The following is a 144,179-nucleotide window of genomic DNA, read 5'->3' as shown; positions in this document are numbered from 1 at the left end:
CCCTGACTGGTGTGGCTCAGTGGGTTGGGTGTTGCCTCACAGACCAGGACGAAAGGTCGCCGGTTCAATTTCTGGTCAGGGCACACGCCTGGGTTGCGGGCCAGGTCCCCATGTCAGGGTGTGTGAGAAGCAACCAATTGATGTTTCTCTCCCTCACTTTCTCCTTCCCGTCCCCTCTCTCTAAAAATAGATAATATAAAAATCTTAAAAAAAAAAAAAACCCAGAAAGAAAACCCAAGGGAGCGCCGGTCCGCTGGGCCATGTAAGAACATGACAATTGCAACACGAACACATTGTTTGTCCAGGAGGAAAAGCAGGTCCCAGAAGACTAGGAGGTATTTGCCGAGAGAAGGATATCCTCTGCCCCCTCCTTAGAGGTAATGAGTTTGAAGAGAAGAGACTGAACAATTAAATGGTGAGTGAGAATCTTTAAGGAGTCAAAATAAAAACCCCAAGGGTGGGATGTGCCTGGAGAGGGACATCCCTTTTTTTCAATGATTAACATCCAGTGGGGGAGGGAAAAACCCCCCTAGTGACTTCCTCCTTGACCGGGCCCTCATGGGGGCACACCTGGATATTTTGGGACCTGAGGTGAGTTTCCAGAACTATGCTCCCCCTTCCCCAGCCCACTCTTCGGAGAACTAAACCATGGGGGCAACAATCCTATAATTTTAACCGTATTTATAAATTCCCGATCCTTTATGTAGTGCTTTTTTTTCTGGTCTCTGCTTCGTTTGAATGTTGCTATTTTCACAGAGGAAATCAGAGGAAAGAGGCTATAATTATAGGTCAAACACCAGCTCCGGAAGCAGGGAAGGCAGCAGAGAGCCCACGGCTCCCTGCCCTCTTCCGGGTTGCACCCTGGACATTTCCCCCCCTTTCCTTGGGCTGAGGTCAGCTCTTTGTGTGTCTGTCCCCGTATCTTTCCTCTCTTGTGTATGGCAGTGCAGCATATCACAAGATGAAAAGGGAAAGTTAGAACTAAAAGCCAACACATTAAAACCGCACGTTGCTTGGGCGGGCCTGTCTCTTGGAGATAATTCAAGTGGAAAAGAAAAGGGGAAAAAAAAACCCATTTCAGGTCATTGGCCTTTTTAAACAGACCGCCGGCAATATTTACTCCTCCTGAAATAGCACAGTCACATGAAATAAAACCGTGTTCGGTAAAGCCTGCAAAACAAAAGGACAATTTACAGGCTGGCACAGTCACTGAGGGCCCTCTGTCTGCAGGCCCAATCGGCTGCTGCCTGGCTCTCCTGGCCACCTTCTGCCCAAGGCCTCCAGGAGATCCCTCAGGGTCAAGGTCAGATGGCTTTGGAGACCCTCCCAGGCTTTGCACACCCCGCCTCCTCTGTTAAATAACCTGGAAAGGTAGCCAGAGAGTTGAGAGCAGGGCTGTGACGAGGTTGCGGCAAATGTGGCCTCCGTGCTAGAGCCCATACCTGGGAAGCGCAGGTTGTGGGGCGGCAGGAGCAACAGCCAGGGGCGCCCTGGCCCTCCAGCACGGTCCTCTCTGTTTCCACTCCTTCACCCCTGACTACTTCTCAGTTACCTACCCGCCCACCCATTTACGCCCCACCCATTTACGCCCGATTCCTTCCTTTTCCCCTCACTCATTCTTACATTCCCCTTTTGCCTCGTCTCCTCCCGTCTTGATTCTGCTGCGGCCCGCATGGCCCTTCACCAGTCAGCCCTGCTGTAACCTACGAGATCTAAACAGGCTTCTGGTGGCAGGTTAATGAATGTGCTGTCACAGGCCAGGTCTGGGGTCAGGGTGGACTCCCAATGATCCCTAGACCTCACTGAGGACTCAAGGGAACTTTCTCCGCCTCCCTCTCAGAAACTTTTCAGTTGCCCAGGACTGTTTAAAAAAAAAAAAAAGAGTGTCACAGGTTCAATTCCCAGCCAGGGTACATGCCTGGGTTGCAAGCTATAACCCCCAGCAACCACACACTGATGTTTCTCTCTCTCTCTCTCTCTCTCTCTCTCTCTCTTTCCCTCCATTCCCTCTCTAAAAATAAATAAATAAAATCTTAAAAAAAAAAAAAAAAGAAAGAAAGAAAGCCAAACGCCATTCACAAAAAGAATGCACTATGTTTGTGAGCACACTATGTTTCTCAAAGCTCTTTCACATTCACTGATTTAATCTTTATGTTGACCTCAGGGCATGGGCAAGCTGTTGAGGCAATGAAAAAATAAAGGGGTTCAGTAACTGCCCGAGACAGTCAGAGAATTGTTCTCTGTTCCCTCAGCTTCTAGGCACCCAGAAAAAGGAGAAAGTGACACCCGTTCTGGACGTCACAGAGGGACTCTTCTAGTATCAAGGGTGAGAAGCACAACATTAGCCTGAGTCCCTGGCTTATCAAATGCTGAGACCACTGGAACTTCAGAAAGTCAGTTTCCCTGAGTGTCTAAGTTTCCTTCCTTTACATCAGCAGTCTGGAAGGTTCTGCCTGCATTTCCCTCTGTCCCTACTGCCAGGGTACCGACAGTAGGTGTGGGAGAGTTAGCCAGATGTCCATCTTTTCAAGGGTTTAATTGGTTGTAGAGAATATCACTTTTAGAGCGCCAGTAAAGTCTGTCTACTGATCAATTGGTTGACCAATCAGTCTATTATGTCCTATCGACAAATATTGAGCTTCAGCGCCAGGCTATGTGATGGTATGAGCTAGTCTCCGATGGTCGTGGGAAAGGAGACCTCGAGTGGGAGAGTGTAGCAGAGACTGTGTGTGTTCTCTCTGCGTCCAAAGCCTGCTCTCTGGCTGCCAGGATGTCAGGGACCTGGGGTCCCAGAGATTGGAAGGGCCTGGACCGCACACACCCGAGGAGCAGCCCTCAACTGATGACTGGCAGGTGCAGGTACGAGCAGCACACTCGGAGGCCTGACGTGCACCGTCACTCCCCTGTGGGCTGAGCTGTGGGACTTCGCTCGCTGTCGCTCCCCTTCTGGCTTCCATGTATTTATCCGTCAGGCTGCTTTCCCACACCCCTCCTGGATTGTCCTGGGAACGCATCCTCGAAAACCACTGTCACACCATCTCTTAGGATGTGCTTGTTTTGTCTTGGGCTCCTTCCCCCCTGGTCTCCAGGGTCAGAGTGAATGGGAGAGATGGGGGAGCAGACAACCAGGCCCTCCTCTGGGTGCCAGAGAGGGACGTCGTTACAAGCTGAAGGCCAGGGGACAAGGACAGCTCTCAGGCCTGGAGGAAGACCACGTCCCCAAGTCTGCAGAGGATACAGCTCCAGTGTAGGGAGGGAAGCACTGATGGGAACTGAGTGTCATTTGCCACCTTAGGGGATGGAGGCAGGAGAGGTGGCAGCTGTGAGACACTTCTCCCCGATGGCTTCTGGGGAGCAGACGTCCACGAACAGACTCGTGCCTGAGTGCACGGGAACCGCCGTCTGCGATGCCCAGAAAGGCCACGCAAAGGAATGAAATATCAATATAAACTGCACGTATGAACTTTGAAAACATGCTAAGTAAAAGACGCCAGACACATGAGGCCATGTATTATATGTCTTGCATGGCTCCATTTACACGAACTGTTCAGAACAGGCAAATCCAGAGAGACGGAAAGTAGAGTAATGGCTGGCAGAGGCTGGGGGGGCGAGGAACGGGGAGTGCCTGCCTAATGCACAGGGTTTCTTCCTCGGTGATGACGATGCTGTGGAACTGGGTCGTGGGGATGGTTGCAAACCTTGTGACTGCACTTAAAACCGCTGTATTTTCTACTTTTAAAATGATAAGTTTTGCATTATATCTCAATAAAGGGAAGAGAGAATAAACTGGGAAAGTTTGGAGTGGTGCAAGGAGGCACTGAGGTCCTGGTTCCTCGGGGCTGCAAATTAGTACAATTTTCGTTATTAGTGTTACGCTCCTTCCTCACATGGCCGGTGGTGGTTGGGGTCATTGGTACTCCATGTGTTGCAGGAAGTCTGGTTGTGCAGGCTGCACACGGGACAACCTTTGTGGTGGTCCTGATCAGTTACACATTGCTGTAAGTTTCTTCAACACGCAGGACCTCCATTGCCCGAGACACAGGGGTGGAGCCTTTTGAGTTGCTCCATGAGTGCGCGTGTCATTTCCCTCCCTGCAGTGTAAACTTTCAGAGGGTAGAGCTCATACCTTTTTCAGGGAACGAAGGTGCCCTCTTCTTTTTCTTCTCCAAGCTGGGCACCCATAGCTGTTCCTTGGCCCTGTGACCTTTCCATGCTGACTTGAACATGAATATAGACCTGGGGGCTGGTACCAGGGCCCACCCTGTGTGAGTCTTCAACTCTGATAATATTCTAGATTCTTCTCCAAAGGTCAGGATGGTTCACTAGTCCAGAGATCTGCCACATTTAGGTACCAGTGCTTGGCATCATTTGCTCCCTTCACGGGGAAAGCAGGTTTGATGCATACAGGACATGGGACATCTGCTTTTTTGGGTCACGATATACTCCACATGGAGCAGGCTGGTTATGATAATGTATTTGACAACAAACTCCAGCAAAATCAAGGCCTCAGCACCAAAGCCAGTTCAGAAGTCACTACGAGTTTCCTTTTTCAGTGAAGAAAAAGGAACTTCCAATTAGCATGTAAAAAACCAAACAAACCCAAATGTATAAGTGAGCTCCTTCCACCCAGTTCCTCCTGCAGTTCCTAGACGTATGGGAATGAAAAGACACCCTTTTCTGACAGCAACTAAGACTAGGGCCCTTCTGCTCGGAAAACCATGGCCAGGAAGGCAGTTCCTGCCCAACAATGTTTTGCATGTTGTCCGCGCTGTCCTCACCCCCACCCCTGCACCCCAAGAAACAGACTCGGCAGCCAGGCCTGCATCTCACAAGGGTTCTAGCTCCAGACGCCCAGGTTGGGTGTTTACTTGAAGGCTTGGATGAACAGAAATGTCACTTCCTTGTTCCAGAGCTGGCAGAGTGCCCGCCCCTTCTGTTGGCCGAGGCCCAGGGCTGGCCCGAGGTCTGCACGTGCTCACTGCAGGCTCGTTCTCAGCGTCCCCGAGGCTGGGGCACATCTGCACTCGGAGTTTCTGCCTCCTGAGGGGGCCTGCATGTATGTGTGCTCTCTGCGTGTGTTTGTGGGGTTTGTACACGCATATCATGGGTTGGAGTGTTTGTGTGTATTTTGGGAGTTGAAGTGGTTAAGTGTATGTAAAAATGAATATTTATTGTAAAGCAGTCTAACAATAAAGAAAAACATAAGTAAACAACCACTCAACATCACCTGAGTGAACATTTTTCCATGTAGCTGTCTCTGTCTCTCTCTCTCTACACACACAGATGCCATTTTCCATAAGTGGCATCAAACAATACACTGGAAGATTGCTTTCTAAACTAATCATAATAATGGACAATTACCAAGTGCTTGCTATGCATCAGGCACCATGCTGTTCCCTTCACACGGACTAATTTCTTTTAATGTTGATAGCCATTCTGTGAGGTAGGTACTATCAATATCCCCATTTTGCAGATGAGGAGACTAAGCCATAGAGAGGGGAAATAAGGTTAGCCTCCAGTGCATGGCTCCACAGCTAGTACAGGGCAGAACCTGGATTTGAACTCATCTGACTCAGGGACTCTGCTCTTGATCACAGAGCACAAGAACAGTAGACAGAACAAACACTCGCATCTTGAAGTTTGTTCTTTCATTCATTCACTCACTCATTTGTTCAGCATTAACTGAGTGCCTCACATGGGCTAGTTCATGGGGATAAAAAACATGAATAAGACACAGATTATCTGGAGACTCCAAGTCTTTTGAGGGAGACAGATGTGTAAATAAATCCTTGCAACTAAGAGTAATGCAACTAAGAAGCTATGAATGCCACCTGGGGAAGTGGTAGAGGTGACATTGTCACTAAGTCTTAAACAAAGAAAAGGAGGAGTTACTTGCTGGAGAGTTAAGATGGGGAAGAGAAAAGAGGGGAAAGCCACTTCAGACTGATCAAACAGCGAGTGCCAAGGCCCTGGGAATCTCGAGTGTGTGGTGTGGCTGCAGGTGGAGGTAAGGAAAGGGAGGCTCACAGGAGAGATTGCAAATGGAAGGGTCCGGATGCCCCACCGAGGAGTTTGGCCTGTGCTGTGCAGGCACAGGGGAGCGACTGGGGTGTTTGCCCACAGCGCAGTTGCACAAGGACGGCATTCTGGAGGAAAGTTGGGAGTGGAGGGGCTGGGAGCAGCGACAGCAGTCGTACACAGAGGCGGGAAAGCAGAGGCAGCCCCGACCGCCTGGGAGCATCACCTGCGGAAGGAGCCTGAGCTCGGGAGAGAGTTCTGAGCTATCTCTCCCAGGACCCAGTTCTGCAGACAGGAGAGCTTGATACATTCTCTTCTGCAAGTATTTCTTGAGGAGCTGGTATGTGAAAAATTCTTCATTGACATTGAAGCCAAATACACACACACACACACACACACACACACACTTTCTCTTTGGGGGTTTGTACACATATACACAAAAGTCAGGCCAAAGACAGGAAAGGGCAAGGTATGAGGGTTGAAATGAGTGGGCTATAAATGGTACCACAAGGACGTAATCAACCAAATCCAGAATGTGGGGCTTCTACAGGATGGTTAACCTAGTTTTGTTTATTTATTTAGACAATAGCATGGGACACAGTGGAGGAAGGGCTATTACAGTTTAAAAGCTCTTAAGGGGAAGGTGGGGGGGGGTGGAAGAGGGCATGGGGGGATAAATGGTAAGGGAAAAATACAATAAAAAATTTTAAAAAGGAGTTAAAAGAGACCTCACAGGTATAACCAAATATGATGAATCAGGGTGACCCTGTGTGGGTCTTGAGTATAACACATCCACCTCTAAAAACTACCTTTTGGGCAGTTTGGGAAACTTGAATATAGACTAGGAAATACATAATGTGAAGGGAGTACTATCAGTTTCCTTAGGTATGATACTGGCAGTGTTGCTATGTAAGAAAATGTCATTGGTTGAGATGCATGCTGAGGTATTTGGGAATAAATTGACACATCATCTAAAATTGGCTTTAGTATGGTCCCTACCCCCCACCCCCCAATAAAGGTGGACAGAGGACAAATGAGATAAAGTATGACAAACTGGACAGCTACCGAAGCCGGCAAATGGTTCATGAGGGTGTTTTTGTGTGCGTTTGGAAATTTTCACAATAAAAGTTTTTGGTTTTGCTGTTTGTTTTTTAATGAGTGCAGCAGACACAAATGGGAGGCAGTTCCGAGCAGGGTGCGAGGGGAAAGCACTAGAATGATTTGTGGTGATGGAGCTGAGCACTGTCTTCCTTCCTCCTTCCCTCCCCTCTCCCTTCCCATGAGTTAGCACCTTCCTCCTACCAAGCAGAGGGCAGCATTAAAAACTGCCTGGCAGGAGGGAGCAGTGGTACCTTTTGGGGGGTGGGGAGACTGCCTGGAGAAGTGGGCGGCCAAACTGCAGAAAAATGAGGGGAATGCTAGGCTGGGTGTCGGGCTGGACTTTGCACAACAGGCAATGATGGGGCTCCTGTGCAGAAAGGGAGTGATGAAATCTGCACTCTGGGCAGATTAATTTTCATGTGCTGGGCAGCATGGAATGAGCGGGGGGGGGGGGGGGGGGGCTGGGGCCAGGGGAGGGTGTTACCAAGGCCCAGGCATGAGGAAGCGATAAAGGCTTGAACTACATAGGAGGGACAGTGATGAGGGTCCAGTAGAGCGACATTTCAGATGAATCCAGAATCAGCCAAATCTGTTGGTGACTATTTATGAAGCTAGCATGTGCGAGTCAAAGATTAACTGGAGTGGCTGGATAGATGGCGGTACTGTTTAACAGAAAGGAGGAAACGGAGCTGCTGTTGGAGATGAGGACTGATTTCCAATGTGCACAATCCGAGGCAAGGACAGATATGAGCTGTGATAATTCAGACTGTTTCAAAGAACGGGCCGTTACGTGAGGAGGTGAGGAGAACTCAAAGTCAAATAAATTGTTTAAATCTTTCACTTGCGCCTCCCTGCCCCCACAGGACACCTGATTAAAGTTTGCGGACTAAAGTCTGAACAAGAATTCGGGAAAGTGAGTGGCTGAGCAGAGATAAGAGGTGCAACCATGCGGATGGTGCGGCGGGGCAAGTGGGTGTTTCCAAGGTGCTGAAGAAACCTTGCTTTTGAAATCTTGCTCTGCTATGACTTTTGCTTCCTGTTTGTGATAACAAAACCCTCCCAGAGTTCCACGGGGCACAGCTCTGGTGGGCACTGAGACATCTCGGCTGGATTGCTGAGGGCTGCAGAAGGACACCAGGCGCTCCCGGAGGGGGCTCCTGCAGGAAATGCCGTGGTAGCTGGGGACGACCTCCCAGGTCCATGCCCTGCAGAACCGGGGGCCTGTTCTGTCATGACTATTCAATCATGTGTGAACAAACAAGGGAAAAAGAGTCACACGGGGCAGGGTTTCAAGAGCAGAATTACTTCAGCTGCCTGTGGAAATAACACCAGGTTGTGCAATAGACTTTTAGGGTGAAAAAGGCACATTAGATCTTGGTCTGACAGTATGACCTTCTGTAAAACACAGCCCATTTTTCCTTTTGGAGCTGCAGATAGGATACCCCTGAAAAAAAGAAATTGAAGAAAGGCTGATATTTTGTGACACCTCGGAAGCCTTGGGTTGGTTTCTCTTTCTGATTCTTCCTTTCCAGAAAATGACACCAAGAAGCCAATAAGGAACAGAATGGATTATTTTTTCTCAACTGCCTTCCTTCCTGCTAATAACCTCTTAAGCTTTGCCCATTCCCTCTTCCTTACCCGCCTCTCGCCACCACAAACCTACTTCCTCCCCGGAGCCCTCCTAGCCCTCACACTAACTAACACTTCCGCTCCCCCTGCCCCCGCCCCGCCGCCCCTCCTGCTCCTCCCCCACAGCTGCCAGCTCCAGGGTCATGCCCAGGCAGCCTGATCCTGGCCGAGATTCCGACCTCACTCAGCAGCCCTGGACAGAGCTGGCACCACCGCGCTGGGTCACCTTGGGGGAAGGCAGGCAGGAGTGACTGGGGCTGAGGCCTGAGAGCACAGCCAACCTGCGCCCTGTCTTGCTGTCAGCATTCTACATAGGATGTTATTATTATTCCTGATATTATTATTCTTAATTGGAAATTAAGAATAATTATAAATATTTCTGTTATTGCTATTCTTAATATCATGAATACATAAAGAAGAGCTGCCAGTGAGTGAGCACCTGACCACATGCCAAGGGCAGTGCTAGACGCCGTATACGACATTTCTCATTTAAGCCCCCGGCATACACATGAAGTCGGTGCTGTCACCACCTCCTTTTTAAACACAAGGAAATCAAGTTTAGAGAAGTTATGCAACCTGCCCAAGACCAGATAGCAAGCAAGTGGCAGTGCTGAGATACAGAAGCAGATATGCCTGCTTCTCAACGCCCTGCCCTTAACCATCCTGACGCGCTGCTTGCAAGGCAGCTAACTTGACTTCCTCCCACCCACTGAAGTGGGGAAGACCATCTCAGCCAGGAAGCCATTTGGGTGAGGAAGCTGGTCGCCAGGGATCTGGGATCAGACTGTCCCAGCAGCCGTGGGGACCTTGGGAGTGGTCATCTGCAGGGTAGCTTGCTCTTTCTCAAGTGTGCAGTTACCAAGCCCAGCTTTGCCAGGCGTCTGGGCCCACATCCGACTTGGGTGAGTGGTAATAGGGCCAAGGTCACAGATCTGATTTCTCACTCCCATCCATCCTGTGGTCACAGATGGTACTCCTAACTTTGGCCAGTGGTTCTCAAGTGTGAACCACTGGATGACAATGAAAGTAATTTGACACAATGTTCCAGTTTTTAAAAAATGAATAAATAAATCGTAAAAGCATATACCTTACTGATAGATGGTCAAGAGTTATAACCTTAGGTAAAGATAGTTTTCCATTTGCAACAGAGACCTAGAGACCTAGCATTCAGTGAACCCCAATCCCTGAAAGGCCAAGCTCCCCAAAAAGGCCTAGTGGGAAATTGTAGCAGTGTTTCTGTCTCATTGAGATATCACCTTTCATTTAACTGTTTTGAGATTGTCGAGGTCATGATACACCACCTCCTCATCAGACACCCCCGAGACAGATGTGAAATCTCTCAGTATTTGGTGGTAGCACAGACCCAGTTCAGAGCTCGGTAATCAGTGCAAATGATAGTTACAGGGGAAGTGATATACATTGGCCTCTTGCATGATGGCTGAAGACTGTAGGGACTGTGAATTGTCCCGAACAGGCCTCGGACTAGTGAAGAAGGCAACCTCCACTGTGCATACAGCATGAGGTAGGCCCAGTGGAGAGCCACGGCCATCTGGAAAACTTTGACCTGAGTGAAGGAGACAAAGGAACACCCCCATGTGCGCAACAATAGACACAGAAACATGCACCCACAAATATAGCACACTGGATGAGGGGGGCAGAGACATGAACAGAAAGTGACCAAGTGGGTTTAAGCAGGGAACAGACTTCCAAAAGAGGGAGAGCATGTAGCTTGGAGTCAAAGAGTCCACGTCTAGATGGAGGGAATACTGTGAGCCTGTGTGTGGATGAAGGGCCCAAGGCAGAGAGGACCTGCGCAGCTTAAGGCTCATGCCCAGGAGAGAACTGGAGACAAAGCCAGCTGTATTCTAGGGCAGCTTGCCTATGCCTGTTGGTTGGGATAGTTCTACCCCCAGTCCACACCTAATTGATTAGTTCACCCACATTTGTTGAGCTTCTTTAAGTGACTGGCGTTGTGCAAGACAGCAGAAATACAGTGATGGTTGATATGTAATCTTCCCTCCAAAGAGCTTATGGTCCAGTCTCATGAGGGAGACAGTAAAGCAAAGAGGCGATTACAGTACCCTGTAATAAAGACCATTTAGAGATCTGCCTGGGTGCCCAGAGATAACAGAGAAGGGAGACCACGCTCGAGGGAGTGTCAGGGATGGGGCACTTGAGTTGTCTTAGAGGACAAATAGAAACTGGAAGGTGAAGAAAGTGGGAAAAGGCACCCCAATAGAATTCAGCATGGGCAGAGACATGGAAAGGAGAGTGCACACGGGGAATTACAAGTATTGAGGTGTGACTGGGAATGTAGAGAAATGAATTTGAAGATATTGGGCAGGACCAAACTTGAATGTCAAACCAAGGGTGCAATGGCAAGCATTCTTGCGATGAAAAATTTTAAGTAGGGAAATAACAGTGTTAGAGTTTCAAGCGGTCATGGATCTAGGGCAAAAAGATAGAATAGCTTTGTGGAAGATAACTACGCCTCCCCCGCCTGCCCACCACTTCTCCCAGCGTCCTCACTCCCCTAGCACCTCTCTCCTCCTTTCTACTTGTACCGTTCAGGGTGCCCGCCAGAATGTTGGGGAGGGCATTCCGGTTCTCCTTCCACTAAGAAACAAGAGCAGGCCTTGTTCAAAGCTCAAAGGTCTCCACATGCATTTCTAGAATTCATTCCAAGGTGGCTTCCAAAATTATCCAGGAGACTGAGAAGGGATTTGCTAGGAAGATGCCTTCCAAAGTCTGATAGTTATCTCTTACCTACCATCCCAGGAAAAAGGAGTGGGCATATTTGCAACCTTTTTCAGATTAGCTCAGAACAGTCTGAGAAAAGGGAGGTGGGTATATAGGTGGGTAGGTAGGTGGGTGGGTAGGTAGGTGGGTAGGCAGGTAGGTGGGTAAGTAGGTAGGTAGGTGGGTGGGTAGGTAGGTGGGTGGGTAGGTAGGTGGGTGGGTGGGTGGGTAGGTGGGCAGGTTGGTGGGTAGGTAAGTAGGTAGGTAGGCCAGTACTAGCTTTGGTATCACGATCATATCCTGCTACCAGTGTTGCTCTTTTTGACAGCTATCCTCCCTGTTGTGGGAACTTTAAGCTATTTACATCTGATTATTTTCCCTCTAAAATAGTTAAAATGCCCATTTGATTCTAAGACACAGTGGCTATTGGGGGCACAGACTAGCTTCTTAAATGCTGTTGTCTCTTTCAAAACAGGAAGTAGCATTGGCCAACTTCATTAAAAATCAGGATCAGGGAACACTGAACTGAGTGCTTAATTATGTAATCAGAGTTTGGCTTGGCGCCCTGGAATAAAGTTAGAAAGAGAAAGAAAGAGATGGGATGTACCTGGTGAATTAAAAGACAGCCAAGCAAGGAATCAAGATAACTCTGTCCCCGCCCATGTATCCTGGCCTCTGTCAGTCCTATGAAGTCAAGCCTGGTGGCCAAGGCAACCAGACTTGAGATGTCCTACTTCCCCAAGCCCAGTGATTAGTGACCCTTTTCCCTGGGGAGGGCCCATCCCCTTCCATGATTGTCGTTGGTGCATCATGCCTAATGACCACAGTCTAACTTCATAATTTTGAAGCAGGCAGGCACCTCTGTATTTTGCAAATCCAAATGGGCTGGTACCCAAAACTCACACTGAAGTTAGTTTTTAGGCCTGAATCATGCCTCTCCTGATCTCCACCATGCTGCCTCCCTTTCTCTTTGTCAATTCACCATCACTTTGGAGCCACATAAATGCAAAACAAACTTGAACCTTGTGTTGAGAGTTAAGCCCATGAGTCATGGTTGAACAACAGTGTCTTTCTCTCCACGTTAGCTGTGTTTTTCCTCCACTGTGGCCCAAACAAAAATCAACCAAGTCACATTAATCTATTCAGTGGTCATGGAGTGCCTGGTGTGGAGCAGGCACTGGGTTTGGCTTCTACAACAACCCAGGTAGTAAGATGTCTTCTTCTGATAGGGGGATTTGTACGTGCAGAAGGCAAGAAAGGAAGGAAGACACCTGTCCTCACTCACTTTCAGGTGGTCAGCAAAACTAATGCAGAAAAAAGGATGTCCAAATACCTGGGTAGGGGGAGGCCCTAAGGGCAAGAGGAAGGAGGCTCTGAAAATAAGCTGCTTGAGATCTGCAGGAGAAACGATGGGGATGAAACCTCGGGTGGCTTTCTAAAATTGGATGTGGCTAGAAATAGCTTTTAGAAGGACTATGGGGAGGAGGAGCCTTGCCTTGAGTTCTAGGATTGTCCTGCAGGGCGGGTGTCCACTTCGCCCCCTGACTCCTGCTCTGTCCTTCTCGCCTCCCACATCCGCTCTGTTCTACCCTGTCACACCTACCTCACACTTTTGCTTCAGCTTTATCTCTTCGGTGACACTCTCTGTTTTTTTTGTAAAGAATCTTTGATATCTTAAGTTAAAACTCTTTTCCCCCCTAATTTTTCCTAATGTTGGCCAATATTTTTGAGCAATTATCATGTGCTGTGGGGAATTCACAAACTATAAAATGCTCATCCTAGCCAGACTGGGGATACATACACATGATTACTTACACAAAAATACAAGGTTGTATATGTTAAATGCCAAATACAGAAAAGGTGCAGGGGGGATACTTCAGGAATACAGATGAAAGAGAGATCATACTGGGGCTGGAGTCCACACTGAGGGCCTCTGGGAAAAGTGGGCCTTCAGTCTAGACGGTAAGAGAGTAGAACCAGGAAGCAAGGTGAGTTAAGGGAACAAATACTTGCAGAGGAGTTTCATAGTGGAGAAGAACAGAAATAACATTTGACAACTAAAGAGCCCCTTATGGTTTGCAACATCTTTGACACACATTCTCTTACTGAATTTAGGAATGGTGAGCTGAGCCAGATCACAGAGACTTCTGAATACCAGCTAAGATCTAGAAGATTCATCAAGCATGTGGTAGGTGATTTTGCATATCTTATTTAATTCAAGAAGAAACCTTGTGAAGCAGATCCCACCACAATTTTACAATGAGTAAATCATGTTTAAGGAACTTCTCAAGGTCACTGGGTTAATCATAAGAAGAACATCAAGAGCTCTTTTACCTGGTAATTACTGTGTGCTAGACACTACTTAAGTATTCTCATCACCACCCTGTAAAGGAAGAACCATTGTTACCCCACTTTCAGTAGGAAAAACCAAAGCATGGCAATGGTAAACAGCTTGCCCGAGGTACGTACACAGCCACGAAGTGTCAGAGACTAGATTTGAATCCAGGCTATCTGGTTTCAGAGCTAGGCCTCTGATGCCTCTCTACTCAGGAGCAGAGCTGCTCATTAAAATATAATGATACAGTGTTGCATATCAATTATACACAGGAAACTGGAAAAAAAAAGCTCTAGGAAACTGAAAAAAAAAATGCACACCACAAATGTGAGCTACATCTGTTAAGTTTAAATCTTTCATAGCTACATTAAAAAGGAAAAGGAAACAGGTAAAATTAATTTTACTCTGTTTATTTAACCAACTATCTCCAAAATATCAGCTCAACATGTAAACAATATAAAAAGTATTAATTATATATTTCACATTTGTATGGGGAATTTTTTTTAACATCTTTTACTTGTCTAAACTCTGGCCAATATATATTTTTTAAGATTGTGTTTATTTATTTTTAGAGAGAGGGTAAGGGAGGGAGAAAGAGATGAAAAGAAACATCAGTGTGTGGTCGCCTCTCAAGTGCTCCCCACCAGGGAGCCCGCCCCCAATCCAGGCACGTGCCCTGACTGGGAATCGAACTGGTGACCCTTTGGTTCACAAGCTGGCACTCAATCCCCTGAGCCACACCAGCCAGAGCATATGTGGAATATTTTAAATCTAGTGCGTATTTTTAAACTTAGAGGACTTTTTTATTCAAATGCTAAATGTGCACCAGAAATACCTGATTTGTATTTATATTTCATACAATTGTTAAAAAAGTAGATTCACATGCCCACATTATTCCAAACATACTTACAAGTTTTCCAATGACTGATTCAAGTTTCAAAAATAATTTTTTAAATATTTGCATCCATATTGTCAAACACATTTCCTTTATTTTAGAAGAAATGATCTGATTTTAAGCAGTCTATCAATTTCAAAATTGTCTATTTAAGTAATCCATGAACTCTTTTGTTAAACTCAGTATTATGAATATTGAATTCAAAGCATTATTGCATAAATTTAAAAGCAATTATAAAGTCATCAATATTAACAGTGTTATTTATATTTTCTTTAAGTTTTTGCAGTGAATTTACATAATGCTCTTGCTTACAACAAAAATCATCTGTATATTATTCATGTTAAAATGTATTATATTGTCATTACTGGTTATTATGAAGATTTTTAATTTCAACAGAAATTCTTAGACCTTTTAGCTAGATCACAAATATATTTTTCCTTGCTTGGAACCTCAGATTTAGCTCATTTCTATGCAGTGTAATATCAGCGAGAAAACATAAATCACACTGCAGTTTTTCTGTCTTTGATTGTTGAACATTTGGCAGACATTTCTTTCATTTTGAGAAAACGATGAATTAGAGTTAACACTACAGGATACCTTTGTAAACATCTTCCACTACTCAAACAATGAGCGTTGGAAAAGAACGAGATCATTGTATCGATTTTCTTGTATTTCTGTCTGCAGTGCCACAAGCTGATGATTCATAGCATTTGCACATGTGTGGAATAATTTTAACAACTATATTCATAACACCGTTCAGGAAACTGAACACAAATATCTCCACTAAGTATCATAGGAGAGACAGGAAGCAAGAGATGAAAGATAATTTTCTTGCTTTAAAATTTCAATAAATCCTGACTTTCAACTTAACATAGTTGGAGAAACCTTTGCTGGGACTGAGACTCTGTTTTCATGTTGAGCTGAAGTTTCCCTTTGACAGATGTAAAGACTCAACTACATCTACATCAACGAGTTCAGTTTTCAGGCTGTGAAATGAGACTTTTTTCCATAAATCTGAAAGTCTTTTCAGATGAAACACATCCAAAGTATTAACTGGGCATGATTCCTCTAAAGCTGAAGAAAGCCCTTGCAATTTTTCAAAAATTGAATCAATTGAACTATGATACAGTCAGAAAGATTTTGTACTCAACGGGCAATTATTTAGTGGCTTAATCGAAGAGCTTTTATTTTTTGTAAAATACCTTTTTTAGTTTTTTGCTTATACTTTTCAAACAAAATGTTATAACTGAAATAATCATTTGTTTTATTATCTCTCCAGCTTAAAATGGTTTCCTTTTTTTGTGTAAGGATCCAACTCATCTTATAGCTGCCAAAGTTATAAGCTCAGATCCTGCTAAAAATTGTTTTTAGAATGTTTGTTGGACATTTATTTCATTCTAATTTTAGGGCTAGTTTAGACCTATGACATAGTCCCAGTCCCTCTGAATGCCACAAGGATTCAATAGGTCTCTCCAGTTACATGGTTGGAATTGAAAGTCTCCCAGCCCAGCTCAGGAACCTATATAACTAGGGATTCTCATTGCTGAGTGTCATGGAGTTACATCCTATGCAGCTTAGTATTCAGCCTAAAACTCAAAGAACTCAAGATTTCTGGAACTCTTTCTCTGCATACTTACTTTTTCTCTGGTACTGTGTCTCAAAAATTCCAGCTGCCTCAGGCTCCCCAAACTCTGAATTTTGGCCTTTCTTTCAGCAAGATTATCATATCTACGTGGGTTCTCCTTTCTTGTGGTCTGGAAAGTGTCCCCAGGCAGAAAGCCAGGAATATTGGAGGGATCACTTCATTTGTTTCTCTGTTTCCAGGGACCACAATTCTGCACTGTGTATTGTATAATGAAAACAAATATTTCATACAGTTTGCCCAACTTTCTTGTTTACCACTAAGAGGGCAAGTCCAGTTCCAATTAATTTTCATATCTGCAAATGGAAGTTTCTTCATTGCAATTGCTTCTTGCACTGCTAAAATTGTTCTTCCTAAAGTCAATAAAAATGTTTTTCTGGACAAATCAAACTGTCTTTTCTAGCTGTTTTTCCTGCTGTCGCTGACAGGCTATTCTTTTCTCCCTAGGAATCTAAAAGATTGCATTTCTCTTGCTTTGGTTTTAGCAACCCACCTGTTTCTCTAGCTTTTTCTCTGCTGGTGTTAACTTCAGCGTCACTTTTCCTGTGGGTGGGCATCCTCAAGGATGGTACTGGAGGCTTTTTCTCTTCCATTTTCTAGCTCCTGTTGGGGGATCCCTACTCTGGTGCATGAGGATTGACAGTCTGGCTGCTGGCTGGATCAACTGCAAATTGCGAAGGATTCTCTTTATGCCTGGGTTTCCCCTTTTGTAAGTGCCCAAGTATCAGCTTGGTCTCATCATTTGTAAAACACAGAAACCATATGTTCTGCACTCCAAAACTTAAAAATCCATGCATTTTAAATATAGAATGTAGTACACACAAACTGTGTAGACAATAGTATAATAAACACCCACCAATCTAACATCCAGCTAAATTACATATACATAAAGCATTACAGATATAGTTAAAGCCCTCAGTGTATCCTTCTCATTGTATTTCCCTTCCTACCCTCCTTCTAGGAAGTAACAAGTTCTCTGAATTTGATGTTTTTAATTCCTAAGTATGTGTGTACGTGTGTGTGTGTGTGTGTGTGTGTGTATGAGGACTGTATGGAAACAGCAGCCATTGTTAATGTAATAAGATTGTGTGACATGGTTGCAACCTGTAGCAAGGAGAGTGGACTGGAATGAGCATGCACAAACAATGGCAATTTCACTGCACTCGTCAGTGGGGGCAGTGGATGTCGTTGAGTGAGCAGGTGTACCGTGTGGCCTTCACAATCAAAATGACTGAGTTAGTAGAGCAACAAATCGCATCAAACTTTGTGTTAAGCTTGAACATTCCTCTGTGGAAACTATTCAGATGATTCAGAAGGCCACGGCTATGGGCAACTGGTGATTGGCAGCTTCATCATGACAACGTGCCCGATCATGCATCATGTCTCATGCAGAGTTTTTTAGCAGAACATCAAATCACTCAGGTGACTCAGCCCCCCTAGAGCCCAGATTTGGCAGCCTGAGACTTCTGGCTTTTCCCAAAATTAAAATCACCTTTGAAAGGGAAGAGATTTCAGACCATTGATGAGATTCAGGACAATATGACCAAGCAGCTAATGGCATCTGGGAGAATTGCATGAGGTCCCTACTCTGAAGGGGACTGAGACATCATTATCCTATGTACAATGTTTCTTGTATTTTGTATCTTCTTCAATAAATGTCTCTATTTTTCATATTACATGGCTAGACCTTCTAGACAGACTATATTATATATATACACACACATACTTATAATATTACATATATAATGCTATTTATTAATTAGGAATATATAAAGTTTTATATAGATGTGTATATATATAACTACATATATACTCTCTATATCCCTAAACAATAAATGGCATTTTACATGTTTTTACGCTCCACTCACTCATTCAGAGTTACAGCTTTTCTGAGCTGAGGTGTCTGGACACAGCAGACAAATCAAAGAGACACTCAAGAGAACTGTACTTAGCAGGGGCTAAGAGGCCTCCTGCTAGAGTGGTCATCTTAAGGGACAAAGGAGCCAGTACAGCTCTTTGGCCTGGAATGCAGCCTTGGTCATCTTGCAGGAGGAGCGATTCTTTCTGCAGCAAGGTTTTGCCATTTGTTTCATTTTGTTTCCTGACCTCATGGCAGAATTCTGGGGAGAAAAAAAAAGTTATAAGGAAGAACTAACTACAGCTACTACTAATGCTAGGACCACTACAACTACCATCACCATAAGTGTTCCACGTGCCCATTATGAGTCTGGCACTAGGTAAAGCGTTTTTCAGAGCATTATCTCTGATTCCTAATACAATCCTCAAAGGAAGTATACGCGTCCCCATTTTATAGGTGAAGAAACCAAGGCTACAAAGACCTTAACCACACCTTTCTCCTGAACCAGACCTTGATTGAATGAGCTTCCATTTGGAGAGTCCACAGACATGTCAGACCCAACAGCCCAAAGTTTCTCTCTGCCTGTGGCCTCTCCCCCTTTCACTTCTTTAAGTTAACAATGGAGAGAATCAAACATCTCACATCCGGTTCTGATCAATCACTGCTCTGCTCCAGTCTGCAATAGCTTCTCAGTGCCTAAAGAATTAAATACAAACTATTTGCCCCAGCATTCAAGGTCTCCCATAGTAAGCCCCCAGCCTGTGTTCCAGATTTATCTCCTACTGTGCTCCTGTACCCCAGCCAAACTAAACTATTTTCTATTCTCCAAGTACGCCACACATATTTCCAGCTCAGCAACCTTGCTCACGCTGTCCCCCTCGCCAGAATGTTCTCTACCTTTCTTCTTCACACCCACCCATTGAAATTCCATACATTCTTCAAGGTTAATTTTGAATGTCCAGCTCATTCCTGTCACCTGTTCTTCATGTCCCCATCAGCATAGTATTTTTCCTCTCTGAAATCTAATTGCATTTTGTTTTTCTTCTTTGGTTCTCTATGTGCTTGTCTTTTCTTCCTCATGAAACTGTAAACTTCAAGAAAGCAAACGCTGTGCCCTCCTCACCTTTGTTCCCCGAGCCTCTCTTAGCAAATAGAAGGAAACAGCTTGTACATCATTGAACTGATGTAGTATTTTGTCTCTTACATAGAGCAATACCCAAATAATTCACTAAAAAATATGGAGTCCAACATGTGCAAGGACCGGAACTGCATCTTACACAAGGTATGGTGCTTCTCCAGTCCTATCTCAGAGCCTTGACCCTAATGAGTCTGGGAAATACAATCGCTGCAGTTCAGTGTGAGAGAGTGGGACTCAGCTACTGAGGACAAGAAAAAGCCTTAGCTGACCAAGAAGCTGGGAAAGCTGGAAGCCTTTCAGAGGCCTTGCCTAAAACTGGGAGATTCTCGGTCGGTAGAGAGGTATTTGCTTTCTCCATAAGGGCATCATGAAGAGAGTTGGTCATGGTTTTGTGGGAGAGATGGTTAGGATTAAAGACACAGGCGAGTAAGTGTGTGTGTGTCACATATGTGGTGTGTCCAGAGAGGTCACTAAGCCCTGTTTGTGGGCAGTGAGGGCTGCCCTGTTCCTGACCCCTGGTCCACGGCCACAGCAGACACAAGAGGCTGCCCTGGGCCCTGGTTCTCTCCTGTGCAGTCGGACTGACCATTTGGCACTGGGACCCCTTAGGCATATAACAGGCTACTCAACTTTTGCCCACTAGTTGCTGTCATGAATCTCTGTCCTTAAAGAGGAAAAAGATGCTTGTATTATTTGTGTAATTTCCTTCTTTGCTGTGGCCTACTCCAGGCTTTCAGCCCAGCTTAGCCTTCATTTTCCCCAAATTAATATACAACATGTCATCACTTCTTTTAAAAAATAAAGATTCAGCTCTCCGGACTCAGTAACCTTAAAAATGGTATTAATGTAACATGTCTAACCTTGGATTCATCTTTGCCTCCCCTTTTCTTCCTTCCTCTGGTACTTCCCCCACCCCCACCCATACCAAAAACAAACAAACAAACAAACAAACAAACAAACAGCCACACACAAAAAAACTAGTTCAGTTTTGGACATTGTGTTAAAGGCCCCAGTTCATTTGGTCCTCCAATTAAAACACTTAGCATTATTTGTAATTCTTCCCTTTAACTTGCCACCTTTCTTTACTCAAATCTCTCCAGTGTTTCTTTTGCAACATCTCTCACATCTACTCCCAGGGACATTTTTCCTTTAAGCTGGTGGTCATCAAGGATAGGGGAGAGCGTGTTGGATTGTCACTTGGAATTTTTCAACATCTGGTAGCTTTAAGCAGCTCCACAGGCGATACTGACACACCGCTTAGTGCCTGCTCTCAGCCCAGTCAATCTCTTCAGCCTCCGCTCTCTCCAGCCAGCGTTCTTAAAGCTTCCAACGCGACATCTTCCAGCCGAACAGTCCTCCCTCTTCCTGCTGACCTCAGGATAGAGCTAACTTGTTGACATACCATAATCTCATACCATCTTCTCTCTGCAACTTTCTCAAATAGGGGTACCCAGGGGTTTCTCTCACTCTCTTTCCTTCTCATTCTATGGACTCTGCCCCGGAGAGCAAGGGAGCCTCAGAACTCCATCTACTATCTGTATGACTACTGATGACTCTCGAATTTCAACTTTTAACCCAGATCTCTTTCCTCCCAAACTGTATTGTCTAACCGCTTACTGCATGTCTCTCAATTTCATCGTCCAATGTATTACATCTATTGTATTCCTCCTCCCTGTGTCACTAAGTGGCAGACACTCCATCTAGACACCCTTCCTCCTCTCTGTCCCTTAGCTCCCTGCCTCCCCCACCCCCAATAAATCATCACTGTCCTTTCTGTATCGCCCGAATCTAGTGTCTCCGCTTCACCTCAGAAGCGTTCTCCAGACTCGTTGTCCCTCTTCCGTCCCACTGTTCCCCTTGCCCTCTGCAATTAGCTCATTCCCCTCTCTGCTCACAATGTAGTGTTTCAAGAAATGCCTACTCGATCGTGCCGCTCTCCTGTGTAAAACCCCTCAGTATCTCCTCACTGACTTGAGAATAAAGCTCAGTAACTGCCCACAAAGCCCTCCGTGACCTGCCTTGCCCCCCTCTTCTGACCACTGCTGGAGGCTCGCACCACACCCGCTGCAGCTTCCTGCTGCGTGCCCTCCTGTCGGGGCCCTGCACCTTATTTGTAATTAGTTCCCCTTCGTTTTTTTTCCGACTAACTCCTGAGAGTCCTTCAGTTCTCAAATCCGGAGCCTCTTCTAGAAAGCCTTTCTTGTTGTCCCACCCACAGAGGGTGCACCACTCCTGTGTGCACACCTATGTCACAGTATTTATGACACTGTCTGTGACTGGTTTGTGTTTGTTTCCTTCCCTTTCCAGACTCTCTGAGGGGAAAACCTGTTTTTTCTCTTTTATCCCCAGAAAATACCCTATTATAAGCACTGAACATTTGTCGAGTGAGTATAGGAGAGAAAGCTGGAAAATTTGCATATGAGTGGAACATTCAGGAAGCATATAGTAGTTTTGCAATCACTGCACCACAGACTGTGCCCAGAGGGCAGGTATGTGTTCGGTTTGACGTCCGCTTTTTCTTTGCCCATCCACCTCCAGGTCAAGTTCTGACACAAGGTGTGACATGACATAACTCTTTTGCCGCGATGAAATTTTTCTTGGTAACATATTGTGTGAAATAAGTAAATTCATTGACTGAGATATAAAAATCTTGTCAGTGATGAAGAAATGTGGGTAAGCTAATTTCTTGAATGGGAAGTGTTTATGTGTGTGTGTATGTCTTATCCATGTGAAAACTTTGTTTTGTTTCAAGACTCACTGTAAACATTCCTTTCTCTGTTAAATTTTCTCTACTCTTTCATCCAGACAAAACTTGATCTTTCCACTGTTTTCACACAACACCATGAGGAACACTTGCGATACAGTCTTTGATCATTGGTCTATGTTGTCCCTCCTCACTGAATTGTTAAGGTCCACACTTTATTTATCTTTTCATTCCTAGTGTCTGGCGTGTTGCCTGGCACACAAGGCACTCGAAAAAAAGCTTGCAGGGTTGAATTAAAGTGTGGAGAGTTTGCCAACATCAGGCTTTTCAGTCCCACTCTGCAAGGACAAGAACACACGGTATGAGACGAGCCCCTTCAAACTCTATCCTAATTCCTCCTCTATACAGGTAAAGGGTCAGGTACTCCAGGGGTTATGGGACATTGATGGTTCCAGCTCAGTGACATGGCACAGAAGACCTCACAGCTAACAAAAAAAGGGTTCAGTGACAATCATCAAGTATAAGTACACCACCATGTCTTGGGAAAATTAATAATACCTGTGCTGTGCCAACAGCCCACATTCAATTCCTCTGCAAATCCTGGGTAATCCTCTGAATTAATCTCTAACCCAGCCATCTCTACCTAGCCATCACTAACCTGGTCTACGTTCCTGGTTGATCGACACAGTAGCCTGTACAATAGCCCACAACAAACTCATTTAACAAAAATAAGCTTAACTAAAAGCAGTTTATAATTAAAAAGCAAAAATGGTAGCAACTGAAAACCATGACTATTGATCGTGCCCTTTTACAAAGGACCCTTCCTGAAAGTTTCAGTAATCATCTTGATGTGCCTATCCTTGAAAAAAAAAATCTAGAAAAGTGCTGAGTTTAGTTCATGAAAATTAAATTTTAATAAGCTTTGATGACTCGCATAACAAGTTATTAGCAAGAAGATCTCACTTTATGTAGAAACAAAAGTCTCCTATAAGATATGTAAAAAAAAGAAAAGCAAAAGGACCCTAACTGGATCATTTTGAGGTCCATGAGGAGGACCTGCTTGCTCTAACTGGGGTCAGTTACCAACGGGACCCAATCTGTACCGATCAGCCTTTAAGGCTCTTTCAACGTTCATATTCTGCTGATGCGTAGTGTGCTTTTGTGAGTATCTGTTACCTGAGTGAATTAAGGAATAAAATAGCAAATGAGTGAATGGGAATGAATAAACCTGTAAGAACTCTGGGAACTCTGGAAGGTTCCTGAAGTCTAGAGAAATGGTTTCCAAACTTGTTCAGGTGAGGAAATACATATAAATCATGTACCTCCTGGGGGAGCTTCTTAAAATGTGAATTTATTAAAAATTAAGGAAGTAAGCATGTATCTCTAGAAACACATAAAAGAATCTGCCAGCATTGGTTGTCTCTACGCAGGGGACCTAGATGTTGGAAGATGGGAGTGGGAAGTACTTTTCCTGTTACCCTTTTACCCCTTTTGAATTTTAAATAACTGGAATGTATTTTTTAAATTTCTTTAGATTTAATTTATTTTTAGAAAGAGGGAAAGAGAGGGAGGGAAACATTGATTGGTTGCTTCTCACATGCCCCCAACTGGGGAACTGGCCTGCAACCCAGCTGCATGGAATAACCCAAGTATGTTCCCTGACTGGAACTCAAACCGGCAACCTTTCAATTTGCCGGCTGGCGCTCAATCCACTGAGCCACACCAGCCAGTATTTAAATGAAAAGAAGTATAATATTAAAAATTAACATTGTTAGGATAAATCAGATACTACCTTGATTTAGATTCCACTATAGGGAAGCAGTAGTAAGAATCAAATTTTTAAGAATGATATAGGAGAGAAGCTTAATTTTGTAAATTTGGAAAATGCCACTACTATTTGATTCTGCAGATAAAGCATGTTTGTTCAGTGTTCTGTTGGAGCACAGCTTGGGAATCATGCTTGAATGTGCTTTAGAGAATTTCACAGTGACTGGAAAAGAACACTACCTCTGATGTGCTTTTTAAAACCATTAAAGGAACATGATTTTGCTGTCACAAATAGTGTCGTTTCATGAATTGTTTAATTTCCCAGGAGAGCTAGGCATTATGCATCACAGGATGAGGTCAGTAAGCATAGTTATATGAGGACAAACCAATCCAAAGGATTTGTCAGTGATGAAGTCTTGGCCTCTGAATCACTGTTTACTGAGGGTCTTCCCAGATGGGAAGAGGCAGGAGGAGTTCAGGAGCACCTACAGGTCAGTTAGTACTGAGATCCAGTTCCATTAGATGATTCTTAGTGAACAAATCTCTGCTTAGAACACAGATACCTTATTTACTCAAGACCATGCACGGGGAATACATATTCTATAAATTTGTATGTGTATAAAATGATTGTGTGTATAATTTTCACTTTCCCAAGTGGTTCCTTTCATGTGTCACATTTAAAACTCATGCTGACGTTGTAAGGAAGGCTGCTTGCTTATTGTTTCCTGATGTACAAATGAGGAAGCTATGGTTCTGGAGAGGGTGACTGACTTGACAGGGTCATACTGCTGGTAAGTAATGAAGTCAGGCCTTTCGATTTGTGAGCTCCATTCTTCCCATCTCCCCCAAGATGTTTGGTGATTTGATCTGGAATGACGTCCTTCTCTTTTCAGGTTTCAACTCACTCATTCTTTAAAATTGTGCCACAGTGAGGTATCACCTTATACCTGTCAGGACAGAGAAGAGGGAACCTACCGCACTGTTGGTGGGAATGCAACCTGCTGTAGCTACTGCAGAAAACAATATGGAGTATCCTCAAGAAATTAAAAATGGAACTCCCTTTCAACCCAGCAATTCCACTTCTGGGAATATATCCTAAGGATCCTGAAACACACATACAAAAAAAACATATGCACCCCTAGATTCATAGCAGCACTGTCTACAACAGCCAAGATCTGGAAATAGCCTAAGTGCCCATCAGTAGATGAGTGGATAAAAAAAACCTGTGGTACATTTATGCAATGGAATACTACACAGCAGTAAAAAGGAAGAAATCCTTATATTTTGTGACAGCATGGATGGACCTAGGGAATATCATACTAAGTGAAATAAGCCCGTTGGTGAAAGACAAATACCATATGATCTCACTTATATGTGGAATATAATGAACACAATAAACTAACAAACAAAATAGAAACAGAGCATACATGGAAAAGACTGACAGCTGCTGGAGGGGAGGAGGGGGGAACAGGATGAAAGATGGTGAAGGGATTAACCAAAGATCATTTATGTACAACCCATGGACAACAATATGGAAATTGACTTAGGGAAGGGAGAGTGTTGGGCTGGGTGGAGGTGGGGAAAGGGAGAAAAAGTGGGAACAACTGTAATAACATAAACAATAAAAAACTTTTTAAAAATTTAAAAAATGTTGCTAAAATTCTTCCCCAAGAGACCACTTCAGAAAGCCCAGACAGTTTTGTTGGTCCCAAGCCTAGCAGCAACTTGCTTCTTGTATCTGTTTTCCAGCATCTATCATCTTAGTATATTTAAGTATGAATTTTAGCTTTAGTCTATTGGTTTGCTTCCTGCTATTTGTTTCTCTTCTCATCCTATGTAAATCCTTTTTGTTATAAAAAATACTTCCCCTGACTTCTAGATATCTATAATCTATTTTTAATAACACCCACATGACTAGAGAATAGTAGTTACAAAGTTTTGTGTGCAGAAGAATGATGGAGGGAGCTTCCTAAAAAATAGATTTCTCACTGCTTTTCACATAAGCTCCGACTCTGTGTGTCTGGGGTCAGGCCCAGGAATCTGAATTTTAAATAATACCTCAGAGGATTCTGAAGCAGGTGATCCAATGACAACACTTCCAGAAATCCTGCCCTTGAGAACTGCATCACCTAGTTGAAAATCTATCCCGTGCTCAGTAGGGGACACAGAGGTGTAAAACAGCTGAGCTCTTCCCCCCTCGGTGTCCACCCCTTTCTGGGGAGAAAGAGCACGGCACCACCTCCAATGGAATGGGGTGAGTACACCCGCGAGTGCTTTAGAAAACAAATGCTACAGGAATCTGCAGAAGGGAGGCATCTTCTCTGGCCAGATCATCGTGCATGGTTTCATCAAAAGACAGGGGTTGAGCTGAGGTTTGAAGAAAAGACAGGATTCAACAAGATAGGAGAAAAGCTGCTTATTTCAAGATGCTGGAACAGTAAAAACTGAGGGTGAAGGAAGCGCAACAATTACTTTTTAGGGGATCAGTCTATGTAATGATGTCTGAACTGAAAAAAAGAATTTGTGTACGAACATGGTAGGACTTATGCCTGGCAGGACAGCTAGGAGTTAGATTGAGGAGAGTCTCGAATTTGGACTGTATTCTGTAGGTGCCGGGTGGTTCTTCAAATGTGACAATAAGGTAAAAGTGGTAGTTTTAAAAATTAACTTATATTTTAATTGCGGTAAGATTGCTCTCCAACATTATATAAATCTCAGGTGTGTGATATTGTAATCCAACATCTGTACATACTACATTGTGCTAACCACCAGAAGTCTAGTTTCCATCAGTCATCATACAACGGGCCCCCTTTACCCACTTCACCCTCACTTTAATCTCCTTCCCCTCTGGTAACCACTGATCTGTTGTCTGCCTCTACGTTTGTTTCTTATTTATTGTTTTTATATTCCACATATGAGGAAATCATCTGTATTTGTCTTTTTCTGTCTGGCTTATTTCACTTAGCATAATATTCTCAAGATCCATCCAAGTCGTCACAAATGGCAGGATTTCACTTTTTCGTGGCTGTGTAGTATTCCATAGCATATAACACCACATCTTTATCCATTCGTCCTTCAGTGGACATTTAGGTTGGCTCCATATCTTGGCTATTGAAAGTAATACTACAAGGACCATACATATGCATGTATCTTTTCGAATTAGTACTATCATATTCTTCAGATAAACAACCAGAAGTAGAACAGCTGGATTATATGGTAGTTCTATTCCTAATTTTTGAGGCATTCCCATACTGTTTTCATAGTGGCTGTAGTAGTTCACACTCCTACCAACAATACACAAGGGGTCCCTTTTCCCCACATCCTCTCCAGCACTTGTTTCTTGTCTTTTTGACAATAGCCATTCTAACAGGTGTGAAGCGATATGTCATTGTGGTTTTGATTTGCATTTCCCTAATAACCCATGACATTGAACATCTTTTTATCTGCCTCTTGGCCATCTGTAAGTCCTCTTTGGAAAAATGAAAAGTGGCACTTTTAAAGACTGGTCTGGCAGTGAGGTTGAAAGCCCTGAACTATGTTTGGTGGTCAGTTGTGCAAATGGTGAAGAAGGCCTGGTCTGAACATTTGTGAAGGTATACATTCAACTTGGTCTAGAACTTTGGATGAGAAAGAGAAAGGTGTCAGAAATGCTGTTGAGGTCCCAACCTCCTTGACTGGAAGGACTGTGTACAATTTCACCACTCAGTGAACCTGAGGAAGGAAATATTTTAAGGCAGTAATTTGATTCTAGATATAGAACCCAACTTCCTACCCAAATTTGGAATCTTCCATACATACACATCAGGTAGTTTTGCTTAAATACGTGCAGCTATTTTAATTGGGTCGAAGGGAAAAGGTCTAGAGTTTGAGGAAAAGAATGAAGATTTGAGCACTCCAGTACAAAACTGACAAGTCAAAGGAAGACAAGATTATTCAGCTCACTTATCTACTTTTCTTTTCTAGGCTTAATAATGTACCACTCCTACTCCACAAGTGTTTAACCATTTTTACGTAAATGACAAATTTTTCAATTTTGTTTAGTATTTTCTGTAATTTGGATAATAAGGTAGAGAACAGAACATGTTTCTCTGCTTTACTTCTCATATAACACTCACTTATTTTTTAGTAGGCATCATTATATGGAAAACACTGTACTAAAAACTAGATGGCCTGTCCCTGCCCTTAAGAAGTTTAAAATCTAGATGGAAACCCTAAAGAAGATATCCCAGTAAGAGTAAACAGCGAGCCCAAAATACACAAACCACACTGATCAGCAAGACCTTTGGCTGAAGCGGTGAAAATTAGCGGAGTACTAAATTGATATAAGAAACCTCTTCTTGGAGGGTGTAGATTTGGAGAAATCTTTGAAATAGTAGATGCAAGATTGCCTAAGTCTGGCGCAAGCACAGTTGTCACGAACTGCGGTGGCTGAGCCTCTCAATTTACTCTGCAACTACCAATTACTCGGCTTGGGGCCAGTGAGGCTCCAAGGGCCGCCCAGAGGTCCAGTACCTCCGATTGGACAAACTCAGTTCCTAGCCTTCCCCCGGCTAACGAGCCCGTCAATCAAACCGGTCGTTCCCCACCCTACCCCTGCCCCGCCCCTTTTCAGTGACGCAACACGAGGCGATTTTTCCCGCCCCAGCCCTCAGGCTCTCCACCAGTCGCTTCAGTTCCTCATTGGCCGGCAGAGAGGAGATGGAAGGGAAGGGGCATTCTGTTTTGCTCTCTAAACTACTCCCTCTACTTTCCTGGTCTTCTCATAAACTGTCAGGAAAGCAATAATCTCCTGGAGCTGTCGTACAAGCGTGAAAACATGCCCGCTGGTGGAGGGGCACTTCCCCTTCCAAGAAAATTCATTGCGCCGTTGTGACGCAAACGGCACTCCGCTCGCCGTCCTCACTTATGATTGGCTGTGACCAAAATCCGTCACACAACCACTCCCCATTCCTCTGCCTAAAGTCGCAGCTTGAGACTTGTTCCTGGAGGCTGCGCCCCACCGCGTTACTGCCGCTTAGCTCTGCGATTGGCTGAGGGAGCTGGCATGCTTTCCCACCCACTACTCCCTCCGGAGTATCCCGAGGGGTTGACGGGACCCCACGGAAGTTGTCAATCTCCTTCCTCCCCACCCCACGCGAGGCCCCTCCCCCAGGGCCACACGCCCCGGCGCGCGCCCGCGCGCGCACTCACACACACACACTCCTCTCTTTGCGCGTCCCCACCACCTTCTCAAGTTGTAGCGGAGGCTCGCAGGGGGTTCTGCGTGGGCGGCGGAAGGGCGCGTGGGGGAGGGGGCGCGGACCGCCGCGCTCTGTGAGGAGCGCGAGTGTGGTCGCTCAGAGCCCGGGCGGCGGGTCCCCGCCACGGGAGATGAAGGGACTGCACTGACAGGGAAGAGGGGGCACCGCGGCGGTGGCTTCGAAGGGACCTGCGATGGCAGCGCCTCGGCAGGAGGCTCCGGGGAGGGCGGGCTGCGCTGGCAGCGGCCACTGAGCTGCCGGCCGGCCGGCCACCCGGACCGAAGGGACGAGAGGCGCCCTCCGCGCCCGCACCCCTGCTCCCTCGCCTCAGTTGCCTAAACTTCAGGCTCCCGTCCACCCGCCCTCCGCGCCCGGAGTCAACAACTTCTTCGCCCTCCTCCGCCTCCGCCCTTGCCTCCGCCAGCCCCGGGAGCCCGTCGTGCGGCGAGGACCAGGAATCTCCGGCACTGAGATGCGGCCGTGAGGCGTTGGCGGGGGGCGAGGAGAAGCTCGGCGGCGCCGGGGAGCGGGAAGGCGGTGTGGCCGGGGGGACCGGGCGGAGGGGCGCGACCGCTCCGCGCCTCCCCCCGCGCGCCTCCTCCTCCTCCCGCCGCTGCCCGTTCCGTGCAAGCAGCAGCCAGAGCTGCCAAGCGGCAGGGCCGCGGAGATGTCGTCGTCGTCGCCGCCGCCGGCGGGGGCTGCTAGCGCCGCCATCTCGGCCTCGGAGAAAGTGGACGGCTTCACCCGGAAATCGGTGCGCAAGGCGCTGAGGCAGAAGCGCTCCCAGGGCTCGTCGCAGTTCCGCAGCCAGGGCAGCCAGGCGGAGCTGCACCCCCTGCCCCAGCTCAAAGGTAACCCCCGGGCCGGGGGCGCAGCGCGGGCGAGGGGCGCCCGCAGAGCCATTTCTTTCTGGGGCTCCTCCTGCCCCGCGATGCTTCGGCGCCCTCCTCCCCCTTGAGTCCAACAGGTTTTTCGGATTCTCCCTGATTTCCCTGAACTCTTCCCAGCTGAGACGAGGCGGGGAGCCCTCCCCACCCGGTGCTCGCTCACCTGCCCTGGCTACGGGGACTCTCCAAGTGCGTCCGGCGGGGTGGGGTGTTCTTTCCACCTCCCCGGGCTGTCCTTTCCCGGTCTGGTTTGAACAAGCCGGCTAACCTTCCGACCTTCACTTTCCCGAGACCCACCTCCTCTTTTCCGACCCTCTCAGCTTGTCCTTTACTTTCCCAATTAGAAGCCTCTGAACCCACCTTCTCCCCCACCCCCTCCCATTGATTGTCCCTAAGAGTCCTACAGTCCGGGAATCCTACTGCAGGCAACGGTTAAGAGTTACCCTGGCCTTCAGATGTATTTAGACAGAAAAAGCCTAAAAATCTGACCTGTATAGTGCCTTATTAACTGGGTCGTTAGGTTTAAATGTTATCGTGTGGCCCAAAGACTGAAAAGGCTTAAACTACTTTGAGAAGATTTACGCGGTGAATTTGGAGACGGATAAAGGAGTAGGTACTGTTGCTTTGCATTGGAATGGGAACTTAGTTCGCCGAGCAGTGAGTGATCCCAGGGGCTGTGTCGGTCGGTTTGCACACTAATTCAAGGTGGTATCCGTGCTTACTGCCTTGCAGCAGAATTTGGCTCACTTACTTTTCCCACTAAGTTTAGAATTTTTAATTCCCACAATTTCCCACAATTCCCACAATTCCCACAATTTTTAATAAATTGTTTCCTGGTGTTCTAGTTTAATCTTCGCGAATTATTACCTTTTAATTTTACTTTAATGTCTTTGGTTGGTTTTTTTTTGAGATGGAAACCATCAAGGAACAGGATGATAATGCTCTTAGACATTTAAAATAATTTTTCGACGAAATAAAGCTAATAGAATCTAGATCGTCTGTTTTGCCAGGCCAGGAAACCAAAGATTTATACTGAAATAGATAAATGTTCAGTAGAGTTTTCAATCCATTTATCCTCTTCAAGCCAATCTGGTTCTAATTTGCCCAGGAATCCAGCCTTAGTTTGGCTACGAGTCTAAAGAAAACCCCAGATCAAATCACAGTTGACCTACATACAATAGCTGTGGAACCCCATTCAGACCTTACATGGCACTGCTTCTTGGGGTGCTTCTAAATCAAGAGCATCCCACAGCCAGAATCAAACTGGCTTTGTAAAGAAGGTTTTATCTAAGGTATGTGTAGCCTGCCTTACTGCATTTATCACTTGCTTTTGGGCATACAGAAATTGCTAAAATTTATGTATTTGTAGTCAATGGTAAACCACAATGGTAGGCATTACCAAGACTTTAATTCTTGAGTGATATCATAGCTATAAAAGAATATCACCTTACCTATTAGGATGTTGACTTACTGTCCATGGATTTTAAATCTTAAAACTTAATTACAACATCATAGTAACTTTTATATTACTGATTTTTTCATCAAATTGTTGAATTATTTGACAGTTCGAAGGTTTAGTGCTAGCTTTTCTCTTTCATGTTTATTTTGCTTTTTAGTAAGATATAGTGGTTCCTTAATATTGTCCTTATTAATATAATATTTACTTTTAATACAAATAATTGAATATTTAACATGGTTGATTCAAGTCAGGAGATGAAGCGTTAATACATTTTGTTTTTAAAAGCCTGACGAAAATGTGCAGTCAGAAATCATCTAAGTTATATGGTATATAGTTCTACAAGTTGAAGGTGTCATGGAATGTTTTATTTATAGTATTTTGGTCACAAGTAGAGAAGTGGAACTTAAGATTAATTCTGTATATTTTGCATGAAAATACAATGTGCACATTTGATTGAGGAAAGTGAGACCTTTGCTTCAATGACCCCTAATAGGAAAAACTACTTTTACTCTAGATGTCAAGCTTTGAAAAGTGGGAGTGGAGGTGGGGTGCTTATTTTTGTTTTCGTTTTTGTTTTTTAAATTCAGTTGCTTCACTTGGTAGTTTGGCAGCGTACTTGATACCACAGCGTTGTGTGCTTTTTCTGCCAGTAGTAGTTCTTTCCCAATGTGGCCTTAACAAAAACCAGTGGAGAGAGAATTTTTCTTTCTACTCTGAAATGTAATCTTACTGTGGAGTGATTCAGATATCTGTGGGCATCCAAGATCTTTCAAGTGTTTTTACCAGCCTGCTTGTGTTACACTTTGTCCGCATGGGTCTAAACTGGAAAGGTGCCTGCTATTTTCCTCAAAGCATACTATGAGTAAGAATTAACAAAATAACTCACCTTTTCCATCTACAAAAAGTTTATCTGTGCAAAAACATGTAGTAAGTGGGTTGCAGGTTTTTAATGAGAAACGTTCAGAGTAAATTCTGTTTTGCCAAAGAAAATATTTAATAAACTAGTCTTTTTAAAAGGATTTTTTATTATCTTTTTTAAAATTTAAATTTGCTGGTATAGGACTTAATTTTTCTACCTTAAATTTCTGGTAACCAACAGGTAACTTTAATTTAAAAAAAAATCTGTTATTCACAGTAGGTAGTTTTTCAGCCCTTTTAACCTATTTTAAGTCTGACAGGTTGGTTTGGTAAAGTAGTAGGTACCTTACATTTATAGAATATGTATCATTTACAAATTATTTTACACTTTAACAAAAATTTTAACTCATAACAAGTAAAATAATCCAAAGGTGTATTAACTCCTCATTCCTGGTATTCCTTGCTTTTTCACACCTACTGAGGTTTCACACCTACTATTTTGTGACAATCCTCAGCTCAGTGTACTTTTACAAACACTGTATTTCATTGGGTCATCCCAGTAAGGCGTACAAGAGCACCATGACTCCCATTTTATCCATGAGAAAACTGAGGTTTAAACAGTTTAGTTTCAGGCCTGTGATTATTTATCCAGATGGTATTGCAACGAGCACACATACCCAGGTCAAATGATATCAGTATTTTTGCTGTTAACCTATTTTATGAAAATTAGAAGCAGTATGATAGAAAGAGTTGGATCACTGGGGTCAGCCCTGAGTCTCAGGCAAATTTTTAATCTTTCTGAGTTGTTTTCCTTATCTGTAAAATGGGGATAATACCTTCTATCTCCCCAGGATCGTGGGGATTAAGTGAAATAATGTAATTAAAGTGCCTAAAAATAGGCAAAGAATGTTAGCTTCCATTCTCTTTAATATTTGAAAATCCAGATTAAAAGTATTTTTTAAAATGAAGGGTTCACATAAATAGTAAACTTTCCTAGTGTACTTACAGTATGATTTCACTTATAATTACTTTTCAGATATGATTTCTGTGAAGTGAAGCTGTAACGTCTTTCAGCATAAGTGTGGAAGTAGAAATAGGATAGAGTCAAACTCTTTAAAATATTGGAAGCTGTAGTTAGAAGGTATTACCAAGCAAAGAAATTGAGTTAACTGGTAGAAGCATATAGATTTGCATTTCTCATAGGAGACAGCCAGAAAATAACAAAGAACTGAATGAAGCTGGTTTTGAGATTGAACTCCTTCATATGAGGTGAAGAACTTCCAAGTATCACTCAGATTCTTTGTTGGTAAATTCTTAGAAACTGAGTCCCACTGGAATTATGGAGGTCAGTAACAGTGGTGTCGATTTGAAGTGCCTTCCTTACCTGTAGGGAACAAATATTTTTTTCCCCCTTGAGTTATGTGGTCTTTTAGGGTAACTGGAATAAGAACACTGACATGATCTGAAGTTTCATACCTATCATAACTTTTTTTGTCAGGGGAAAACACTACTAAGTAAACCTTTAAGGTGTATAAATCTTCTCAAAGTTAATACCATTCTATCAAAGTCCAAAATCCCTTTTTGTAATTGAGGTGGCACTAAACCAGAGTTGACATTCATCAGAATATGCCAAGAAAAAGGTCTGTTCACAAAATATAACATTTTAGTCATTTTAGGACTATTTTCTTGAAGTAATATCCTATTTCCTCTCTAAGACCTATTTTAACTTATCAAAACTTTTGGGGGATATAATTCTTAAAGAAATTGATATAATGTCCATTGCTAGTTTTAACATGAAGGAGAGACTTATTTGTCTAATTTAGAGTCTTTGGAATTGCTATTTAGGGTCAAATTTCTTTTCCCCCATTTTTATTGCATCTCCTTAGTTAAATTTTAGATTATTTTCAGAACTATCTAATTAAACAAAGTGATAATTCATTAAGATGTATTTACTAAAATAGTGTGATCATTAAGATAAAGCACCACCTGTGAATAAATAGTGGACTCAGGTTGTCTTTCTGCATAATTGATGATTCACAGTTGCTTTGGGTTAATTGTTTAACCTCTTTGAACTTCAGCTTAATCATTTTTACTGGTAAAAATAACATTTTCCCTTGATAAAATGATAAAGGTGAATTAGTCCTTAATGAGTTATTATCCCTCCTTGGATGACAAAGCTTTCTCAATGAAAATAATGCATTTGGGAAATAGATTTTTGTGATTTATTTTTTAATTTGTTAAATTTGTAAAATGTTGAGACTAGAGACTAGCTTACTTTTATTTTTTATGTGTGTATCACTGGTTCTCAGCCCTAGCTATTCACTTAGAGAGCTTTAAAAAGTAGTTCTGCACCCTAGAGAGATTCTAAATTAATTGTTCTAAGGTAGGATCCAGGCATTTGTATTTTTAAAAGCTCCTAGGGTGATACTACTGTATAGCCATGGTTGAGAATCACTAGTTTAGCATTATCTGTCTATTGATTTAATTCATTAATTAAGACTTTGTCCTTTTCTTTCCAATATTCATGGTTCATTACCCAGCTTATTAACATTTCCTGCCCTGACTTCACCTCCTGCTATTTACTTTCCACTCTTAACTTTGCTGCCCCCTGTGGCTGATCCGCTGCTTTCCTAAAGGGGATAGTGCTGTCCAAGATTCTGGAGTTTTAGGTATGATGAAATGATTCTATTGGATTTTGCTGTAGTTATCATAATTAAAACTCAACTGTTATCATTTGATACTAGGTAGTCAGTTTTTCTTTGTGATTTTTGGAGCTTTGGCTGAGCTGTCAAGTATCTAATAAAAGTGAGAATGTGTGATAGAGGTTTGCCTCGTTTCAATCTCTTCATCCGGGGTAAAACTGCTATTTGTTGTAGGCTCAGATCATTGTTCTGCTTCTTGAAGAATTAGGAGTAGTATTACTACTGTATGTTGAATATCAGGTATTAAATGAACTATTCTTTAATTTAACTGTGTTTTGGGCATTCCTTGTATTTATTTAGCATTAAGCAATGTTTTTCTTAAGAGTGTTTTCACTACTATCATCTTAATCTTGACCACAACTTTTTATCCAAGGTAGGGCAGCAAGGACCTGGGGCCACTTACATTCCATCTATACCCCAACTTTGTTTTTGGCTTTTCTGCTAACCAGTTTGAATAATACCTGTATTTGTTGATGTGTTGTTTTGAGTCCGTGTTCACTTGTTAGTGTAGTAGTGTGTTCTCTCTCCAGAATAAGATGATACAATTTTTGTGAAAGAATTCATCTGTTTTTGCAGCCCATTCATTATGTTAAAGCATTGTATTCTGTGCATAATAAGTATGGTCATGTAGACAGAATCACTGTTTTCATAAAGGAATTACCTGTTGGTTGTCTTCTGTTCCCCCATCCCCATACTTATTGATTGTGCTTCTATCAGTGATGTTTGATGCTATCTACCAGCAGATTGGTTCTCTTCTGTTTTGTTGTTTTAATATTAAAATATATATTTGTGCCTAAATCTGGTTCAAGATTTTAAAGGAAATAAATTTCATGTTTTTAATACTATGATAGTAAATAGTAAATGTAGGTTTAAAACAAAGAACTGTTTGCTTTTGTATTTTGTACTTTGCAAATGACTGGTATAAATGACATGTAACATTATTGATAGATTTCTTGCTAGGAAAGGTATTGTGTAAAATTTGTATGGAAAATAATTTCTAAATTTGAAGTACAATCTTGATTTGTAAGGATGTCCTTGAAGGAGATGAAAGGAGATTTTAAATATGTAATTTTAGTGTGTTATTATGTAACAAGAAACCTAAATGATTTGCTGAAAGAGTTTAATATGACAGCCTGGGCTTATGCAGAATAAACTCTACTTGTCTGAGCAAGATATTGACTAATAAGCAGCTTCAAACCTATTTTTTATGGGTATCTTTCTGAACTCTTCCCTAAAGGAATTTGTTTATATACGCTTTCGGAGTAAGTAATGAATTTTAGAAATCCTGCAATTTGATCAGACTTCCAAAAGAAACCAATTATGATTTTGGGGGGATAGGGATAGTTTGCTGAAGATGATAGACTCATATGATAAAATTTAGAGAACCTACTTCTAACTTCAATCCTGAAGGCAAGGGATTTCTTGGGAACACACTCCTCCTACTGGAATGGTGATGTTAATTGCACCTACTATACCTTACTGTGATGTTATTTGTGGTTGAACCTTCAAGTGTGGAGGTCAAGTGTGGAACCACAGAAGTCATTCAAGTTTAACCTTCATTGGGAATCAATTTCATTCTTATTCTAAATTAATAGCCACCTTGTCATTTTATCAGTGAAGCTTTCTTTAAGGTAGGGAGGAAAGTATGGGGTTTTAAAGCTCTTAGGTACTCTCTCAGGCTTTGCTCAATAAACAAACTGTATAGACAACAGCTAAAAAGATATTAAATGTGTGCAACAAGAACTGGTTTTTTCATCCTTACCTGAGGATATATTTATTGATTTTAGGGAGAGAGACAGGGATGGAGGGAGGGATAGATGGAGAGAGAGAAACATTGATGTGAAAGAGAAAAATCAGTTGCTTCCCATACGCACCCCAAACGGGGATCAAACTCTCAACCTAGGTATGAGTATGCCCCGTGATGGGAATTAAACCCACAACCTTTTGGTGTACGGGATGACCCTCCAACCAACTGAGCCACCTGGCCACAGTTGAAACCAGAACTTTTTAATGACTGGACCTAGAACTTATAGTTCAGGACTACCAAATCTTAAACATAGCTTCAAAGTTACACATTTTCTCTGATTGGTTTTGCCTTTATTTCATAATCATTGGTAAAGGTTATTCTAGAATTATAATTATTATCAGAAGTTGATGATTGTTTGAACTCATTGTTAATCTTCATGCCTCTAAATTGATAAAATGAAAAAGATGGGACAGTTTGTGTTATAAACTGTAGTTTTGACTTAGCAAAACTGTTTTTTTAAACATTTTTCAGACAGATTTTTCTAGAGATAAACATATGTTGAAGTTATAAGTAAAATAATATGTAACTCCTATAAGATCATGTTTCTGCTTTTTTAAAAAAAAACTTGCACTGCCATTTCTTCTTTTGGTTGGCCACAGGAAAAAGATTTTCTTTGCCTGCTAGGAAACAGGATACACACTTTGCTTTCAAAATCTAGTGCAGAAACTTTTTCTTTTCTTTGGTGTCCATAGTGCATAGAATTTAGGTGAACCATTGTAGAGATTATAATTTAGTAAAGGGAGTAAAATGGTGAATATATTTTCTTTTGAAATTAAATATCTGTAGGAGATTTGAGTTTGGTGGGAAATATAGACATGTAAGCAGGCAGTTTAAATTAGTGTGGTAAATGTTGTGATAAGAATAAGCAGTAAGAGGCTAGAGAATATGTGAGGGACCTTGCCCAGTTTTGCTATATGAGGAGAGAGATCAGGGAAGGCTTTCTGGAGAAAATGAAAGGTAAACTGAAACCTAAAAGACAGATTTGGTCTAAGAGGTCCACCTAAAGGACAGTATGTTCAACCCCAGAGGTAAGTGAGCACAGCTTGTTTTGGGAACTGCCAGCAGCCTATGTGGCTGTGATAGAGACTATTATAATAGGAAACTGGCTAAGGAAGAGACTGGAGCAACAATTGGGAACTAGGTCATAGTCTTGATACCATGTACTGCCTTTATTCCTGATATTAGTAAGAAGACGGTATTGAGAAGTGGAAGTGAGGAACATAAGTTAGGATATTGGCACAGCAACCTACCCAAGAGAGGAAGGTAGCCTTGCCTAGATGGGGATGGGATATCACAGGCAGGCCATGGTGAGAGGAAAGAATCTATGACAACACATTTCCAACCTGGGCAGCTAGAGGTATGATAGCAGTTTTACTGAAAGGGAAAAAGGAAGATCAGACTTGGGAGAAGATAATGGTTCCTTGTTGGACAGGTTGAAGTGCCTGTGGGAAACTGAAGTGAAACTGTCTGGTAGGAAGTTAGATACTTGGGTCTGGAGCTAAGTAGAAAGACCTGTGCTAGAGATCATCTAATTTCTTTAGATTGAAGGTAGCATTTGAAGTAATGCAAGTAGAAGCAACTGCCCACTGAAAACGTGTAGAACGAGAGGAGGCCAAGGAAGACTGTCATTTAGATGACGATCAAGGAAAAGGGGTAACCACTGTGCAAGAGAGACAGCTTGAGTGGAGGCAAAGGAGGACAGGAGAGAGTAGAGACAAGGCAGTTAAGGGAAAGGGTCTTTTTAAAAATGGGGCTAGGGCTAGTCACAGTGAAAAAAGCTGTTGACAAGTTAAATAAATAAGAACTGAAAAGTTTCCATGGGTTTGGTGGTCTTTAGGCAACATTGGTGACTTGAGAGGCATTTTAGAGAATTGATAGGCTTGAAATTCCTGTAAAGTGAGGAGTGAATGGAAATTATGAAAGCTAGTCAGTAAATATGGACATCTCTTTCAGGAAACTTGACAGTTTAAAAAAAATTCAGTCTAGCTGCAGTATGGAGAATGGATTGTAACAAAACAAGATTTTTACAAGTAGGACTGGTTATTTTAATAGGCTAGGTGAGACACAATGTGTCTTGGGCAAGGATAGTAGCAGTAGAGATGGAGAGAAAGATGTATTTGAGGTATATCATACATAGAGCTTGTTAATGAATTGTTTTGGGGCGGGGTTGTGGAGAAGAAAAGGCAGGAGCCAAGGATGATTCCCAGGTGTTTTAGTCTGGACCACTGGGTAGAGAGTTCTGCCCACTGGGTAGAGAGTTCTGCCGCCAATCACTGAGAAGTCAAAAATTAGAGAAGGAACCAGTATAGAGGGAAAATCTGAAGTTGAATTTTGGAAATTTTAAATTTGAGATGTCTTTTGGAAACCCAGGTATGAATATCAAATTGACTTTTGGATGTGTGAATCACAGAGTGCTCATTTGGTAATTTCTCTGACTCTCAACATTAATTATCAAATTTTCAAATATGTTTATTAGAAAATGTCTATAGTTTGGGATGCTGGCCACTTGGTCTTCTGGCCAAATTGGGGTTATGCATTCCCTAGTTAGTGGAATGTCTGTGTATACCAGATGGTATATGTGTGAGGGGGATCACAAAATATGTTGGGACAAGTGTTTGAGTAAGCTTAGAGTTACTTAATTGTTTGTTTTCTGCCTTTAGACTATAAGTACTCCAAGACCTGAGATCCATATTTTCCTCCACAGCATTTAAGTAGTCAGTGATTGGTTTTAATGTTTAATTGAATGAAATAATTAAGCAGAAATTGAATTAATTTAAAAACACCATTTTCATTTTGTCATACTATAATGTACAGTCTATAACTGAGTAATGTTTACACATAGACCAAAACTTAGCATTTTGGTGATGAAGAAACCAAAACAGTTAGGTTATATTTTTGTGCAGGTCATTTATAGTTCAATATCTTCTGGGTTATTGATTCTTCTTCTGTAATATGAAATTGCAGATGTGTATTGCTTGCACTAAAGCAAAACTGACACCATATTTTCTAACAGTGAAAAGGAGAAATATTTGTAATTAAAAACCTTAGCAAGGTACTGATTTCTTTTCAATCCTGGGCAAATAGGTGAATATTGAACATAGGTTTTTCTAAGAAAGTTTAAAGCAGAAGAGCTTTATTTATTAAATTCTCCTGATACAAAAATGCTTCATTGATCTTCTTTGGGTTTCTCTTTTAGCACTATTTCTCCCTTTTTAAGTAATTTTATTGGAGAACATTTGTTTTATGAATGAGTGCTGAGAAACAAGATAAAGTGAACTTTTAATCACTCAACATTTGTGTCAGAGCCAGGTTTATGATTTGGAGTAGCTATTCAGTTTAAGTTATAGTCCATAGTTAGAAGTTTTGAGGAATTATTATGGAAAAGAATTGATGAAACTGCCTATTTTTGCTTCTCTGTTGGAAATGATGGGTATATTTTAGTCTACCTTTACCCAACCTATGCATATAGTTTTGGAAAACTTTAAAAAAAAACTATGACCATGTTTATTTAGCATTGCACTGTCATTCTGATCATTATTTCCCAATTTGAGGAAGAAAAATAAATTGGGACAAGGTGACTAAGACTTGGATATAAAAGCCAGTTGGACTAATTTATCTATCACTTTACTATATTCTCCTGCTAAAACATCTAGAAAAGCTGAAATTAGACAAGTCACCTCCTTAAGTATTTTTTAGTTTTCCACATACACTTGTGTTTCCAATGAATGATAACCACAAATTTAGGTTGTGAACCAGCCTAAATTTCAATCCAAAGTGGAAATAAAGTAGCAAATGTAACAGTAAAGTGCTTTTAAGGTAAGACACATTTAATCTTCAGTCATACTGTCTTCCTAGGAAAGTTCAGTCATTCATGTAGGAAAGGTAAAAATAACTCAGCTTTTGCTTAGCTACCAAATACGCAGGAACTTTACTGGTTTTGCTATTTCATATATTTTGATATTCTGTTTTTAATTTGGACCACTTGGGTGACCTTACACAAACCATATTTTGAGAACTGCTTTTTATTTTTACGATCTAGAAAAGAAACTTTTCTTGTGGAATAGGAATTACTATTTTAGGATACAATACTTACTGTGAGTCATGAGTAAGTCTCAGTTTTCATGGTTTTCTAAAATAAACTCATTTAAAGACTGCAACAAGAAATGCCGTATTCTTAACTATCCTATTTCTTTTACAATGGCTTTATTATTCTTGTAGGAACTTAGTAAATTGCTATTAAAAACAAATCAAAAAAGTATCTTCTAAACTTTTCTATAAAATTTTATTTTCTAGAAAATAAAAATCCCCAGCTACAGGAAATTTCTCTTAAAATTTTGAGCATCTTTCTGTATTTATCCATCACTGCGATTATATAATGCATGCTGTTTTGTAAACTTACTGTTTTTACTTTAATAGAATATTATGAATAGCATATTTCTGAAAAAAAAAAAAGAATTCAGAATGTCTTCTGAATAAAGTTTTTATTTCTGGAAATGATGAATCCATTCATTTTAAACCTTGATTATAAATATTCCTTATATTAGAAGGAGAGAAAATAATCTCTAGGAGTATATTTATTTTTATTTTAGGAAGGTTATACATGGATCTCCTAGAAAATTCATTTAAAGGAATGCATCATCTCAGAAATTATCACTTACAATATTTTGTGTATAATTTCAGGGTTCTTGGATTCCCCACCACTACCTCCACCACTACTACCATCTGTGGTCCAGCAGTATAGGGAAGTGGGGTGTTTATAGACCTTTGGCCCTGCTTTAGAGACATGAAAAACCTTGTTACAATATGTAATCATTTTCCTTAAGGTGGTAGCAAGTGTTTTGTAGGAGAAGCTCTAAGATGGAACCTCATCACAGCCATCAAAACTGAAAATAGCTATAGCCCTTCATTCCTTCTAATCTGAAAGATCTGTTTCATATTTTTTCACCAAAAGTCCCAAATGAGAAAGATGCTTCTAAAAACCTGTTTTATTTAATGAAGAGCAGGTTTTATATTCAAATTGAATGAATAAGCAGATAACACGAATGTCCCATTTATTTAACTGGGTTGGCTAAAAAGTCCATTAAGGTTTTTTCCATAAAATAAAAGACACATTTTTCATTTTCACCAATAACTTCATTGATTTGGGTATTTTGAGTATATCGGGTATAATGTCAGTTGTTTTCTATTAATGTCTTGATTTGATCCCTTTCAACTTCAACTGGTCTACCCGACAATAGAGCATTGTCCAGCTAGACATCTCCAGCATGAAACTATGCAAGCCACTTTTGACATGTTCGATCAGTCACAGCACTTTCTCCATACACTGCACTAATGTTTGTTTTGCATTTTAGTTGTGTTTTTACCTTTCTTGAAATAATAAAGCCTCCTATGCCAAAAATGTTGCTTGTTTTCTTCCATCTTCACTATTAAAATGGCTACACAGAAATTCACCAATTTTGTTGTTTTTTTTAATGCATGCAGATATAGCTATCACAATACAGTCTAACAAAATTGTTTTGAATGGAGTTAAAGACAACTAAGCACTGCTAGAACCATGTTACAGAAAAAAACAAATGAACTTTTTAGGCCAACCCATAGTAGGAGACTTTGTTTTTCAGTATTCTGCTTCCTAATATAACATGTCCCATTAGCTAATCTTCATTTCTTATTATTCATTTCTACCTTATCAAATATGGTTTTTAAATGAAAGATAACAGTTAATTTTTTGGAATAAAAGTTGAACTGTATTTCAGTCTTTCTGTAGTGCAGCAATTATGGATATATTCACATGTGAATCATAATTGAATAAAGTATGGAAGTATTTACACTCTAATAGTTTTAGATAATCTTCTAGGGGTTGTCTTAAAACAATATACATTTATATATTAAACACGTAGGGTGTGTGTCCTCAAATTTCCTAAAATGTGATGTCTACAGTTTTCCTCACAATATTCAATTGTAATGAAAACATAGATCCTTAACTAAGTCATATTTAGTTACAATGCTGTGAATCATTTGTTAATAAGTTTTCATTGTTACTTCATAATAGCTTGATCCTTTAAAGTTTCAAATAAAAGCTGGTTTTAGACTCTTAGTTATTAATGTTCTAGGGGTATTGCCAAAAAAAGCTACATGTCCTATATTCTGTGCCAGTTTCTTAAATTAGAATCTTGGATTGCATCCTTAGCGTGTCACTGTAGTGGTATTGCTGGGTTGCTATGATACAGTGCTTGTTCTATAATTTGTAGCATGAATCCTATATGAGATCCTACTTAAGATTTCAAATATGTGAGCAGCAGTAATTGGAAATATGGTATCTTTTTTCTTTAAGGAAAATTATGCCTGTAAAATTGCTATTTCTGTTAAAGATTATGATACCAGGTACTTCAAACTATTCTTAGATGTAAAGAAGAGGATTAATAATGAACAACTTGAAAATAATTTGGTTATCCCTAAGTTTAGTTTATTACATTGACTTTTACGAAAATGGGCAAGAAGAGAAAGGCTTTGTGATAATGACTGTGTTAAAATTTCAATGTTCTGCTTGATATTTTAAGTCTTAAGATAAAAGTCAATATAGACTAGATTTTCCGGTAAGATGCATTTGAGACAGTATCAGCAAAACTGTGTTACAAGGAAAAACTGTATCTTTACTGAATTTATTTTTTTAATTCAGTGAACTCTTAAAACTAACCCTACATAGCTATATTGATAAAATATTACTTCTTTCTCATTTTTTTGTGGTGGTTTGGGGGTTTTCACTTACATGTTCCATGAAAGTTTCTGACAAATTTAGTACTATACATTAGCATAGGCAGCATAGGACAAGATAAGGGTATTCTAGGCATGTGTTATGTGCACATTTGAAGTTTATGTTATTGGTTACTGGTATTTGATCTTTAACCTTCTACTGTCTTTCAGTAATGTTTTGGGTATTCCATATGAAACTGTTTTATTTTTTAAGTATATTTTATTGATTTAGCTATTACCACAGTTGTCCCATTTTTTCCTCCCCTTTATTCCCCTCTGCCTTGCACCCCCTCCACCCACCAGCATTCCTCCCACTTAGTTCATATCCAAGGGTCATATATATAAGTTCTTTGGCTTCTCCATTTCCTATACTATTCTTAACCTCCCCCTGTCATTTTGTGCCTACCTTTTATGCTACTTATTCCCTGTACCTTTTTCCCCATTCTCCCCCTCTCCACTGGTAACCCTCCATATAATTTACATTTCTGTGATTCTATTCCTGTTCTAGTTGTTTGCTTAGTTCATTTTTGTTTCTGTTCTTTTTTAGGTTCAGTTGTTGATAGTTGTGAGTTTGTTGTCATTTTCCTGTTCCTATTTTTGATCATCTTCTTTTTCTTAGATAATTCCCTTTGACATTTCATATAATAAAGGCTTAGTGATGATGAACTCCTTTAACTTGACCTAATCAGGGAGCACTTTATCTGCCCTTCCATTATGAATGATAGCTTTGCTGGATAGAGTGATCTTGGATGTAGGTCCTTGCCTTTCATGACTTTGAATACTTCTTTCCAGCCCCTTCTTGCTTGTAAGGTTTCTTTTGAGAAGTCAGCTGATAGTCTTATGGGAATTCCTTTGTAGATAACTGCCCTTTTCTCTTGCTGCTTTTAGGATTCTCTTCTTATCTTTAATCTTGGCTAATGTAATTATGATGTGCCTTGGTATGTGCTTCCTTGGGTCTAAGTTCTTTTTTTTTTTTTTAAAGATTTTATTTATTTATTTTTAGAGAAGGAAGGGAGGGAGAAAGAGAGAGAGAGAGAAACATCAATGTGTGGTTGCTGGGGGCCGTGGCCTGCAACCCAGGCATGTGCCCTGACTGGGAATCGAACCTGGGACACTTTGGTGTCTAAGTTCTTTGGGACTCTCTGGGCTTCCTGGAAGTCTATTTCCCTTGCCAGATTGGGGAAGTTCTCCTTCATTATTTTTTCAAATAAGTTTTCAATGTCTTGCTTGCTCTTTCTCTTCTCCTTCTGGCACCCCTATGATTTGGATGTTGGTACATTTAAAGTCATCCCATAGGTTCCTAAGACTCTCTTTGTTTTTTTAAAAATTCTTGTTTCTTCTTTCTGTTCTGTTTGAATGTTTATCTCTTCCATTTGTTCCAAATGTTGATTTGAATTCCAACTTCATCTCTTCCATTGCTAGTTCCCAGTAGATCTTCCTTTATTTCACTTAGTGTAATGTTCATTTCTTCCCGGGTCTTTTTTATTTTGTAGTTCCTAATGAGTTCTCTGAGCATCCTGATCATCAGTTTTGAACTCTGCATCTGATAGGTTGGCTATCTCCATTTTGTTTAGTTCTTTTTCTTGGGTTTTGTTCTGTTCTTTCATTTGGACCATATTTCTCCACCTTCTCAATTTGGCAGCCTCTCTGTGTTTGTTTCTGTGTATTAGGTAGAGCTACTTTTACTTCCTGAGTAGCATGGCATATGTAGAAAAGGCACCTGTGAATTGTGTGGGGAGGAGCAGCCTGCTTCATTACTTTGTGGCTGTGTGTGTGTGTGTGTGTGTGTGTGTGTGTTGAGGGGGGTGGGCTCAGAGATGGGTCTGTGCCTCTGCCTCGCTTCTGGAGGCCTGTGGGGCACTTGCCCCACTTCTAGTCACCTCACCCATCTCCCTTGCATCTGCTGCTGTGGGGTTTGCATTTAAGCCCATACAGGCCCTTTAAGCAATGAAACAAGTTTCTTCTGCTGCCCCAGCCCTCACTGGATTTTATAGCCAGAAGTAATAGGGGTTTATCTTCCCAGGGCTGGAACCCTAGGCTCTGCAGTCTGGCCTAAGCCTGGAATCCCTCTCTCCTACAGTATCTATCCCAAATTTTTATCTACCACATATGAATGTGTGGCCATCCCTTTGTCCAGGTGAGAAAGAAGTGTGGATTGGTTGCCTCCCATACACGCCCAGACCAGGGGTTGCCCAGACCAGGTATTGCCCATGTCCAGAACAGGGATGAACCCACAACCCAGGCACACGCCTTGACTGGGAATCGAGCCCTTATCCCTTTGATTATGGGGTGATGCTCCAACCACTGAGCCATACCAGCCAGGGCTATTTTCTTTTTCTCCCTTTCATGGTATTGTTGTACAGTCACATTTATTAATGTTACAAATGCAACAATACATTGTTATAACTATTTACCATCAATAATTACTGTTTTAGCCTAGTACAGCATTGCTCTATCCCACCTGCTTTGTGCTGTGTTGGCAAATATATTACATATCTTTGTAGTAATGACCCAACACTACCTGCATACATACTAATTTATGTACTTTTTTATCAGTTAAGAGAAGAAAAAATATACATTTATACTTTTACATTAATATAATTACCTTTACTGGTGCTCTGTGTGTGTATATATTTGAATTTGAATTAATTTCTGTGGTCACTTGCTTTCAGCCTGAAGGAATCCCATTAGTGTTGCTTATAAGGCAGGCTGGATAGCAATAAATTCTCTCAGTTTTTGTTTATATGGGAATGTCTTTATTCAGCCTTCATTTTTGAAAGATAGCTTTGCTGGATGTACGATTTATGGTTGACAAGTTTTTTTTCTTGGAGCAGTCTGAAGATGTTACTCTCCTGTTTCCTAGCTTCTATTTATGCTGAGAAGTCAACTGTTTAATCTTATATCACTTTTAAGTGACTAGTTATTTTTCTTTTGCTGCTTTTAAGATTTTCAGCACTTTCACTATGATAAGTCTGTTTGTGGATCTCCTTGCATTTTTTCTTCTTAGAGTTTGTTAAGCTTCCTGGATGTGTAGGTTAATGTTATTAAATAAATTTGGGAAGTTTTCAGTCATTATTTCTTCACATATTTTTTCCTGCTCTTGTGTCTTCTCTCATTTTGGTACTCCTTTCATGTGTATTTGGTATACTTTATAGTGTCCTACCTTTCTCTGAAGCTGTGTTCACTTTTCTTCACCTTTTTTCCCCTCTCTGTTCTTCAGATTTCATAGTCTCTCTCAGTGTATCTTCAGAAGTCCCTAATTCATTCTTCTGCTAGTTTACATTTACTGTTAAGTTCTAGTGAGTTTTTAATTATTATATTTTTCAATACAGAATTTTCATTTCAGTGCAGCTTCTCTTTTGGTAAATTCTGTTTCTTTGTTGATATCCTCTATTAACTGTGCCACTGTTACCTTTTCTTTATTTCTTTAGACATGTTTTCCTTTAGTTCTTTGAATATATTTGTCATGACTACTTCGAAGTAACTTTTTTATTAAATCCAACATCTGATTGCTCTCACAGGCAGTTTCTTTTGCCTCCTTTTTCTTAGTGTATGGGTCATACTTTCCTGTTTCTTTGGGTATTATAAATTTTTTTGTTGTAAATTGGACATTTTAGAGAATATAAGGGTGGACAAAAGTAGGTTTACACTTGTAAGTACATGAAACAGTTTATTTTTGTATCGTTATTAATTATTGTATTTTCCATGTGAACAACTGTAAACGTACTTTTTGCCCACCCCTATATATTGCAGGAACTCTGGGTATTGGTCTCACCCCTCAGGGCTTGTTAATTTATTTGTTTAGTGACTGGTTGAAATTTTCCCCCAACAGAGTGTTAGGCCTCTAACGTTCCTCAGAGAGGTGCAGTTTTGGGTATGCCATTAGTCACCCTGAGATGACAGTGGTTTTGGCAGGGCTCTCTTTGTCTTAACCACATACCAAACTTTAATCCCTGTAATTTCCAGCTGATTGCTTAATTGGTTTCAACAATGCCCTGGGCCATACATTGTTTTACAGACTAATAGTATCAAAATCAGGCTTCCTTGAAAGACTAGTTCCAGAGTTCAGTGTTCAAGATTTGTTCTGAAACCTTGGAGGGCTTCTCCAAGCTGTTACTTTGTCTGGTGTTCTGCAAACTCACCATCTATAGCCTATGTCCTCACAGAATCTGCTATTCTCCCATTGCCTTTCATGTAACCCCACTGGTGGGGGGGTGGGGGTGTGTGTGTGTGTGTGTGTGTGTGTGTATAAGATACTCAGGTGATGAGGGTGCTGGCTTTTCTCATGCCCACAGCCACCTGTTTCCAAGGTTAAATTCTAGGCCAGTGCAGTCAAGAAGAGGGGTCCCCTTCTACTTGCTGCCCAGCTTCCACTGGTGGGACAGAGTCTCTTACCTTTAGTGCAGCACCAATGAAAATAGGCCCTGCTTACTGAATAGTGAGGCCTTGAACTTTTCCATGCTTTGTTGCAAATGAAGTCAGTTCCTTTGGGAAGAGATGTAACAGGTGTTTTATGGTTTGCTTCTTCCCCCCAGGCAAAATCTCTGAGCCAGGGTTCTGGGAAGGAGTGGACAGTGGCATGCTTCTGTGTGAGTGACACCCCAATATAGTAGCTGGGTGTGAGGGGGAGAAGGGTCAGTAGCCTGAGACCTTTTTGGCTTGCGTTTTACATTGTGGAGTGCCACTGCCTTAGAGTCCAAGACTAAGGTACTCGTGCCTCACTGTTCTCATCAGTGCTGTACCAGAGTGTGTCTCATAAGTAGAGGTTAGGCAGAAAAAAGAAGGGGACCCCTCTTCTTGACTGTATTGGCCTGGAATTTAGCCTTAGCAACAAGTAGCTGTGGGCAGGGTGAGAAATGCCAGCATCCTCCTCCTCACCTAAAGAAATTTGTCTGACTGGGAGCTGGAGGTAGAGGGGTCCCTGTGTTCTTCTATGTACCTTTCCTGGATGGAGTTTAAGCCTAACTGGGCTGGGAGGAGGGAGGGACGTAGCTGTCTTAGTTTAAATACCCCAGACTCTTGCTTTTCTCACCAAATTTTCATAGATATTCTTGGATAGATGTTTCCGCAATTGTTGTTTGTTTAGAACCATTTCTAGGGCTTCCAAAAGTTGTTTCAAAATAAAATTGTTTTCATTAGTTTTGCTGGGGATCAGGTCTTTGGGACTTCTTACCTTGTCTTGCTAGAAGTTGATTTTGTGGACTAAAATTTTAGCTTGTTTTGTAGTAATAATTACCATATTTTTGGACCATAAGACACACCAAGGTTTTAGAGGGGGAAAATAGGAAAAAAAATTTTGAAGCAAAAAATGCGGTAAAATATTTAATAGCATAAATAACATAATATTTCACCAATGTAAATGTAAACAGAACTCAACAGCAGCATTAACAACCATTATTCCTCCCAAATGGGGGGGGGGCATCTTATAGTCTGAAAAATACAGTAGTATTTTAATCTTACTTAGGAATTCATAGCTTTTAGGTATATAATCATGCCAATAAATTTGCAAACTTACAAGAATTGAGAAAATCCTTGAAATAAACAACTTCTGAAATTGACAAAGGAAGAAACACAAATTTGAGTAAATCTCATATCTATTTAATTGAATCCTAATTAGAAACAATAGGAGTGACTCAGCTTTCACAGGGTTCTACACCCTTGCTTTCTAGGTTTCTAGCTGAGGCCCTAGACATTTTGGAGGAGAGATAAGGTGCCCTTGCTGTGTGCTGTCTGAACCTCTGACCCAAAGATACTGTGATGGGTAATAATTACTGTTGTTTTAAGCCACTAAATTTGGGATAATTTTTTAGTAAGCAATAGAAAATGAATGCACTAAATATCAATCTGATTATGGTTTGGCTTTTCCTGTTGGTATGCTTTTCAGAACACAGAATACGAGAATAATTTTTCATCCTAAATTAATAAATTGGCATTTATAACTGTGTTATGAGCTTGGTTAATTTGTATTTGTATTGTGTACAATAAAAAGAAACCATGTATCTGAGTGTATAAGGCAGAGGAATAGACGCAGACATTGAAAATGTATTGTGAACAGCCCTGGCTGGTGTGGCTCAGTGGATTGAGCATAGGCCTGTGAACCAAAGGGTCACCAGTTCGATTGCCAGTCAGGGCACATGCCTGGGGTGTGCAGGAAGCAACAACGTATCGATGTTTCTCTCCCTCTCTTTCTCCCTCCCTTCCCCTCTGTCTAAACATAAATAAATAAAATCTTTAAAAAGAAAAAGAAAATTTATTGTGAACATCATGCTTCTTGGCAAACTTAAGGATTTCTTAGATTTAATGGTATCATCTTCCTAAATAGGTATCGTAAACTAACATCAAAGAGTGCAATGTTAAACGTCCTTACAATATTTTCCTAAACAACTTTACTTCTGAAATTTCTTACAAAGTTTGCTAATATCAAATGCATCAGTATAGTCATCCAGGCTGTGTGCACAACTACATAGGTATTATTTTCCTCATTTGGTTTATTGTGTGAACCTTGAGAACTCTTGTGACTCTGGATCTTTTCAGAAGAAATCACCCTTGGAAGTCATGTAGCCTCACTTTTATGAACTAGAGTAGCAGTGTCAAACTCATTTTTACCAGGGGCCAGATCAGCCTCACTGTTGCCTTCAAAAGGCCGAATGTGATTTTAGGACTGTATAAATGGAACTACTCCTTACCAGTTAAGCTAGAGCTCGGAGCTGCTGCCCAGTGGAAAGAAGGTGCTGGGCCAGATAAAACAAGGTGGAGGGCCAGACTCAGCCCTCGGCCCCTGTGTTTGCCACCTGTGAATTAGACCATCACTTCTGAAATAACTGACTCTGTTCCCTAGAAGCAAGTCACTAAGTCTAGCCCACATTCATATGAGTAAAAATAAACTCCACCTTTTGAAGAGTGGATGTTAAATAATTTGTGGACAAGTTTTAAAACTATTACACTTGATAAGCATGGGTTGAGAACAAGGGAAGTCTTGTAAATATTTAACAGTATTATACTAAAATATCCTGCCTGATTCTCTATCTCATAACAGGGGGTATGGTTATGTTTAATGATCCTGGTAGACTTGAATTCCTTTGGCTAAAGTTTTTTCTTATGGGATAGTGTTTGGGTGGGCACTGTCTTTATTTACTCCTGAAGAGAATGAAGAATAATGATGGGAGAGTGCATTCTAACCAGTGCATGTGCAAACGGACCATTCAGGAAACTTCAAATACCAGTTATTATAGGCTGTGAAAGGGAGGATTAATTGGAAGTGAATTGGAAAGGTAGTACACCTCAGTTTCTCCTCCTCTCCTTTCACCTTCAACTTTAGTTATCTTTGTTACATTTTTAAGGTTGGTAACATTTTCTATAGCCATAATCAAGTTTTCTGTAAGTTGTAAGTTGGTTCTAAAAGTTGAAAGTGAACAAGACTTATGTGTTTTATGACTGCGTATAGACTTCAGAGCTATGTATTACTACATCTCCTTCCTTATGTAGATTTTTTTAAGTATTTTATGGAGTTTCTAATTGAGTCTCTTTCTTTTCTTATACGTTTAACATATTCTCAATTTTTTCCCCTCCAGATACCCATATACAGGGGTGTCCAACCTGCGACCTGTGGGCCACATGTAGCCCAGGAAGGCTGTGAATACAGCTTAACACAAAATCGTTAAAAGTTACTTAAAACATTATGAAATTTTTTGTGATTACATGTCACATTGTATTTAGTGTGTGGCCCAAGACAACTCTTCTTTCAGTGTGGCACAGACACCAAAAGGTTGGACACCCCTGAGATAGGATATCCTGTTCATCCTCCTGTAGAGAATAGTCTCATGTGGCCTTTGTCCTCCTGCTCTAAATGGCCCGGCTGCTCTCCTGCTCTCTAGGCCTTTTTTGCTTCTCTGGATTGCTTTCCTATTCCTGGATTCCATTCCTTTTTTTTCTTTCCCTTATTGCTGCTTCACATCCTCAGGTAATTTGCTAAGCAAGGTCGTGAAGGTGCTCAAGTTCCCTAGTACGCATTTGCTGGTCTGAAAATGCCCTTAGTGAACAAAATGTTTTATCGATATCATTAGCTAGTTACATAGTTCTAGATTGGCATTAGAATTCTAATGGCATAGCCACATTGTCTTCTGGTGTCACTCTTGCTGATAAAAAATGTGATTGATATTTGCCTCTGGTTCTTTTGTAATTATTTGTTCTGAAAATTTTTAGACTTCTCTTGGGCATCTGTAATGTCACAGTGATAAGTTATACCTTTGTTTGGGGTTATTTCTTCCTATTTGTTTAGGTTTCTTTGTTATAGGCTTTCCTTGAATACCTGCTAATTCTTTTTTCTATTAATATGTATGAGTGAACAAAAACATCACTTTAGAAGTAGGAGGGGGGGTATATTGACTCCTTATTTTAGAGTAATTGGACAAGGGATTAGGTAAAAGCTAGTATCTATGATTCTCTAGGACTATGCAGTTTCTTTAGGTAAGAACCTTCCTTTTTCTTTCATTGGCCTGGAGTATGAGTGTTTGACTATCTTTTGGAGTGGGGTAGTAGACTGTTTAGTTGCACACAGATGTATATAATTACCCTATTTTCAGCTCGTGTTTTAATCCCATCCTCTATTTCATGAGGCTTTTCTAATGTGGAATTCTCTAGGAGCCTTGTCTGCAATTCCCTGTCTAGGAGGTGACTTTGTCTGTTTGGGTTTTGTCACTTGCCATTTGCTTATGTATTTAAAAAAAAAAACTTAATTTTTTTTTAGAGAGTGGAAAGGAGAGATATTTGTTGTTCCACTTTATTTATGCATTCATTTGTTGATTCTTGTATGTGCTCTGACCAGGGATCAAACCCGAAACCTTGGTGTTCTAGGGTGACATTGTAACCAATGAACTACCTGGCCAGGGCAAGACTTCTTCATGTATTTTGAGTTTTCCAGAAATTTGTTGAAGTGCGTTGCCTGAGGGCCCATTCTTCTATTTTCTTTGTTATTGTGGGTTTATATCTACTTGTTTACTCTTTTTATTTTCAAATTGTATTTTATTGATTATGCTATTACAGTTCTCCTGATATATCCCCCTTTGCTCCCCTACACCCCCACTCCCTCGGGGATTCCCCCGATCATGTCCATGGGTCATACCTGTAAGTTCTTTGGCTACTGTACTTTACATCCCCATGGCCATTCTCCAGCTACCTATTTGTACTTCTTAATCCCCTCACCTCTCACCTATTCTCCCATAAGCCCTCTCTCATCTCTTTATCATTAACCTCTGTCATTTTAATTATGATGTGGCTTGGGGTGGTCCTCTCTGCATCTATCCTGTTTGGGACTCTGTACTTCCTGGACTTGCATGTCTATTTCCTTTACCAAATTAGGGAAATTTTCTTTCATTATTTTTTTCAAATAGATTTCCAGTTTCTTGCTCTTTCTCTTCTTCTGGCACTCCTATGAAGTGAATGGTGGATTGCTTAAAGTTGTCCCACAGCTGCTTACACTATCCTCATTTTTTAAAATTCTCTTTTCTTCTTGTTTGGTTGTTTTTGCTTCCTTATGTTCCAAATCATTGATTTGATTCTCAGCTTCATCCACTCTACTGTGGTTTGCCTCAAAATTATTCTTTATTTCAATTAGTGTATCCTTCATTTCTGACTGGATCTTTTTTAGGCTCTTAAGGTCCTCATCAAGTTCCTTGAGCATCTTTATGACCAGTATTTTGAACTCTGCATCTGATAGATTGCTTATCTCCATTTCATTTAGCTCTTTTCTGGAATTTTGATCTATTCTTTCCTTTTGGCACTGTTTCTTTGTCTTCTGGTTTTGGCAGTCTCCCTGTGTTTATTTTTTTGTAATATATTTTATTGATTATGCTATCACAGTTGTCCCATTTTTTTTTCTTCCCTTTATTCCCCTCCACCGTGCAACACCCCTCCCACCAGCATTCCTCACCACCCTTAGTTCATATCCAACGGTCATATATATAAGTTCTTTGGCTTCTCCATTTCCTATACCATTCTTAGCCTCCCCCTATTTTGTACCTACCATTTATGCTTCTTATTCCCCTTACCTTTCCCCCAGTCTCCCCCCGCTCCTTGCTGATAATCCTCCATGTGACCTCCATTTCTGTGATTCTATTCCTGTTCTAGTTGTTTGCTTAGTTTGTTTTTGCTTTTGTCATTTTTAGGTTCAGTTGATAGTTTTGAGTTTGTTGTCATTTTACTGTTCCTATTTTTGATCATCTTCTTTTTCTTAGATAATTCCCTTTGACATTTCATATAATAAGGGCATGGTGATGATGAACTCCTTTAACTTGACCTTATCTGGGAAGCACTTTATCTGCCCTTCCATTCTAAATGAAAGCTTTGCTGGATAGAGTGATCTTGGATGTAGGTCCTTGCCTTTCATGACTTTGAATACTTCTTTCCAGCCCCTTCTTGCTTGTAAGGTTTCTTTTGAGAAATCAGCTGATAGTCTCATGGGCATTCCTTTTAAGGTAATTGTCCTTTTCTCTTGCTGCTTTTAGGATTCTCTCATCTTTAATCTTAGGTAAAGTAATTATGATGTGCTTTGGTGTGTACTTCCTTGGGTCCAACTTCTTTGGGACTCTGAGCTTCCTGGAAGTCTATTTCCTTTGCCAGATTGGGGAAGTTCTCCTTCATTATTTTTTGAAATACATTTTCAATTCCTTGCTCTTCCTTTTCTCCTTCTGGCACCTCTACAATTTGGATGTTGAAATGTTGAAAGTTGTCCTGGAGGTTCCTAAGCCTCTCCTAACTTTTTAAAATTATTGTTTCTTCATTCTGTTCTGGTTGAATGTTTATTTTTTTCTGCTCCAAATCATTGATTTTAGTAGTTCTGGTTTCCTTCCCTTCGCTGTTGGTTTCCTGTATATTTTTCTTTATTTCAATTTGCATAGCCTTCACTTCTTCCTCTATTTTGCAACCATAGCCAGCCATTTCTGTGAGTATCCTGATTACTAGTGTTTTGAACTCTGCATCTGATAGGTTGCCTATCTCTTTATTGCTTAGTTCTATTTTTTTAGCTTTGATCTGTTCTTTCCTTTGGGCCATAGTTTTTTCTGACAGAGTGCCTATTTCATTCTAAGGAGCGGAGCCAACCCATGTGCTAAGTTGTGGTGCTATATGTGGGGGAGGGGTCAGAGGGAATAATGCTGCTTGTTCAGCTCACCATCTTTCAGTCACTTCCCCCACTTCTCACAAGCAAATTGGGCCCTTCTGGTGCTTATTCCCAGGTGGGTGGGTTTATGTACATTGTAGAACCCTGGGGGTCTCTCCAAGGAACTCTCCTGTGAGGCTGTGAGTTTCTCCTACTGCCACCACCCCCACAGGTGTTTCCAGTCAGAGGTTTTGAGGCTTTATTTCCCTGCACTGTAGCCCTTGGTTGGTTGGTCTGTGTGGCTCCCCAGTTGTTCCTCCTGGTTTATTCACACACAAATGTGGGACTGCCTGGTCCACCAGCTGCCACCTTGCCATGTATCCTCTCCACTCCAGCTGCCTGTCTCCACCCCTCCTACCAGTTTGATCAGCACAGGAGTTTTGACCTTCTCTGTTTCCAACCTGGGCCAGTTCATTCCTCTTTAGGCAACCTGGTGGCCCCCTGCTCCCAAGAAGCCACTATATTGATGCTGAACTTAGTGCGGACACCTGATTGGCATAGCTCACTACAGTCCAGAACTCTTGGGCTCATGTGATCCTCCTGCCTCAGCCTCCTGAGTAGCAGGGACTACAGGGCCACACCACTGCACCCAGCCTCTAGCAGTCTGAATGAATGTTTCTTCTTTAACTCCTTGGTTGTCAGACTTCCATACAGTTCCATTTTCTGGCAGTTCTGATTATTTTTTGTTTTTAAATTTGTTGTCCTTCTTTCGGTTGTGTGACAAGGCAAAGTAGATCTACTTTCATCTACATTTTGGCTAGAAGTCTGTTAATATGTATTATTAGGTGGAGTTGCTTTGATTCTGTGTCTTGGTGTAGTGTGGCCTAATGTATGCAGTAGGTGTCCTGTAGGGTCCAGTGACACATCCCCTATCACTCAAGCTGGATCCTTGAGGTGCGCCTTTCGTGTGGGCTGCGCATATGCCTTCCTCTTTTAGTGCAGCCATGGTTGCTATTGGCAGATCAATGGGAAGGATTTTCCCAGGCTAGTCAGCTGAAAGGATTGGCTGTGACCACTTAACACAACCCTCCACAGAGGATCAGCTGTACCAGGGGCAGGGTGGTGGGGCTCCAATGTGGTCCATAGCTGCCCACTGGGCGTGCTGGCCGTAGGGTTTCCCAGGTGTTGCAGGTCAGTATCAGCCCCCATCTGTGCTTTGTATGGGGCCACCCTGTCTGAGTTATAAAGCAATCTGAGATGGCTGCTACTTGTGCTGGGCTTGGAGATTTCCAGGTGAAGCCAAGCGGTGAATCTAGGCAGCTAGTTCTGGGCCTGGGGCTCACTGAGACCAGCTGCTGCTTGTTTGAGAGGATTTAGAAGTTGTGTAGCAGGAGCCAAGATGAGCCATTCATACAGAAAAGCAGCTTAGGTGGGGCGAGTCTCTGGTGATCCACAAGGTGGGTCAAACAGCATTAGCAAGGTTGATGGAATTTTAGATTTGGCAACAGTCTGCTGGCCCTGTTGGGGGAGGGCCCAGAGAAGGGACAATGGCCTCTACCTGCCTTTATGCCAGAAACCTCAGCCTCCCCCTGCACACCACTGGTGCCTCTCAAGCTGCCACCCTGGTGCCAGAGCCCAGAGGGAATGAGTCTGAGTAGGTGAGTCTATGTGTGGGTTCTTCAGGAGGAACTGTTTGGGGCTCCAGAAGTTTCTTCCACTGACTCAATCCCCGAGGGTTTTTGCAGACAGAAGTTGTGGGGACTTACCACCTGGCATTGGAGCCCTGGGCTGGGCCTCCTCGCTCCCGAGATATCCCTCACGAATTTTTATCCTCCACATGTGGATGTGGGGTCAGCCTGTTCTGCATCTTTTCCCTGCTACCAGTCTGGATGGGTGTGATTTCTTTAATTCTGTAGTTGTCAGACTTCCATTCAACTCGGTTTCTCTCAGTTCTGAGCAATGGTTGTTCTATATTTCAGTTGTAATTTTGTTGTGGTTGTGCAGAGAGGCAAGCCATGTCTGCGCACCCTGCCTTCTTGACCAGAAGTCTCCTCTCTTATTCTGGAGTGAAGGGGAGGAGATAAACAAATTTGGAATTTTTGACTACTGGTAATATGCATTGTAGAGTTCTTAAGATTTTAAATAAAGCTATTAAAGGAACAGTTGATATTTCAAAGACATAGTCTTACACTTTTTCTTGCATTCTAGGTGATTTGAATCCCAGGTTCATTGCAGATTTACTTTGTGATTTTAGGCATGCAGTGTAGTGTGGCATCTTAACAACACTTTATATATTGTACAGCAGTGGCTCTCACACATTTTTTGAGTGCAAACTATACTGAGAAACATTTTATTTTATAACTCAGTACTCAGATATAGTTTATGAAATAATACTCTTACATGTAATATGCTGATACTTTATATTTTAAAATTTCTGATTGTGACCCACTAAAACAATCTTCCCAGGAATGGGTTGCAACCCACACTTTGAAAAATAGTTTTTTAAAACTGTATTTCTTGAAGTGTAAGCTAGATACATCTTCAAGTTTGCTTATTGAAGAAAACTTAAGAATTTAGAAATAAGTAGGGATGACCTACCTGGGCTTTGTGAGTTTCAAAAGTTGTGTTAAATCTGGGCTATGAAAGGTCTCACTCAGCAGAAGACCATGCAGGGAATTCTAAAGTGGTGAGAACTTTTTAGTGGGATCAAATTTCAGTCATAATCAAATAGAAGACAATTAAGATGCACTTAAAAAAACTCATCTTCTAGTCAGATTTAAAGATATATTTTTCAAAGCAAGGCACATTTGTTTTTTAGATAAAATTACTTGCTTTTGCAGTGTTCTTGTATCTTTTATAATTTTCATGCTGAGCTTTTATACGGGGGAGTCATTAATATTTTTAGAAGAGCATTTTTAGTAAATCCTTAGCTCTGATGTTATTGAAAAAATAAATGTAAATTGGTATTTCATCCTTATATAATATCCTTAAGTTGTAATAAAGTTTCCTTTAAGCAACATATAGGCTTAAGGTTTCTAAAATTGTCAAATATGATACACTGTGATACTAATTAGTGGTTGGAATTGCTCCTAGGTAAATACTTAGGGAGGTCAAAATACAGGGTCTGGCAGGAGTAACATCTGCTTGAGTATGGTTGGTAGGGTAATAATATGGGTGTAATAACTTATAGTTTTAATTTGAACATTTCACCTAAAATGTCATATGGTATGCTTGAGTATGATATTAATATATTACAGAGTTACATGCTTATGATTTTGTAATAAAAAAGGGGGTATTATTTGTGCCAGACCCTGTTTACTAACAGGTTTATGTATAGGCTGGGGTTTTCCTCTTCATTCAAATAGCAGTCACTAGGATTTTAAATATGGATTCTTTATTTGCTCCTGATACATTTACATATTTCAGAAGAAATTAGTATCCCTTGAAACAGATACATGTCATCATTTCAAGAAGACCTGATTTAAACTGCTCCAACAAAAATTTTGGGTTTTTGGCAATAAATTTGTAGGTGATTGAGCAAACAGATACTGTGTTGTACTTTGGTGCAAAAACAATGACACTGTCACCATCCACCATTCCAGTTGCTGTGTGATGTAATACTGTAAGGTGTTCTGAATTTTTCCTTTGAACTTGTGTGTTTCCAGAAGTGTTTTTATTTTTAAACCTCTCAGTGAAATACCTATCACCATAAGAATCAGAATGGACATTATTCACATTGAAAATGGCAAATGGATAATCAACATTAGCCTAGTAAAAATAGTCAAGTAAAAACAATGTGTGACATTGCTGCCAAAATGTAAGACATTGCCAGACTGAAACATCATGGAGTATGGCAGACATCATTTGCAAGCATTCCTGTAACGGTGAAGCTGCAGCATTAAGTGGCCTGTGTAGATACTGTCAGTGCTTTTTACATTTAATGGATACAATTATTATGCATTATTTTTCTCACAAATTTTTATTTATATTTGTGAAATATAGCCAGAACATAGTCTGATCTTTTTTCAGCCTATCAAAATTACTTTTTTTTTCTAAGGAGAAAATTCAGTGTAACTGATGTTTTAGAAAGGTGCCTAAGATTTGGGACATACTAAACATTTACAACTGCAAAATATTTTACAATCTTTTTAATGATGTAAACTGTCATCATCACGTTTTCTTACTAGGATAACCATCCTAAAAATGTTTTACCTGTATAAAAACGTTGCGTGTCTTGAACTAAGCCATCCAAAGGTGTAGATAACAGTAGCTTCTTCTCTCATTTAACCTTTTACAATCTGGTCTACTCTTCTACACCTGTTTCACCTTAGCTGCCAAGAAACTCAGCACAAAAAAGTACTTAAAATAATAGCAGTCAAAAACCTTGTAGTTTCTATAACTTTCCTGCTTTTAATTATGATTTTATTTTTAATTGTTCTATTTACATTTACTCTTGTAAGTACTTTCAAATTCTTTTTAATTCCAGATTATGTAGAGAATCGGCCCTGTCTATATTGTAAATAGCAATAACTTTTACATTTATTTATTGACTGATAGCATTATTATTTTATGTTTTGTACCGTTCCCACTTGAGAATGGGAAATCATCTCTAACTTTCAGAACTAACCTCAAGGGACTGTTTTGAAAGTTAAATAAATTCACACATATGAAACATTTAGAATTATGTTTGGCATGAAGCAAACACTAATGTTAGTAGTATTATAATTTATTATGTAGCACAGTGGACTGTTCAATAGAACATGTACTTACAGGAAGGGTTAGTTAGAAAAAGATTATTCTTTAATATCTAAAAATAATTGAGGATTGCGCCCCGGCTGGCGTAGCTCAGTGGATTGAGCGCGGGCTGCGAACCAAAGCATCGCAGGTTCGATTCCCAGTCAGGGCACATGCCTGGGTTGCAGGCCATGGCCCCCAGCAACTGCACATTGATGTTTCTCTCTTTCTCTTTCTCCCTCCCTTCCCTCTCTAAAAATAAATAAATAAAATCTTTAAAAAATAAAAAAAATAAAAATAATTGAGGATTGGAAACTTTTATTTTAGCTTTTATTTTTTAATTGTGTTTTTCCATTACCATTTATCCCCTTTATACCCTACTTCCCCTGCAGTCACCCCACTGTTGTCCATGAGTCCATTTTCATTTTTGCTTGATCCCTCCACCCCCTAACCTCCCCCCATAGCTGTCATCCTGCTCTCTATGAGTCTGTCTCTCTTTTGCTTGTTAGTTCAGTTTGTTCATTGGATTCCACGTATGAGTGAAATCATATGGTATTTATCTTTCTCTGACCGGCTTATTTCACTTAGCTATATCACACTAGCATAGTGTTCTCCAGTTATATCCATGTTATTGCAAAGAGTACATTTTTCTTCTTTTTTTTTGTGGCCCAGTAGTATTCATTGTGTAAATGTCCCATAGTTGTTTCATCCACTCATCCACTGATGGACACTTAGATTACTTCCATATCTTGGCAATTGTAAGTAATTCTGCAGTGAACATAGGGGTGCTTATGTTCTTTTGAATTAGTGTTTTGGGGTTTTTTTTGGATATAATCTGAAAAACTTCTATTTTAACTCAGCACTTTCAAAGGAATCGAAATGTTAACTTCTTTCTAAATATTTCTAATGTTTGGGAAAATCCAGATATGACCTGTCCCACCCAAGCTTTAGGTAATGCTGGGATGTAGTTCTGGAAGAGAGTAAACAAATTCAAATACCAGTAAATCTTTAGGCTAAGAGATGGGTTACTAAACAGAGAAGCTATGAAAAACATTAATTTCTTTCCAGAAAAGACATAAGAATTAGGCGCCCAGAAAAGAAACTTTTTTTTTCATGTAGCATGTTTCTGAATTGACTATTTATCAATCTTGTCTGAAAATCATTTTGTGTCTTCTAACATGTTAGCCATAGGCTGCTAACATGTGGTGTAAGAAAAAAATGCTTTCCATTTGTATTCCACTTTGAAATACATGATGCATCTACCTTCATGATCATTATCTCATTTGATCCATTTAAATCTACCAAGAAGGTAGGTTATTGATAAAAATGGTCATTGTTATAAATTCTTAAGGATAGACATGATGTAATAATCCACTGTTTATGCCATTTTGGTATCCAGCACCAAATTTGAACTTTCCATTGTTCTGTAGCCTGTTTTTCAGTATATACTCTTTATTCTTTAAATCTAGTGTTTAAGCATCACATATTTTTTAATCCCTTTTATATCCTATGCTAGATGTATAAGAAATGAAAAGGAAACCCTGATAAGTGAGTGATCCTTGCCTTTGAGGAATCTGCAGTATTTTGGGGAAGTGGGGTGGAGGTGATAAAAGAAATATTTGTTAAATACAAACCTCAAGATACTAATGTGTTCTCCCAACTAGTACTCTCTTGACTCTGTGATTGAGATTGTGAGTACTATAGATGTTCAGAGAAGAAAGGGATCTTTGTATCCTGATCTACCTAAGGGAAGTTTTGTGAGTAATGAGATTTAAGTTTATTCTTAAAGAGTGAGTAGGATTTGGGAACAGGAGAAAATCTGGTAAGGTATTTCAGGGAGGGAAAAGAGTATGAACAAAGGCATGTCCTTTGGAGAACAGGAAAAGGAGAGATTTCACATTGAGGAGGAGGTAGGGGGAGGAAAGAGAGAATAGGACTGGCTATCACATATTAAAATAGGATATTTATGAATTTGTGTTGCTTTTAACATGAGAAAAACAGCTAAAGAAATATTTAAAGACTGTTAGAACTGAGTTAACTTCTAGAGGTATGATACCTATTTCCCCAAACCATCATTATAATAGAATTTAATTATATGTAGACATATACATACACACACTATAATAAAGACATAAAGCCATATAATAGGAATATAGATGTTTTTCTAAATAAGGATTTTAGTTAGTAACTGAGAGAACTATGGGGATTTCCTGTACAATATGAGTTGAGGATTCTTACAGCTCAAATAGTCACCCCTTTCTAGTGTAATACACACTTAGTCTAATAAGTTTAGCCTAATTTGGAACCTTACAAAAAGCAGAGGTGTCCATCTTCTAGTTTTGAAAACATAGTGTTAAGCAGCCCTGGCTGGTGTGACTCAGTGGATTGAGCACCTGCTGGCAAACCAAAGGGTTGCCATTTCAATTCATTCCCTGGGTTGCCGGCCGGGTCCCCAGTGGGAGGTGCTCGAGAGGCAACCACACATTGATGTTTCTCTCCCTCTCTTTCTCCCTTCCCCTCTCTCTAAAAATAAATAAATCTTTAAAACTTAGTATTGAGCAGACATCTACTTATTAATTGAAATCAACTCAATACCAGTTTTAAGTGGACGTCATTTATTAATTGAAATTAAGTGCATATCCCCATTTTAACTTGAGGGGCAAGCCCCTAGAGGATTTAAGAAAAAGGCCATTTGGGATACAACTGACTTCTCATAGAATAGCTGATTCTGCTTCGAATGACTAATGATCATTTTGTGACGAGCAAGGATAGTGAATTTGTGAGGGTATGACTAATAAGGTTTTATGCAGTTTGTATGCCAGATGTTCTTCACTCTGAACCCCTATAGAATGAGGTTTAGTTCTGGGGTAAAGATAACTATTTAACATGTTATTAACTTGCTATTAAAAATCACAGCAAATTTAATGCCCTTTTTATAAAGGATACATTTAAAACATTCCCACTTTAGAACAGTTTCATTAAAGGTGATCCTAAATAAAAAACTTTTGACTCTTTATATTTTTACTTCAGAAGTCATATAAATTTTGTCATTCTTTATAATACCCACATTTGTTTCATTGTAAAAAATTGTTTTAAATTATCATTCCATAAAATTGACCAGTCAAAATGAGTTTAGGATATCTGACTTGCTACATTTTAGCACAGTACCTTATCTACACAGTACCTTTAAGGACAGTTACTTGAATACAGTTGCGTAGTAATTTCACTAGCTTCCTGTCCCCTAAGAATTTAAAAAGCATAGGCACCTTTGGTTAGGTTATCATTTTTATGAAGATACCTACCTTTATCTTCATGTAAAGTAGGTATTTGTTTTGAATGGAGGAATACTTTGTATATAATGAGCTAAGTATCAGTATTGAAATATGATTTTTAAAAATGTAATCTCAGTACAACAAATTTAAATACCTGAACTAAGTGAAAGTCTTTGTTTACAGATTTGAAAGTTCAGAATTATTTTTTGAATGTTGGAAACAAAAGGATTTAATGCATTTGTTAGAATCAAATCAATATAATGTGCCCATATTTTTGTAATAAGTAAGAAGTAAAACAATAAACATTTGTTGAATGTCTATTATGTGCCAGATACTGTGCTAGCAAGACAAAGGGAGCTTGGGGAGGGAGGGGGGGAGATAGATAACAATAACACTTGTTTTTTTGTCGTTAGGGGCCTCGTATTTTCTAGGGGTGTTATTGCCATGTAGCAGAATAAATTTAAAATAGAGATAGGCACCTTTGATAAATTTGGATAAAAGTGGATTAACAAATGTTTCAGTGCCATAGAGAAAGCTTCTGAGAGGGGAATATGCTTATATTGAAACTTAATAAATGGAGACAGTTCCCAGGGTGGGAATGTGGGAGAAGAGCATTCAAGACGGAGAAAAAAGTGTAAATTTTCCAGGAAATTGCCAGGAGTATGGTTTAACAAAGTGAAATGGCATGCTGGAAGGTACCAAGAGATGACTTGACAGTAGGCAGCTGCATTCTTTATGCAGTCTTGAGGAGTTTGAGCTTCAATCTGTAGTTTCTGGAGGATATTTGAAAAGTGCTGAGTATGGCCAGATCTCATTTTAGCAAGATTTTAGCTTTTGAGGTAGTTCAGAATGAATGAGGAGTAGTCATGGTTATGGCACCGGCAAGAGGAGTAGTTAGGTTACCATTTATGTAATCTAGATGAGAGATGATAAGTCATTAAAATGGCAGTGCAAATGACAAAAAAAGTGGTGGTGGGGGGGAGATTCCAGATATGTAAAATATACAGACTCAATGGTATTTATGACTGATTGTGGGTAGTTAGAAGAAAGAGTCCATATAAATCTCAGTTTCTGTCAAGAATGATGTGATTAGATGGGTAAATTTCTCACTAGATTTTTGAGCGAAGTTTTATGTATATGAATAGCTTCTATAAAATTAATAAGCATATAAAGGTAACTTCTGAGTAGGTTAATTCTAAGTTTCTTTTTTTTATTTATAGATGCCACTTCAAATGAACAACAAGAGCTCTTCTGTCAGAAGTTGCAACAGTGTTGTATACTGTTTGATTTCATGGACTCTGTTTCAGACTTGAAGAGCAAAGAAATTAAAAGAGCAACACTGAATGAACTGGTTGAGTATGTTTCAACTAATCGCGGTGTAATCGTTGAATCAGCGTATTCTGATATAGTAAAAATGGTAAGCTTCTAGACTTATGTTCCTCAGATTTATATAAATTCAAGTAATAGCTGAGGTGTAATTATGAATTAATGAGATCTTTTTTTAATTAAAGATTTTATTTATTTATTTTTAGAGAGAGAGGGGAAGGGAGGGAGAAAAGAGAGGGAGAGAAACATCAATGGGTTGCCTCTTGCATGTGCCCCCAGGCAGGGACCTGGCCAGGAATGAACTGGCAACCTTTTGGTTTGTGGGATGACACCCAACCCATTGAGCCCTACCAGTCAGGGTGAGACTTTTTTATTTTTTTAAGATTTTATTTATTTCTAGAGAGAAGAGAAGAGAAGGAAGGAGAGAAACAGCAATGAGTGATTGCCTCTTGCGTGCCCCCAACTGGTGACCTGGCCTGCTACCCAGGCATGTGCCCTGATTGGGAATCAAACTGATGACCCTTTGTTTGGTTTGCAGGCTCGTACTCAATCCACTGAGCCACACCAGCCAGGGCGAGACTTATTTTTAATAAATTTGTAATAATTAATGGACTCAGAATGTTTTTTAAAATAGCCCATTTGAAAGATTATCCATTCATTTCAGTGATGTTGGTATTGCTTATTATAATTGGGGAATTCAGTAGCCACAATGGCTAGTGGCTACCATATTGGGTAGTACAAATCTAGATCTCAGGAGAAAGATGTAGGCTCAAGATTATACATACTGATAGATAATTAACGCAATGGGCCTGAATAGTCACCAAGAGAGAAGGGCTAAAGGGAGAAGAGAAGACCACTGGAACACCAAGAGTCTCTCCACATTTCATTGGTGGGGAAGGAAGTCAGATCTAAAAAATTCTTATTTAGGACATTTTTAATACCATGTTTGTAGATCCTATAATACTTGAATTTTAATTAAAACTCAAGACTTTTCAGAAGTTAAATAATATAAATGTTTGCAATATGTGATATGAAAAATACTGCCAACTTTTTTGAAGATTAGGGTACTGTTTATTAATAGTTCAGCCTTATTCTTCATCAGAGAGTAGATATTTGTTTAAGATTTTTGTATGCATACTAACAAAATAAAGGAAGATCAATTGAAATAATTAGAGAGTCAGAGTCCATAATTTAAGTGTAAATGTTTACAGGGTATCGAAGGTTATAGCAAGTATAACTTAGAGTTGCCTTCATTTCCATCCCCTTGCTAATACATGTTCTGGGGGAAGAGCAAATGTGTAGAAAGTTAAATTTCACCCTAATATACCACATGGGTTTTTTCTTTTATCACACTGTGCTAGAAGACTTGTTAAAAGGACTTAAGAAATTTTGGTGGGGTTTTTTTGGAAAAATTAAAAGCTTTAAAAATTTTTAAAGGTTAGCGATAGAACATTAATCAAAATGAAATTGGCTTTCTCAACTCCCAGAGACAGTCAAAGGTGACAGTTTGAAAATATAAATAGTGAATATTGATAGGCTGCTTATTTGGGTTTTTTTTTTATTTTGTGTTTATCATTAAAAAATGTTCAGAGAGAACAGCAACATTCACAGTAGTGTTTCCACTGATTTCAAATGGTTTGTACTCAGGAATTTTGAAAGTCCTTGGAAAGATACTTTATTTTTATCTCTATAAAGTTGTTGCTTAGATATTGAAAGTACTCAAATACTTGAGTCATATTATTCTGTGATTGCTATATACTAATACATTTTGGGATTTATTTCTTTTCCCAAGTAAGAAGGTGTGTGTGATTCAGCTTGTGGATATTGGTTTTAGATAATAGTGAAGTCAACTCACCAACTTAGTCCTTTAAAATTCAAATCTTTGGTATATTATATATAGTTAATTTTCTAGCATGTCAAATTCTATGTTATTACTCTCTAAGTCTTATGATTATAGTAATTGACTGTTAGCAGTTATTTAGCCTACCAGAGATGCCACTTCATAAGAATAGTTGGAAATTTTTTGCACTACTACATTCCCCTTGTCTCGTCCTCTATTCCCCAAATAGTTTATCTCAAATGACCAGCCCAGCAAAGTATGCCTTTATTGCTGACTAAACTAAACCATTTGACTTGTTAGCCTGCACATCATTCTTCAAAGAATTATGAATTGGGACCACAATCTGTCCTTTACTAGGGAAAAAGGATATGTAGTTTACCTTGGTACTGAGATAATGTGAAAGATGAAATATATATACTGTATTTCATTGAATCTAAAATGAAAACTCTCAAAGCACTTCCTGATTTCAGAGATTAACTTTTTTAAAAGGCTCAGAATAGATGAAATACAGTAAAATAAATTATCACGAGGTATTTTAAACTGTCCATAATAGCAATGAAGACATTCTGTTCCTTCCCTCCTCTTCCTTAGTGTGTGGTATGTATATATAAGAATGGAGATATTTTACCAAATTTGGGGTTTTAAGATAAGTAAATGGCTGGGTTAGAATATAGGGGAAGTTGTGGAAAAATGAAAAGAATCAAGTTAGGGATAAGGTAGAGTTAGGAGCTTGATGCTTCCAAATTGCTCCCCTACCCCAATACATTTCCCTCTGTTCCTCTACTTTTTTTTTTTTAAGAAAAACTTGGAAAGAACTTGTTATTTGTTAAAAAAGATTGTATTTATCTTTAGAGAGAGGGAAAGAGAGGGAGAAAAGAAAGGGAAATATCAGTAAGTGCCCTGACTAGGGACCAAACCCTCAACCCTGGCATGTGCCTTGACTGAGAATTGAATTGGCAACCTTTTCCTTTGAGGAATGATGCCCAACCATTTAGCCACCCGATCAGGGCAACAGCTTGTAATTTAAGGAAGAGAAATTCGGAGTGAAGAGAAATTCAGAGGTAATCTGTAATCTTCAGTAGTTTGCTGTCTGAAGAAGTCAGACAAAAACTAATGCCTGCCTTCTTCATATCTTGAAGATGTTTATAGGTTTTTTTTTTTTAAACTAAGCTCAGCCACAATTTAACTTTTTTCTTAAATAAAGTAAGTATTGCATTTTGCATTGTTGAATTCAATTACATAACAAAGAACATAAATCTAAATTTATTTTTCTTTACAGATCAGTGCTAATATCTTCCGTACCCTTCCTCCAAGCGATAATCCAGATTTTGATCCAGAAGAGGATGAACCCACACTTGAGGCTTCTTGGCCTCACATACAAGTATGGAACATAATTATGTATTGACAGTTTTTATATTTATGATATTCTGCTGAAATCATGACTCCTTAAGATCTGAGTGTCTGTTTAAAAGATTTGACTTGTAATACCTTTTTAACATTATTTTCTCCCAAAAATGTTGCTTTTCTTTTTTTATTGTGATAAAATACACTTACCATTTAAACTAGTTTCAAGTGTACTTATTCAGATGCATTAAGTACATTCACAATGCTGTGCAACCCCTACCACTATCTAGTTCCAGAACTTTTTATCTCCCCAAATGGAAACTCCCTTGTCATTAGCAGCCACATTCTATTCCACCATACTCACAGCCCTCATAACTACTAATCTACTCTCGCTCTGGATTTGCCTGTTTTGGATATTTAATATAAATGGAATTATATGGTATGTGAACTTTTGTATCTGGGCTTTTTCACCTAGCATAATATTTTCAAGGTTTATCAATGTTGTATGTGTATCACCACATTCCTTTTAATGGCGGAACAATATTCTGTTGTATGGATATACCTCATTTTGTTTATCCATTAATCAGTTGATGGACATTAGGGTGGTTTCTACTTTTTGGCAATTGTGCTTAAAGCTGTGAAGAACATCCATGTACAAGTTTTTGTTTTAACATCTGTTGCCCATAGTTTGGTGTGTTGTGTTTTTGTTGTCATTCATTTCAAAATATTTTCTAATTTCCCTTGTGATTTCTTTTTTTATTAATTATTTGAATGTGTTTAATTTCTACATTTTCATGACTCCCACATTTCTGTTATTAATTTCTAATTTTATTCCATTGTGGTTGGATAATAAATATACTCTGAATGTTTTCAATCCTTTTAAATTTATTAAGGCCTATTTTATGACCTAGCATACAGTCTCTCCTAGAGAATGGTTCATGTGTGCTTCAGAAGAGTGTGTATTCTGTTGTTGCTGGGTAGGGTGTTCTGTAGAAATCTTAGATCTAGTTGGTTTATAATGTTCAAGTCTTCTATTTCCTTGTTAGTAATCTTCCCTTTAGTTCTAACCATTAGTGAAAGTGAGATATTGAAGTTTCTGACTATTACTGTTAAATTGTGTACTTCTCTCTTCAGTTCTAACAGTTTTTGCTTCAAATATTTTGGTGGCCCTGTTGTTAGCTACATATGTTTATAATTGTTATATGGTATCTTCCTTATGGATGGCTGTTACCGCTAGAACTATTAAAATAGAGTTTCTGTGTTTCTTTCATCTGGCATTAGTATGGCCACTCAGTTCTCCTTTGCATGATACATCTTTTCCATTCTTTTCTTTTAGTCTGTTGATTCTTGGAATTTGAATTGTTTCTTGTAAATGCATGTGGTCGGATCATGTTTTTTTATTTTATTTATTTTTAAGATTTTATTTATTTATTTTTTAGAGAGAAGGGGAAAGAGAGGGAGAGAAACATCAGTGTGTGGTTGCCTCTCATGAGCCCCCCACTGGGGGACCTGACCCACAACCTGGGCTTGTGCCCTGACTGAAATTGAACCTGTAACCCCCTGGTTTGCAGGCCTGCACTCAATCCACTGAGCCACAACAGCCAGGGCGGATCATAGTTTTTTAAAATCAATTTTGACAATACCTGTCTTTTGACTGGAATGTTTAATCCAGTCACATTTAATGTAATTGCTGATAATGCAGGCTTTACGTCTTCCACTTTGTCATTTTCTGTATGTCTTATGTCTTTTTTGTTCCTCTGCTCCTCCATTACTGCCTTTTACATTAACTAGGTATTTTCCAGGGTACCATTTTATTTCAATTCCCATGTTTCTTTATAGTTTTTCACTTATTTTCTTAGTAGATACCCTGGGGATTACAATTAGCATCTTAAAACAATCTAGTTTGGAATACTAATTTGAAATCAGTAATTTTTAAAACTTTGGTTCAGTATATCTCCATTCCCTCCTTTATGGTATTATTGTCATATTGGGTTGGCCAAAAAGTCTGTTTAGTTTTTTCCATAAGAGACACATTTTTCATTTTCACTAATAACTTAATTGATGTGGATATCTTGAGTATGTCAGCTATCTCCTAGTAGTGACTTTCTAGTGGATAGAGGCCAGGGGTGCTGCTAAACGTATTCTAGTGCATAAGATAGCCCCACAGCAAATAATTATTTGGCCAAAATGTCAAGAGTACCAAGAAACTTCGCAAACCACTTTCGACACGTTCGATCAGTCACAACACCTTCTCCATACATGGCGCAAATCTTTTCTTGCATTTTTACCTCTCTTGAAATAATATAAATAAAGCATAATACTTCAAAAATGTTGCATATCTTCTATCTTCAGTATTAAAATGACTGTACAAAAATTCACCAATTTTGATGTTTTTTTAAAATGCACGCTGATATGACAGCTGTCACAATACAGTCTAACAGAATAGTTTCAAATGAAGTTAAAGACAACTAAGCGTTACTAGAGCCATCTATGGAAAAAACTTGGTGGACTTTTTGGACAAACCAATACAAATTCTTATGACATTTACTTCATACCTTTTCAGCTTCATTTTAACAACAATAAATTAGACCTTCCAAATAATTCAGTGTCATCACTTTTTTTTTAGACCTCATAAATCAGTTTCTAAAGATACAATTATACACATACAGATGTGCCTTAGTTAAATGGAACAAAAGTTTATATATACACATTCTAACTAGAGAATTAAACATTACAAAGCATGGTGAAATGGAAATGAATCTGGTGATAGACCTCTACTGAAATCCTAGTTTGCTACTTTTCTACATGTATGCTCTTGGGTGAGCTACTTCTCTGTAACCTCCTTTATAAAATTGGGGTAAAACCGGGTTGTATAAAGATTGAGTGGGGTGACATATACACAGAACCCAGCACAGTTTTTAAAACTGTACTATTTTTTGCTCTCCCCTTTTTTTCTTAAATGCTATTACTTTTGGTATTTTGCTACCTTTATATTGATATCTTTTTATGAGACCCTTAGTTCTTTCTTTTGTAGCTATTTTATTGGTTCCCTAGAATGAACAATACTGAAATTAGCAAATAGCCCTTTCCCCAATTCCTTCTGCCCTAGCATGTAATGTAAAGTTAATATACTTTCACTCCACAGTAAATACCTATATGGCACTTTGAAGCTTCTACTTTGCATATACTCTTCTCCATCCTTTCCCACAACTCCGTATTTTTGAGAGTTGTATGATACCTACACACAGTTAGAACATGTAACTAATTGTATGCTACCCTGTCACCTTTATGCCCATCACTTGTTATTAGTTCTATAGATAACATATTTAATGTTCACAATAATTCCTTATGTCAGAGTTTCTCCAGTCATTTCTTGGTAATTTGGAGCTCAATCTTTAGTAGCAGAGCTCATGGGAACATTATTCCATGAGTTCTTTCATGCTGAATAGCAGTTTGTCTTTATAGCCTTTATTTTTAAAGATTAACTTAATTTGATGTAAAATCCTAGGGTGATATTTTTCCTCAAGTACCTTAAATATGTTATTCTATTGTCTTCTGATTTCAGTCTGATTTTCTTTCCCTTCTATAAAGACTCGGCATTTTGCCTGGACACCTAAAGGATATTTTCCCTTTAATGGCCAATTACTTTACTGGACTATATGTACACAAGTGGTGATTTTCTAGGTAAATTTCTCCAGCTGAATAGTACTCTTTACTGTAGAAGTCCATTTTTATTCCTGAAACATTTTCTTCAGTAATAGTTTTTAATATTTCTTTTGTTCCACTGCTTTGCTTTCCTTCTTTGGGACTGCCTGCTATTCACATGTTGGCTCTGTATCTCTCTCTTAAAATCACTTCTTTAATCTTTCTTCATTCTCTTGGATTGTTCTTAGTTTTTCTTCTTTCCATCCTCTGTTCCCTTTTTCTGTTCCTCTAGCTGTGAGACGGAATGAGGGTGAGTCTTGAGTTTTTCCAGCTTCAGTAGTGGAGACAGGCAGGAGGAAGGGAATGGGCGTTAGGTTAGCCTGCCACAGGGTTTTTTAAATTACAGAGGAAAAAAACAGATTTTTAGGGAACTAAGATTTTTGTAGTGTTTATCATGTACCAGGCAATGTTTTTAGGCACTTAACATAAACTGTCTCATTAAGAGTATGTTGATTATTACATAAGTTGTTTCATATATTAAATCAATTAAAAATCTGTTTAAATTAGTTTCCTCTTAATAGAGGTTGGAAAACATTCAGTCACCATATTCCTTAAAAAGAACCTTCTGTGTACTTGATCACTAAAGTTGCTTCTCAGCCTCTCTGGGCCAAACATTTCCAGTTCCTTCAGCTTTTTGTAAAGTATCTTATTTTCAGATACTTTAACCATCTTTTCTAGTTTCTGTTGTACCTTTTTCTAAAGTCTTTTATTGATGAAGACCAAAATTTTGTATGTGTTAACTACATTGGGAAAGACATGGTCATACTGAGTAGGATGGCAAGATTATCCACCATTCCTTATGCTTTTATCTTTCATGTTTTAGGGAGTTTTGTTCTTTTTTGTTTGTTTATTTACCGAAATAGTAATACCAACCATACATTGAACATGTGAAGTTTGCTATTTTATTAGGGAACTGAATCCATTTCTGAAAGTATCTAGTCTTTGTAGTACTGTTTCTTAGATTCTTGGATCAAATTATTTCTTCATATAGAACACTGAGAAACTTCCATAACTACAGTAAATATTTATTGAGCATCTGTTGTGTTCCAGGCATTTTTCTAAATATTGGGGGTAAAGTATTGAACTAACAAGCAAAATCCCTTACATTTTAGTGGAAAAGAATAAATGATAAATAAATAATACTATGTCAGGGTATGATAAATACTAGAAGAAGGTAATGCAGTATAAGGGTATAAAGAGTGAGAGTGGGGTCAGGGTGCAATTTTATAGAAGCATGGTCTTAATTGTGCCATACTGAAGATTTTTAGCTCTGTCGATCACGAGGGTTTCCTTTACTTCTGTTTGGGAATGCTCTGCGTGTATTTAGATAAGTTGTCATCTCTTCAGTGGTGCTAAGTTGGCTGCATAATTGCTGCTAATGTTGACTGGTCACTTAATGCTCATTGTCAGATAAATGGTGTATATGCAAACTATGGTAGGCACAAGTTTCTACTGTGTATGTGATTTAGAGGATTCATTTCTATGTGGAGCTTGATGTTGTATAGGTCTCCCAAAGGACATGCTGTTACTCTTAAAACTGTTAAGCCTTAAGCTCTGTATTTCTGACACAGATCTTAAGAGGAGAGGTAGAATATATAGGCTAATGAATGTTATGCTTGACTCCTGTTAAACTTGGTCTCATCTTAACTTCTGCCGAACTGGGTATCTGCATAAAGATTCCGAGTCTCTGATCGCATAACCTCATCTATACCCTATACCATTTTCTTCTCAAGACATGTCCTACCTTTCTTTCTATAAAAGCCCTCCTCTTTCTTCTTGGGTTATCCAAAATCTTACTAAATGCAGGGCTTAAGTTGCGTGTCCTCCAAACTCTTCCTACTGACCTTATTCCCCAGTGTTACGGCCCTCTTCTAAATGGCTCCTTCATTCATAATCTGTGCGATGTAATTTTTGTGTATATACCATTTTATGGTTTTGTTTTTGTCTTACCTAACAAGTGAAGGAGCTTTTTGGAACTGTACAGTGCCTGATAGCCATGCATGCTGTTTGTAACTAAATGAAAACTTATTTCTCTACCCACCACACTTCTGTCACCAAATGCGTGGATTTTCCACACTAAGAAATTTTCCGGTTCTCTGCACTTATTCATAACTACCCAGAGTTAGCACAGACCCCACAGATTAAATAAGGGCTCAGTTCCACAAGACTGCCCCCCACTTCACATGGCAGTCACGAGTTTGAGGCTCCCATACTTTTGACCAACTAACTATGAATCTGGGCAGGTTCCCAGGACCTACTTCTCAGGTTCAGGAATTTGCTATAATGACTCGCATCTCAGGGAAACATTTACTTACTGTTGTCAGTTTATTATAAAAGATGCAACACAGGCACAGCAAAATGGAAGGGGTGCATAGGGTGAAAGTATGGAGAAAGGGCTTAAACTTCCATGTACCACTCTCCCAGTGCCTTGATGTATTCACCATCCCAGTTCTCCAGACTCCTTTGTTCAGGACTTTGGTAGTGGTTCCTTTGGTAGGCGTGATTAATCAAATCATTGGCTGTTGGCGAGTCAACTCAATCTCCAGTGATCTCCCCTGCCTGGAGATGGTGGTTGAGGCTGAAAGTCCCAGCACTAATCACATGGTTGGTCCTGTAACCAGTCTCCATCCTTCTAGAATCACCTTATTAGTGTAAACTCAGGTATGGCTGAAAGGGGCTTATTGTGAATAACAACAGATTGTTTCACCCCTTATCACTCAGGAAATTCCAAGGGTTTTAGGACCTTTGTGCCAGTAACCAAGGATGAAGATCAAATATGTATTTTTTTTTAAGATTTTATTTCTTTTTAAAGAGGAGAAGGGAGGGAGTATGAAGGAAACGTCAATGCGTGGTTGCCTCTCACACATCCCCTACTGGGGATCTGGCCCGCAACCCAGACATGTGCCTTAGACTGGGAATCAAACCAGCAACCCTTGGGTTTGCAGGCCAGCACTTAGTCCACTGAGCCACGCCAGTTAGGGCCAAATATGTATTTTTTATTCTATCACAGTAGCCTAGTATTGGACATGAAAATAGGCACTGAGCAAGTTGTGCCAGTGAAACTGCAGAGCAATCTGTGAGACTACTAACTCTTCAGAGGACTCTGATCACTTGTAGTGTGTACCCCAAAGCAAATTATCTATCTGTATAGTTGGTTGATTAGAAGTTTATAAATAAAATCTTAATTGACATCAACTTCTATTCTTGTTATATCCTTTTTTTAAAAGATTTTATTCATTTATTTTTAGAGAGAGGGGAAGGGAAGGAGAAGAAGAGATAAATGTGTGGTTGTCTCTCACACGCCGCCCCCCCCCCCATCAGGGACCTAGCCTGCAACCCAAGCATGTGCCCCGACTGGGAATCAAACTAGCAACCCTTTGGTTCACAGCCTGTGCTCAATCTACTGAGCCACACCAGCCAGAGCCTGCTCTTGTTATATACTTAATTCATTCTTAACATAAAAGTTACATAATAATTAGACCAGATAAGCGTCACTCCTGTTGCATAGTTGGACAAAGATGCATCAAATAAAAACAGTATTTACTCAGATCCCAAAACTGTTGTTAGCCTTGGAACATTACTGAATTTGTAGTAGTAAAAATGTGTTATTCTGTGGGTGAATGATAGGGCCCAAACCTGGTAATGCTTTTTAGTATGTTGTGAGGTCGGTACGTTGGCAGTCTTTTTTTCCTTCTCCCTTCTATTTGTGGCCTAACTGGCTACCTAACAGTTTATTGAATGACTATTTTTACTTTGTGATCTAACCTTCTTTTTTAGGGTGCCAGATTGATGTGTAGTTTAATAGCTAATAAATTACGGCACATTTTAGGCTATATTCTTGCTTTCCTACCTTTTATAGCTGGTAGGTTATAATAAAAAAAAAAACTTTAGTGCATTTGCCTTTCTCCTTGAAAGACAGTTGTAGGTGTAATTGAGGCAAGTTGAACTGAAAAGTACTTCAGTGATTTGTGGTAGCAAGTGAACATTTGCTATCGCTTTTAAGATCCTGGCACTTTGTAAGTAGAAGGCCTGCTATGACTTCCAGTTTATTATCTGTGGTGCACAGACATTCCTTCCTGAGCCCTGTATTTATATAATTGGGTTCATTATTTCTCAAGTGTGGATAAGGTATGCTGCTCGATTTAATTTTTTTACCACTGTAGTTTTATGTTAAGACTTGAAGTTTTTCTTTATTGTAATTGATAACACTGCCCCTTATGATCTAGTTTACTCTTATCTGGAGATTTCTGATCCTGTATTTAACAAACTTGGAAGATTAAATTGAGGTAGTTTAGTATAGTAGTCCACTGGAGAAAGAATATGTACCAGCAAATACAGATTGCAAAACAGTCTTAATATTTAGTAGACACCATCTTTATTTTCTAGCTCCTGTAATTTAACGTTTTAATGAATGATACAAAGCAATAAACAATTCTCCAGATTTACCAGCTTAGGAGACCCAATTGTGAACATACATTGTTTTTTTTTAAAACTATTAAAACTTGTTATATTTTCTAATGAGATCTGAAATCTCCCTAGTAGTTGGTAAGGGAGCCATATTTTTGGTTTGATATAACTTAGGGTAGTGTTTTACAGGCATCATTTTAACTTTCATTTGACTCTCTCTCATAGTTGGTATATGAATTCTTCTTAAGATTTTTGGAGAGCCCTGATTTCCAGCCTAGCATTGCAAAGCGATACATTGATCAGAAATTTGTACAACAGGTAAGGAATTCTTATGTCTTAAAATATTCATCTTAGCAATGATTTATTAACTTGTAATTAAAATAGTCTTTCAAAACTTGTATGGCTTATTTCAGTTTAATAGCACTTAATATTCTTGCCAATTAGGATAAAAATAAAGTACCTTTGAGAGTACAAGAGTATTTTAAAGAAAGGATGAGCTTCTAATGCAGTCAAATTATCTTATTCAAACCTAGATTCTGAATTATTTTATAAAGACCAGAAAAGCAAGCCTTTCTGGAATATTTAACTGAGAAAATTTGACCATTCAACCTAAGGGTAAATCTTATTTTTAAATTGTAAGCCTTTGAAAACTCAAAGTTGCCATTGTTTTAAGCATTGTGACTTTGAAATGACAGAGGGAAAAGTGTGGACGTGGAATTTTTGTTAGGCGTTTGGGCATTAGGCTCCTTTCCTGTCATAAAACATCAGTTACCTTTCCCCTTTCCCTTCCCACCTTAGGCATTCTAGCCACCCAATTCCTAAATCACAGATAAAATGGTATCTTTAAGAGGAGATAGAGTTAAACATATGTGATACTTTCTTTCTTTTTATAAATTGGTTATTAGCTGTTATTTTTGGAACCTACATACTCAAAATGAATTTCTCAGAATGTGTTTATTTTCAAAATCTTTTTAACAACATAAAGGCCTCTTTTTAACTATGTAGAATTGACTGGCCCAAGACAAAATTGTGAAGTACGCCAAATTTTTCTCTTTTGAAATACTTGTCAGTAAGGGCTTATTAGGAATTTGATGTTAATTCTGGAGTTACTTGCATTTGAAAGAAAGGTAGAAGGTGGGTGGAAGACAATGGATGAACCCAGTGCTGAGAGGCCAGGATTAAAATTCCTACTAAGACCCTTCCCACCCTCGACCACCATTGTGTATTTCCTATGACAAAGCTGCTACATACAGGAGTTGCACATATTTGGAGTTCATTTTTGGTTGTTCATAACTATCCCTGACTTCATGTAAAGTATTCTAGTTGCTGTGAATGTATTGATAAACAAAGAACTTTGTCAATATGTCCTTCAGCCATTCAAACAGCCCTTCTTTTAACAATGAAGAAATATTAGGTGTGTTCACAAATAAAATGTGTTTCAATCACAAACAAAAATAAGATTACATGGAACTGTTATTTTGGTCATTGAAATTGAATGCATACCTATTTCCTTCTGTAGTTCTTGTGTGCTACAAAAGGAATATAGTATATTAACGAACTCTAGTAATGCCATACTAAATTGTATTTGAGATAATAGCAGGCTGAGAACAATTGCCTTAGTGTTTCCTCAGTCTGGAGCTTGAGGTATTTCAGCTGCTAGATTATTCATGGGGCTTAGGGGGACAAGAAAAAATAACTGGCATAGTGGAACCCATTTTCTGCCTCTTCTTGAAATGCCTGAATTAGTTGGGAAGCCAAGGCTCAGTAATTTGTTTTTAGCAGTTTGTATGACTATTCTTTCACAGATCACTTCTCTGAGGTCATCTTAGTATGCTGTTTTAATAAATAGTATGTATGGGAATTCTCAGTTTTTGTATGTTGAAATTATTTAACTAGGTGGTAAGTTTTAATACTTAAAAGTACAGAAGAAAAATCTTCAGTATAAATTTGGACAATCCACTAATTGCATAGTTTCAGGTGGTGTTCAAATCATAGGGTTTCAGAAGGAAGCTAAGAATTATTGAGTACTTTTTATGTGCCAAGCACTGTCCTTATGTAAAGAGCTTGACCATATCCAATTTCACACAGCCAGTTGATGGCACAATCAGAATTTGAACTAGACTCTCTGACCTCTTAAAAAATAAAAAGAATTGGTTTCATCCTTTCTCATTTTATCAATGAAGAAACAGGCTCAGGGGTTATAAATTACCCTTAAAAGCACAGTTAGGTATAAATATCAGAACCAGAATAAGCAAGTTTCCCAAGTACTAGTTTTGTATTTGTTTCATTGTGTTAATATTATATATTAATTTACATTATACATTATTTAGATTATAATATTTCAAAATAGGTTTCTTTAAGTAGATTTGATACATAGCTAATAATGTTCTCTAGTTAAAATTTTTTACCACTGAGGAGCAACTTGCATTAAATGATGTTCTTTTTTAAATTTTATTTTATTCCATCACCATTCATCCCCCCCATAGCCTCTTCCACCTCTGCCCCCCAATCTCCACACGGTTTTGTGTGTCCATGAGTTCTCTATTTTTTTCTTTTTGGCTCGATCCCTCTACACCCCAAATTATATTTGTTCTTGGATTAGGTATGACCGCCTTAATTAAGAGCCCCTTTCATTGATTTGAAAGCATATCTTCCGAGCAGTCCAGCATCAGAAACTCAGATGTGAGGGTCTTAAGTGAGATTAGTCATTTTTAATTAGAATGATTTGAACTGAATTTATTAGGTATATTAACACAAATTATCATGTTCCAGGGATGGTTTTGGGGAGCCTCATACAGTTCTTTCATAACCTCCTGGACAAAGAACTCAAACTAAGCAAGACACTTGTTTAGGTTGTATAAATATGACAAACGTTACCACTATTCTCAAAAATATTCACTCTAGTGGGAGATACACATGTAAACAATTAAATATAATTCAAGACAGAATGGAGAAAACTCCCAATGAGGTTCAGAGCTTGCTATCTTAACTGTAATTATCAATACCAAAGTACAGAACATGCAATTCCCTGATGACTTCTTTCTTCAAGAGACTATTTTATACTTTTTCCTAAGAGACTCCATTCTTTACCATTTTAAAATCGAAATTTGAGCTTTTGACTTTAAATTTTTCAAAGGTCTTTATCCTTGCCTTTGCTGAATAGTTGTGTAAAGGTATAGGAAAATGAGTTTGGCCAAGTTGAACTGGTTTAAAAATTTCCAGCCACTTGCTAATAAGCTGACTTTAAATAAAAATCTGTGGTGTCATCTTTTCAGTGTTATTTCGTGAGTGACCTCCCCTCTGTTAGCATGTATTTGCCAGTAGTTTACCCAGTTAACTAAATACTCATTTTTGAGCTGTTGGCATGGTGATTCTTAAATTTTTCAGTGCAAAATCACAAAAAAGCAGCCTTGGTTTTTATAAATCTTTCCAGTAAATTGGAAATGTGCATGTACATTTGTATTTTAACTTCATTTAATGACTTGCGATCTACAAACTGATTTCATATGTAATTTTGACTTATAAAAAGCATTAAAATCTCTTAAATTTCAACACTCTGAAGTTATGTGCCATGTTTAGTAGTCAAGAATGGGACAGAATTTTAAGATGAGTGACAAGACAAAAATCTCAAAAATCTACATTTTGAAGCATTTACGTGATTTGTCATTTTTTTTTAATTAGTGAAAAATATTCCCTAAGCTTTTTTCTTTAGCTTCTCTAGTTAGCAAGATTTCATGGGTTATCTTAAAATCAGTATTAGAATAAAGTAAAGTTTTGCTTGATTATTTTTAAAAAGTAATTTCTCAGTTTTTTTTTAAAGCTCCTGGAGCTTTTTGATAGTGAAGATCCCAGAGAACGTGACTTCCTAAAGACTGTTCTGCATCGAATTTATGGGAAATTTCTTGGATTAAGAGCATTCATCAGAAAACAAATTAACAACATTTTCCTCAGGTAAATTGGTCATCTATTCATATATATAGTGCCTTTCCTTTTCTTCGTATTTTCTTTTTATGCCAGTTCCTTTAGGTTAACTTTTAATATATGAAATCTGGAAATTTAACTGCTAGTATTTGAGTCATTTTTAGCCTGTTTTGTAGACATCATTTGCATATAACTTTAGAAATGTACAACCTGTTTTTCATTTAAATGATAGTAGTAATAAAGTTTTTAATAGGCAATACCAATGTTATTCATGTTTAAGATTTATTGTGAGAATTTGTCTAATTGTTTCTTTGAGCTTTTTCTTTGAAAATTTTGTGTGCTATTTAAATCAGTAGCTCTTGGAAATACTTACATTTGATTTTCTGACAAAGCTAATTTATATGGGGCCTATCTTTTGGCTACTTTGTAAGTGATAGTTTATTTTATGGTGCTTCAAAGTAGATTTCACTTTAATACCCACACTTCAGGTTTGGTGTGTATGTTTTAATTGAAGATCTGGCAAAATGAGGTTAGCATCTCCCCATTGTAACAATCAGAAATGAATCACCTGCTCTAGAGACAGCTTCTTTCTCCAGTTGTCTTCCGCTCCCTGTCCTGTGTTCATTTGAGTCTTGACTCCCTGCTTTTGAGGTGATTGTGATCTTGGAAAGCTAGGCAGTCTGTGTAGTTTAGGTTTTTGAAATTCTGAATAAAGGTGGCTTTATTAGATATGGGTCCTTTTGAGTTTTTGAGTAGAGGTTTCCTATTTTGAAAAGTATTCCCATCTTTCTAAAAATTTTAAGTAAAATAAAATATTGCAGGTGAAATTATATTCGGTTACCTTAATATATAGCAAGTTTTAGCAAAAGTATATGCTTAAATAGGACATATTTCATTAAAAGCATCTGGTTTAGTAGGAAATAGATCTTCTTTTATGAGATTGCTAAGAAGTAACTGATCTGGGGCAAAATAGTTTACAAAGAATTCTTACAGCATGCTTGTACACTTCTCAGTAACTGCCGTTTGGGTTGATTTCGTTTTACCTTCCTGCCTCTTGCTCTTAGTTTTCTGATGTTTGATTTTTCATTATATCCATCTTTATTTTAAATTCAGGTTTATATATGAAACAGAACATTTTAATGGTGTTGCTGAACTCCTGGAAATATTAGGAAGGTAGGCCAGTTTTTTTGTTGTTCTTTTTAAGAATTAAGTAACTTTGAATGTTTTATGTATTATAATCTTAGCTGGGATTGGAAAAATTATTTCCTATTTTAGAATTTAAATATAGAGTGCAAGACATCATTTCTCAACTGAATTCTTATTATAGCTTTTTAGAGGGTCAGCATATTAAAGTACTGCATGCAAGACATCTGTTTCTGCAGAAGCTTCCTGCCTCTGAAGCTGTGGCATGTTTTATGCCTGCTCTTGCCAGACTGCCTCAGAAATTTACAGGGTCTGATTGAGAAGAGATGAAATAAGCTGTAGTGAATCTTTTATGAAATTAGAAGAATTCTTGTTCAGATGTTGACAGACCATTCCTAGTCCATCTGCTCTTTTTGGAAGAATCTGCAGCCTTTGATTTTAGTTTACATGAACATTTGCCTTCCTTATTCACCACATAGCATTAACTTGAGAGACATTTAGACTCTTCCTTCTACTTGTGTAAGAATGATTTCAGCCTTCTCTAGTAAGAGAGAATGAATATGGAGAGGACTACTTCTTAGTTTAAGATCCTTCAGTAAACTACCCATTTGCTTGAGAAAATATTGAAAATTTTTAATATTGTGATGTTGACTCTCCTGTGGCTTTAGGGAGGAAAAATAAAGGCAACAATGCATAAATAAAGTGATAACGCTTTTATAGAAAATGAAGATAGAAATTACTACTGAGACATTAATTGGCAGTCTTAGTTTTCTTTTGGGATCATTGAATGATTTAGAGGGAAGACTTCATAGAAATACTCTGTCTAAAGTAGTTTGAAGATGAGTCAGTAATTCAACACCGGGATTGAAACAGAGAGCCTGTTCCTTGTGTACTCATGGATATAACTTTTAGAAATAACGTAGTAACTACTTAACCCTTCCCCCTGCCTTTTTTTCCCTCCAGTATTATCAATGGCTTTGCATTGCCACTGAAAGCAGAACATAAACAATTTCTAATGAAGGTTCTTATTCCTATGCATACTGCAAAAGGATTAGCTTTGTTTCATGCTCAGGTAAGTTTCAGGAAAATTTCAAATGAAATGAGTATTGTTTGTTTCAAAGACTGATACAAAAGCAGAGAAATTGAGAAATACTGAAGTGGCAATTTTAAGTATAATTAAGCAGTCTGCTTTGTAAGTTGCCCAAAGCAAATTTTTATAATTTAAAAGTATTATATTTAGTGTTATGAAATCAGCTCAATGCACATTAAGTAAAGATACAGGAAAGAAAATATCAAGTTCTTTCTTAATCTGGGCCCTGACCTAATTAACTGACATTGAATAAATCCCACATAACTGCAGAATGTTCTGTCTAGTTGTGATAACCTAGTCAGTCTCCCCTGTTATATATCAGCATAGGCATACACGTAGAAAGATGCTGAAAAAGATGTCAGCTCTAGTCTTATTTCAATTATAATCAGAAGTTACTACTGAAAAAAAACATCTTTTTTGAAGTAGAAGTTACTTTCATGGTTAAAAAGTTACACAATTGTTAGTACATTAACTTTTACATACTGAAATTAGAGTAAAATTTTATCAAAATAAGGTAGTCATTTCTGTTAGCTAAGTATAAAAATCCTGCATCACTGAATGTTACTTCACTCAGTAATATTTATAAAATGTCCCTTACATTTTAGCTAGCCTACTGTGTTGTACAGTTCCTGGAGAAAGATACAACACTAACAGAACCAGTAAGTTGTCTATTTATTTTTATGTTCTTGATGTATATTGTAGCAGTTCATTGTGCCTTTCTTTATGCTGTTATATATATCATTACAGAGTTATCAAACAGTGGTAGTAATGTATTTTAAACTAAAACCATTTATAAGGAATGTGAGGTTAATCTACATTCAGAGAACAGGGTTGGAAGGGGAGTTCTCATGGGTTATATGTTTTGAATAACTTAAATATAGATTACCTAACGTTAACACAGTAGTTGAAATGTGTGGTGACAGGACCGAATGACTGCAGGGAAACGTTATGTAGATGTTATCTTCACTGATAATCTTCTCAGTCTTCCTTCACCTTTTCAAATTAAAACATACTGTGGAAGTCCCACAACTATTCCCTTGAGTTGTGTTTTTTCCTTAGAAATGGGATTTTCCTTCTTATTAATGATAAAACACATGATAGGGATTAAAAACATCTCCTTGCCTTTGGAGCTTAAGATATTTCAGAATAAAAATTATTAACTTCGTGAATCAGCATAGCAATTCCGTATTTGAATTCTATTCCTTACTTCTTGACTATAAGGTGATTCAGGAGAAAATAGGTTATCATGAAAATTAACTGAAGATTCAAGAAAAACAAAAGATAAAATAGGGAGAAGTAAAAACTCACAGAAAACAAAACTTTAACCTTGGTGAACTGAAAATTTCAGAGTGCTTTCTAGGTATCCTAAGTTTAAATATGTAACGAGTTCTTGAAACACTGCAAAAGGTTTGATGGATTTAAACTGTTTTTCAAATTCACAAACTTTCTGAGGCTATACTTAAGGGTGCTTGGAAAACTTAGTAGTTAGTAGTTAGTATTCTTCCTTTGATTTAACTTTTGTGTAAAGGAACAAAAGATATTTTTCCCACTTTGTGATGTTTTGAGTTTTTAGACTTTTAGATTTGTAATTCTTTCTGAAAACAGCTAAAAATAGTTTTGAAAGACAAATCAGGAGACTTAGAAGCTCAGTCTTTATGTGAAACCACATAAACCTCTAAAATGGAGTAAAACTTAATACAAATCCGTAACTCTCAGAATTGAGACAAAGAAAAAAGCCACAACATAACTCACGATTTGTGCTCAGTGAATAGTAAGCAGATGCAATTTAAACGTATTACATTAACATGGGGGGGACAGGGAAGATGGCTGATTTCCTTTTGAAGAGAAGACTCAGGGTGACAATGGCCAGACATCTGCCTTAATGGAAACAGAAGCCAGATGAGAAGATAGTAACGTAAATGTGTAAGTTGACAAAGAAAAATGTTTTTCAATTCATAAAGATCTGTTGATATATCTTGCAATTTCTACCATAGGCTATTCCAGCACCAAAATTATGGCCATGTTACTTAGGTCTGAGCCTTAATACTCATTTTCCAGAAAACTGGCATTCATAGCAAAGTTTCCTACAATTATAGATAAGTCAGAGCTTTGGCTAGTTTATTATATTCTATATGTACCTAAATTTTGTATTGAAATTGTTTTCTGCAATGGAAGTGACTTTATTATTTCTGTTCATGATAGTGATGTGCTAATTTGGTTCACACAATGCAAAATCATAAGGCACAATGTGGAGGACATTCTTTAAAACATTGTTCCCTAGAGGTAACCATATAAGTGAATGTATTTCTAGAACTTTTTTGCTATTTATGTGTAGGTTAATCAAATGGTGGGACAGTGTTGACCAGGTTTTTTTCACCTCTCAGTATAATGTGGATATCTTTCCATACGAACTGCCTTCATTTTTCCCTCTGGTAGTATCAGATGCCATTATGGATTACCCCACCATGTTTAATCAATCTTCCATTAATGGGCACTTGAGTTATTGGCATTGGCATTGTTACAAACATGTTACTGGGTGAAGAGATGTGTTTTAGGGGGTTGGACTTGTTCTGTGTTCTGTCAGTGGTGTTACAAAAAAAACCTATGGGCATAAGAAAAATTTTACTGCATTTTATTTTTTAAACCAACTTTAATTAAAAATAAAAACATGTTGCTGGGCCAAAGAGTACAGGAAAATTTGAACATATTCGAAGTTGCCTTCCACAAAGTTTGAACAATTCCAATCCAGAGTGTCAAGGTACCTGTTTTCCCTTACCCTAGCAGAACATTTTTAATTTTTTGCTGGTATTAGAAGTTTTGCTAGTTTAATAGGTATGAAATATTTTGATCAGCTTTTCCCATTACAGGGATTGAGCCATTCTTTTATATAGTTATTGGTCATTTATAGTTCTGCATCCTTTGCCTCTTTTCCTTATTTTGCAAAATTTTTTTGTCCATTTGGAATTTTTCCTTTAACTTTGAACATAAGTCTTAAATCTTTGCCTTAATGAATTGAATTTTTATGTAGTGGAATGTATTCATCGTTATGGCTTCTGGCCTTGCTGTCATTTTATAGTATAATATTGTGGTTATTTTATGGATTTAGTTTTTATCTGTAAAAACTTTATTCCATCTATTTATTAATTGTTTCCTAGCGCTGCCATGACAAATTACCACAAACCTGGTGGTTTGAAATAACAGAAATTTATTCTCTCACAGTTCTGAAGGCCAGAAGTCCAAAATCAAGGTGTCGGCAGGGCTGCATTTCCTCCAGATGCTCTAGGGGAGATTCCGTTCCTTGCCTCTTCCAGTTTCTGGTGTCTCCAGGTGTTCCTTGGCTTGTGGCTGCATCGCTCCAGTCTCACTTTGCTGCCTCTTCTGTCTCTTAAAAGGACACTTGTTGGATTTAGGGCCCACCCCAAATAACCCAGGGTGATTTCATCTTGAGATCTTTAACTTAATTCTATCTTTCCAAAGAGATACCCCACTTTCCAAATAAGTCACATTCATAGCTTCTAGAGATTAGGATATATACATTATCATTTTGAGGATCACCATTCAGTGCACTACACTATTTGAAATGGAAATTTGTGTGTGACAAGGGTAAGGAGAACTGTATTAGTTTTCTATCGCTGAATAATAAATTACAACAAGATTCAGTGGCTTAAAACAAACATTTATTATCTCACAGTTTGTGTGGTACAGAAATCCAGGTATGACTTAGCTGGGTTCTCTGCTACAAGGTTTCTTACAGTGCTGCAATTGCTGTGTTGTCCAGGGTTGAGGTCTCATACAAAGGCTCAGATGAGGAAGATATACTTCTAAGTTCCCATGTTTGTATAGCCTAAAGGCCTCGGTTCTTAACTGGCTGCTGGCTAGAGGCAACCCTCAGTTCCTTATCACGTGGGCCTCTCCAGTGTAGCAGCTTGCTTTATCAAAGTTGCAAGATGAGAAGGCTTTAGCATCTGCTGGTGAGGTGAAAGTCACTGGGCCAGTCCACACGTAAAGATTACACAAGAGAGTGTATTCAAGAAAAGATTGTGGAACATTATTTTAGGAGTCTGCCCACCAGAGGAGCTACATTTTTTCCCCCCTAAATGGTGAGCCACCAGTCCAAGTACCACCACTTAACTAGCAGAACTGAAATGCCCCCTGTGTCATATGGTTACTCCTGTATTTGTGTCTTTCCTGTGAGTTTCCATGGTAATACCATCTTGTTTTAATTGCTGATATCAGGAGAGCAGGTTCCATTCTATTAATTCTCCCTCTCCCCTCCCCATTCTTGGTTATTTGCTTATATTTGTGGATTTTAGAATAAATATTTCTGGTTTCAGAAAATTCAGTTGGCATTTGATTGAAATTATATTAACTATATAAATTAAGTATAGAAGTATGTACAATACTGAATTGTCTCATCTGTAGTCTTTCATGATGTTTGGTAAAGTTTTAGTTTTCTTCATATATTCAATGTCTTAATACTTTATGTGCATTAGTTATTATAAAAGGCATATTTTTATTTTCTCTTGACATAAAACAAGCATCAATAAGGTATTGATTTTTGTATTTTATCTGATCACATATTAAATCTTCCTACTTTAGTAATTTTTTCTCATTTAACATTTTGTTTAGTAAATGTTATTTTAAAATTATAAAAATGTACTTAAGATAAATTTAAGTATAATTTTGATATTTCTTTCCAAAGTTATACATCATATCCTTTCATCTTACTTGATTGGCTCCAGAACAGTGTTCTCCCCAGTTTTAATTTGCATGGGTGTTCTTCATTACTAGACCAAACCAATGACTGTAAAATAATCTAACAGGCTGGCACAGATCTAGTTCCACAAAAGCACTAGACCCAGGTGGTTTTATAGCCTCTTCCTAAGAAACTTTGCTGCTGGCTTCTGATAAATTCTTAGTTCTAAGCTACTAACTTGTTATCAGAATAATCAGTGAAAAATACCAAATAACTTAAAAATCTTCTAAGGTACAACTATGAGCTGAACCACCCCGAAACTTCTAGAATAAATTCTAATTGGTCAGATAGTATTCTTCTGTTAATATACTGTTATATCCACTTTAATATAAATTTTCACAACTATGTTCCCTTCTCATTTTGTTACATTTTGGTCATCAAGGTTGTGCTAAAAATAAACCAATTGGGGAGCTTTCTGGCTTTTTTGCTGCTTCATAATAGTTTTATTATCTATCCTGTAGTTTCTCCCTAAAATAACCTTTACCACTCAATCCAGCAGTTATATTTTCCTTTATTTTCTTAGTAGTAGAACTTACTGCTATTGAAATTACTTTGTTTATTGATAATTTGTTGGTCTCCCTGCTTCATGATGATCAGGGACCTTTATCTATCTTGTTCATCAACCTCTAGAACAGTATGTGGTATAACCACACCATAAATATTTATTGAATTGATAAAAGCCTAAAACTGAGCAGAAAGTGTGGGGATATACTTAGATATTAAATAACATTGATCTGAATACCTTCGATTGTTATTAAAAATTTCCTGGGATTAACCAGCTTCATTGCTTAATTCATGCTAAACTATTTTTTTTTTTTTTTTGCAGGTGATCAGAGGATTGCTGAAATTTTGGCCAAAAACATGCAGTCAGAAAGAGGTGGGTCTTGTTCAGCAATAGTAGCGCGTTTCGTCAGTACTGACTCTCAGGGAGATGAGCCACGTGTCCTGTGGGGGTCCGAGGGGACTGGCAGAGGCGCTGGCAAGTCCTTTTTGTCCACTACGCAGTTTGTAGGTTAACTTCCTCATTTTTGTTTTCTGTGTTAACATCTTATAATTTGTCATGTTTCTTAAATTTTTTTTTAACCTAGGTGATGTTTTTAGGAGAAATTGAAGAAATCTTAGATGTTATTGAACCAACACAGTTCAAAAAAATTGAAGAGCCCCTTTTTAAACAAATATCCAAATGTGTATCCAGTTCTCATTTTCAGGTATGTTTCAGTAAAGCCATTTTTCTTTCACACTATATTTCTTTTTCACTTTTGACATTTATAAATATTTCTTTTAGGTTGCAGAAAGGGCATTGTACTTCTGGAATAATGAATATATTCTTAGTTTGATTGAGGAGAACATTGATAAAATTCTGCCAATTATGTTTGGTAGTTTGTACAAAATCTCCAAAGAACACTGGAATCAGTAAGTGTCTTATGTTCATTGTTGTTATTGTGTTTTGTTTTGTTTTTTAAGCGTTTTGTCATATGCTCTCCCAACTCATACATGAAAGCTATACAGATTGGGAACTTATTCCAGGGTTAACATCACATAGTTTTATTCTGTTCTACACTTTACATATTTACACCTTTTAGAGCTCTAAGTATGTAATGTTCTTAATTTCTATTTAAAATTATAAATCTCCCTGGAGGTAGGACAGTCTGTTGTGGCATGCTGCAACAGTGTATGGTCAGACCCTATTGAGGAAACCAAACTAATATTTGTGGAGGATGCACGAACAGTAACTGTGTGAATGTCGGGTTGGACTGACCTGCTGCCAGTAATGGTGTCGGGAAGCTGAAGGTTTAGGTGGCAGATATTTTAATTTCTGTGACATCCTTATCCTTTTTATTTTTCTTCTTACAGCTTATGGTAGTTGGGTCTTTTTCATGTTCTTTTAATGCTGCTGTCACTTAGGGTTTGAGACTGTAGAGCAGACATGAAGATAACCCTATAACCCTAACAGTTTAGTGAGTTTAATCTGAGCCTGATGCAGTGGGAAGGACATGTGTTTTGGAATTAGACTATCTCTACCACCACTGGCTGTGTGACTGACTTAGGGCAAATTACTAAACATCTTGCATTTCAGTTTATCATCTCTAAAATGGGTTAAGTGAATCAACCAATATTTAACCCATTTCAGAGAGGACATTAGTACATTTCCTGTTGTTGGCATCCATAACCCAGCACTGGCTTATTTTCATTTTAGGACCATCGTAGCACTGGTCTACAATGTGCTGAAAACCCTAATGGAAATGAATGGCAAGCTTTTCGACGATCTTACTAGCTCATACAAAGCTGAAAGACAAAGGTATTTGATGATACTAATGACATTTTAGATTAGTTGAATGTAATTCAGTAAAATAAGGTACCTTCAGTTACATTACAATTTGAAGTCTTTTATAAAAACACTTTTAAGTATTTCCAGGTATATTATACTGCCCAAATGGTTAAATTATAATCTTAATGTGAATCATAAATCTTCTGAGCCTTAGACTTCATCTGTCTGGTAGCATCTACATTGTAAAATACAATTTATGCAATTTGATTTTTTATGCCCATGGCTTACTTAGTACTGTTAATATTTTGTTCCAATAATATATACTTCAGAGAATAAATGATACCACTCAAGCATTTAGGAACTTGGCTCAATGATTAGCTGTAGTTTGAGAATTTCATATACTACCACAAAATAATCTAAAAATCATTTCCTTCTCATATTTATTTCAAACTTCAGGTGAGCAGTAACCATTGTACTTGAACCCACCTATCAATAGTTACTATTTACTTCTAAGTATATTGCCTATTCTATTTGGAAAGCTGATCTGTTTCAATTAGTCATGGTTTTCTTGTGGCAAGCACAGAAAAGGCCCTGGAACACTTAAGTCAGTGCATTCTTTTAAACAGCACCTTTCAGGCAGGAATGTGAATTAGGTATATAGTTTGAGCCCCAGTGACAAATGGAAAGAAAAAAACAACTAGGATCACATAAAACTTAAAAGTGTAATTTCGCATGACTATCATAAATCAGCACTTTAATCCCCTTAAATCATATGTGACTTCAAGACTATAAGCCCATGTTCTTATAGCTTTTTCAAGTTGAAATTGAGTAGTGGGAATACTTTGGTTGTTTAGAGAGATTATTCAGACTGTCAAAGTTTTCATTTGACATGTAAGAGACAAAGAGATTTAAGTTACAGACTGGTTAGTGGCCAGAGATGTGGTACCAAAGGATGCAGATCAGCTGAAAATGGCTCCAGGCCAGCCCTTCAGTCTTTCTGTCTGTAAAAGAGTGACTGTGACTACTACAGCAACCACAAGAAGTTCGTCCCATCAAGGTAAATTCTATGCTCACCTTCTCCCAGAACCACTTGAAGACTACCTGAATAGAAGTCCCATTACTAAGGATATAAAGAAGCCACAATGAGGAGACTGGTAGGAGGGATATCTTGGGTGTAGAGGTGCCCCCAGCCCCACACTGAGGTGTGAGGGGTTCCCATCACCTCTGACATCCCAGACATTCCTCTTGAGGGGCCTGCACACAGACTCACTCGCTGTGGGCTTCAGCACAGGGACACACAGGGCTAGATAGGGAAAAGTGGAAGGCAGCTCTCCCAAAAGGAAGCACTGGCAGGTGTCACATCTGAGCTCTCCAATAACCTAGCTAACACTATATGCCTTGGTTTGTGCTATGGACTTTCATAAACTCTCTTAAAGGTCTACAAACCCCTAAAAAGCAACGTATAGGTTTGGAGTGTTCTGTACCTCTTCCTGAGCAGCCCCAAGCTCAAGTGGTGATTAGTCTTAACTTGCATTGTAATTTCCCTTAGGAGGCTCCAAGCAAACAACCACAAACCTGCCCCAAGTGATGACTGGCCTCACTTCACATTGTGGTGCTCACCAAAGGGTCTCAAACCTAACAGCTAGCCTGCGTTTGCAGCACCCCCTCTCCCAAGTGCGTCCAAGCCCCGCATGCATAGCAACTAATCACACATCACTTTGTAGCTCCCACTAGGTGACCCCAAGCTGGGCACAGATGGTAGCTAACGTTGGCCTATACTGACACACCTATTTACCAGCTTCTTAGTCAAACACAAGTACCACCCAACCAGCTCCACAAAACACACACCTGACGGGCAGACTCATCTCACATCAGAGCCATGTTAAAGGAACCCCTGCTCAATGGAGTCAGTCCTCACCGAACAGCCTGTTTTCTGTAGTCACAGCCAGCCTGAGGGAAAACCCACCCACTGACATGCCAGCAGCTGTCAAGGCTCAACTAAAACGGGAAGGTGCATAACCTGCAGAAGGGACACCCCTGCAGCATCTATCTCAAGTGACCAGGGAGACTACACCACAGGGCTGCATACAACACCTACGACATAAGGCCACTCTGCCAAGACTTATGAAATGTAGGTTGACCTAATAAAAAGAAACATGTCCCAAATGAAAAAGTAGGGCAAAACTCCAGTAAAGAACTAAATGAGATGGTGACATGCAGTCTACCTGAAGCAGAGTTCAAAATACCATTAATAGGGATGCCCAATGAATTTGGGGAAAAAGTAGATGAATTAATTGAGAAGTTCAGCAAAGAGATAGGAAACATAAAAATGGAGATGGAAAACACAAAAAGAATACCAGTTAGAGGGAATCAACAACAGATTAGATAAAGCAAAAGAATGAATCAGAGATCTGAAAGACAGGTAGCAGAAAATACCCAACTCAAACACAAAATTTAAAAAAAAGAATAGTTTAAATGACCTCTGGCACAACATCAAGCGACATCTGCATCATAGGGGTACCAGAAAAATGAGAGAGAGGGATTAAAACCTATTTGAAGAACTAATGACTGAAAACTTCCCTCACCTGAAGAAAGAAAGTCATACAAGTCCTGGAGTCCCAAACAAGATGAACCCAAAGAGGCCCACATAATAATTAAAATGCTAATAAAGTTTAAACACAATCCTTAAAAGCAACAAGAGAAACGCAGTGAGTTTACATACCAGGGCGCTCTCGTAGGACTGTCAGTTGATAATCCGAACAGAAACTTTGCAGTTCAGGAAATATTGGCATGAAATATTCAAAATGATGAAAAGCAAGGGCCTACCCAGGAAAGTTGTCATTTAAAATTAAAGGAAAGGTAAGGAACTGGCCAAACAAGAAAAAGCTGAAAGAGTTCATCACCACCAAACCAGTATTATTACAAGAAATGTTAAAGGGACTCCTCTAAGAAACAGGAGTGGAGATGGGGATCAAAAATATGAATATTAAATGGCAATAACCACATACCCTCAGTAATTACTTTAAATGTAAACAGATTAAATGCTCTAATCAAAAGACATAGAAGTAGCTGAAGAGATGAGAAAACAAGACCTACACATATATTCCCTGTAAGAAACCCACTTCTGATTGGCACAGGCTGAAAGTAAAGGAGTGGATAAAGATACTTCATGCAAATGGTGATGTTAAAAAGAGGGGTAGGAGCACTTACTAGACAAAATAGACTTTAAAACAAAGGCCATAACAAGAGACAAAGGACATTTCATAATGGTAATGGGATCAACACAAAAAGAATATAACCCTCAAACACTTACATATCCAATATAGGAGCACCTAAATATATAAAGCAAATATTGACTTGATGGACATGAAGGGTAGTGGTGGGAGAGAAATACAGTCATAGTAGGAGACTAATCTTAAATCTAAAGGAATTAGGGGGGAAAAAAAACAAAATCCAAAGTGAATAGAAAGAGGAAGTAGTAGATGAGTGGAAATAAGTGAAATAGTTTTTAAAAACAATATTCAATGAAACCAAGAGCTAGTTCATTAAATGAAATTGATAAGCCTTTAACTGGACTTTGAGTTCTTTTTTCCTTGATGAAAAAAATAAAATGAACATTAAGTGACACCTGACATCACAGAAATACAAAGTATTACAAGAAAATCCTATGAACAGTTATATACCAGCAAATTGGACAACCTGGAAAAATTGGATAAATTCCTAGAAACACAATCTTCTAAGACTGAATCAAAGAAATGGAAAAGCTGAACAGACTGATTACAACCAACAAAATCAAAGCAATAATAAAACTCCCAACAAGCAAGTTCTGGACTGGATGGCTTCACAGGTGAATTTTACCTAACATTCAAAGAGGAATTACCACCTGTTCTCCAACTATTCCAAAACATTGAAGAGGAGGGAAGGTTTACAAGCTCATTTTATCAGGCCAGCATTACCCTGATTCCAAAATGAGATAAAGACACTACTAGCAAAAAAATTATAGACCAATATTTCTGATGAAAAAAGATGCAAAAATCCTTAACAAAAATATTAGTCAACTGAATTCCCTGATAGATTATAAAAATATGAAAAATGGGATTCATCCTAGGGATGCAAGGATGGCTGTGCATCCATAAGTAAATTAAAGTGATACACCACCATAAAAAAAATGAAGGATAAAAATCATAACAGAGAAAAAGCATGAGAAAAATCTAACATCCATTTTTGATAAGAATTCTCAACCAATTGGGAATAGAGGAAACATACCTCAACATAATAAAGGCCATACATATATAACAAACAGAAAGCAACATCATACTCAGTGATTTTTAATATCAGGAACAAGACAAAGATGTCCACTTTTGTTGAACATAATATTGGAAGTCCTAGCCACAGCAATCAGACATGAAAAAAAATAAAGCATCCAAACAGCAAGGAAAACAGTCATTATTTGCAGATGACATACTATATAGAGAGAACCCTAAAGAGTACACAAAAAAACTATTAGAACTAGTTTGTTATTGATGTATAAAAATACAACTGACTTATATTAGTTCTGTATCCTGCTACTTTAGTTCTAAGTCAGTTGTATTTTTATACATCAATAACAAACTATGAGAAAGAGAAATTAAGATGTCATTTACAGTAGCCTCAAAAAGTAGACTACATAGGAATAAGTTTCACCAAAGAAGTAAAAGACCTGTACTCAGACAATTAAAAGACACTGAAGAAAGAAACTGAAAAGGATTCAAATAAATGGAAGTATACTGTGTTCATAAATAGGAAGAATTAATGTTATTAAAACATCCATACTACCCAAAGCAATCTATAGATTGATTGCAGTCCCTATCAAAATACCAATGGCATTTTTCACAAAACTAGACTACTACTACAATGTATATATAATACAAATACCCAAATAGCCAAAGCAATCTTTAGAGAGAAGAATCAGGTTGAAGGTTCACACTATCTGACAATCAAACTATACTGCAAAGCTGCAGTAATTAGAACAGGATGGTACTGGCATGAAAACAGACATAAATCAATGGCAAAGATTAGAGAGCCCAGAAATAAGCCCACACCTGTATGTTCAGTTAAACCTATAACAAAGGAGGCAAGAATATGCAGTAAAGCCACTCTCTTTCATAAATGATATTCCATCCAGGTCAAGGGAAAACTGGACACATACAAAAAAATGAAACTGGGTCAATTTCTTAACACCATATGCATGAGTAAATTCATATGGATTAAGTATTTAGATCTAAGACCCAAATCCATAAAACTCCTAAAGAAAACAGGAAGTAAACCCTTTGACACTGTTCTGAGTAATATATTTTTGGATATGTCTCCTCTAGCAAGAGAAAGACCACCTACTAGATGGAAGAAGATACTTGCCAATGGTATAGATATATAATAAGGGGTTAATGTCTAAACTACAGAAGGAAGTCATAGTTTTTTTTAGCACCACCAGAAAAAAAATCTGATTAAAAAATGGGCAGAGGACTTGACTAGAAAATTTCCAAAGAGCACGTACAGATGGGTAATAGACATATAAAAAGATGCTCATCAGGGAAATGTAAATTAAAACCACAATGAGATATCACTTCCTACCTGTCAGAAGGGTTTTCATCAATAAATCAGCAACCGAGTGTTAGAGAGGATGTCACGTGGAGAAGAGGAACCCTGGCGTTCTGTTGGTGGGATTGCAAACTGGTGCAGCCACTATAGAAAACACTATGGAGATTCCTCAAAAAACTAAAAATAGAACTATCTTACAATGTAATAATCCACTTTTGTGTATTTATCCAGAGAAATCCAAAATGCAAATTTGAAAAGATACATGCACCCCTATGTTCACTGTAGCATTATTTACAATAGCAAAGATAAGGAAGCCACGTAAGTGTCCATCAACAGACAAATGGAAAAAGTTCATGTTATATGTAATGGAATACTTATTCAGCCATAAAAAGAATGAAATCTTACCATTTGTGACAACATGGATGGATTTAGAGGGTATTATGGTAAGTGAATTGTGCCAGAGGACAAATACCATCTGATTTCCCATATATGTGGAATCTAAAAAACAAGTGAAAAATCAGTTACATAGACACAGAAAACAAACTGACGGTTGCCAAATGGGAGGGTGGTTGGGAGGATGAGTGGAAAAGGTGAAGGGATTAAGTACAAATTGCCAATAATAAAGACAGTCACGGGGAGGTAAAATACAACCTATGGAAATATAGTCAATATCGTTAGGAGAGAGTGACACGGAGTGATTAGGTGCTCCAGGTAGCTGTCCTAAAACACCTCAGTGGAGGGATTTCAGTGAAATGTGTTTTCTAGCCAACACCAAAGAACAGACTGCCAAACAGTCTGTTCTTCGGGTTCTGAAATAAAATTTTGCTTTATCTACAGAGAGAAAAAGAAGGAATTGGAACGTGAAGAATTATGGAAAAAATTAGAGGAGCTAAAGCTAAAGAAAGCTCTGGAAAAGCAGAACAGTGCTTATAACATGCACAGTATTCTCAGCAATACAAGTAATGAATAAAAAAAAAGCCTGCCACTTCTGTTGGATAGGCAGTTTTGTACACTTTTTTGAAATATGTAAAAATTATGAAACAAACCTCATCAGTATAATTACAAGGCCAATTTTTTATGGCAACTGTAAATGAAAAACTATATGGACTAATAGCCCCGTGCTATCAAGGCCACAGTATATTGTAACATTTGTCTAATCATTGATTTATTGTGTCACTTCTGAAGTTTCACAGAAATGAATGAACTTCATCATCTATAATGAGTGAGATAATTATGGGAGTGGTAAGAATTATGACTTGAATTCTTTTTTTTTTTTGATTGTGTTGCACATAGATAAAGTAGTCTGCTCTGTATATTTTTCCCTTTTATAATGTGCTTTTCACATTGCTGCAGACCTTAGTTACATCCTAGGAAAAAGAGTATTTCCTGAAATAAAACTAAGGTATAACCCTTCCCCTTCCCTTAATCCCTCTCAGGAATGTGATGGGGGAATTACCTGCCCTAAACCTGCCTTTATTAGAGATATTGCTGTACTCTGGAGTTTGAGAAAAAACTTAATCTCCAGGCTTTTTAAAGCACAAAAATAAATAAAAGCTGGGAAAGTAAACCAAATTCTTCAGGTGGTTCCTCATGAATACTCCCCTTCATCTGCAACCCCCCCAGTGATGTGCACAGGTTAACGGAGGCAGCGCAGGTGAACACTCAGCCTGCCTCTCCATTCATTCCTCCTCCTCCTCCTCCCGAAGGCTGAAGGCAGGGCCCTTCCAGTCCTCACCACCTGCCTTTCCTCCAGTCCCTCCTGACCCAGGAAAGGGGGCTTTGAGTCCCACAGCGTGGTGACCCAGAGCGCGCACTGCCACTGCCTGGCTTTATTTAAAGGAAATGCAGTAGGCTTCCTCTGTCGAGTTCTGAGAAAGTTGACTATAGAGAAGTCTTGTATGTTTTTACTTGGTCAAGTATTTCTCACAAATTTTGTTATCAGAGTACCATTCCAATCTCTTGCAGTCGTGTGGAAACTGTTTTGTAACAAAAGATCTTCATTGGGGGATTGAGCAGCATTTAATAAAGTCTGTGTTTGTATTTTGCCTTACGTTGTCGCTGTTTTTTTCCAGCTCTCAGTTTAGCATCCAGGAGAAGCTGCCCCCTTTATATGTATACTTACATACATACATATGTATGTAAATAGAAAACTTGAAGGCAAGTTGTGGGAATATTCTAACTAAAAAATGGGAAGATTGTGACAAATTGAGTGTTCTGGCCATTTATCAAAGTACATCTGTTTCACAGAATATTTGCATAAAATTCTAAGTTCTAAATTATCCTTCATATCCCTTTATATTCAGAGGATGGAGTTAACTTACCTTAAATGTTAGTTTTAATTAAAATAGACCCAGGAGGATAAGTCTCAAAACCTGTAGTTTTTGTGATGGAGCCAAGTCAGAAGTCAGGCATTATTAAGTTTTTAACGACTGATGTCCGATTCCACCCTGTGATACGAGTGAAACACTGTGGCACAGGTTCCGCACACTTGTCCTAGGCCACTGTAAAAGCCCCTCCTGTCGCTCACTGCGGCTCCAGGAGCACCTCTTCCTTTTCACTGCGTGGCTCGTATTTTACACTGTGCTTCCACACGCACCTTACCTCAGGCCATCCAGGTCAGGGTGCTCCCGCCAGATGCTCCACGCTAACCAGGGCCGGCCGGTGCTGACAGCTGGTGGTGCGCAGGTAGAGGGGGAGCCCGCTGCAGGAGACAAAGCTTCTGCCTCTGCAGAAAGTGACAGTTAGGGCTGGATGTCTACTTTGTGGACATTTAGGCAGGTATGTCTTTGAAGAGCAGCCAGAGTGGACTTGGCCAAGCTGCAGCTGGTAGGTAGTTGTTAGGTTCTTTTCTTTGATGAGCTAAAAATGCTCACTTCCTAATTATCTACTTATTAAAAAGCACAATTAAGAAGTCTCAACTCTCTACAGTATAGAAAAACACAGTTTTAGGCTATTCATTGGAGCAAATTTTATTAGACATTTAATGAATGTTAAGTAATATTGAAGTGGTGTGTCGTCATCTTTAGAGATACTTTAAAAATACACACCTGTTTTCCAATACTGTTAATGTATATCTTTATGCCTTGTGGCTTTGCATTTGCCTTACACCAAGACTCTACGGCCACAAGACCTAGGCTGAAGTTTGAATTTGCCTATTCTTATGGCACAGAAAAGTAGCAGGGACTATTTCTTTACACAGGTAAAAAGCATAGTTTCTTGCTGCTAAATTAGACATGAGATTTTTAAAAATGCCTGCTTATACATTTGAGTTTTTCTCTTTCAATTAACCTAAAGGCAGGTTAAGAAATTCAGGAAATGCTACTAAGTCCTCTCTAGATGCAAAGGGCACGTAAATAACTTAAAACACTAGAAACATTTCATGACCTTAATCCAGCCTATGGCTGCCGTTTGAGATGTGTGGTTTTTGTCGAGTTAACATAGCTTATTCATGGGCTTGATCCATCAAGCTTCCTGCCCACCCTCCCCTTCCCTCGGACACAGTTGTGATGAACCTCGGGGGTCCAGACTGTCCTGGCAGGAGAGCAGGTTCGTGCCACCCTTGCTCTGGAGGTCACAGGATGCAAGTGCATGGGTGCCTACTGATCAGCAGATACTCATCCTGGCACACTGATTCCTTTTGTATTAACCTTTTATTTACCTGTTAATAAAATCATCAAAATACACTGAATAGGCACCTACTTTGTACATTTGTACTAGTGCTTTTGTGTGTGAATCACTCTAGACTCATGGTAGGTAGCTAATCAGTCCACAGGAAATCTAATTACTAGTGCGCAGTAGCTTTAAAAGTCTCATTTAACATCTAACAAATAAGAAAGCGACACAAAGGTGTTTGCCTCTCTGTGGAAAGTGCACAGGTTTCAAAGCACGCCCTACACATCTGGAGAGCCACGCCCTCCCCCATCCACTTTCAAAACCTCAGGGGAAAAAACAAGGTAAACAGCGGAGCCTTAATATCCTGTCACAGGTGAACCGTACACCAAACCGAAGTCGGCTTTGACAACCTTCACGGGACCGGATGTGTGTCTAATTCCATCTTCCCCAAACCCTATTTGCATGCCAGAGTCAAAATGTTCATTAATAATTTAAGTACTTAAATAACTTGTAGGTTATCCGTCGGGTGTGTTCATCAGGCTGTCCCTCCCGGCAGGCCCCGTCTGCGGGAGAGCGGGAGGGCCGGAGGGAGCCCGGGCCGCCCAAGTGGAAGCAAAGGCGACTTCCCTTAATGCGGGCAGTTCCATGACCGAGGCGGCTTCAGCTTATATGGTTCGTTGCCTGGCCTCTTTTTTTAAGGTATCTCTTCTTAATTTTGATCATCCATTTCACACTCAGTTTGGCAAACTCGGCTGCTTTAAATAATGCCAAGAAGGCTCCACAGAGAAGAGCGATTGTGTTCCAAGGATTGGCTGTGATTATCTGTAAAACAGAACCAACTCCAGTTCATCAGTTTGCCTCAGTTTTGATTCTTAGGCCGTACTGGTATCCCTGGGGTGGCAAGAAAACCCCCTGGGTTCTAAAATTTTAACTACACCTCGGACTTGCATGTCCACAGTGCAGTTTGAGGAGAAAAATACTAGGCCCTCCCTACAATAAAGTGGTTGATTCTGAAAGGAAAAATGTTTTTCGAAATAGCTCTGCACAAATATTCAGTACAGAGCTTCAATATTCTGGCCCACAGTAAGTTGCTTTGCCTTGAGACAAATTGCTCCAACACTACACCCATTCCCTGAGGAAGGGCAGCTCCTCTTGGTTCTTCCCTCTCAGTGGCCCACACTTCCCCAACCCAATCCAAGGGCCGCCCTTCCATGCTCACGTCACGGACCTCCGCCTCCGGGCCGTGCCCCCGCCTGGGACGCTTTCCTCCTACCTGAGTTACTACCCTTCCGGGCTCCTCAGAGCCTTCCTCTGTCCACTAAGCCAAACCCTCCCTCATCCCACTGTCTGCAGAGAGATTATCCTACTGTCTCCTTTCATAGTTACTGACTGACTGGCATTAGTCACTTTTTAGCTGTGGATGGCTTCCATGGTGAATGTTCAACTCTCCGAGGCCCACATCACGGATTTGAGTTCCCCATCATGCTAAATAGAGCACTTTTAAGTCCCAGTTTTAGCTGAGACGGTCTGAGCCTCAGGGTTCACCTATGCAAAACGGCTGCGTCACCTCCACTGTTCGGGACTGACTGCTGTGGAGCTGAGTGGCAAAGCAAGGCAGGCCCGAAACAGCTACCTCTTACTGAGTGAACCCAGGTTCAAACACACCTGATCACACGATCTGCACGTAGAGCTGAAGGTGTTCATTCTTCGGCCCAGAGGCCCATCCACTGAGTCTCCGCGTGAGGCTCTCTGTGCACGCCCTTGCCAAGCCACGATTTACAGTGGCAGTGGGTGACAATGGAGCACCTCCGTGCCCCAAACACCCTCCCTGTTTAAGTCTCAGCTCTGAAATGTCCTCCCCCAAGCCATGATCTCGGCAGGACGTTTTGTGATGACCTGCACGCCGATCGGTCCCGCTGGGACTGGTCCTGGCAGGCGGGTCTCTGGGATGCGTCTCCAGCAAAGCTGTCTCAGCGCCCCCTTCAAGACCGCCAGTCTGAGAATTTGGCATTAACTGGTACTCTTAATTTATTTGTACCTTTCTGCTCTCACCACAAGTAATCTCTTCCCCTGCAGATAACCATTTAGAAAGAGTGGCTTCCACATAGCAGTAATCTGGATATTAGCTTGACGCTTTCTACTCAGCTTATTCAGGTAATGACCACTAGGCAGCTCCTCTGTACCAAGCACCGTGCTAGTCACCAAATACATGATGATGAACAAGGCAGTCCCCACCTTCACAGGGTCACAGTCTAGTGCTGAAGTCAAGAAGAATTAAAACACAGATGCTACAGAACATAAATGTCACAAATATAAATGACAACCTGGGACTCGAGCTAGGAAAGAAGATGAACACAGCTCACAAAGATGAGCCCGAATGCCTCAGGGCTGGGAATTTGCTCTCTGTCTTAAGTACTACTCACATCTTGGACTTTCTGGATGAAAGGATCTTTCCATTCAAAGACCACGAAAAACAACTGGGCACTTCTTTCCTCGGCCGGCCTTTGGTCGATGTAGTTAACCACACTCGTCTAGGAGCAGAGGAGAGGAAGCAGGGTCACCTGACCTGGCCGGGGGACCGGAAAGCCCGGTGGGGGGGGGGGGACCTCAGACCTCGGCTCCCCTCCCAGCACCCTGGGCAGAGGGTGCGCCCGGTCTCCTCTCCACCACACCCTGCACCCGGCAACAGAGCCCAGGCCTTGCCTCGGTGTCCAGTGCTCTGGGGAAGCGAGGAGGGTCTGGGGTGTACGGTACCTGGTTTGGATCGTCACTGAGTAAACCGCATTCAAAGTACTGTGTGGGACTCACAATTGGAAGCCCAAAAAATCCTAAATTTCAACTATACTTGATCTTAAGAGCCGAGCATTTTAACCTCTGAGTCTGCAGGAGCCCGAGGCTGAGTGCTCCCTGTGCAGAGTTAGTTGTGTGCTTGGGGAGGTCTGGTCTCCGGTGACCGAAGGGCCGCACGGCGTCCCAGAGAGCAGACAGGTTCCGGAGACAGAGGCTCAGGCCCAGCCCAAAGGGTTGGGTTCCTCACCTGAACTGAGTCTCTGTTTTGCCACCCAGAAAGCAGGGACAAAATGCCTACCTCAGCCAGGGTCAGGGTCAAATGAAGCAATATATATATATATATATATATATATGAGAGTACCTTAAACTTTAACGCACGATATAAAAACATTTAAAATTTTGAGTTTGTGTCCCCTGCCAAATGACTTCCAATGGAGACTAATAAAAAGCACAGAAAACATTCTAAAATGTACGTAGGTTGGCTGGGGTTCTCGGGCCCCTCGGTCTCAGAGCACGGCCGGGGCTCCCAGGAGGGCCTGGGCAGACCGGGGTTGCAGCGGGTATACGAGGCTGCTCCTTCCTCAGCAGCTGGGGGGTGGGGGGTGGGGGCTGGGGGCTGGCAGAGGAGAAAGGGCTGGGCATTCCTGGAGGAAAGGGCGCAGTCAACACCCGGGAGGTGGCAGCTGACAAAGCGAGGAATACTCAATGGACCTATGGCCGCGGCTGGTACAGCCTTGGTGTAAACAGCCTGCCCCTGGAGGAAACCCGTCTCCGCACCCTTCCCGAAGCTCTTCCCAGGCAGTGCTAGGAGCCAGGTGCGGTAAGGACCAGGCCTGGACAAGCGTGTGGCCTCTGGCCAGTGACAGTCCTGCCGACCAGAGGGGGTCCTCTGACGCCAGCCCAGACCCTTCCCAATGCTGCCCCTCGGAGCCCAGCCCAAGTGGAGCACCTCCGAGGAGGAGCGGAGGGTGTGAGCACAGGGCCTGGCTCTGGGCCAGGGTGTGGGTTCGGGCGGGCGGAGAGCGCCATGGCCATGGCAGAAGCCCTGAAGGCGCAGTGAGGCCTTGCTTCCAGCGGTCATGACAGACGGCCGACCTGTCCCCTCGGTCCCCACCGACATGCCTTCGTCTGAGGTCCTCTGTCTCCCGCTGGGATCGCAGCCAGAGGCCCCCACGTCTCCTGGCCCCAGGCAGGGGCCGAAAGCTGCAGGACCGCCGCTCCCACGAGTACAAACTCACAGCGCGCACCCAACACCCGGGTAACTTCAGAAGTGATGTAACGTTACTATTACCGTCCTAATGCTGCGTGATCGTAAAACATTGAAAAGTAGGAAAAGTGGGATTAAAAAATACAAGAGGGAGAGTACTTGAGATCTTGCTCTCCGTTACGCTATCAGTTTGACTCAAATAAGCTTTTATAAAAATTTTTAAAAATACAAAGGAAAGCGAGCATTCCACTCCCACATCCCAACGGACCCTCAGGCTCACCCCACTTCACGGCCACTGTCCCTAGTCCCTCCGCCCTGCCGACACCTGACCTTCCGGGCGGCAGCCAGCCTCTCCGGGCAGAGCAGCGGGGGCAGACGCAGGGCTGAGAACACGGTCTCCGCACAGCGCAGGGGGCTCTGCTCCGCGGCCCCGCCCCCCACCAAGTTTTGGGAGGCCGGGCTGTAACGCAGGGGGAGGACCCGGCAGGGGCGTGGCCTGCGGAACACGGGAAGTCCCGGCTGGGTCCGTTCTCAGCCTCCCGACCCCAACGCCGACCCCAACGCCGTGCAGACGCCTCTCCTCTGCGAGGCTCCCCGTCCCCACGCCCAGGCCGGACGGCACCAGCAGCTCAAAGCAGACCCCGGCGCCATCTACCTCCTGCCGGAACTCCACCGCTTCCCGCCCATCTTCCTCTTTGGTCTCCACCAGGGACATCTTGACCCAGGTTCGGAAGCCTCCGGAGAACTTCCAGCTGGAGTAGGCGCTCTCGCAGGCCTGCATGAAGCCCGCCCTGTCTGGGCTGGGGGACAGAGAGGAAAGGTCCAGGCTCATCAGGCCTGACGGCAGGATTCCGGTGTGGCCAGACCCAAAGTCCAGCCCCTCCTTCAACTGGCCTGTCGGCTGGCAGCACCAGGATGCTGCCCAGCGGCTCCCTCCTCTCCGGGGCCCTCAGACAGCCCTGGACGTCAGCAGCCCCCAGCCGCCCTCCCTGGCCTGCCAGCCCGCCGGCCCCCACCCCACACCCCGCCCCGCCCAGGGACACGCAGGGCTAGAGCATGACGGAGAGTGGGTAGGAGGCCGCCGGGGACTCCGGAAGGCCACCTGTGCAGGAACTCCTGGAAGGACGAGAAGAGCAGGTAGTCGATGGCGCTGAAGTCCTCGCTGCTCTCGTTCAGGCGGAACTGGAGGAAGACCAGCTCCCGCTTCTTCACTTCCCGGGGCCCCCGCACGATCAGGGCGGATTTCTGCAGAGACACCAAGGCCCGAGTCTCAGCCGTGGGAGGGCGGGCTGGCTGCTGCTCAGCCTCAGGCCTACAGACACTGCAGAGTCCGCCTGGGGAGCCACAGAGGCCCCGAGGTGACCACCGGCCATGCCCTCCTGCTCAGCGGACCCAGCTGCACCTGCACGGGGCGAGTGCAGCCCGTCCTGCGCCCCCCACGCTGCTCCTCGCTGGTGGCTGTGCTAGGGAAGCTCCCTGTTGAGAGAGGATATTAGGTTCCGTCTGTCGCATGTGCAAATGTCTGCCTGTCAGCCACTTTCCTGTGAACTCTGCTTCTACCGTCTTTTGTTTCATGAAGTTCTAAATTTGATATCATGAAACCTGTAAATCTTTGCTTTTATGGCTTCTGGGTTTTGCTTGCGAAGGAAAACCAAAACTGTTGTACATCAACATTCTCCTGTATTTCCTTATAACATCTTCTCAATCTTTGTACATTCAGACACAGCCCTGCATGTGGTGTGGAGGGGAGTCTAAGTCGCACCCCCGCGGCGGAGATGCAGGTTTGGCCGCCGTGGGCCGCCTGACCGAGACATCAGACCGAGAGGTCCCCTGCACGCCGTCTAATGCACTTTCAAAGCAGCTCAAGTTCCATGAAAAAATCAACTGGGACTTCTAACTGATGGTGTTAGATTGCTAGCTTTAATTTGGGAAAAATATCTCTACATCATCGACTTTATAAATGCTCCGCAGACACCTGAAGCATGAGGATTCTGTCAGGCGCACTTGCTCCGAACACACTGTGCTCGTCAGCTGTGGCCCCTACTTCTGTCCCCGACCCGTGAATTTCTGAGGTGTCACCCCTGCTCTAAGGGGATGGTATTTTCTGTTTCTAGCAGGTACTGCCTAAGGCATACAACCGGCGTGCCATTTTGCACATAATGACAGATTTATGGCCTTTATGGCCGTTAAACCTTCTCAGTGGACGGTGGTGGAGTGGAGCCTCTTACCCACACTAAACATCCCTCTTTTACCCCGCTGCACCCGAAATCCCTTTCTGATGGCAGCTGACGTGCTCGCCCACTTCTGGTCCCTGTCGCATTAGCCCAGTGACCACTCTGCCCGTCTATGTATTCTCAGCCCTTCCATGCCACATTCGGTGGCAGCAGAGAATGCTCACTGTCCCCAGCCTCCACTGCGCCCTCTTCTTCCTGCAGAGCCAGCGCCGCTTCCTCGTCCCCAGACGTTAGCGGAACACGGTGGCCCCGCCCGACCCTCACTGCTGGCCTCACACGTGGGCCTGTGAGGAAGTTCCCGGAACGTGCGGTGACTCATGCCTCCCAGTGGGCCTCGTGCCCTCTCCGTCCTCCCGTGAGCCAGCAAGTGCACACAGGCTGTGAGCCAGCGCCGACCTCAGGGGCCAGGACAGTGCCCCGGGGATGGCACGGCGACTGGTGCACACTGACTGTCCCCAGTGGAAGAAACAAACTTCTCAGCCTCTGTGTCTGCCCGGGGTGGTGTGCTTTGTGCAGTGGCTTAGCCTAGTCTGTAACCATCTCAGAGGTTGTTTTCTGGGACTGGGTGCCATGGCAACAAGCTAAAAAGGAGGCATCAGCGTAACACAAGGACCCTGCAAATACAGCAGGCAGGGAGGAAACAAAGGCGGGTCCTGCAGACTGAAAAGGTCGAGCCAGAGCAGAGCATCTGGTAGACACGAAGTGGATTAAACTGAGGGGCGGGGAAGGAGAGGGAGAACAGAAAGTGAACGAGCGTCTGAAGGCTGACCGAGTAGGGCCAGATGAGACGCCCGGCTGGCCACAGTCACGTGGACTCAGCGGGACACAAACAGCCAGAAACCTACATTTCTGAAGATGTCTCACTGCAAACAAACGGGCAGGAGAAGGAAAATGACCAGCCAGGCGCCCAGTCCATGCCCCTCCAGCTCCGCAGCAGAACTGGACACCCAGAGCTGTGTGGCCCGGGGTGGGGATGTCTTCAACGTCCACTCTGCAGAGGACCACTGCCAAGGCAGGACCACCGCCAAGGCAGGACCACCGCCAAGGCAGACCCACCCAGGGCACGGGGCCAGGGGCAAGAGGGGACTCCTGAGGTTGCACAGCCCCCCTTCCAGCAGCTGTGGTGCTGCTCTTTCCTCCCTCCTCGCCCCGCTCCGTCCCGGGGGTAGGGGTTGAGGGAGTCCTCCTGCGGGTCCCTGAGACCTGAGACCTCCGCCAGGGCTGTGGGCCGGAGGCGTGGGGGCCTGGTGCTTAGGGAGGGGATAACTCTTAGCCAAAAGCCCCGTCTAGAGTCAGAGAAGACTCAGCGTCCCCAGAGCTAGAGGCAGCATTGCAGGCAACGGAGTCTACACGGGAACAACTCTCCTGTTGTGTCGACCCCGCTGGTTTTTATACCTAGCGGCAGCAGGAACAACTGGCGTAGCCCAGGGACTCCCGGTAGGGGCACTACTCCGTGCACCACCCCACGCCGAGGGGGAGGACACGCGGAGCCCGGAACCCAGGCGCACAGCGCTCCTGCTGCACCCAGCTCTTCACTACAATTCCTCTTCATTTAAATTCGCTTCTGTTTCCCTCGAGTCCATTCTGCTTATTCCTCTTGGTTCTTTCATGTGTTTGGTTTCATGTCTAGTGACCCTCATTGTCCGGCCTAGTTTCTGGATGAAGGATTAGGTGGACGAGTTAGGTCTGGGGGGGTCTCTGGGGGGCGGGGCATTCTTTCTACGCGGCTCTCAAACAGGCTGGCCCAGCCTGGGGCTGACTGTAAGGGGCGATGGGCCGGCAACGCCAGCAGGTGGGCACTCCCTCCGCCCATTTCTATGGGAGGGGGCCCTCGCGGCAGGTCTCTATCCCCGTCCACCAAGGGGGTCCGGTCTCCAGTCCTGCTCCTCCTCTCCCTGCTGCCGCCCCAGCGCCCAAGCAGGGGACCTGCCCGCAGCTCACGCGGAGAGCAGCTCCAGCGCCTTTCACGCAGAACTGAACACCACCCCCAGCAGCTCTGCCAGCCCTGGGAGGGCACAGGGCGCGGAGGCCCAACCAACAGGGGACCCCTAATTTTCACCCTGCCGACCACCGCTGGCAGCCTGCCCCCCCTTGGCCTCGCTGACCCCTGGTGGAGCCGGGAGGAGAGCCCCCCACCCCACCCCTCCGCAGCAGTCCTCGCCGGCGCCCGCCTTCGGGTGCGGGTTTACTCTGGTTTGTTTGCCCCATCAACCCGACCCGTTTGCGATTTATATTTCACATCTGCTGCTCAAAACTCCTGATCAACCGGTGACGCCCTTTCTTAGCTCGCAGAGCTAAGGTGAGTATTTTATTTTACTCTGTTTTGCAGGAGTGAGAATCATTTCCGTGGAATTTTAGGAGGAGGTCTGGAATAAAGATGAACAAAATTCACCTCAAGACCTCCCAAAGCTCCCTACCACCCCAAAGATCACCCCAAAGAGCAAGCCCTGTGGCGCAGCCTGCCGCCCTCGCCTGGCCGCTGCTTCCGCGCACCGCGCCACCTCCCACCGCGCCCCAGGGACACGGGGCGTCCGGAACCAGCCCTTCCGGAAACGTCCGGGTCCCGGTGGCCCAGACACGCGCACTGCTGCTCCGCAGTCTCGGGGCAGAGTCTCTGCCTAGAAAACCTTCCCTTCCGCGCTCTGACCAAGAAAACGCGACGCAGCCCGCCTCGGTCCTTGCGGAAACAAGGATACAAGGACATGGGACACAAGTCAAGACATAAAAACACAAACCCCCTGTTCTGGCTTCACACCCCGACCAGGCCAGGCGCCGCTCGCTCCTGCGAGTCGCCCCGCCCCCGCGGAGCTGCGCAGCTGCACGTGCGCGTCAGTAGGGCCAGCGCGGTCCCTGCTCCCAGACCAGCGCTCCAGCTTTACATGGGGTCTGCACCCCGAAGCATGAATGGATGTCAGGCCCACGCTCCTGAACGATGGGTCAGCAGGCCCCACGTGGAACCTAGCAATCCACGTGTTCACACAGCACACTGGCAATTCCCTGAGCAGCGGCTGGGGGCCCCACTCCACCCTGACACAAAGCCCCACCCCGCAGACAGCCCACACTCCTCCCGTCAAGGTCAGGATCTTAATCGCACTGTAGACAGTCCCCAGGGCCACCCCGACAAGGCTGAGTGCAGGCAAACCCGCCAAGGCCACGACCCTTATAGGACTGAGGGCCAAGGATGTGGGCAGGGCCACCTGGCAGAAAGACCAGGGTGGACAGGGCCTTGGGTGCGGGGCCGACAGGGCACGCTGCCCAGACCCAGGGGTGCGTTACCAGGGTCTGGTTGGAGAAAGGGTCCGTGTAGTTGATCCTCTGGGTGGTGCACTTCACGTCCCCCGGCTGGCCCGGGCTCCTCAGAGGGGGGATGACCTCGTAATGGTGCTTGCAGCTGAGCAACTGGGCCTGACCAGGGTACAGGGCAATACCTGGGGGCAAAACGGAAAAGTGGGTGTCAAAAGGCACAGTCCCTGCCCACACCCCTAAAATCATGTCACACATTTTTTTCACACCCACCAGCAACCTAGGTTCAGGACTCCCTGGGTGACCGCAGAGGAGGGAGAAGAAAGGGGTTACAGAGGGTAGGGAGCCATACCCCTGCCCGCAGGAAGCCCCCCTCCCGTGAGGGAAGGGCACAGCCCCCCTCAGAAAGGCCCCTGCAATGCAGCCTCCCCTGCGCCTGCGCCAACACCCTGCTCTGGGCCCTCCAGGGCCTCGGACTGAGCCAGCCCCCAGGCCCCCTACCCATCTGCAGTCACTGGGAGGCCCCGGGCTGGGGGTTGCCCCCAGACCTGGTGTTCTCTCTCATCTCCTGCTCTGCCTGGACCTCCAGGTGAGCAGGTTGCCTCCCGCCAGTCCCTCCTTGGCCTCCACCGAGGCTCCCGCTCACGCCCTGCTGATGGAGGCTGCTCCGGGGGCAGAACCACTGACGGCAGCACGTGGTCCCAGACCCCAGCAGGGCTGAGACCAGGAAGCAGGAAACAGGGTGAGCCGCAGACAAAGACAGCAGAACAGACACGCAGAGAAGAGGGACAAACCCAGGACAGGCAAAGACAGGCCCGGGAGCCGTGGCCTGGATGCCTGTCGAGAAGCCCCAGGCAGAGGAGACCCGAGACTGGCTCTGCCCTGGGCGCAGGCCATCGGAGGGTCACTCGGGGGCATCCTGTTGGCAGAGCCCGAGCACACAGAGCTCAGCTCCCAGAGCCCTGGGCCAGCCCTTGCCCTGGAGCAGAGATGCCAGTTCACTCAGGGACTGGACCCCAGCTGTGTCAGACGAATTGTGCGGCCTGGAAGCCCCTCTCTGGGCAGGGCTCCACTCCTTGGGATGGCTTTTGCCCCCCCTCCCACCCTTAACTCGCACTTCTCGCACTGGCCCCTGGCCCCGGTCAGGCTGGACTCAGCCACCCCCGGTGCTGCCTCCGTTCCTGCTGGTCCTGCTCCCAGGAGAACCTTCTCAAACTCTGCCGCCTCTGTGCAGAGCACTCCTTGCCCACCTGTTTCTGCGGAGGCCACTCCAGGCTCTGTCCCCCCCTCTCCTTGGACAGGACACACTCTGCAGGGTGCCAACGGCAGCTCTCTGGGTGTGTCCCCCACACCAGACTGTGCTGAGACTTCCCCCACCCCGCCTGCCCGGTGCGCCCAGCCAGGGCCCAGGAGTGCAGTGGCGGCTCAGGGAGTGTCTGCAAACAGACGCCCCAGCCCTGCCCCAGCCCCGACGCCCGTCCTAGCAGGCTCTACCTGGGGCATCATAGAGGTCCACCTCCTTGTAAGACACAGACATGACCGGGTGCTTGAGCTTCTCGCGGAAGTCTGTGATGGTCTGGTAAACCAGGAAGACGGCCACGGCCATGAGCAGCAGGTAGATGAAGATGAGCAGGACGGAGAAGACGTTCTTCAGGCAGGCCTTGCTGACGCGGATGCTGCTGGAGGCCGACCCACCGTCAAGGGCTGAAAGACAATGACACACACACGTGACCCGGAGGGCAGAGGCAGGTGCAGCAGGGGAGGGGGACAACCCCCGGGCCCCTTACCTGCCTTACCAAGGAGGCACACCTGCTGCACACCCAGCCTCCCCACCTCAGCCTCCACCCACAAACCCTCACACACGGTCCTCACCAACATTCACTGTGCAACCACTCTGTGGGAAAAGGGACCCGGGGCTGAAGGAGGCTCCTCTCCAGATGGACAGAAAATTACATTCCAACAAGGGAGCTGGCCCCAACCCACCTCTCCGGCCCCACACCCCAGCGTGCCCTCAACCCTGAAGCCTGTGCACTTTTCCTCATTGCTGGTTTCGGTTCAGAAAGGCATTCCCTCAAGGAAGCCTTCCCTGAGCCCCCGACTTTATTTGGGCACCCCTTCCTCAGTGCTCCCCGGGCAGCCACATATCGTCCACTGTCACCACTCTGCAATGTCGCCGTCCGTCTACAGGGCTCTGATCCCCTAGGCTCTGAGCTCCATGAGGGTGGGGACAAGGGCTAGTGCTGTCCACACCGAACCCCTCGCCCTTCACTGCAGTGCCTGGAACAGACCAGGCGTTCCGCATGTACATGGTAAGTGACTGAACAGCTGATCAAACGTGTCCCGATGCTGTCCCTGCAACACCGCCCGGCCTCGCCTGCCTGCTCTCAAGCCATCCCGGCCTCCATCACTCTGTTTTACGCTGGACTGTGCTCCTGTTCCCTACAGTTCATAGGTTGGAGCCCTGACCCCAGTGTGACTGTACTTAGAGGCCGAGTATGGAAGGACGTGAGGGAGGTTAAACGAAGTCGCATGGGCAGGGCCCTCCTCCACAGCAGGGGTGTGCTTGTCAGCAGGGAAGAGACGGGGAAGCCCACGGTGACCAGGGCGCACGAGGACACATGAGGACACACGGGGAAGGCTGCCACCTGCGGGCCCAAGAGAGGAGCCTCAAGACAAAGCAAACTTGGTGACACCTTGTTCTTGGACTTCCAGCCTCCGAAACTGAGAAAACAAGAACTTCTGCTGTCTGAGCCCCCAGCCTGGGGCACTTCGAGGCAGCAGCCCAGGCTGCTCGCACGGCACTTGCTCCCGGGGCCTCCGGCTCCCCCGAGAAAAGCGCCGTGTCCTCCGCAGCAAGGGCACACGAGGCTGTGGACGGAGTGGAGCTTCGATGTAAGTCCATAAAGACATGCGACTGGCTTCCAGCTTCCACCAGAGGAGTGTCGTCACACCACCCTCCTACAGATGACAACTACAAAATCTGGACAGAACACTTAATGCTATTTGAAGGCACTGGAGATGACCAGAAGCACGCAGAAACAGGAAGACAATCTACTCTGGAAGAGGAGGACGGCGTCAGAAGAAAGGAAACAGAAGAGAGCAGGACCTGGTGAGATTTTCAAAGTGGCAGCTTTTTGCCTGCGGGCATTCACCGACCTCCACAAGGTGCCATTCACGGAAACAGTGCCCTGAGTTAAGGGCTGGCAGAGCAGCCAGAAAGTGATGGGGGAAGCCCTAAAAGGGAAGGACGCACATGGGATGGGGTAAACCCCCAAACCTGCAAATAAGGTATGTTCCGATCAGCTTTGGACTCCAGGGGCCCAGCAGAAAAGCAGCAGCCGGCAACCGAAAGCGCTGAGAGGAGGTTTCCGCTACTGCCGATGCAGAGGGCACGGAAGTCGGGACTGAGTCTCGCCGCGTTAACTGCCGGCTCAGACAAAAACTCCGCTTCAGAGAGTCATAACCGAATTCAGAGGCTCTTTAGTGCACCATTTATGACGTCTAGTGCTCATTCAAAATGGACTAGACAGGGGAAAGGCAAGGAAACGCGACCCCTACTAAAGGAAAAAAAGCAGTCTATAGAAACCAACAGCATCCTGGCCGGGTAGCTCAGTTGGTCAGAGCATCATCCCAATATGCCGAGGTTGCAGGTTCGATCCCGGTCAGGGCACGTACAAAAATCAGCCAATCGAGGCATAAATAAGTGGAACAACAAGTCCACATTTTCCTCTCCCCCCACCTTTCCACTCTTTCTGAAGTCAATAAATAAAAAATGTTTTTAAAAAGAAAACAATGCTAAGGTGACCCAGATATTGCAATTAGCAGACAGGATCTTTTTAGCCTTTAAAAGACCCAAAGGAAGATATATACATAAGAAATGAACAGAGGAGAAACTTAGAAATAGAAACTATGAAAACAAACTAAATAGGAATTTTAAAGATGAAAAAAATTTCATAAAATCAAAAATTCGCTGCAAAATCTTTTATTAAAAGATTAACAATCTTCCATTAAAAGATTGTACTTATTTATTTTTAAAAAGAGGAGAAGGGAGGGAGAAAGAGAGGGAGAGAAACATCAATGTGTGGTTGCCGCTCAGATAACCCCAACGGGAACCTGGACCAAATCCCAGGCTTGCGTCCTGACTGGGAATCGAACCAGCAACCTTTTGGTTCACAGGTCGGCACCTGATCCACAGACCCACACCAGCCAGGGCTCACTGCGTAATTTAAACAGCACAAGGTGGCAGAAGTAAAAGCCAGTACAATGGAAACTGAATGAACAGAAACGATCCATCTGGAAGAAAAGACTAAAGAAAAGATGAACAGAGTCCAGGTAGCTGGGCAACAACACCCAGCAGTGCAACAGCACGTGACCGGAGAGACACAACGGGTCAGAAACGTGCTTTTTAAAAATAATGGCCTAAACTTCCCAAAATCATAGAAAAAATATCAATTTTCCAATCCTAAAGACTCAATTCATTCCGAGCAGGATAAATAAGACAACCACTCCTAGGCAAATCATCGTCAAACTGACAATGGAAAGATAAGAGAAAAATCATGAAAGCAGCCAGGAAAATAAGACATATTATAAATGGGATATTGTATCTAATGACAGGTAACTTTTGATCAAAAATGATGGAGACTGAAGACAGTGAAATGTTTTTAAAGGGATGAAAGAAAAAAAAATCTGTGTACCACCGAGAATGGAAACTAACTAGCAAAACTAACTTTCAAAAATGAAGGTGAAATACAGATGTACTCAAAAACAAAAGCTGAGAGAATTCATCACCAACAGACCTGCACTGCAAGACCTTCTAAAGAAAATTCTCACAGGGAGATGACAACAGATGGTGACCCCCAAACATACACTTGAAACAAAGGTCACTGGAAATGTTAAATAGGCGGGCAAATACGTACTTTTTAAATTTAAGGTCGCCATGGGAAATATATACAATACCGTGAGGTTTGTGACTTGCAGGAATGCAGAACAGAGAAACAAAACCCATATGAGACAAAGAGAAAAATAAAAGACCCGAATCCAACCACCCTGAATAACTACATTAAATGTAAATGAACCAAACACTCCAATTAAAAGTCAGGGACTGTCGGCCTGGACTGAAAACAAAGCCCAACTACATGCTCTCTACAAAAAGTGGACTTGAGTGATGTCAGCATCACAGAAAAGTGAGACAACTATTGCTTCTCCCCTTAAATTTACAGCAAGTTGGACCACTGTAACTCCTGCTCAGCACACGCACCTGAAAAGTCCACGTCCCCAGGGGTCTGATGGCGGGAGCACTGGCCCGAGCAGGGAAGGCGGCACACGGGGGAGAACCTGGCCGAGCACCCCAGATGCAGGTTGGTGCATCTCCAGACAGGACAGGACGGGGGCAGCGAGGACTAACTAGAGCTGCAGGCAGTTTCCCTCCCAGAAAAGATATCTCCCTTCCCCTTCTCCGCAGGGGCAGAACGAGGTAGAGGGGGCTGGGAAGCTGCAAACAAAACAGTGGAGCTGACAGCCATTACCAGCAGGGGGCAGAGCTGTGAGATGCCAAACCTGCCTCCTCTCTCTCGGAGCCCTGACAGCGCCCAGTGGAGCCAAAAACAGAGAAAACAGGAGGTAGCTCCTGGAGCTCACAAAATCAGTTCTCCACCACCCACAACATTCTCCCACCACAGTGGCGTGTCCCATAACCAAGGTGAGCAGGTCACAGAACACCCACCCCCCACTGGGTACACGGCACTTTCCGCAACTGAGACACCACTTCACAGCGATCCCAGGTCACCTGCAGTGCAGGTAGAAGAAAACCAAAACCTGCGCTATACCGCCATCTACTGGAAAACGAGAGAAAGAACCCTACCTATAACCTGCTGAACTGCTGAGGGCAAAACAGTGTGCACACAAGAAAAGAGACCACTAGCTCAAATGCTCAGAGAATCAACACATCAAATACCATGGACACCTGGAGCCATCTGGAAGCACAGAAGCAAAATGAAAAGACTCCTGAAACTGAACTTAAAGTCATGGAAGACTGTGATTTAAATGACAGAACTGAAGATTGTAATTAGAAAAATCCCAGTAATATGTGAGAAAACTCAAAAACACAGTTCAATGAGTTTTTAAAAATTAATGAATAGCCCTGGCTGGTGTGGCTGAGTGGATTGAGTGCTGGCCTGAGAACCAAAGAGTCACTGGTTCAATTCCCAGTCAGGGCACATGCCTGGGTTGCGGGCCAGGCCCCCAGCAGGGGAGCATGAGAGGCAACCACACATTGATGATTCCCTCTCTTTCTCCCTCCCTTCCCCCTCTCTAAAAATAAATAAAATATTTTTTTAAAAATTAATGAACAAAAGAAGTATTTACCGAAGACAATAAATCTATAACAAAGAACCAGAAAGAAATTCTGGTGCTGAAGAACTCAAAACACGAGATCAGGAGGCATTAGAGAGCACTGGAAACAGATCAGTCCAGATGGAAGAGATAACTGGCAAACTCAAATATACAAACCTAGGAATGACCCACGACAAAGAAAGGGAAGAACTAAGAGTTAAAAAAACCCAACAACTCAGAATTATCTAACTACATTAGAAAGAGCCACTTAAGGATAACAAGGAACAGAGAGCCCACTCAAAGAGGTCATTGATGAGACTTTCCCAAGACTATGAAAGGAGCTAAATGTTAGAGGAAGCTAAAAACACAACCTAATTTTATATCAATGCAAAAAAGACCTTCTCTGAGATACATTTTGTGTGTGTGTGCAAACTATCAAAAATTAGTAAGAATTCTCAAGGCAGCCAACGTAAAATTTCTAAGTAGAAACACTATAAGACAGGAAATAATAGAAGGAAATACTCAAAATACTGAAGGAAAAGAGCCATCAGCCAAGGACAACATATCCAGCAAACCTGTCCTTTAGATCTGAAGGCGATACAAAGGCTCTGCTGGAGGGATGGAGGCTGAGACTTTGCCACCACCAGATCTGCATTACCAGAAACGTTTAAAGGGGCTCTTTTACCAAAAAGAAAACGTCAAAAGTACACAACACTTTGAGTAAGATAAATAACAGACAGACAGAAGCAAGAAAATGCAAATCTACTTCAGAATAAGTTACTAAGTACTTATAACAAAGGTTAAGGGAGGGATGGCATTAACAGTAACTATAACAGCAGAAGGTTGGTACAGGACGGACGACACGGAAAGGGACAACTCGGTATGGAATGGACAACGTAAAAGGGAGGGGCAGGAGGACTGAGTGGGGACAGGAGAATGAAGATGGGGGACAATAGAAAGGAAAGAACTGCTGTGCGTACGAGACATTTTACACAAACCTAAGGTAACCACAAAACAAAAATCAACTAAGACACAAAACATTTCAAAAAGGAGGGAAAAAACCATAGAACACAGAGGACAGCCCAACTGAAATGGCAGACGGAATCACGAGGAGAAGGAGCAGCGGGGCCCAGGGCAGTGGCGCCGTGAGTCCCCGTCACCGGTAACCTCCCCTCACTGGTAACCTCCCGGCTGTGAACAGAGCGGCGGGCGGGGCGGACTGCAGAACCAGACCTCACTGTCCTCTCCCTGCAGGAGACCCACCTCGGCACCAAAGACAAACAGAGCTTCCGCATGGAAGGGTCAGAGACGAGACTTCAAGTAAATGGCTTCCAAAGAAAAGAAGGTGCAGCTCCACTTACATCAGACAAAATAGGTTTCAAGACACTGAAGGTAACTCGAGGGAGAACTTCAGGTCCAGAGTGGAGGAGGTGAGTGCTGTGCTCCCCTCCTCCCACGACCGCATTGAAATTACGACTAAGTTGCAGAGCAAGCCTCACGGAGAACCCCCCCCCCCCCCGCCCCTGGACTAGCTGCACAGAAGCCCTTGAGCGCGGGGAACAGCAGCCACGTCGGGGAACAGCAGCCACGTCGAGGCTGGGAGGAGGGGCTGAGCGGTGGACAGCAGATCCTACACCCACAGGGTGGTGACCAAGAACTGGGAGGGTTATCTCGGCTGTGCAAGTGCCCCTGGGGAGGGAGGGGCCCAGCCCCACTCTGGGCCCCCCAGTTGGGAGCTCTGGTGCTGGGAAGAAGAGTTCCCATAACATCTGGCTGTGAAAACCGGCAGGGACTGAGTTAGTCCCAGGGTTTCCGGACACCGAGGCACTCCCCTGAAGGGGCCCACACAGACGCACTCAGCAACCTCAATCCATGCCCCCAGCGGCAGCGGCAGCTCTAACAGCACCAGGGACATCTGAGGAGGAAATGAACTGACTAGCTGCAGGGTGAGGGCTGGAGGGGCAGGGGTCAGGTCAGCTCTCTCCAAGGACAGAAGTTCTGGTAACCACCCTTGTTCCTTTGTTGAGCCCCCTGCCCCCCCCCCACCCTGCACAACCAACAGGGTGCCAAATCTGCGCTCCCTGTTTATCTAACACCCTTCGCCCCGCCCTGGTGATCCCTGAAACCCTACCCAAGTCTCTATATCCGGCCCAAGCCTTTTGAGCAGCTCTTCCACACCAGGTGCCTGCCCTGGTTTGCACTGCACTTTCCCCAAATCTCTCAGAGGTCCACAAACCCCAAGCAAGCAGTGGCTGGCCTCAGCATAACCTGCAGCTGCAGCTAGTGACTCCAGGCCCACGACAGGCAGGACTGGTCTCAAAGTGGAACTGCCATCAGGAAGCCCGAAGCTTGATGCAGGTGGCGGCTGGACTCAGCCCACACTGTGGTGCCCACAAGGTGGTCCCAAAGCTGACATCAGTGGCAACTGGCCTTGGTTCACAGTATCTCCCCTCCCACAAGCCCACTGAAAGTGGCAACCAAGCACAGGTCACTTTGTGGACACGAGCCCAGCGCAAGCGGTGGCTGACACTGCCTTACACCGAAGACCCTCCAAGAGGTCCCAGAGCCAGCAGACCAGTGGCCAGCTCCAGAACACACTGCAGGGCCGCTCCACCGCCCCACAATCGACACACCTGCTGCCAGGCCCAGCTGGCACCAGGGCCCCATGGAAGTCATCCTGCTCCACGGAGTCAGCCCTGCAAACAGCTCATCCACTGTGGCCAGGGACAGCCCTGACGGCCAGCACACCTGAGGGTCAACACCAACCAGACATGCCAACAGCAATCGAGGCTCAACTGAAACTGCAGAACACACACAACCCACACAAGGGACACCCCAGGACACCAGGCGCGGGTGACCAGGGAGACTGTGCCGTTGGGCCCCACACAGCACCTACTGTACACAGACCGCTACCGAGACCAAAAGACGCAGATCTACCGAACACACAGAAACTAACTCAGGGAGGCAGTCAAAATGAGAAGATTAACACATCCCAAGTGAAAGAACAGAACATCATCCCAGAAAAAAACCCTAGATGAATTGGACACAAGCAACCTACCAGATACAGAGTTCAAAACACTGCTTATAAGGATGCTCAATGAATTTAGGAGAAAAACAGATGAACGCAGTGAGAATTTCAACTACATGATAGAAAACAAAAAAAGAATCAGTCAGAAATGAGGAATCCGGCCTTGGCTAGTGTGGCTCAGTGGATTGAGAACCGGCCTGTGAACCAAATGGTTGCTGGTTCAACTCCCAGTCAGGGCACATCCTGGGTTGCAGGCCAGGTCCCCAGTAGGGGGCGCATGTGAGGCAACCACACACTGATGTTTCTCTCCCTCTTTCTCCCTCCTTTCCACTCTCTAAAAATAAAATCTTAAAAAATAAAAATAAAACAAAAAAGAATACAATGACTGAAATGAAGACTACATCAGAGGGAATCAATGGCAGATTAGCTGAAGCAAAGGATCAAATCAGGAATCTGGAAGACAAGGTAGTAGAAAACACCTGATCAGAACAGGAAAAAAAAAGAATTTTTAAAAATTAGAAGAGTTCAAAGACGCTCTGGGATAACATCGGGTATACCAACATTTTCATCATGGGGGCACCAGAAGGAGAAGACGGAAGGTTACTGAAAAACTATTTGAAGAAATGATGATGGACTCACAGACAGAGGGCAGGGTGAGAGCAGTCGGGGTGGCATTATGGGGCCGGGTGGGGAGGAGTGGAGGGACTGAGCAAGAAAGAAGAGGGAAAGGAAAAACTCGTGGACATGAACGACAGTGTAGTGGTTACCGGGGGGAGAGGTGGTGAGGGGAGGTGTAGGGGGTGCAGGAAGGACAAATGGTGACTTGGGGTGATGAACACACAATACGGTATACAGATGATGTGTTGTGGAATTGTGCACCTGAAACCGTATAATTTTGTTAACCAGTGCCACCCCAATAAATTCAGTAAAATGAAAGAAAAAAAAAACAATGATGGAAAACCTCTCTAACCTGAAGAAGAAAACAGATATACAAGTCCAGGAAGTGGAGAGAGTCCCAACCCAGGCGAACCCAAAGAGGCCCACGCCAAGACACACCATAATTAAAACGGCACAGGTTAAAGACAAAGAAAGAGTCTTAAAAGCAGTAAGAGAAAAGCAGTAAGTAATGTACAAGAGAGATTCTGTAAGACTGTCAGGTGATTTCCCAACAGAAAGTTTACAGGACAGAAGGGAATGGCATGAAATAAAGAGAAGATAAAGACTTACATCAAAGATGACTATAGCAAGGCTATCATTTAGAATTGAAAGAGATATTGTTTCCCAGACAAGAAAATGCCAAAGAAGTTCATTGCCACTAAACCAGTATTACAAGAATTACAAAAATGTAAATACTTCATTAAAAAGAAAAGATCAAAAGTATGAGTAAGATACATAAGAAAAAACTTTCACTGTCAAAAAACACTAAAAGTAGTGGATCAATCAACCATAAAACTAGTATACAAGTTAAAAGACAAAATAGGAAGATCATGAGTAATTACAACAATAAAATAAGGGATAAACAGAAACACACAAAGTACAAAATAATGACAAAACACAACTGTGGAAGGGGTGAGTAAAAATTGTGGTGACTTTATAATGTGTTCAAACTTGAGTGACCATCAACTGCAAACAGACTGCTAGAAACAAAACCGCCTGGTATATAAGAAGCTCATGGTAACCACAAACCGAAAATCTACCAAAGATACAGAAGAAATAAAGAGAAAGGAACACAAATCTGTAGAAAGTTGTCAACACGGAAGAGAAAGGAACAGAGAACTACAAAAACAATCAGACAACAATGAATAAAATGGCAATAACTACACACCTACCAGTAATTACTTTAAGCCTAAGTGTACTAAATGTTCCTGTCAAAAGACAGGGGGTGGCTAAACAGATAAGAAAACAAGACCTGTAAACATGCTGCCTACGAGAGACCCACTTCAGATCAAAACACCCAGAGACAGAAAGTAAAGGGATGTATCAATAAAAAGGTATTTCATGTAAAGGGAATGAAAATAAAAGCTGGGCCCTGGCTGGTATGGCTCAGTGGACTGAGCGCTGGCCTGTGGACTGAAAGGCCACTGGTTCAGTTTCCAGTCAGGGCGTGTGCCTGGGTGGTGGGCCAGGTCCCAGTTTGGTGGCGGGGTGGGGTAGGGGGCATGTGAGAGGCAACCAATTGATGTATCTCTCACACATCGAAGTTTCTCTCCCTCTATTGCTCTCTTGCTTCCTGTCTCTGTGAAAAATAATAAAAACTGAAAAAAAAAAAAAGGAAAGAAAAGCTGGGGTAGCAATACTTAGATAAAATAGACTTTAACCCAGGGCTGTAACAAAAGGTAAAGAAAGACATTCATCACAATAAAGGGATCAATCCCACAAAAGTATATAACCCTATAACTCTCACACACCTAACCTAAGGCACCTAAATAAACAAAGAAACACTGAGGAACAAATATATAGAGATAAACCGTGATACACTCAAAGCAGGGCCCTCTAACGCCCTACTGGCACCAATGAATAGACTGCCCAGGCAGAAAATCAACAAGGACACAGCAGTCATACACAACACATTACAGCAGAGTTTAGTTTGTTTTTAGAGCATTTTACCCAAAAGCAGCAGTACATGCATTCTTTTCAAGTACACATGTTCAAACTTTAAGGACCATTTTTCTGGATAGACTATACACTAGGCCACAAAACAAGTCTCAATAAATTTAATAAGACTGAAATCATATCAAGCACCTTATCAACTCACAATAGCATGAAACTGTAAATCAATTATAAAAAGAAAACTGAAAACCACAAACCCTCAGAGGATAAATAACACGCTACTAAACAATAAATGGGTTAACAATGAGATCATGGAAGAAATGAAGAGATACCTTGAGACAAATGAAAATGAAAACACAATGACCCAAAAATCTATGGCCACAGCCAAAGCCGTTTTAAGAGGGAAATTCACATCAATACAGGCCTACCTCAAATAACAAGAAAAAACTCAACTGAACAATCTAATCTGGACCTAAAGGAACTAGAAAATGATGAACAAAGTCCAAAGTGAGCAGAAGGAAGAAAATAATAAAGATTAGAGTGAAAATAAACTGAAGTCTTAAAAAACAATAGAAAAGATCAATGAAACCAAGAGCTGGTTCTTTGCAAAGATAAGGGCCCAAACAGGATAAGGAAATATTACAAATAATTATATGCCAACAAACTGGACAACTAGAAGAAATGGATACATTTCTAAAGACATATAGCCTTTAGAGGCTGAATCAGGGAGACACAAACAATTTGAACAAACAACTACTAAAAAAATCAAATCGGGAATTTGTTGGAATCCAAAAAATCCAACAAACAAAAGTCCAGGACCAAATGGCTTCACGGGTGAATTTTATCAAACATTCAAAACAGAATTAATACCTATCCTTTTCAAACTATTTTCAAAAACTGAAACGGAGAAAAGCCTCCCAAACTCCTTTTACAAGGCCAGCATTACCCTGATAACAACACCGAAAACACTACAAAAAAAGAGAAATTATAGGCCAACACCCCTGATAAACAGACATAAGAGTCTTCAACAATGTATTAGCAAACTGAATTCAGCAATAAAAACAATCATACACCACAATCACTTGGGATTTATTCCTGTTAGATGAGGTTGGTTCAATATCCACAAATCAATTAACATAATACACCCCAGGAACAAAAAAAAAAAAGATTAGTCATATCATCATATCACTAAGTATAGAAAAAACATTTCACAAAATTCAATATTCATTCATGATAAAAACTCTCAGCAAAGGCCTAGAGGAAACATACTTCAACATAATAAAGGTCATATATGAGTCCTGGCTGGTGTGGCTCAGTGGACTGGGTGCCAGCCTGTGAACCAAGAGGTGGCTGGTTCAATGCCCAGTCGGGGCATGTGCCTGGGCTGCCCGCCAGTCCCCTGTTGGGGGCGTGCAAGAGGCAGCCATTCGGTGTGTGCCTCTCGCACGTCGATGTTTCTCTCCCTCTCTTCCTCCATCCTTTCCCCTCTCTAAAAACAAGTAAAATCTAAAAAAATTAGATCTAAACAAAAACAAACCCAAAATGGATTAAAGATTTAAATGTAAATCCAAGACCATAAAACTCCTATAAGAAAACATAGGCAATGAACTCTTTGACATTGCTGTTAGTAATATTTTTTGGATGCCTCCTCGGGCAAGGGAAACAAAAGAAAAATAAACAAATGGAACTACTTAAAGCCAAAAGCTTTTGCACAGCAAAGAAAACCATCAACAAAATGAAGAGACAACCTACTAATGAGAAGATATTCACCAATGAAATGTCTAACGGGTTAATACCCAAAACACCTAAGGACCTCTTACAACTTATCACCAAAAGGAAAACAATCCACTTAGAAAACGGGCAGAGGACCTGAAGAGACATTTCTCCAAAAATGTCATACCGACAGCCAACACACACGTAAAAGGATACTCAACATCACTAATCAGCAAAGAAATACCAGTTAAAGGCACAGTGGGATATCACCTTACACACGTCAGCAGGGCCATCATCCATGAACCAACAAACAAGTGTTGGTGAAAATGTGGAGGAAAGGACACCCTCATGCACTGCTGGTGAGACTGCAACTGGTGCAGCCAGTATGAGTTCCTCAACCAATTGTATAAAAGTAGAACTGCATTATGACCTGCTATTCCATTTCTGGGTGTTTATCTGAAGAAATCAAACACACGAGCTTGGAGAAACAGATGCATCCCTATGTTCTCTGCAGAATTACTTACAATAGCTGAGGTACAGAAGCCACCTGAGAGTGCATGACGGACAGTAGGATAAAGCACTGGAACACACATACAATGGGCTATCATTCGGCCATAAAAAATAAAGAAATTGTAAAATCGTATCATGTGTGACAACATGGATAGACCTAGAGGGTATTATGCTAGGTGAAATAAGCCAGACAGAAAAACACAAATATCATATGATTTCATTTGTAAGTGGAATCTAAAAAACAAAATAAATGAACCAACAAAATAGAAACAGACTCATAAAGAACAAATCGATGGTTGCCAGAGGTGAGGGTGTTGGTAGACGGGGTGAAAAAAGGTGAAGGGATTAAGAATTATAAGTTGACAGTTACAAATTAATCATGGGGATGTAAAGTACAGCATAGGGAATACGGTCAATAATGTTGTAGTAACTGTGTATGATGTTAGGTGGGTACCACCCTTACCAGGGTGATCACTTGGTAAGTTATGTAAATGTCTAATCACTATGCTGTACCTGAAACTGTAACTGAAAACTTTAAAAAAAAGAAAGAAACCAATGATTGGGGAAAAAACACTTATTTGTAAAGATGCATGTACCTCTGTGTTCACTGCAGCATTATTTACAATAGCCAAGACATGGAATCAGACTTAGTGCTCTTCCACAGATAATTAAGGAATTTATGACACATATACACAATGGAATACTACTCAGCCATAAAAAAGATAAAATGGCCATTTGCAACAACATGGATTGATCTTGAGAATATTATGGTAATGAAGTAAGTCAGAAGAAAAAGGACACAAACTGTATGATTTCACTCATGTGTGGGATATGAAACAAGAAGGAAACATACAAACAAAGCAGCAAACTCACAGACACCAACAAGAGAACGGTGGGTACCGGTGGGGAAGGGCACTGGAGGGAGGACAAACAGGGCAAAGAAGGTGCAATGCAAGGTGACAGAAGGAGACCAGCCTCCAAGAAGTGAACACACAACAGAAAACACAGATGTCACATTACGAAGTTGTATAGCTGAAACTTATAGAATAATATTAACCAATGCTACTCCCAATAAATCTAATTTTAAACACAAAGATACTAGAGTATTTGTCACAATTACTTTGTTATTTTATTTAGAAGCACAAAACAGGATCGGCGCAGCACTATCCAAGTGCCTTGCATTGGCAGAGACAAGGAAACCGCTCCTTCTCGACTTCCACAGACATGCATGCATCGTGCACCGATGCTGTGTGCGAGACTCTGTGCAGGGCATCTTGGGGAGATGCCAAGACACAGGGATTGGTGGTCTGCGCTATAACTGTAGGGTGTCCAACCTTACAGTGTCTCCGGGGCCACACTGGAAGAAGAAGAGTTGTCTTGGGCCCCACGTCAACTACATTGTGACACATATTCACAAAAAAAAATCTCATAATGTTTTAAGTAAATTTACAATTTTGTGTTGGGCTGCCTTCACAGCCATCCTCAGCTGCATGCGGCCCTTGGGCTGGACAGCCCTGTCAGAATTCAGGAGGATATGGGGATGTAAAACGTGAGATGTCCTTTGCTCAGAAGAAAGAATGGGGGGTGTGGGGAGAGAGGCAGAGTTCGGCCAAGGCTTCGTGGAGGAGGTCACAGAGCATTGTGCCTAAAGCAGCAGGAGGATGTTGAGGAAGAAATAATTTGGTGTTCATTATTCGTTAGTGCTCTGGGCTGAGAGGCCAGCTATCCAGCCCAGTGGTTACAGTCATGAGACTGAGAGGCAGAGAGACTTGGGTTCCCGCTCTGCTACTGTTCTGTGACCAAGGACACATTACTTAATACCCCCGAGCCTCACTTTACTCACGGGAAGAGGAAATAATCATCCCAGTTTTACAGGATGCCCAGGAGAAGCGCACGAGAGCAGGCTGCAGAACGCATCACAGTTGGGAGTGCCTGCTCCGTGCATTACTGTTACCGAAGAAACAGGGAGTACCCCGCACACCCCAAAAACGGAGCCTCAGTGATGAAGACAGCACAAATGAAGACTATCTCTTACCAAAAATGAATGAGAAAAAATACATATAGAAAGTACAATGGAGGCGGGGCAGAATGTAGCGTCTTTCACATAGTAGGCACATAATGTTTCCATGTTTGTTAAGTGAGCAAATAACCCCAATAATAGACGAACTCAGTCTTGCATGCTAACTAGCTACTCTTGATTCGTTCAAGAACACCAGTGCATTTCACGCAGGAAAAACTATCAACAAACTGGTGTGCCTCGCTATTTCCGGCAAAGCACCTCAGAAAGATTTTACTTTATGACAGAGTGCGGAGTCCCCGAAGTGCCGTAGGAACCGCAGGCAATGCTGACTCCCTGCAGCTACAGGGAGACGTGAGGGAGCAGGAAGCCCCAGGAAAACCCCTTGGGCAGCTGTGAGCTCAGCCACCAAGGCACACAGCAGCTCCAGTTCTCCGAAAGGATTTAAAGCCATTCTCTGTTTCAACTTCTTGTCTCGGATTCTACTTCGGCCGCTTCTGACCGTCAGCAGGGGCTGGGTCAGTGCTGGCTCCCTCGTGGCTTCGTTCTCTGCCTTCTCTCCCTGTTTCTCCCGTGGCCCAGCCCTGCTTTACTGAGTCCCTCTCCGTGAGTCTGGCATTCACATCCCTCCCAGAGTACCCGGTACGAGGTGGCCTGTTAGACACGTTACAAGACAATGCCCTCCTGGTGCCCAGCCCACAGAAGGCTTCGCTCAGCTCAGGTGCTGATTGGTCACATGCGGCTGGGTGGCAGGGCCACAGGACCCAAGGACTGGTGGTTCGAGCTCAGGGACCTGCTCCAGCTGTTTTGTTTGGAAGGCACTCCCGGATCCCATGGTCCATGTGGGACCAACGATTCACTTCGAAACGTGACACAGTCATTGTTCTGAGCTGCTCACAATGGCAGTGGCAATAGGTACCAGGCTGCTACATCCTAGTGAGGTTTGAAAGGCCACGCAACAAAACTGAAGGAACTACAAGGCCAGCCGGTCCAGCCCCGCCCCTCGCGCAGTGGTGCAGGTCCCTAGCCCGGCACTGACACCGCAGTCAGAACGACAGTCCTGGAGTCCCGACTCCTCGCCGGTGCTCTCCCTACACGACGGCGTGAGCGCTGGTGTTCACTCAGACCCCAGCTGCTCAGGACAGCAGCAGCAGATCTGATTGAAAGACTGCAACTTCACAGCGAGTAGAACTCTGGGACATTTCTAAGGCCTTCCGTGCAGGCTGGACCACGTGAGGAAGACAAAACAGTGATGGGCATTTCTGAGCGAGGCCTGCTCTACGTAAGCCAGATAAACGTGATTCGGAAACGCTCTACCTCCACGGTGCCTCTGGTTAGGGGAAGATATGGATCTCTGTCTACATGCTCTTGAAAATTCTAAGAATCTACGGCATGGAAAGGTCATATGACAACTGCATCACCGGGTTTGTGTGTTTGGCACAGGCACTCGCACAGACTACTCTCGTGGGAACACTGGCCCGGAGTCTCCTCCTCTGCTTCACGCACAGAGGCCGACTTTGGCTTCCTCACAGGCCTTTTCCCGATTCACAAACTGGCTTGCAATGTCAACAGAAACCGCACAACTCTTCATCATCCACACGCGCTCTACGTGTCACTCCAGTTCCACTTTTAACAAGGGCCGGGTATCTGACAGAATGTTCCATGCACTCTGCAGTCAGAAAAGCAAACATTAGCTTTCTTGCGGCAAGGTGGATGAACGTGTTTTATTTTTTTAAAGATTTTATTTATTTACTTTTAGGGAGAGGGGAAGGGAGGGAGAAAGTGAGGGAGAGAAACATCAATGTGCAAGAAATACACTGATCAGTTGCCTCTCACGTGCCCCCAAATGGGGACCTGGCCCGCAGCCCGGGCCCTGACTAGGAATCGAACAGCAACCTTTCCAGGCCACACTCAGTCCACTGAGCCACAACAGCCCGAGGTGGACGCACATATTTTAAAAGTATATACCCTTCCCAACAGCGAGATGGTGGCATGCTGGGTGGAAGTTACACTGGCCTCCTCCCAGGACCATATCAGAGTTGTGGCTGAAGCACTGAAAAATCAGCCTGAGTAACTATCTGAAGACTAGCTGAACAGAAGCCTGTAACTAAGGCCATACAGAGGAGCCCGAATCCAGATTGGCAGGAAGGGAAGAGAGGCTAAGGGGGCTGGCCCCACACCTACGTGCTACCTCTGAGAATCCAGGGGACATCTCGGCTGAGGAGGCCCTGCGGAGAAGCCAGGGTCCCAAGCTGGAGCACTAGGGCTGGAAAAAGGGGCCCACACGATCTGGCAGTGAGAATCAGCCGGGGTTCTGCCTGCCCTGGTCGGAGGGGCACTGCTCTCTCGAAAGGTCAGTGCACAGAGTCCCTGTCGTGGCACTCACCGGGGTCCTTGCAGAGGGACAGCAGGTTGGAGTGGACCGGAGTCACACCGATGGAGATGGAGTGGTGTGGCTGTGGACAGTGAGTGGAGGCTGAGGGACAGCAGCAAGTGCCCCTGGGCTGGGTCCCTCTCCCACAGCACCCAGGACGCCACCCTGCCCGAGTGGAGCATTCCCCCCACAGGACATCAGCCGGGGAGGGGCCCCGCCACACCAGGAGAGGTCTGCTGCAAACTCCAGCGGGGCTCGCGGCGCAGACCTCACTGGGGAGCTCTTGAGGAAGGTAAGGCAGCTCGAGGAGTGCCAGAACCCCAAGGAGACTGAGTTATGTGGCTGTGGGGAAGGCCACTTTTACCGGTGTGCCTGAGTGGCACCACCATGCCAGCATTGGTCCCGCCCCACCACTTCCCCGTGGTATCAGCCTAGGGAGTGACACTGACCCCTTCCTGCTGACCCCTGGAGGCCCTGCCCTGCCAGGATGGCTCTTGGTGGTGAGTTCTGTCTCTACCTGCAGTCTGGAGCCGCCCTGCAGACTCTATTGAGGAGCCCTCTAGGAAGTCTGGGCAAGCTGGAGGAGCGCCAGGGTTACGCAGGGAGAGGCTGAGTTGTGCAGCTGTTGGGCAAGGCCACCTTTCCCTCACATGCCTGCCTGACTGGCATCACTGTCCCGTGTGGGGCCTTCTCTCCTCACGGCCAAATCTTCATCTGTTTTAGCCTGGTGAGCTCTGCAGGCCTCACCCCACCTCACTCAAAGGTCTGTGGATTGTAGGGGGGGTGGGCAGCTGGCTGTGGTGTACTGTGAGACTTTTGCAGAGTGGCCTCAGACCCAGCGCTGGCACTGAGTTAGAATCTCTACCAACCTGGCCAACACCACTTTGCCCTACCTGATGACTCGCTGAGAACACATCTCACGCGACTTGTACACCAGCAGGGGACCTTCCAGTCACCGCGCCCAACAGGTGGCCAGCAGACAAAAGTGGGTCTCAGCGTGATCTGGGCCCTTGCTGGTCTGCCGGACTCATTGCCAGGGGAAGCCGGCACCGGCACACAGCTTGGACACTCCCACGTGCACCCAGGTCCAGCAGAAGCGGCCACAAACTGAGGGTTGCTTGGCAGATTCAGACAGGCAGCCCAGGGCCAGTTACAGGCCGCACCTGACACTGATCTGCACCAGAGCCCCTCCCCCAAGAGGCCCCAGAACCGACACACCTGCTGTGGCAGGCCTTGGACCACAGCAGGGCACAACCCACGCAGCTCCACGGGCGGCACAGCTCAAGGGAGATCTCGGCACCAAACCCTGCCGGTGCAATCCCGCTTTAATGGACTCACCCCCTGCACAGCCGTACCTACACTGTGAGCATAAGGCAACCTCACAGTCAGCCAGCAGCCTCAGGGCCGGCCCCACACACAGATGGCCCAACAGCAATCAAAACCCAACTACAACAGGAGGGCTCACGTAACCCACACAGGGGACATTCCTGAAGCACCTAAAGCAGGCGATCAGGGAGACTGTGTCAGGAGCCCCACAGGACACCTGCTACGTAAGGCCACACTACCGAGACGGGGAGGCATGGCCAACCTCCACAAACACACAGGGCAGCTGACTGGACAAGAAAACAAGGCCCGTTCACACACTGAAAAAGATACAGACTGAGAGTAAAGGGATGGAAAGAATGTTTCATGCAAATGAAACAACAACAACAAAAGCTAAGGCAGCAACACTCACATTGGACAAAACAGACTTCAAAACCAAGGCTATGTGATGAGACGAAGGGCACCACTTAATGACGAAGGGGCCAACCCCATGAGGGGTGTAAACCTCGTCAACATCCGTGCGACCACCGTGGGGGCACCAGCACACAGGAGCCGAGTGCTGGCGGACGTGAAGGGAGCGGCAGTAACGCGGTCACAGCGGATGTGAACTCCCTGCTGACACCACCGGATGGACCTCCCAGACAAAAAAACCAACAGGGAGATGGGGGGCGGGGGGCTTGAATGACACATTAGATCAGAGGGCTTAATTGATACTTTCCAAGCATTTCACTCCAAAACAGAATATATGAGGGGACCCTCCAAAACGGAATTTATAAAAAAACTGTGTATTTATTCTTACATGTTTAAATTTCAGTCACCTTCAATACTCTCCATTTGATGCGCTGCACTTATTGAGACTTTTTTCCACTGCTCAAAACAGGTTTTGAATTCGTAGATTTTGATGCCTTTTGGTGCTTAATGCCATTTTTTGTTTCACTTCTTCCACATTGGAAAAACATTTCCCTCTCAGGACTTTTTTCATCTAAGGAAACCAAAAAAAGGTGCTCGGGGCAAGATTGGGTGCATAGGGAGGGTAGGGCACGGGGGTCATGCTGTTTTTGGTCAAAAACTGCAGGTGAGCTTGTAAATCACCCATCATGAAATGGGCAAATGCACTGAAAAAGTCTTCCAAAAAATTCACTAAATCCAAATGCAGCCTCTCACAACACCACCAGCTCGTACACGGATACAGGTGGGTTCCTAGAACACTCACCTAGTTGGGGAATCCTGCACTACAAGGGGCCCAACCTCCCAAAGGTAATTCTGGTTTTTTGGGGGGGGGGGTCCTCCCTCGTACATTCTTTTCTAGTGCACATGGAACATTCCAGAATAGATTACATGTCAGGACACAAAACAAATCAAAATAAATTTAAGAAGAAATTAATTACAAGACTGAAAAATATACAAAGACACGGAGGCTAAATAACATGTCACTGGACAATGAATGGGTTAACAACAAGATCAAGGAAGAGATCCAGAGCCTTGAGACAAATGAAAATCAAAACACAACAGCCCTAAATCCATGGGGCACAGCGAGAACGGTCCAAAGAGGATATTCATAGCGATACAGGCCTACTGCAAGGAACAAGGAAAAAAATCTCAAACAAACAATCTAAACTTTGACCTAAAGGAACTAGAAAAAGAACAAAGCCCAAAGTGAATAGAAGGAAATAATAAGGATCAGAGGGGAAATAAAATAGAATCTAAAAAAAATAGAAAAAAAGTCTATGAAACTAAGAGCTGGTTCTTTCAAAAGAAAACCAGAATTATTAAGGTTTAACAAGACTCACCAAGAAAAAGAGAGGACCCAAATAAAATCAAAATGAAAGAGAAGTAACAACTGACAACACAGAAACACAAAAGATTATTAAAAAATACTACAGAACAATAATATGACAAGAAATTAAACAATCTGGAAGAAATGGATAAATTCCTACAAACATACAATATTCCAAAACTGAATCAGGACAGAACTGAAAATGTGAACAGACTAATTACAGCCAATGATAGCAAAGGAATCAAAAACTCCCAATAAACAAAAGTCCTGGACTGGATGGCTTCACAGGCGAATTTTACCAAACATTCAAAAAGAATCAACACCTAGCCTTCTCAAACTACTCTGCAAAGTTCAAGAAGAAGGAAGCATTATCCTCATTCCAAAACCAGATATCTACAAAGAAAAAATTATCGACCAATATCCCTAATGAACATAGATGCAAAAATCCTCAACAGAATATTAGCAAACAGAATTCAGAAATATATTATAAAGATCATATACCATGATGAAGTGGGAAGTAAAACTGGTACAATATCTGCAAGTCAATTAATGGGATACACCACATGAATGAAAAGAAATATAAAAACTACTGTATTTCGCCATGTATAACATGCACTTTTTTGCCCAAGTTTTTGAGGGTAAAATAAGGATGAGCATTATACATGGGTAGTACTAACCCCATATCTATATAAATGTTTTTAATTCTTTCACTTATGCTTATGTATTAGAAGTATAACTCTAGAGAGCAATCACAATATCCATATGCAATATAATACCCTAGAATATGATAATAGGTTTTGTCCCTAAATATAAATCAATTAAAATTGAATTTAAAAATTAAAACAAAAGATTTTTTTCCCTGAAAGTTTGCACCAAAAACCTGGGTGTGCATTATACATGGCAAAATATGGTACATGATAATCTCAACAGATGCAAAAAAAAAAAAAAAAGGCATTTGATAAAATCCAGCATCCATTTATGATAAAAACTCTCAGCAGAGGGGAAATAGAGGGAACACACCTCAATGTAATAAAGGCCATAAATGACAAACCCACAGCTAACATCATACTCAAAGAGGAAAAACTAAAGCGTTTTCCTTAAGATCAGGAACAAGACAGGGATGTCCACCTTCAACAGTCTATTCAACAGTGTCCCAGCCACAGCAATCAGACAAGAAGAAGTCATAATAGGCATCCAAACTGGAAAGAAAAAGGTAAAAACTATCATTATTTGCAGATGGTGTGATACTATACAGAGAGAACCCTGAAGATTCCACCAAAAAATTAATAGAATGAATTCAGTAAAGTAGGTTACTAAATAAATATTCAGAAATGGGCTGAATTTTTATACACCAATAATGAACTATCAGAAAGAAGAACTACAAAAACAATCACGTTTACATAAAAAAAATACCTAGGAATGAATTTCAGCAACGACATAAAAGACCTGTACTCAGAAAATTGTAAGACCCTGAAGAAAGAAATCGAAGAAGACAGTTATAGATGGAAGGCATTACCGTGCTCACGGATGGGAAGAATTAACATCATTAAAATGTCCATACTGCCCAAAGCAACTATGGATTCAGTGTAATTCCCATTAAAATACCAATGGCATTTTTCATAGAACTGGAACAAATCATTCATAAATGTGTATGGAAACACAAAAGACCCTGAATAGTGGTTTTGAAAAAGGAAAACAAAGTAAGAGGTATCACACTGCCTGACATCAAACTAAACTACAAGGCTACTGTAACGGAAAACAGCCTGGCACTCACTGCCATACAAACACACACACCGACCAACTGAACAGAACAGAGCCCGGAGACACACCCTTGCCTGTGTGGTCAATCTTTGACAAGGGCAGCGAGAACAGATAATGCAGCAACGATGGTCTAGTCAGTAAATGGTGTTGGGGAAAACTGGACAGATACATGCAGAAAAAAAAAAAAAGAAAAGAAACTAGACTACCTTCTTTTTTTTTAAGATTTTATTTATTTATTTTAGAGAGAGGGGAAAAAGAGAGGGAGTGAAACATCGATGTATGGTTGCCTCTAGCACACCCCATACTGAGGATATGGCCTACAACCCAGGCATGTGCCCCAACTGGGAATCAAACTGGTGATGCTTTGGTTCACAGGCCTGTGCTCAGTCCACTGAGCTACAGCAGCCAGAACGTAGACTACCTTCTTATACCATATGTAAGAATAAACTCAAAATGGATTAAAGATTACATGTGAGACCTAAAACCATAAAACTCCTAGAAGAAAACATAGGCAGTAAAATCTTAGACGCTACTCTCAGCATATTTTTTCTGACATATCTCCTTGGGCAAGGGAAACAGAAGAAACAAACAAACAAACAAACAGGGCTACATCGAACTGAAAAGTTCTTCCCAGCACAGGAGACCAATGAACAAAAAGACAACCTGAGTGGGAGAACATATTTCCCAATAATACATCTGATAAAGGGTTAATACTCAAAATTAATAAAAAAAACTCTGGCAACTCAACACCAAAACAAACAAACAAACCCCAAAACACCAACTAAAAAGTGGGCAGAGGACCTGAACAGACACTCCTCAAAAGAGGACCCACAGATGGCCAACAGACATTGTGAAAAGATGCTCAACATCACCAATCACCAGAGGAATGCAAATTAAAACCACAATGAGTTCCCACTTCACACCTGCCAGATAAGCTATCATTAGTAAATCCACAAAGGACAACTGGTGGTGGGGATGCAGACAAAGGAATCCCAGGGCCCTGGCGGGAATGCAGATCCGTGCAGCCACTCCGGAAAACAGTGCGGAGGTTCCTCAAACAAAATTAAAAATGGAGCTGCCTTATGATCCAGCATTTCCACTTCTGGGAATGTAGCTGAAGAAACCCGAAACACTAATTCAAAGGACTACAGTACATGCACCCCTGTGTTCACTGCAGTGTTACAATCGCCAAGATACAGGAAGCAACTCGAGGGCCTCTCCACAGACACGTGGATAAAAAAGCAGCGGCGCGCACACACACACACGCAATGGGATATTACTCGGCCACAAGAAAGAATGAAATCTTACCATTTGCAACAGCATGGACGGACCGAGAGGGGATTGTGCTAAATGAAATAAGCCGAAGACAAAGACATATACCACATATTACTTACGTGTGAAATCTAACGAACAACATAAACTAACAAAACGGAAATAGATTTACAGATACAGAGAACAAACTGACAAGGCCAGAGGGGTGGGTGTTTGGGGGGCAAGGTGTACTAAGGTGACAGTTACAAAATGGGCTTGCAGGTGTAAGGTACAGCACAGGGAGTACAGTTAACAATGCTGTAACAATGCTGATATAACACTGATAACAGCGCCAGGTGGGCACCTGAATCATCAGAGGGAACACTTTGTAAACTATGTGAATGTTTACATGCTGTACACCTGAAACTAATCCAAGACAGCGTTGAATGTCAACTGTTAACTGAAAAATAACTTTTTATCCTTTATAGGAATACAAACTCAAGGTAAAAGAAAAACAAAAATAATGCATAAGAATCTCCTGGGGAAAAGTAACTTACGAGTTTTGTATAGGAATACAAACTCAAGGTAAAAGAAAAACAAAAATAATGCATAAGAATCTCCCAGGGAAAAGTAACTTACGAGTTTTGTAAAATCTACAGCATGACTGCTTCCAAAACCCTCGCTTGTCCCGGACTGCCAGGCCAATTCCTGGAACAACGTGGGTCCTCCGCTCAGAGGGAGGGGCACTGGCTGTCTGCCATCCCCTGGGGAACCCCACCCTGCAGGAAGTGCTGGGCAGAGATGAACTCTGAACGCAAAGAATGAATTATTCTTCTTTTTTCAGTGATTTGTTTTTGTTTTGTTTTCTGAGCTACATTTACATACTGTAACATTCACCCTTTTAAAGTGAATATATTTCATAGGTTTTAGTATACGCACAAGGTGCATGACCATCACCACTAATTACAGAACAGTTTCATGACCAAAAAAGAAACTCTACACCCTTAGTAGTCACTCCTCCTTCCCCCTCGTCCCTGGCAACCAATAATCTACTTTCTACGTCAGGGATCTGCCTGTTCTGGGCATTTCACATACATAGAATCATCCAATCTGTGGCCTTTTGTGCTTGACCTTTCATTTAATGTTTTAAGTATTTTTATTGATTATGCTATCAGTTTTTCCAATTTTTCCCCCTTATCCCTCCTCCACCCTGCCCCCCAACCCTCCAGCATTCCCCCCTTAGTTCATGTCCATGGGTTGTACAAGTTCTTTGAGTCCTGTTTCCTATACCATTTATCTTTCCCCATCTATTTTATGCCTGCTTATTATGCTTCTTCTTCCCTGTACCTTTCCCCTGATTCCTCCCTTCCCCCTCCCCACTGAAGTCCCTCCATGTGACGTCCATTTCTCTGATTCTGTTCCTGTTCTGGTTGTTTGCTTAGTTTTTGTTTTCATTTTTCTTTTCTTTTAGGTTCATTTGTTGATAGTGGTGAGTTTGTTGTCATTTTACTGTTCATATTTTTGGTGATCTTTTCCTTAGGTAAGTCCCTTTAACATTTCATATAATAAGGGCTAGGTGATGATGAACTCCTTTAACTTGACCTTATCTAGGAAGCACTTTATCTGCCCTTCCATTCTAAATGAAAGCTTTGCTGGTAATCTTAGATGTAAGTCCTTGACTTTCATGACTTGGAATACTTCTTTCCAGCCCCTTCTTGCTTGTAAGGTTTCTTTTGAGAAATCAGCTGATAGTCTTATGGGAACCCCTTTGTAAGTAAATGTCTCCTTTCCCCTTGCTTCTTTTAGGATTTTTTTTAATATTTAATCTTGGGCAACTTAATGATGATGTGCCTTGGTGTATTCCTCTTTGGGTCCAACTTCTTTGGGACTCTGGGCTTCCTGGAAGTCTATTTCCTGTGCCAGATTGGGGAAGTTCTCCTTCATTATTTGTTCAAATAAGTTTTCAATTTCTTGCTGCTGTTGTTCTCCTTCTGGCACCCCTATAATTCAGATATTGGAACATTTCAAGTTGTCCCAGAGGTTCCTAAGCCTCTCTTCATTTTTCTGGATTTTTTCTTTCATTTCCTCTGGATGGACGTTTCTTTCATTCCAAATTGCTGCTTGAATCCTGGTTTCCTTCCTGTCACTGTAGATTCCCTGAATATTTTGCTTTACTTCATTTGGGGTATCCTTCATTTGTTTAATTTTTCGACCAAGCTCAATCAGACCTGTAAGCATTTTGATTACCAGGGCTTTCAATTCTCCACCAGATAGGTTGGCAATCTCATTGCTTAGTTCTGAGGTTATGCTCTGTTCTTTCATTTGGGCCATATTTCTTTGTCTTGGCACAGCTGATGGGCTGTAAGGGGGCAGGGCAACCCTCCTTACTGCTCTGCGGTGCTGCCAGTGTGGGAGGGGCCAGAGAGGGAACAGCTCCGCCCACCTGTTCGTCTCTAGCGCACTTTCCAACAGACTCTCATGAGGCTGGGAGTATCTCCCACCTAGTCATGGCTGTCCCAGTCATGGCCCACAATCAGTTCTGAATCTCAGCTTCCCCTTCAGTCAGCCCCTTCCACACAGGCCGCAGAGCTCTGCAGCCAGCCCCACCCCCACGGCCTGCCGAGTTGCTGCGGTCTTTCTGGGTTGGCCTGTGCAGCCTGCCGCCTTATCTGGTTGATTTTTTTCTTTAATTCCTTGGTTGTCGGAGTTCCATGCAGTTTGATTTTCTGGTGCTTTTGCTTGTTTATTGATTTTAGATTGGCTGTTTTCCTCCTTTCGGTTGTGTGAGGAAGCAAAGGGTTTCTACCTACACCACCATCTTGGCCGGAACTCCTAATGTTTTTAAGATTCCTCCATGTTGTCACATATATCAGTTCAGTCCTTTTTATTGCCAAGTAATACTCCACTATGTTAATATACTGTTTTATTCATTCACTCATCAGTTGGTGGACGTCTGGGTTGTTTCCATCTTTTGGCTATTATGAATTCTGCTACTATGAATATTCTCGTACGAGTTTTCAGGTGGATGTAAGTTCTCACTTCTCTTGGGCATATCCCTAGGACTGGCATTGCTGGGTCACTGGGTAACTCCGGATTTAACCTTGTGAGGACCTGCCGACTGCTTTCCACAGCAGCTGCACCATTTATATTCCCACCAGCAGTGAATGTATGGGGGTTCTCATTTCTTGATATCCTCATCAAAACTTGTCATGGCCCATCTTTTTTTTTTTTAAGTAGAGCTGTGGTTTTATTGATTTTAGAGAGAGAGGAAGAGAGAGCGGGAGACAAACATTGTTTTTTGTTGTTCCACTTACTCACGTTTTCACTGGTTGCTTGTCGTATGTGCCCTGACCAGGGACCAAACCCGCAGCCTTGGTGCACTGGAACATCGTTCCAACCGACTGAGCTCCCCGGCCAGGGCGGGCCATCTCACTGACTGTGTGGAGTTTAGGGTACCTGTGGAACAGCTAAGCAGAGCTATCCCCACAGCATTTGGATATACACGACAGATAAGCCTGGAGTTTATGGGTCACCTCTGGGCTAGAGGTGTAAATATGGCAGGTACATGAGAGCAAGCAGTGACTGAAGCAGGGGAGGGGCCTGCGTGAGGCCAACCACTAGCGGGTAAGAGAAGGGGGCTTGTGACAAACATTTAACACCCAGGAGCCAGAGGACGATTGCAAAGCAGGCTGACCCAAGAAGTGACACATTAAGGAAACTAAAGGGGCAGCGTGTGTATCCAAAAAAGAGGAGGGGTCAGCAAGTATCAAAAGCTACTGCAAGGCTCCATAAGATGCCACCTGACTGATGGGACCCTGATCACCCAGCTGGGCGACTATCCTGAAGAGGTCTGATATCCGAGAGGTGGTGCCTATTAGATATTCTTCCAGAGGCTCTTGGAAGTGACCCAGATATCAGAGGTTCAATTTCTACCCACTTCTTAGGGAAAATCTAACAGGAGAGCAGATGCCCAAAGCCCTTGCTTCTGTATCCAAAACCTGGTCTCGGGAACTGGCTCGAACTAGAGTGCAGAAAAGAGCAGGTACCAGCCCGGGCACAGCCTCTGTCCCAAGGCTGGTTAAATATGAACAGCTTCCAAACCAGGGCAATGCCCGAGACCTGACACCAGGGTGCAAGGCAGGGGGCTCCTCTCCTCCCTCGGCGCGCAGCTGGCGAGGTGCCCGCCTGGGGCTGCTGGCTGCAGCAGCACACTGTTTTCCCGGCCTTCCACTCCCCGCCTGAACCCACTTACCTGGTAAGATGCCCGAACCCTGGACTTTGGCTCTCTCCTTGTCCTGCTCGTCTGTGTGCTCCGAGTTCTCAACCACCTGCTCCAACTCCTCATTCAGCTACAGGGAGACACAAAGAGGGCAAGCAGGTCAGCTACACCAGCCTTGCTTTTCCAGACTAGAAGAAGAAAGCAGAAGCTGCTTCTCACTTAATCATTAAAAAAAAAATCACATGACATCAGCAGGGTGTTATACCAACACTACAGATGGGGACACTGAAGCTCAGAAAACACCTGTGACTTCCTATGCCTTCGCACCACAATAAACACCGAAAACTGGGTGCCTGCAACAACAGAAATGCACCCCCTCAGGGCTCTGGCAGGGTGGCTCCTCTGAGGGCCCCAGGGGGCTCTTCTCCACGCCTCTCTCCTAGCTTCCCCTACTGGCCAGCAGCCCTCCGCGCTTCTGAGCGTGTAGATGCACCCAGTCTCCAACCTCTGCCTCCACCTTCCTGTGGACTCTGTTTCTTCACATCGTCATCTCTGTGCAAGCACACCATTCACATCGGATTTGGGCCCACCCTACTCCAGTGTGACCTCATTTGATTCATTCACGTCTGCAATGACCCTATTTCCAAATGAGGTCCCATTCTAAGGTACTGGGGGTTGGGACTTCAACATATCTTTTTTTGGGGGGGGTGGGTAACAATTCGACACAATACTTTCCATGGTCACAGACGCCAGAAGACTAAAATCCAAGCTGACCTAGTACCAAACCCATGACCTTAACCACTTCCCAAAGGAGGAGGAAATGCGACTTAGTGTCTGCTGAGCAAGAAGAGGGGAACAGTGAGCTCTCCAGGACTCTGGCTAAAGTTCACTGACTTGGGCTGCAAATGGCAGGACAAAGTGGGGCGGGCCCGTCCATGTCCGGGACAGACGCTAATACCCCACCCTCACGCCATCGAGTTCTCGCCGCTCAAAGGGGCAGATGATGCCACTGAGAAGGGCAGATGGGCGGAAGGATAAAACGATGACCAACGAGTCTCCTCAGCATGAATCAGGAGGACAGGAGAGGTCAAGACTAGAGACCGAGGGGGAGCTATCACTGAACAGGGATGAAAGGGGGAGGGGAGAGCTCTCCCAAATATTTTCTTAGATGCACATTGTGAATGCCGAAGGTCTCAAGGCATCTTCATGAACATTTCATCCCCAAGAGACAAGAGTTAAATAAAGCTCTGTGCATCTATTGTTCTTGCAGTTCCCTCGCCATGCCTCCACTCCTGCCCCTTAGAACCTAAACTCCCAGTTTAAAGCCCTCTAGTCCCAAAAGAAAAGAAAAAAAGTGGAAGAAAGCTGGGAAGATGGAGAAGGCACCATGAGGCAGACCCAGGCCCCTAGTGGGAGCACACAGCTCAGGAAGCCCCAGAAGCTTTCACCGGCCAAAGGGAAGAGAGGCTGTTAGTCCCAAGAAGGCTCCAAGTTCTCTGATCCAAGCCTAACACAGGTGCAGCCTCACCCAGTTCCCCTCCTGACTACCTGCAGCTGGGACAAACCCGCCCCTTGGCCTGGCCAAACTCTCAGCATACCCCATCCTCTAAAGCCAAAATCTCCACTCAGTAAAGAAACCTAAGTCTAAGCTCAGAATGATCCAGGCAAGAAAGGTAGCCCCCCAGAAAATGGGAGGCCACCTTCTTCCGAAGGTGAGAAACAAGGACTGCAGGACAGGCCACTAAAGAAAGGGGAAGGGCACTCCCAGGGCCTTGCACCATGGGCGTGCCCCAAATACCAACTGGCTCTACCGTTGGCTGTGCCCCTGCAAGCAGGTTGCCTGCCTAAACTTTAATAAACACTTTTGGAGCCCTGCTAGGTAAGGAGACTAACCTAAATGTGGATGGTGAGGGGCAGAGTCCTGTAAAACCAGGGACACCAAAGATCCTCAGAAGCAAGAGCTGCACGCACCCTGTTAACAAGAGCGATTATTTCATTCACCTGCCAGGCACTGAGCTAAATAATCACTTTCCACATGCTAACTCATCCAACCCTAGGGGATGGGGACTATCATTACCTTCGTTTTGCAGATGAAGAAACTGAGGCTCAGAGAAGTTAGATGACTTGACAAAAGCCACACGAACAGCAAGAGGCAGAGCCTGGAGAGAAATGTGGGGTTTCTGACTTCAAAGTCCTCACCCACTACAGTCTCTTCCCTAGAAACCTGAAACCCTTCCGGGTCAGGGAAAGACAAAACTCATTCCCCAGGATTCCCCCACTGTCAAAGACATGAAATCTAGAGACCACAGAGCCCCCAGCACTGGTTAAAAACCCACTGGGCTTCTTTTGGATAAAAGAAAGAGATGGGATAAAGAAGACGGTAGGAGAAACATGCAGAACTGTCCCAAAGTCAAATTCCAGCCCAGGTGTACACCAAAAAAAGGCCCACCAGCCTCAGCAAATCTCACCTGACTCCAACTCGGCCTCCCCTTCTACTGTGAGGCTAAGCCACCTGTTTTGTCTACGCCACACAGTGTCCTTGACAAAGGGAAAAAAGTACATCATATTGATCAGTAGCGACCAAGACAGCAGCAAGTTTAACTGAGAAGGACAGGCAGAATGCCAGACTAGGCTGGGAAGTCAGTCTCCACGGAGCATGTGGGATTTGAGATTCTCCCCTTGAGTAAGGGCGGGATTTGAACCAGTGGAACTTGAGAAGGGTTAAAGGAGAAGAAATGGTGCGAGCACAGGCACAGGAAGCAGGAGCACATTTTTAAACAGTGAGCTTCCAAGTGTGGCCAGAACCTAGGTGGGTGAGAATGGTGAAGGTAATGGGGGATACAGCTGCTGAGCTGTGCAGAGCTCTAAAAGCTCCCTGAGAAGTTTGGACCGCTCTGAGTAGACCCAGGGCACCATCAGGTGTATGAAAAAAACGAATGCTCTGGGGTCAAGGCAAGGCCTCAGAGCAAATCTGCACAGGGAGAGACCAAAGGAAGCAGTGGTAACACAGTATCACGCTCTGGTGGGCAGAGCAGACAGACGCAGGGACCCAAACCAGAGGACTGAGAATGTGGCACTGCCAGAAGCAGGCAAGTGAGGGGGTGGGGGACGGTGAGGGATACAGCGGAGGAAGGTGACTGAGGTTTGGGACTTGAGGAGGGGAAGGCGAGCAGTTCATTCCTTGTAGCAGGAGTCAGAAGGAAGAGCTGGTTTGAGGGAAGAGCTGGAACGGCAGTCTGTTTGTAGCTCAGGACAGATAAGAAAGAGACAAAGAGCTTGAAAGTGATAGTTACAAAGTCGTGGGAGGAGGTGAGACCGGAGAGAAAGAGGGAGTGGAGTGAGAAGCGGCTAAGTCGGTGAAAGCATACTTTCAAAGACAGGCGGCCACCCAAACAAGATGTAATCATCCCTATCATTAACAGCTGCAGGGGCCACGAGGCCTTGGCTGGGAGGAGGGCTGATGCCCACCGTGCAAACGCTCCAGCTGGAAACAGGCGCAGGCGCTTCCACTTGTTGCAAACAACACCGCAATGCTCGAGGCCACGCGGGGTCCCGCCCCGCCCGCCGCGTCGCTGCTTAACTCCCACGAGGCTTTAATCATTCACCTGCTGGTTAAGAGTCGCGGCTTTGGGGCCCCAGCTCCGGCCAAGCGACCCCGGCATCCGGAGGAGGCTGGGCGCCCCGCTTCCTTCCTGCTCTCCCCCTGTCTGCACGCGGGGACCCCTATCCTGACGCACTCACCCGCTCCTCGAAAGCGCGCCCCGACGCCCCCCGCACCCCTCCCACCCAGTACCCCGCTCCGCCGCCTCACAGGAAACTTTGTTTCCGCGCCTCCCAACCCCAGCCTTGTACCTCCTGGTAGGATGTGGAGAGCTCCTGCCGGATCATGGCACTGACCGGAGCTGAGGCACACCAGAACCCGCTCCGCCGGGGAGAAGTAGCGGAGCGAGGATTGCAGCGGCAGCGCAGGAACCTGCCGGCTCGAAGAAATGCAACGGGTTTGGAGGGGTGGCCCCAAGACCAGGCGGGGCCACACTCCGCGCATGCGCCTCTCCCCGTCGCCCGTGGAACCGCGAAAGGGTTGCTGGGAAATGTAGTTCTGGTCGGTAGGCACCCCTCAGCACTCAAGGGGCGGTGAAGCCTGAGCTACCTAAACCAAGGCATACAGAACGCCTGAGTTAGAATCACGTGCTCTCTTCATCTCTCACTTCCTCTCTTTGTTGAAGGGACAGGGACGGAGAAAATTAGTGGAAAGTGGAATGAATGGGCCAGGTCAGATGAGGAGAGCCTAATCTATAATTGCAAGAGGAAGCTTGGCCTGGTGGTTTGTAACGGTAATAGATGTCTGGTGGGCACTTGCTATGTCAATTATACACATGATACCTTTGATTCTGCAAGGCCCTCTGTAAGGGTGACATTTTTCTGTCTGTTTTACAGATGAGAAAACCGAGGTACCTTGTTTGAAGATTTTTTAATCCAGGAACGGACTCTAGAATCCAAGTTCTTCCGTCATTCATGGGCGGACACATGGATGCAGGGGCTCTAGGTGCCCGACCTGGTTCTGCCCCTCTCCCACAGGTCTTGTGGTGCCCTGAGCGCTCCTCTCTTCGCCTTAGAATGCGTGCGGCTGCTACCCCTGCCCTGCTTCACAGGGCTTTGGAGCGCCAAAATAGACCAGGCAGAAAAATCCCAAAGGCGCTGCTCACCACAGCAGAAGCCTCGTGCCCTGAGTATGGTGGGAAATTGGGTGTTTGCCCTGTGGCGGAGTGGACCTGGGGCCCACATCTCCCCCTGCCTTCCCACTGCCTGAGCAGCTGTTTTGTGTGGCTGCCCTGGGCTGCTTAGGGGCAAAGCAGATAAAGGTTGCTTATGCCTTGGTGAATGCTGCCCTGTGTCCCAGTGGCTGCAGCTCTGCCACCCACTGCATTCAAGCCACTCAGGGGCTCTTCCCTTTTCATCCGCAACCACGAGTAGCAACGACCACATCAGAGCACCCTAGACGTCCCAGAGCGTTAGCAGTGAAAGGCCTCTGTCACCCCTCTTGACCACCCTCCCAGCCCAGGCTCCCTGCTCCTACATCTACTTATTAAAGGCGACAATATATATAGCACCTAACACATTGTAGGCACTCAACAATCATTTGTTAAATTTATAACTGGATCCCTGGCTGGTGTGACTCAGTGGATTGAGCGCTGGCCTGCAAACCAAAGGGTCGCTGGTTCGATTCCCAGTCAGGGCACAAGCCTGGGTTGTGGGCAAGGTCCCCGGCAGGGCGTGCATGAGAGAAAACCACACATTGATGTTTCTCTCCCTTTCTTTCCCCCTCCCTTCCTCTCTCTCTATAAATAAATAAATGAATGATCTAAAAAAAAGTTTAAAAAATTATAACTGAAACACTCCAGCCATTACATTTAACACTTATTCGCCAAAACAAATACACAACAACAGATAACATTAATTTCCTTCCTGTATTGATACTGGGGTGGTGGACAGAGCAAGTCACGCAATCATAGAATTTTAGAGCTGGAAGGAACCAGAGAAATCTAGGCCAGCCCTATGATTTCCCTCTACTCTTTGCTGATATGACCACACTGGAAAATGACAGGCCCCCCGTATTTGAAGCAGATGCCGACTAGCACAGTATTCCGCAGAGCTTAACAAGCACATTGTGCTGGGCACTGGGATACCGAAGGAATAGGATGCTCCAAGGCCCTTGCTCTTGTGGCTCTTCCGCACCAAGGTGGAGAGACAGACCAGGAACACAAACAGAATTTTCTGTGCCTGCTGTCCCCAGGTCCTTTCCGTCCAGTCCCTCAAGCACACACCCATCAGGCTTTCACGCCGTCCACTCCAGAGAAGCGGTGCTTGTCGTGGTCACAAATGCTCTCTGAGTTGTGAAACCCGGCGGCCATGTCCTCACCTCCTCTCTCTTGATCTCTCAGCTGTGCTGGATTCATCTGATTGTCCCTCCTCCCTGCACGCTTTCCTCTCGTAGCTTGCAGGACCCCACACACTGCCACGCTGCCTCTCACTGCCTGCACTGCTCCTCCTCAGCCTCCTTTGCTGGTTTGTCCTCACTGCCTCAGCTCTACAGGGTGGCAATGCCCAAGCCAGATGTTTGATCCCCATGCTACTCACACCCTAGGGGCTGGTGGTCTTCTCTAGTCTCATGGTGCGAATTGATATCTAAACCCTAAAGATTCCTGTTGCAGATTGAACACTGTCCCCCAAAATGGAGAGGTTGAAGTCCTAACCCCTGACACCTCAGAATAGGATTGTTGCAGATGTAATTAGTTAAGATGAGGTCATGCCAACTAAGGTGATCACTACATCTCTTATTACTCATGTTCTTACAGAAAGATGTCAGATGATGGGGAGATAGACCGAGGAAGACGTCCTGTGATGACAGGTGCAGACTGCAGTGATGCAGCTGCATCTTTAACCATTCATTGCCGGCTACAGGTCACGGCCTGGGAGGCCAGGTCCCATCCTTGGCCAAGCAACAGGCAGAAAATCCCAAGGTCACCAGCCACCACCAGACACTAGGAAAAGGCAAGGAGGCATTCTTTCCAGAGTGTTGGAGGCAGCATGACCCTGCCACCACTTTGATCTCGAACTTCTAGCCTTCAGAAGTATGAGAGGATACCTTTCCATTATTTTAAACAATGCAGTTTGTGGTATTTTGTATGGCAGTCTTGGGAAATGAACACAATTCTCTACTGTGTGCAAACGAATAACTCCTCCAGCTCTCCCAAGCCCAGGCTCACTCGTCCAGCTGCCCAGGTGCCCTCTCCACCAGAGGTGCACCTGCAGCAGCAGAGGGGAGCTACCGCAGGCATGGACCCAGAAACCAGACTGGCTGGGTCTAAGTCTTAGCTCTGCCACTTACCAGCTCTGTGCGAACCTCATTTACCCTCTCTGTGCCTCAGTTACCTCATATGTAAAATGGGAATGCAAGGAGTCCTCACCACCATCGATAGGTGCTGCAACTTTAAGCAAAGTGACATAAACTGAAACCAGCCTCACCACAGGTTATCGATATAAATGAGAGTTAAGTTCCTATGGCATGTCAACATAATAACGAAAGGATGACGTTGAATGAGACGTGAGTTGAGGGCTGGCGGTACACTACTACCTACTCAGAGAGTCCAGAGAGGAGTCGTCACATGTAAAGTACTTGGAACACCATCTGGCACATTGTGAGTTGTTTGTTAGTGTCACTGTTTGTTGCAAGGTGCAAAATGTTAGCGTCACTGTTTGTTGCAAGGTGCAAAAACGGAACTACTGATACTGCTGCCCCACATCCGCTCCCCTGCCAGCCTTTCTCCCTGCCGTAAACTCCGTCCTCCCATCTGCTCTGACCAAACTCTGCAGTCCTTTCTGGTTCCTCGCTTTCTCTGACACCCCACGTCCGTGGCTCTCTGTCATACCTCACTGTGGTATCAGCAAATCCTGCTGGCTCCACTTCAAACATTTGTTCAGAAACTGCCCGTGTTCCCCCACTGCCACCGTCACCACCCTGGTGAGGGTGCGCACCCCGTCATTTCTCGTGGACTGTTTCCAGTCACCTCCTGGCCGGTCTCTCTCCTTCCACCCGTGGACCCTATGGTCTATTCCCAACACAAGCAGCCGGTGAGAACCTGCTAACTAGGTCAGGTGACGCCACTCCTCTGCTCCAACCCCACGAAAACCAACCCCACGAAACAAAGCCACTTACTCACAGTGGCCCACGTGGCCCAATAGGATCTGTCCTGCAGCCCCCTTTTCTATTACTTGTCCCCTCACTGTCTCAGCCTCAAAGTGCTGAGCCTCAGGGCCTTTGCACTGGCTGTTCCCTGTCCCTGGAATGCTCTCATGCTGGGTGTCTTTATAACTCACTTCCTCACTCCCTTCAGGTCTTTCTCCAAATGTCACCTGGCCAGTGACGCCTCCTCTGAGCATCCTGTTAAAACAGCAAGCCCCGTAGCCGGCACGTACCCTACCCTGCTTTGCTTTTCTCCAGTGCGTGTGCCACCTTCTGACTTTCATTGATTTTCTGTCTCCCTCCCCTAGAATGTAATTTTCACGAAGGCGGGTTCTTAGGTGTTTGATGCATTGGTGTATCCCAGTGCCACCGACAGTGTCTGACACTTGTTGGTCCTTCAATAGTCATGTGAATACACATTCGAGACAAGTTCACGTAGTGATGTATGATAGAGAGCGACAGGGCAGGTGTGCAGAGGCGCTGATTTA

The 144,179-nt window shown here is 42.7% G+C and overlaps 2 protein-coding genes across 3 annotated transcripts; one reads left to right on the top strand and one right to left on the bottom strand.

The window, feature by feature from the left end:
- Window positions 1-29,015: 29,015 nt before the first annotated feature.
- PPP2R5A (protein phosphatase 2 regulatory subunit B'alpha) lies at window positions 29,016-96,053 on the top strand. Its single transcript, XM_045838754.1, has 13 exons — window positions 29,016-29,917; window positions 63,851-64,047; window positions 67,076-67,177; window positions 75,478-75,570; window positions 79,073-79,203; window positions 80,287-80,346; window positions 81,280-81,388; window positions 82,012-82,065; window positions 86,989-87,039; window positions 87,251-87,370; window positions 87,448-87,575; window positions 88,360-88,461; window positions 94,846-96,053. Exons 1-13 carry the CDS (start codon window positions 29,734-29,736, stop codon window positions 94,976-94,978), a joined length of 1,464 nt encoding a protein of 487 aa, XP_045694710.1. The 5' UTR covers window positions 29,016-29,733; the 3' UTR covers window positions 94,979-96,053.
- Window positions 96,054-96,542: 489 nt separating this feature from the next.
- Window positions 96,543-139,932, bottom strand: PACC1 (proton activated chloride channel 1). Of its 2 annotated transcripts, XM_045838755.1 has the most exons (8): window positions 139,800-139,920; window positions 135,981-136,077; window positions 108,589-108,798; window positions 107,128-107,279; window positions 102,720-102,862; window positions 102,273-102,417; window positions 100,044-100,151; window positions 96,543-98,442 (listed from the first exon to the last, which is right to left on the bottom strand). In XM_045838755.1, the coding sequence occupies exons 1-8, from the start codon at window positions 139,833-139,835 to the stop codon at window positions 98,281-98,283; spliced, it is 1,053 nt and encodes a 350-aa protein (XP_045694711.1). In that variant the 5' UTR covers window positions 139,836-139,920; the 3' UTR covers window positions 96,543-98,280. The 2 variants fall into 2 exon arrangements, with proteins under 2 accessions (XP_045694711.1, XP_045694712.1); XM_045838756.1 differs by lacking the exons at window positions 96,543-98,442; window positions 102,273-102,417 and having other exon boundaries at window positions 100,040-100,151; window positions 139,800-139,932.
- Between the last annotated feature and the right edge of the window lie 4,247 nt (window positions 139,933-144,179).

This window comes from Phyllostomus hastatus, unplaced genomic scaffold (assembly GCF_019186645.2).
Source record: "Phyllostomus hastatus isolate PE091 unplaced genomic scaffold, TTU_PhHast_1.1 phas_contig_283, whole genome shotgun sequence".
In the NCBI taxonomy this organism is placed as follows: Eukaryota; Metazoa; Chordata; class Mammalia; order Chiroptera; family Phyllostomidae; genus Phyllostomus; species Phyllostomus hastatus.
The sequence above is the reverse complement of the archived record's forward strand: the minus strand, read 5'-3'. Positions and strand labels throughout refer to the sequence as shown.

Excerpts from the sequence above, each read along its gene's own strand:
- PPP2R5A (XM_045838754.1), top strand. The coding sequence starts at position 29,734 with ATGTCGTCGTCGTCGCCGCCGCCGGCGGGGGCTGCTAGCGCCGCCATC. Across the intron at positions 29,918-63,850 it reads CCCCCTGCCCCAGCTCAAAG|ATGCCACTTCAAATGAACAA; the intron begins GTAACCCCCGGG and ends TTTTATTTATAG. Across the intron at positions 75,571-79,072 it reads ATCAGAAATTTGTACAACAG|CTCCTGGAGCTTTTTGATAG; the intron begins GTAAGGAATTCT and ends TTTTTTTTAAAG.
- PACC1 (XM_045838755.1), bottom strand. The coding sequence starts at position 139,835 with ATGATCCGGCAGGAGCTCTCCACATCCTACCAGGAG. Across the intron at positions 136,078-139,799 it reads TCTCCACATCCTACCAGGAG|CTGAATGAGGAGTTGGAGCA; the intron begins GTACAAGGCTGG and ends GTCTCCCTGTAG. Across the intron at positions 108,799-135,980 it reads GGGTTCGGGCATCTTACCAG|CCCTTGACGGTGGGTCGGCC; the intron begins GTAAGTGGGTTC and ends ATTGTCTTTCAG.